Here is a 108,563-nt window from a genome sequence, read left to right on the forward strand (position 1 = left end):
CCCCGGTCCCGGCGCAAGCGGTGCCGTGCCGGGACCAGGGGATTGCGCCGAAACGCCGGCAGGGACGGGGTCTGCCCTGCCGCGGGGCCCGTGGGCGGCTCGGGGTGCGCTGCGTGCGCTTGAATGCCGGGCGGGGGGGGGGGGGGGGGGGGGGGGGTGGGCGCGGGCTTCCCGCCGCAACGCGCACAGGGGGCGCTGGGGAAGCAGCGCGGCCGCGCCAGGCGTGCTCGGCACCGCGGATCCGGGAGCCGCAGAAGACTGCGAAGACGCAGCAGCGAAGGGACTTGGGCCACCCCTGGCCTCGCTGTGTCGGCAAAGGGGGCGCGGGGGACGTGGGGGGCGGCAGGAACGGCCGCACTCGCGGGTAGCGGGGGCAGGGGGGTCGGGGCCGTGGTGAGGGTGGCGGGCGGGCTCCTAGAGGCGGGATTAGGGGGCGGGGCCGCGAGTTTGGCGAAACCGGGGGCGGGAACCACGGTAGCCGGGACAGCAGGGACGAACGGGATGGCACGGGCGGTGGGAGGGGCCGGGGGGACGGGTGTCGGGACCGCGAGGGCGGGGCGGCAGGGGCGAGCAGCACCGCGGCTACCGGAGCGACGGGGAGGTGGGGGGCGTGTCCCGCTGGAGCCTCGCGGCGGCGAGGGGCGGAGTCGCAGGAGGGGCGGAGCTCGGCGGGGCGGCTGCTGCGGGCACCCCCCGTGCGGCAAACACAGCTCAAGCCACGCCCTGCAAGCTGGGACAAGCCCCGCGGCAGCCATGGCCCGGCAGGAGGTGCTATTAAAGTGCTTTAAACACCTCTGTCCCAAAAGTCTCTTGTAAATACAGCATTGGGGAAATTCATTAAAGTCCGATCTATGAGGTTTTTTTTAACTCCTGTTGTGGTACTATAACTTTACGACAGTCGCGCTTTACAACGCCTTTTACGACAGTCGCGTGTCACGGCCCCTTTTGCGGCAACCGCGCTTTACGGCAGTTTTGCGGCAGTAGCGCTTTACAGCACCTTTCGCGACAGTCGCGCTTTACGGCACCTTTTACGACAGTCGCGCTTTACGGCACCTTTTACGACAGTCGCGCTTTACGACACCCTTTACGACAGTGTTGCTTTACGGCACCTTTTACGACAGTCGCGCTTTACGACACCCTTTACGACAGTGTTGCTTTACGGCAGCTTTTACGACAGTCGCGATTTACGGCACTGTTTACGACAGTGTTGCTTTACGGCACCTTTTACGGCAGTGTTGCTTTACGACACCTTTTACGACAGTCGCGCTTTACGGCACCTTTTACGACAGTCGCGCTTTACGGCGCCTTTTGCGACAGTCGCGCTTTACGGCAGCTTTTACGACACTGCTGCTTTACGGCACCTTTTGCGACAGTCGCGCTTTACGGCACCTTTTGCGACAGTCGCGCTTTACTGCACCTTTTACGACAGTCGCGCTTTACGGCGCCTTTTGCGACAGTCGCGCTTTACGGCAGCTTTTACGACACTGCTGCTTTACGGCACCTTTTACGTTACTCGCGCTTTACGGCAGTTTTGCGACAGTCGCACTTTACGGCACCTTTTACGACAGTCGCGCTTTACGGCACCTTTTGCGACAGTCGCGCTTTACTGCACCTTTTGCGACAGTCGCGCTTTACGGCACCTTTTGCGACAGTCGCGCTTTACTGCACCTTTTACGACAGTCGCGCTTTACGGCGCCTTTTGCGACAGTCGCGCTTTACGGCGCCTTTTGCGACAGTCGCGCTTTACGGCACCTTTTACGACACTGCTGCTTTACGGCACCTTTTACGTTACTCGCGCTTTACGGCAGTTTTGCGACAGTCGCACTTTACGGCACCTTTTACGACAGTCGCGCTTTACGGCCCCTTTTACGACAGTCGCGCTTTACGGCACCTTTTGCGACAGTCGCGCTTTACGGCACCTTTTGCGACAGTCGCGCTTTACTGCACCTTTTGCGACAGTCGCGCTTTACTGCACCTTTTGCGACAGTCGCGCTTTACGGCACCTTTTGCGACAGTCGCGCTTTACGGCCCCTTTTACGACAGTCGCGCTTTACGGCACCTTTTGCGACAGTCGCGCTTTACGGCACCTTTTGCGACAGTCGCGCTTTACTGCACCTTTTACGACAGTCGCGCTTTACGGCGCCTTTTGCGACAGTCGCGCTTTACGGCAGCTTTTACGACACTGCTGCTTTACGGCACCTTTTACGTTACTCGCGCTTTACGGCAGTTTTGCGACAGTCGCACTTTACGGCACCTTTTACGACAGTCGCGCTTTACGGCACCTTTTGCGACAGTCGCGCTTTACGGCACCTTTTACGACACTGCTGCTTTACGGCACCTTTTACAACAGTCGCGCTTTACGACAGTTTTACGACAGTCGCGTTTTTACGGCAGTTTTACGACAGTCGCGCTTTACGGCACTACCTTTTATGGACCTTTTACGGTACTTTACGGTTTTTATTTTCTTTTTCATTTATTTCTGATTGATTTTATTTTTTAATTTTAATTTTTTATTTAATTTGTATTTTTCATTTTTCTATTTTTAAAGCTTTTTTTTAAATTTTATTTTTTATTTAATTTGTATTTTTCATTTTTCAATTTTTAAAGCTTTTTTTTAAATTTTATTTTTTATTTAATTTGTATTTTTCATTTTTCTATTTTTAAAGCTTTTTTTTAAATTTTATTTTTCATTTAATTTGTATTTTTCATTTTTCTATTTTTAAAGCTTTTTTAAATTTTATTTTTATTTAATTTGTATTTTTCATTTTTCTATTTTTAAAGCTTTTTATTTTATTTTTTCAATTTTATTTTTTATTTAATTTGTATTTTTCATTTTTCTATTTTTAAAGCTTTTTATTTTTTTAATTTTGTTTTTTATTTAATCTCTAGTTTTCATTTTTCTATTTTTAAAGCAAAAAATTTTATTTTTAAAATTTTTTTAAATTTAATTTTTATTTTTCATTTTTCTATTTTTAAAGGTTTTTAAAATTTTTTTATTTTATTTTTAATTTAATTTTTAGTTTCCATTTTTCTATCTTTAAAGCTTTTTTTATTTTATTTTTTATTTAATTTTTTATTTTTCATTTTTCTATTTTTACAGCTTTTTTTAATTTTATTTTTAATTTTATTTTTTATTTAATTTTTATTTTTCATTTTTCTATTTTTAAAGCTTTTTAATTTTTTAATTTTATTTTTTATTTAATTTGTATTTTTCATTTTTCTGTTTTTAAAGCAAAAAATTTTGTTTTTAAAATTTTTTTAAATTTAATTTTTATTTTTCATTTTTCTATTTTTAAAGTTTTAAATTTTTTTTTAATTTTATTTTTTATTTAATTTGTAGTTTTCACTTTTCCATTTTTAATGCTGTTTCTTTTGTTTTTTTAATTTATTTTAATTTTTATTTTTCATTTTTCTATCTTTAAAGCTTTTTTTATTTTATTTTTTATTTAATTTGTATTTTTCATTTTCTCTTTTTAAAGCATTTATTTTATTTTTAAATTTTTTTTAAACTTAATTTTTATTTTCATTTTTCTATTTTTAAAGCTTTTTATTTTATTTTAAAATTTCATTTTTTATTTAATTTTTATTTTTCATTTGTCTATTTTTAAAGCTTTTTATTTCTTTAAAATTTTATTTTAATTTAATTTCTATTTTTCACTTTTCCATTTTTAAAGCTGTTTCTTTTGTTTTTTATTTTTATTTTTAATTTTTATTTTTCATTTTTCTATTTTTAAAGCATTTTTTTATTTTATTTTTAATTTAATTTTTATTTTTCATTTTTCTACTTTTAAAGCTTTTTATTTTATTTTTTAATTTTTTTTTAAACTTAATTTTTATTTTCATTTTTCTATTTTTAAAGCTTTTTATTTTATTTTTAAATTTCATTTTTTATTTAATTTTTATTTTTCATTTGTCTATTTTTAAAGCTTTTTATTTCTTTTAAATTTCATTTTAATTTAATTTCTATTTTTCACTTTTCCATTTTTAAAGCTGTTTCTTTTGTTTTTTATTTTTATTTTTAATTTTTATTTTTCATTTTTCTATTTTTAAAGCTTTTTATTTTATTTTTTAAATTTTATTTTTTATTTAATTTTACTTTTCATTTTTCTATTTTTAAAGCATTTATTTTAGTTTTAAAATTTTTTTATATTTAATTTTTATTTTTCATTTTTCTATTTTTAAAGCTTTTTAAAATTTTTTTAAGTTTTACTCTAATTTAATTTTTATTTTTCATTTTTCTATTTTTAAAGGGTTTCTAAAAAATTTTTAAATTTTATTTTTAATTTTTTTTCATTTTTCTGTTTTTAAAGCTTTTTATTTTGTTTTTTTAATTTTATATTTTTTAAATTTTTCTATTTCTAAAGCATTTTAAAATTTTTTTAATTTTGTTTTTTATTTAATCTTTATTTTTAATTTTTCTATATTTAAAGCCTTTTATTTTTTTAATTTACTTTTTATTTAATTTTATTTTTAATTTTTCTATTTTTAAAGCTTTTTATTTTTTTTTATTTGGTGCTGCCCAGACCAATTGAAGCTGGTGATTGTGGTGGTGTTTGAGGGTCTTGCATTACGGCACTACCTTTTATGGAACTTTTACAGCACTTTACAGCACTTTACAGTTTTTATTTTGTTTTTCATTTATTTTAAATTAATTTTGTTACTTTAATCACTCTGCCGCTGATTGTGGTGGTGTTTGAGGGTCCCCAGCACAAGGGAAGAGACAAGAATCTTGACTCCACCTTTCAGGAGGCTGAAATATTATTTTATGATCTCTATTCTATTAAAAGAAAATGAGATATTAGAACTACACTAAAAGGGCAAGGAGACATCAGAAAGCTGGAAAGGAATGAATAATAAAAACCTGGGACTGCTCACAGCCCCGACACCGCTGGACCAGGATTGGTCATCAAGTAGAAACAATGCACAGGAGACCAGTCCAAGATGCCCCTGTTGCTAAACCATCTCCAGCCCACACTCCACAGCCAGCAGATCGTTATTGGTTCCATTTCTGTTCTGAGGCTTCTCAGGAGAAAAATCCCAGCAAAAGGATTTTCATCAAACACGTCAGTGCCAGGTGATGGCACAGGCAGCATGGGCTGGCCGAGGTCACTGTGTCATCCCTGCCAGCCCAGGTGTCACAGCAAGGAGCAGAGAGTTCACCCTGTGCTCAGCCTGTGCTCACACAGCCCTGCCAAGGGACCGGCTGCCAAAACAGAGCCGTGCCATGCATGCCAGTGTCTGCGTGGCAGAGAGAGGACATAAAAAGCCACTGAGGAAGCTGTCACCTCCTCCCTGAGCTCTGCCCTGCAGGCCGGGCCATGGGCAGCCACTTTGGGAAAGCTGCATTTGCTGCCCATCAGCTGCTCTGTGTCTGACAGGAATTGAAATAGCCCAGGTTTGGGTTGGTGCTGAGCAGAGGGCAGGGAGGAGAAAGGGAAAAGGCTGTGCTGCAGGGCAGGTGAATCCAGGCAGAGCCAGTTTGGGGAACAGCCTTGTCTAACAGCATTTCATTTTCCAGTTCTACTACATTGCATTTCATTTTGCACTTCTGCTAGAACTGCAGGTCAACAGGTTTCAAATATCCTCCTCAGTCCCAGCAGCCTGCTTGAAAGTGCTGTGTCTTTATCAGAGCATTGATGGTCCTTCTGAAATGTGAGTCTCACTGGCTGCATCCAAACCTTGTGCTTGAAGAGCATTCCTAATTAAAGCAGGTTGGGCCTTTGGGGAAGAAGGGGCTGCAAAGCATTTCCTAAAGCATTTTCTACTCCAATTTCATTGTGAGGAAATACACCTGAAGGATGATGCAGGGATTAGGATTGAGAGAAAGATGAGTTTGGTGGGTCAATTTTACTTTGAGAGCTTGAGAAGCACAGGAAGCCCAAGTGATGATCCCAGAGGGTTGAACACAGAGGTTTCACCCTCCCAGATATACAAGGGCCTTAAATTTAAAACCACTGCTCTCAGCACGGAGCTGTCTCAATGCTGCATTAATGTTTTCTCCTCTTTGTGCACGTGTAGAATTGAAATCCCTCTTGGGGAGGAAGCTTATTCCAAGTAAATTCCTAAACAATCAGCTGAAAAAAAACCCTGAAATGTTCTTTCACTTGATTTGCTACTCCCTGCCAAATGCATGCGCATGCCAGGTCTTGAGCCTGGTACTGGGGTACTGGAGCTGAGCCTTGAAGGAGGAATTGTCCACACAAGGCTTCTCCTTCAGTTTTGGGATCCAGTGCTGATTGCAACCAGGTCTGGTGAGAGAAGTGATCACAAATACACCACGTTTCTGTGTGGCTCATGAAAAATGAAGAGCAGGTTTGGCCCAAGGCAGGTGTCGTGGTCAGATCCTGTCTGCTCTGCACGGAGTTTTTGGTCCCTGGGAACCTCTCGTGTGGGGCAGGAGTTCATGTTGCAGCATCTCCTGCTGGGCTTCACTCCCAGATGCTCCAGTAATGATATCTGAGGGTTATCTGGCTGCACTGGCCAAAGATGCTCTGCTAAAACACCTTCTCCTTCAATTCTTTCAGGTCCCATCAGCTTTCATAGCCTTGTATATTTTTAAATCCTTTGACATTTGAAACACTGTTCCCCTGCAAGGCCTTCTCCTAAATCCCAGCTTCTCAGAAGGCCCAAGGGGAGAGGGTTGGCCAAGGGTGGAGCTGTTCTGGGTTTGTGGGTGGTGCCTTGTAGTGAACAGTGTGTTCAGAGCTGCTCTGCTGGTTCTGCCTATCACTTTGACAGGGAAGGAGTGTGCTGGGATATGATAAATCACTGAATTGTCACTTCTAAATGCTGCTTGCAATGAAAACATTGTGCATAAACCCTCCTAAATGGTGTTAAATTTGTCTGCTATATTTCTTCCCTCCCACCCCACCACTGCTGCTCTAAGTATGATCCCTTAGTAGCTCAGTCTTTGTTTGTGTTTGACATTTATGCCCATTTTCCCCAAAGCTCTGGCGGTTCTTTTTAAAATATGATATTGATTTTTTTCTTGGTTTAAAAAAAAACCCTGAAATACACACACACACACACAGACACACACACACAGACACACAGACACACAGACACACAGACACACAGACACACACACACACACAAAAGAAGCAGGTCTCCATGGCTCAGCCCTGAGTGGTGAAGGAAGAGCAACAAGAAGGGTGGTTTGTGGTGCAGGAGAAAGTCTCTGCAAGGCTTGCAAGGCTTAAAGGAGCATCCCATTTCCACAGATGGCTTTTCTTTTTTTTTTTAATGGGTTATGGTGCTGGGAAGATCTGGAAAGAGTGCAAGTCCCTCATTCCAGTTTGGATGTCTTGTTTTAAGAAATGTGTTCTTTCAGCTCTTGGAGAGCACAGTTTTGGATTCATCCTCGCATCCTCCAGTCTTGGTGGCTCTGTTGGTTTTTTATTTCCCTTTCTCTGCCCTTTTCCCTGCCCTCACTCCCCTGATGGCTGCAGGGGATGTGATTCAGGCACTCATCACTGCTCTGTATCTTCTTTACAGAGCTAAAACTGACTGGGTCTTTCACCCTCCTCTCACAGCAGTGGTGCAGAGTGAGGCACATGGCAGGGCAGGGGTTTTAGCTGTTGTTTTATCTCCTGGTTTGATGTTTAACACATGAGGGAGAACCCCAAGCCCCTGCTCACCATGCCAGGCTGGGCTGCAGGGGAGCACATTGACAGCAACACAGTGGCTGCACCAAAACCACAATCAATCAATCTGATAGAAGGGTTTAAGGCTTCTAAAAGTGCCATGGTGACTGAGCTGAGCCCAACCTGGGCCTAGCTTAATCCCTGATCTGTGTAAAGCCCTCTTCTGTGCTTTCCTGAGGCTGGGACAGCTGCAGAGGTGGCTCTGCATGAGCCCAGGATGGCAGCTGTGGGCTGAAACTCACTGAGCTGCCTCCCCAGCACGGGATGGGGTTGTGAGGGGTTTAAAAGAAAAAGCATTACAATGTCTTTGTTATCTTCCATGCTCACTTAAGCTGGCTGTTGGTGATTTGTAGTATTTTTTAAAATAAAAACCAAATGCTTTCCCTTTATAAGTAAATATGCTATGAAGAGGGCTTTAAAGGAAAGATGATTAATTACTATCCAACTGTTGCTAAATTCATTGCTTGATGGTCCATATACTGCATTTTTTAATGTTACTGATACCTGACACAGACCATTCCCAAGCTGTTTGATAATTATTTATCAGCCATCTGCATCAGCATCATCTGCATGACCAGTGATGGCCAAAAAGCAGGAAGGAGAGAAAGGGGTTAAGCTGTAGGCAGGAAAGGGAAGGCAGAAACCAAGCAGCAAACAATTGGCACCTGGGCTCCAATGAAGACTAAAAGTGGGAAAAAATGGCTTAATTGGAAAATCTGCCTATTGTGTGTGCAGTCTTCAAGGGGAAACAAACAAACCCATTCAATGGAAGGGGGAAAAAAGGGCAAAGAATTAAAAAATCCTTGTGCTGTTGTGCAGAACTGGGGGGTTTAACTCTTCCCAGTCTCAGGCAGAAATATTTTTATTACCAAACCATCTCCCTTTTTAAAGCATTTAGCTGGATTGAGTAATTTCTTAAGTCCACCATCATCAGGACCAGTTTGGGTTTGGCAGCTCAAACACCTTGGCAGGGCCAGGACAAGTTCAGTGGTTCTCCCTGTCCTGAAAGAGAGGAGAAAAGGGAAGTTAAGCTCACTGCAGAATCAAAGACTCCTGCATTTCATCTTTTGGCTTGCATTGCTCACCATGGAGTTTTAGCCATAAAAAAGGGGGAGGTGGCACCAAATTGAATTTAAAAGTGCCCTTTCCCAGTGTTTTTATTCCAGACATTCAAAGGAAGCTCATTTTTCTTCTAGGATTCTTTCTCTAATTTAAGCAGAACCATTTTCATCCCAGACCCCACTCATCAGTTGTTCAATCCTTTGGCACTGGATCTGGACAAAGGAAGGGACACATCTGGGTCACAGGAAAGCACGGAGAGAAACTCTCCAAAACTGGACAGAGAAAAATGAAATGCAGGAAGACAGAGCCTGCAGACAGAGAAAAATGAAATGCTGGAAGACTTACCTGCAGCTGGATGCTCTTTGCAGTGGGCTTCCTTTAAAGGAATGGATTTGCTGCTAAACACATCTCAGGCTCAGATGTGACCAGGAGAAGGTGGGATGGAGATAAGGAGTCAGACGGGGAATGGCCAGGGAGATGCAGGGCCCAGGAACATGAAGGATGGAGAAGAGAAGGAGCAGGGATTGTTCTCCTTGTTTAGATCCATCAGTGCTGGGAGCTTGGGAAGCACATGAGGGTACCAGAGGGATGCTGGGCAGGAGCAGGAGAACTCCAGGGTAAGGGCAAGCTGCTCCCACTCCAGGGCTGGGCCAGGGAAGGAGGGGAATTATTTCTCTCCCCTTTCCAGTGGGATGCAGGTGCCAGCCCGTGCAGAGGCAGGAAAACTGCCTTGCAATCAAGTACAAAACCTGCCTGGCAAGCCCAGGATGCCAGCAGCCTTTTCTCCTGGATTTCCTGCTTACAGGCATTTTAAGCTTGCTTTGTCTCAAAAGCACCTTTTTTGCCAAGGGCATTCCCATTTCTTTTGGATCCTGAGCAGAGGTTTGGAAAGCTGACTGATGAGGGAACTGTTTCCTATTTTGATCCGTGTTAACTTGGAGTTTCCCTCGGCACCAAAATCAGGGGGTGAACCCAACCCTTGAAGGACCATAAGATCCTAACTATGCAATCCCCAATCCCCTCAGCATTGGCTTGTAGAACCTTCTCAGGGTTAATTTAGCAAACTTAAGGGTTTGGCAAGTTCAGGATCAAAACAACCAAAAATTTCATGAACAAGATACTGAACTGAAGCTGGGTAAAAGCTGATGACTCATTACAACAATTCAGTAAAAAGGAGGCAGGATTGATCCTGTGAAAAACGCCAATTGCTTGTTTTTAAAATTTTAAAAGTTTAACAGTAATTAAATGGTTATAAAAATAGTAATACAAATAGAGTAATAATAATTTGGACAAATTAAATTAGGACAATATGAGACAATAGAGACAAAGAGTTACGGATGTCCAGGTACCTTTTTCTGGGCAGTATAAGCCCAAAAAAGGACCCACGTTATCAAAGGATAACCCTTAAAAACAACAGCCTGTTGCATATTCATACACTTCATACATGATGCATAAATTCCATTCAAATACAGGATTCTGTCTGGTCATCATCAACTTCTTCCTCTGAATCCTGACAGCACCTTCGAGGAAGGAAGAAGTTCGTTTTTTCTAATAAGAGAGCAATAAATTCTTTTTCTCTGAAAGATTCAGGTGTCCTGTGGCTGCTATCTCGCTGCGAGTCCTTTCTTTAAAAAAAGTATCCTACATAGCATAGTTTCTATTTGAACATTTTTTATAACCTAAACCTATATTTAACACAGTACTTAAGAGAATTAATACAGCATCACTTTCTAACACAACACATATAACATTCATTTCAATATTAGCGAAAAGCCAATCATAAAATACATGCACTTTCCACAGCGGCCAAACCCCAACATTCAGCGGTTCCCTCGTTATTTAATTGCAGTTTAACCTGTTTAATTGTTGTTTAATTGTTTTAATTCAATCATTCCCTCCCCCTCACGCCGCTCCGACCGCGACTTCCGACCCCGCGTCAGCGGCGCCGCGCGCCGTCTCCACGGCGACGGGGCCGTAAAGCGCGGCCGCGCGGGTGTCGCAGCTGCTCGGCGGGCAGAGCGGCGCGGCCCAGCGGGCCGGGGAGCCGCGGCCATGGAGATGCCGCTGCCGCCCGACGGTGAGGGGCCATCGGGGGCGCCGGGGGGAACGGGGGGCGACCGCGGGAATGGGAGGGAGAGCGGGGCATGACGGCGCTGCTTCCCCACAGACCAGGAGCTGCGGAATGTCATCGACAAGCTGGCGCAGTTTGTGGCGCGGAACGGGCCCGAGTTCGAGAAGATGACGATGGAGAAGCAGAAGGAGAACCCCAAATTCTCCTTCCTCTTCGGGGGCGACTTCTACGGCTACTACAAGTACAAGCTGGCCCTGGAGCAGCAGCAGCGTGAGTGGGGCCTGCGGCTCGGGCAGGGCCGGCTCGGGGCTCCCTCCCTCGCCGGCCGCGGGGTCTCGGGGTCGGCCGGCGGAGACACTTTTGTCTCTTCTGGTCTCGTCCTGCTCCGCCGGGACCGGTTTGCAGCCTCTTCCTGCGCTCGGGGTTCCCGGTAGTTGGCTCAGCGCTGCCCACGGCTCCTCACGGCCCCGGTTGTGGGTTTGGAGGCGGGGAGCGGCAGGGACGGGCAGCGTGGTGAGACGGAGCTCGGCACCTGGAGAGCCGGAACTCACTCGGCTTGTCCTGGAGTTGTCCCTCTGGAAGTGCACAGGGAGTTGCTGACTCTCCTCTTTGGCACCATCCACCTGTGATTTTGCGTTAACCGTAGAATCATAGAATATGCTGAGTTGGAAGGGACCCATCAGGATCATCGAGTCCAACTCCTGGCCCTGCACAGGACACCCCAAGATTCCCACCAAGTGTCAGAGCATTGTCCAAGCAGCTCTGGAGACCCCTCTCACCCCCTCAGAGCGAGGCTCTATTTGGAACTGGTGCCATTTTCACCCGTGGGCTGGTGGTAGCAGGTTTCTCTGGGAGGTTTACTTTCAAAGTTTACTCTGTCTGATAGTGTTGTGCAAGCAAAGCCAAGATATCGAGGCTTCCGCACAGATCCAGCCCCTGCCACAGCCATCGCTCCCGCCGGCTGCACCCATCCCAGCCCCTCAGGGCACCCCGTCTGTGGAGGAGCTCATCCAGCAGAGTCAGTGGAACCTGCAGCAGCAGGAGCAGCATCTCCTGGCTATGAGACAGGTTGGTGTGAGATGAGCACTCATCTGGTGTATTCTGGCCTGTCAGTGGCTGTAGGAATTAGGAGTGAAGGGGGAAAGGATGATATGCTGCTGAGTGGAGCTGGAGGTGAGGGGATGTTGCTTTCCTTACTTTTGTTGTGTGGCAAATGCCATCGTTCCCCTAGAATGGATGTATCCGGTGTGTGGGTTGGGTTATGATTGCATATGGGTTATGTTACTATGGGACGAGTGATCTATGATTAAAACCTTCTATTTGCTCTTTGAAAAATCTTGTTAGTTTTAGAGTGGAATAAATTGTGACTGCTTTAACCTTGGTTTGATGCTGCAGGTTGCTGGGATCTGCAAGATGTTCCAGTTTGTAGTATTCTGACTTAGACTGGAGGGGAACTGTGTGCTGCTATCAGCTAGCTGATTTTTGCAGGAGACATTTAACTGTTAAAGCTGCTGAAAACCAAACTGAAGAGTTCCTTGTGCCTTGGTTATGTTCCTTATGTTTAAGAGCTTCTTGCAATTATTTTTTTATTACATGATAGATTTTAGAAGTAAACTGAACTTCTCCAGAAAAATATGAAGAGTCTTTTCTTTCCAGAACCAAAGAATTGAAAGATTTTCATGAAGTCACAGTGCTTGTAAAAGACTTTGGTCCTTGAGATTTGTCACTTAGGTCCAAGAGGATAAGGATACAGCAGCTTCATTCTTTAAAAGAATTTTGGCTGTAATGTAATTCTTTCTCTTTTTTTTTTCCTTTTTTTTTTTTTTTTTTTTTTTTTTTATCAGGAACAAGTCACATCAGCAGTAGCCCTTGCAATCGAGCAACAAATGCAAAAAGTTTTGGAGGAAACCCAGTTAGATATGAATGAATTTGACAACTTGTTGCAGCCAATAATTGACACTTGCACAAAAGATGCAATCTCAGTAAGTGATCGGAATCTGCACAGGGATTTGGTGGCACTGTGGGTTCGTTTGAATTTTGAGGTTCTCTGTACATTAACAGCAGCTTTATATCTATGTTGTGTGGCAGGTAAGATGAAAGCTGTTTCCTGAAAACTCCCCTTCCTGCAGTTACTTCAGAGCTATAGGAAGCCTGTATCGTGGGAACACATTAGACTGACTTAAAATATTTTAAATTTTGCTTTTCTAAGGCTGGCAAGAACTGGATGTTCAGTAATGCCAAGTCTCCTGCACACTGTGAGCTGATGGCCGGGCACCTGCGGAACCGGATAACCGCGGACGGAGCTCACTTCGAGCTGCGCCTGCACCTCATCTACTTAATCAATGATGTTTTGCATCACTGGTAAGAATTCAGTTCTGGGTTTCAGTTTGCTGTTTGGATTAATTTGATGCAGTTTCTCTCCTAGATACAGTGCTGGTTTGACTATTTTAACGTATTAATTGTTTTTAGCAGCTGTCCTTAGATGTCCATAGTGTTTTAGTAATCAAATTTAGGTAAAACCATTTTACCTACTTTGTGTGGTTTTTTTCTCCAGACAAGATTTTACAATAAAGTCATTAGGGAGAGAACTCTTTATTTCATGATTCCACTACTTTTAGTATAGCAGAAGTTGAGATGAATTGAATATTCCAATGCACTTAGTGTTATAGTGAAAAAGTTAACTCTTCCCATTCCTTTCTTGAAGCCAGAGGAAGCAAGCACGAGATCTTCTGGCTGCTTTACAGAAGGTGGTTGTGCCTATTTATTGTACCAGTTTTCTAGCAGTGGAGGAGGATAAGCAACAGAAAATTGCCAGAGTGAGTATCTGGTTTTGGTTTAACTGTGATTTTTGCTTTGTTAAGTTGGTGCTATGTAAATTCACAAATAGGCAGGTTCAAGAAGGTGACTGAGATTTTTCTAGTCTGTTTGTCTTCATAAAGTCTATTATAGGAGGTGCTCTAGTACACATTTAAAATAGAACTTCAAAGTCCTTAGGCTTTATTTAAGAGTTATCACAATGATGAATGCATCTGAATCTTTAGTCATTCAAAAATAAATAGAAAAATCCTAGGTCTTATGAAAAGCTGAAGACATAGAAATGCTGTGGCTCAGTATTTCTTTGATTGTTCATAATTTCCTTTCACTCTTATTCATGCAGCTTCTTCAGCTATGGGAGAAAAATGGGTATTTTGATGAGTCCATTATTCAGCAGTTACAAAGCCCAGCTCTTGGACTTGGCCAGTACCAGGTTAGCCACAAAAATACCAGTTTTCTTATTTATATAAATATTTTGAAAATTATTTTCCTTTTCAAAGTATAATGTTAATTTTTGTCTCCCCTCCCCTCCCTTGAAGTTGCTTACAAGGGATTACAAAAAATAATGTAAAATATAACCTTGTCATTTCAAGCATTCAATAATCCAGCTGCTGATATGGCCCTGGATACAGGATACAGACTGATACAGTCCTGTACACATTTGACACTGTCTTGTATAGCAGGGAGTGTTTGGTTAAAAGGAAACAAACAAACATGGCTTTAAATTGGATACATTGAATATAAAAATTGTAGTGGCAGCAGGAATTTTTCCTTTTTATTATTAATAATGAATGCTGTTGATTTGAGCTGTAGTGGAAAGGCAGTACTAAAGATGGTGGGTTTCAGCCTCAGAGAATATTTTGGGAATATCCACAAACCTTTGTAATGACACTGGGTGGTTCTGCCACCATTATCCTGCATCCTCAGGCATTTTTTTGGAGAGAAGATGAAGGGCAATAGAGAGAATTCGGAACAAGTGGATAAGGTAGGTGTTACAGGTTCAGTGTTCACTTGTTCTTCTTCATTTCTTTTACCAGGCAAATTTGATCACTGAATATGCAACGGTTGTGCAGCCTGTGCAAGTGGCTTTCCAACAGCAGATTCAGAACCTGAAAACTCAACATGAGGAGTTTGTGAACAGTTTAACACAGCAGCAGCAGCAGCAACAGATCCAAATACCCCCACTAGAGAACGAGGTGAAATCAACACCCCCACCTCAAGCCCCCACAGCAGCCCCAACCTCAGCTCCACCATCTGTTCCAGTCACACAAGCAGGTACTGAGCTGACCTGAGACCTGTGCAAAAATCACTGGCTGACAATGTTATGGCTTTTTTTTTGTTTGTTTTTTCCCACTCCTTTTTTAATAATGAGGCACAATGCACTGCTGGTCTGGTTCAGGCAAAAGCTTGAATCTGTTCAGAACCTTGCAGCAGGTGCAGGCGGATGCTTGAGTATAAAAAGAACCAAAGAGATGAGTGTTGAATGGATCAGAAATCCTGTCTCCCAGTAATTAGATTTCTGCAGAAGGAATTGATCTGGAGCCTGGTGTGCTGATGTTTTATTAACTGCAAGTGACTTTGATGCTGACAGGAGTCTCTAAATTGTTCCAGATGATGGTAAATCTCAGCTGCCTCTGGCTGGTTCTACAGAGTATGACACAACCGGGTCTGGAGTGCAGGATCCTGCCTCAGGTGGACCACGTGGGCCTGGATCTCATGATCAGATTCCCCCAAATAAACCACCCTGGTTTGACCAACCTCACCCTGTTGCGCCGTGGGGTCAACAACAGGTAAGAAACAGTTCTGAAAACGGATGTGGAGCTTTAGAATGACTGTCTTGGTTGTGGAGGTTGGGAATGACCACCTTGGCTGTGGAAGTGCAGTGAAAAGCTAGAAAGTTGGAAGCTGTGAAAGTTAGAAATCCAGATTTCAATGCCAAGCTTTGTCATTCTGAGTGCAGTTAAAGGCAAAATGTTAATAATCCCATTTCAGTTTGTTAACCATCACGCTATTCCTATGAACAAGAGCTGTTTGGTTCAGTAACAGTTTGGTCTTTTCCCATCTTTTTTCTGAAGTTGCAGTCATTCAGACTCGTATTTGAAATGTTCTTTCACCTGTGCATGGGCTGTATTTCCTTAAGAAGGTGTATTACTGTGTTCTTCATTCTTGTAACCTAATGACCAGGCTTCTGTACTTCACCTCCAGGGACCACCTCACTGTCCTCCCTGGAATAACAACCACGAAGGAATGTGGAACGAACAGAGAGATCAGGGCTGGAACAATCAGCGAGAGACACCTTGGAACAACCAGCCTGATCCTTCGTGGAACAACCAGTTTGAAGCACCGTGGAACAACCAGCACGAGCAGCCTCCATGGGGTGGGGGTCAGAGGGAACCTCCATTTCGAATGCAGCGGCCACCTCACTTCAGAGGCCCATTTCCTCCACATCAGCAACATCCCCAATTCAACCAGCCCCCGCATCCGCATAATTTCAACCGCTTTCCACCTCGCTTCATGCAGGATGATTTTCCACCTCGCCATCCCTTTGAAAGGCCTCCTTATCCTCATCGTTTTGATTACCCCCAGGGGGATTTCCCTCAAGGTAAAGTGTGTACCAGGCCAGGTTTTCTTCTGTTGGAATGCTGATTGCCATTACAAAATTATTTAGTGATTTGGGATGACAGTTTATCCTTGGTGTGGACTGTTGTGATTTTCCTAAGAAATGCTTAGTTTGGGAGTTTGGGAAGCTACTGCCAAGAACTCAGTAGGAAACACATGCAGAGCTGGATGCTTCCTTGCTTTTTGAGTCTTCCCTAACGAATAAGAAATTGTAGTCCAAATTCAAGTCAGCATCTCTACAGGCACCTCTTTTGCAACTACTTTGCTTTAAAAGTAGTAAGTTCAAAGGTGAGAGGCAGCATTTTCTTGTAAATTTAATCACCTGCACATCAGCCCATAGGTGAGGGCTGTGACCTGTGTAGATGGAGGAAGTTAAGAGGAAGACTGAAAGGATTTGTTCCTGTGCATACACTCATTTATTCTTTCTTTTTATTTTGACTGCCAGGCTCTCTATTTTTCTGCATTTAATGTTGTGTGGCTTGGTAGTGTGTGGTGAAACGATCCTTACCTCCAGTTCTTCCTCCTCATTGGGTTTGTTCTCTTGTTGGAACATGGGAATGTGTGGGAGTGTAACCTGGTGCAGCTTGCCTGGCCAGAGGTAGTTTCCATTTCACCTGCAGGAGTTACTGTTACTCTGGAATGATCCTTGTCAGTGTGAAGGCCAAAGATCACCCTGGTTCTGTGTGACAAGTCATTTAGAAAATAGATTATGTTCCTGTGTAGGAGTTGTTACATTCATCCTAAAAGTTTCTCAATTTTCCAAGTCCAAAAATGGTTGAAAACCAATGGATTTGAGTCCTTTTGATCACAGTATGTCCCAAAGGAAGCAGTGGCTTGGGGCTGAACTATCCTGTTGTCTAGAGTGGTTGCTGTGGCCAGGGAGGTAAATGCACTGCATGAGTGTGGACCTGAGCCAGCCTCCAGTCCTTTAGTTCTGGTGCTTTGCTGGATCTGCTGAGATTGGGTTTTAGGATAAATGCACTAATTGAAGTACATCTCTGATTGCCTTCTTTCTTTGATAGCTAAATAAAACATTTTAACCCTCCCACTCTGCAGAAATTGGACCTCCTCATCATCATCCTGGTCACAGATTGCCTCATCCTGGTATCAGCGAGCATCCTCCCTGGGGAGGGCCACAGCACCCAGATTTTGGGCCTCCCCCACATGGATTTAACGGGCAGCCCCCTCACATGCGGCGCCAAGGGCCCCCTCACATGAACCATGATGATCCCAGCCTGGTGCCAAACGTTCCCTACTTTGATCTTCCTGCTGGCCTGATGGCTCCACTTGTCAAAGTAAGTGCTTGCTATGGGACTGATTCAAACCAAGGCAGTGGTGAGATGAAAAGATCCAAACCCTGTTGTTGTTAGTAGGGACAGTTCAGCATCAATGTGTATGATTTCAAATCCTGCCATCCCACAAGCGGTTGTCTAGGGTATAAGAGCAGGAGTAGTTTGGGGGACTAGGTAGTGGAAATGGTGGGAATTTCCATGTGTTTTGTGCTAGAGGAAGCTGGTCCAACCCACAGTGTGAAAGAATAATTTATACTTACAAGTCTGACCCCTCTTTGTAGGAAATGGAAACCCCCAGTGATTTCCAGATGGCCAGAGAGACCTCACAGATCTGATGGGGCCACTGTATTAGTTCTTCATCATCAGAATTCTCTTGAAGATGTTTTACAGTATCAATGTTATATATATACACACGAAGAAGGATAGAGAACAGGAAACATACCTGTGTCAGCATCTTCAGGGATCCTTACGTTTATGTATTCTGTATTTGAACACCAGTTTGTGCCAGGCCTCCATCCAGACACATTAGCACAAAGGTGGATGAGATCTGCATTTCATCTGCCTGGTGAACCACTTAATACTTCAACCTGTGCAGTGCAGGCTTTTCTCAGAGAACTCACAATAGTGATAGCACGAGGGAGCATTGGTTCATCTACAGAATCCTTATTTCCAGATGATTTTTTTATCCAGTATTGAAATTTGAGATCTCTACACAGCTAAATCTGTATTTAACTCTTCAGGTAGCCACCCCATGACACAAATGTAATTTGTTTTGTTTCTGGCAGCTTGAAGATCACGAATATAAACCTTTAGATCCCAAAGATATACGTCTTCCACCTCCAATGCCCCCCAGTGAGAGACTTCTGGCTGCAGTTGAGGCATTTTATAGTCCACCATCTCATGACAGGCCTAGAAACAGGTAAGAGTAGGTGTAGCCAATAAAATGGTAAGGAAGATGCTCTTAAGAAGGTGCTTTAAATCACAGAGTGCCTCCCTCTCTTTTGCCTGTGTCTTGGTTCTCCTAATGCTCTTGTTGTATTGCAGCTGCACTTGCTGTTTGATCTTATACTGTGATTTGTGAGACAGTTTTTCCCAGACCCTTTTTTCTGTACAAAATCCTGTGAAAATCCTTAAGGTCACAACTGAAGTGGAATTTACACGTGTGGGTTCTGTGTGGTTGATTTGTTGCAGTGAAGGATGGGAGCAGAACGGACTGTATGAATTCTTCAGAGCTAAAATGAGAGCAAGGCGGAGGAAAGGTCAAGAGAAGAGAAATAGGTGAGAGCTCCTGTGTGCCACCTTCTGCTTTGTGCTGTTCATCTGGAAGGTGCTTGGGCTAAATGCAGAGGGAAAGGTTGTTCAGCAACATGCTGATGAAATAATGAGTTTCAGTGTGCTGGAATTTCTGTCTAATCTGCAGAAAGTGGACATGGCACAGGTTGCCCAGAGCAGCTGTGGGTGCCACATCCCTGGAAGTGCCCAAGGCCAGCTTAAACAGGGCTTGGAGCAACCTGGTCTTGAGGAGGGTGTCCCTGCCCAATGGCAGTGGTTGGAACTGGATAAGCTTTAAGGTCTCTTCCAACCCAAACCGCTTTGTGATTCTGTGAAAGAGTTTTTCGCACTTAAGCTTACACTTTCAGTGCAGAAGTGGTGCTTGTGTGTAATTTGAATTTGATCAGGAGTAGATTTGTGTTCCTGGTGCTTCTCCATGGAATCTCACTGGAGTTTCCCTCCTCATTCCTGCAGTGGGCCGTCTCGGTCTCGCAGTCGCTCCAAAAGCCGAGGTCGTTCATCTTCTCGGTCTCACTCACGATCTTCAAAATCATCCGGCTCCTACTCGAGATCCCGCTCTCGCTCCTGCTCTCGGTCGCGATCCTATTCCCGCTCACAGTCCAGGTAGGGCACAGGGGGCTGAGCCTTGGGAACTGGGGGAGTGGGAACCCCCAGCCCTGGAGGCCGATCCAAGGATCCCCGGGGTTGCTCTGTAACTCGTGTGCTCTCCCTTTCAGGAGCCGGAGCAGGTCCCGCTCCTCGCACAGCCGATCGCGCTCCCGCTCCCGGTCTCGCTCCAAGTCCTACTCCCCAGGGAGGCGGCGCCGCTCCCGCTCTCGCAGCCCCACTCCTCCGTAAGCTCTGCTTTGCTCCTGTCTCCTTTTACCTGGGCTCTTTGAACAGAGCCTGCAGGGGCACTGCCTCCTTACCAGGGCATAATTAGCATTTCATCCAAGAGCAGAAAAGATGATGGAGAGCAGATCTAGAAACAATTTATCTGCTAATATTGTAGAGAGAATATCGCTCTATTGTGGTGGCTTTTTATTTTAACAAAACTGCATGCAGCAGTGAAAACTGCAGAACTGTGACATCTTGTATGCCTTCCTTGGCAGCAGGAGTAATTCTGTGTGTGCTCCATTGGGAAGAGCACAGTGTTTGATTTCCCTTGTGCTGAGAAGCAGGTGATGTGTTTCTGGCACTTCAATAGCTGCATCATCTGATGGCTGTAGTAAAGAATAGCTTAGTAGAGTGTTGGATGTTAATAGCTTAGTAGTAAAGAATAGCTTAGTAGACTGGATAGAATTGTGTTGGATGTTAATGCTTGATGGAATAGAACTGACCCTGTTTTGTGTCAGACTAGTATCACTGGTTCTAAATTTGTTGTTCTTGTTTTCTTAGTTCTTCTGCTGGTTTGGGCTCCAGTTCTGGGCCTTCTATACCAGAATCGAGACTTGGAGAAGAAAATAAAGGCCATCAAATGCTAGTGAAAATGGGTAAGATGCTGTTCTAGAATCTTAGACAAGCCAGGAAACAAAATTAGACACCAAAGTCTTAGATGTAATTCATTAATGCATGTTCATAAGGAATTATTCCTTGGCATTCCAAGGTCAGCAAAAGAATATTCAGAGATGTAAGATGCAGAATACAGGGATGTGAGTTTGGCATCAGATAGAACTGACCCTACCCAAAGTATTTCATCTCCCTGCAGTGCAGCTCAGCAGAGCTGACTGGACAGATTGGACTTGCACTGCCTTTCTTCTTACCCTCCTAACAGTTTTTAGGGATACTAAAAAGCTGCTGTCAGCTCCTAGAATCTCTGCATATTAATGCTTGTGAAATAAATGGGACAGTTCCTGTGTTGTTTCAGGTTGTCTGTTTCCATCCTGCTTCATCAAACTGATGCTGTCTTTGGTTGTTTCCAAAATGTCTGCGTTTGTCTTCACAATTGTAGTCATAAAAAAGCAGTGAAAGGATTGCAGTGTTGTGTCCTTGCTGCAGGATGGAGTGGATCTGGTGGACTGGGAGCCAAGGAGCAAGGAATTCAAGATCCAATTAAAGGAGGTGATATCCGAGACAAATGGGATCAGTACAAAGGAGTGGGAGTTGCGTTGGACGACCCTTACGAAAACTACAGAAGAAATAAAAGTTACTCATTTATCGCACGCATGAAGGCCAGGGATGAATGTAAGTGAACGTTTCTCAGCAATTTAGAGACCTCTATGAACTTGAAAGTGATTTTTGTAAACCCAAATCAAAATAGCAGTAGCTGTTAATTTTTTCTAATGTAACTGATACAGTAAAACAGCAGGTAAGTGGATGTGTACTCTGATTAACACAGCCAGTTTTTCTTTTTAGGCATTGTGTTGTGTTTTAATTTCTGAAATGTTAATTAATAAGCGTGTTCTGTGTAAGTCACTTCCTGGCTGCAATACTGAGCACCTGCATCTTTGAATGTTGCCCTACAAAAACTTGAAGCAGTCACAAAGTTCGTGGAGGGGGAGCTGTGCCACACAAGGGACAGCTGCCACAGCAGGGAGGTCCTTGTGGTTGGAACCAAGTCAGGCCATGCTTGCTGTTCACCCTGCCCTAATCAGAATTTCCTACCATTAGTATCACATTCTGCCAAAGCCAGAATTTGTAATAAATTCCCTGTAGTGCAGGAAGGGTTCAGAAAAAAGACAATTACCCCAAATGATGGATTTGTGTAGAGAGTCTGTGATACATTGAACATTGGCACTTGTCAACAGCTAAAAGGAAGAAGCTGGCATGCTCAATGAAATGTCACTTCTGCCTCTGGATCGGTGCAATCAAATGGGTTCAAATAAAGCCCATAAGGAAAAATTCCTTATTAACAGAACCCTCATTCCACCAAACACTGCAGACAGCTTAGGTAACTGCAGAATGTGTAAGAACTCTTCTCCCTGTTGTTTCAGTGAATCATGAAACACAAGACCCTTCACCATCTGAGTAAAACTCTCTGAAGAAAGATGTCTTGCATCTTCTGCAAAACATTAAACTTTTAGAAATCCTGATTAAAGTCTGGACAAAGTGACAAATTACTTTTAAAACTATGGTGAAAAATTGAAAGCTATGACATGTACCTCAATACTTGTCAATTAGTGCTTAAAACAGCCAGTTGTTACTATGACATGTCTAGCAAGTTTAAAAATTCCCAATTTTCTGGCAAAACTTTCCCATTAGTTCCCCATTTTATAGTAGAATTAAACCCCACTCAAACTGCTCCTGGTGCAGGACTGTGCCTCATTCATTCCTGTGGAAAACAGACATTATGTGATGTGGTTGCATGTTCTCTAGTTCCATAATGTATGTTTATTTCTCTCAAAAGGTTAATTCTATTTGAAGTGGAGGGGTGCTGCCTTGGGATCAAGTCAGACTGATGCTGAGCAGTGTATCCTAATGTCTAAATGGGGAATGAAGCATCTAGTTCCAGTGCAGGTGACCTGTGAGCACTGTGCAAGCTTTTAGAACCTTCCAGTCACCTCCAGGCCCTGCCCAGCAGCTGCTGCAGCCGCCACTCGGGGCAGGACACAAGGCTCAGTTCTCTGGTAGCTTTCCCAGCACTCTGAGGGATGGGTGATGCTTTGTAATGGAACACAGTCTTTGAGCTTTTTATATTTTTGTATATACCCTTTAATAAAAGCTAATTAGTTCAATAGAAGAGAATCCAGTTTCTCTGCTCTACACGTTTCTATCAATGAGATGTTCTTGGAAACTTGCTGCGATCTAAATGAAAAATGAAACAAACCTTTTGTAACTGTTTCCAGAGACCACCAGCTAGAGCTGTTAGGCCCTTACACTGCACTTCCACTCCCCAGGTCTGTGTGGCAGTTCCCTTTTCCAGTTGTTTGTTTGTAGAGCAAAAACCCTCTTAAAACCATTCAGTTAGTATGGTGGAATATCAGTTTGTTCTAGATCTACTGTAGTTGTGGAACTGTACCCGTCTGTGAATCAGCATACAACACCTGTATGTTACCAACTTGTGAATGTTGTTGTTTTGCCTTCCAATAAACAATTTTTTTTAAAATAAAAATGCAGCTGAGATTTCCTGAAGCTTGGCTATAAGCCTTCCTTGTTTGGAATTTATCTCAATAAACACCCGCAAGCCTGTGTTTGGGTTTGTTGTAATCTGACAAGGCTGATTATACAGAAATGCTGTTTGGACAATGGCACTGAAGTCAGGATATGGTAATTTTCTGCTGTGGTTGTATTTCTCAGGGGCTGTTGTACAGACTTTCACTTCTCCCACCATCATAGATGAGATCACAGATCTCACAATTCACTGGATAAATGATGCACTGTGATGACTTATCACAGTCCCATTAGACAGAAGTGTTATCTTGATGTCTCTTTTGCTGACATAGTCTGGCTGAAGGTTCCTGTGTATCCCTGTATTGTGTACACAAGTAAAACATGCAGGTATAGAAAAGTAAATTATCTATATTAATTAGCAACTTGTACTAACTAATTTATACTAACCTAGCAGTTTGTATGAATTCTTCCAATACAGTTTATAACCTTTTATCTGTGCAACTTGGAAAGGTTTCTTGTTTCAGCCTTAGAGTTGTGAATATAAATGTCACTTGAAGTTCAGTAACTGTCCAAGCACTTAATTTCTCCTGGGCTCTCTCCGAATTTCTTCAAGCGCTTGCTCAATTGTTAGAGGTGGGGATTTGTGATTCTTGATGTACTACAGAAGAAAAAAAAGTTAATAAGCTAATGTCTTCATTATGTAGATTATTATTTATTAAATAGTAGAAAGCAACTAATCTCCATGTCAAGATACCTGCACGTTTCACAGAAAGTGACCCTTCTGTTGCAGCATCTGAATGAGCCCTGCTCATTTGAGGACAGCTAAATGCTACAGGAGAAACCTTAATCTTTAAAAACTATGGCCTCCAGCAGGACTTGAGTCTTTTTTTTTTTTCCTTTTAAACTTATTAATTATTTGTATGCAGAGAAACTAAGTTTGCTGTAAATACCACAAGCGTTTGGAAAGGAATACACGCTCAGTCTCTGGTTTGTCATAAATACCTCTTTAGCCTCTTCCAGGGTATGGTAGTGGAACTTCTCATGCTCTAATGACTCCACGAGGGCTGTGTGAAGGTGGTGAACGTTCTGGACAAACTGCTGGGTCAGCATCAGGTGCTGCTTGCACATGGTGTGTAAGACAAGAACCGAGGGGCTGTACGCAGTCAGGGCTGTGAGAAAGGGACAGCAAGGGCTGAGCAAACCAAGCTGGGCTCAGGTGCAGAAAATTGAGTGAAAAAGAAGAATAAATGTGGTTTTGGTACCTTCTACTGCATCCATGCTGATGGTGTGACTGGCAACTGGCACTGGGTCGATGTAGCCGGTTCCCACAGGTGGGCCGAGCGCCGCAGCCGCGTTTGCTGTGCACAGGGATAGCATCAGAATTATTGGTGGGGACAGGGGAAAGCTTTAGTGCTGCTGCTTGGTTCTTCTGCAGTTTCCTGGGACAGCAGCTGCCCTAAAGCCACAGCACAGGCTGACAGGCTGAACTCACCCTTTGGCCAGCAGCAGGTGAGGGGAGGCTCTGCTGTCTGCACTGCAGTGTCTGTGACGGTCACTCGGTGCCCCCGGCTGTGCTGCTCTGCGGGCACCAGCAGGGATGGCTCTGAACATGGGTGTGCTCCAGGAGACCTGCAGCTCTCAGCCTGTCCCTCCACAGATTCCCTGTCTGTTGCAGACAGAGACCTTTCAAAGTCTTCAGAATATTCTGAATTAAGGGTACTCTCATTCTGATTAGGATAATCCTGTTTGTGTGGAGGGAAATCTGAGGAAGCTCCACTTAAATGTTCAGAGATTTCAGCTTCAGAGACACATTTTTCAACTTCCTCTTCAGAAGAATCATTCACACCAGTTATTGCACTGGTCATTTTTAGAGCAGCCTGGTCCTCTTCCACCAGCAATGTATTTTTTTTCACATATTTGTTTGATTCTTGAGTAAACTGAATGTCTTTTCCCTGTAAAAGTATTTATTTTAGAACCTCCACACGCCACCAAAGGCAGACTGGGAATATGTGCTAGTGGGGAATTTCTACTTACTTTCTGCTTTAATTCTGCTGACTTACTGGTAGTATCTGGTGCCAAATCATCAAGGCTCATGATATTCAGTCCAAAGTCTGCAAACAAATGACACCTACACATGAGAATTTGCATGAAAATTGCAGTACACTTTCCTGTAAGTGACAAAAAATGGGGGAAAAAGATCAGTACTACCTTCCTAGTTCAGTACTAAAATGTAATAGCAATCAGTCACTGGTTCTTTAACTTCATAGAAACTCCTAAAATTTCCTCCTTTGATCAGCTGAAATTCCTGAAGTTCAAGAGATTTTTGTTGCCCCTCATTTCCAGCTGTTCTCACTTTGACCCATTGGTACATTGTGCCACTGATAGAGGAAAACGACTTTAAATGTTCTAATTGTTTTGACATCATAATGTTGCCCAGGGCAGCATCATTAATATGAACCCATTAAGTCAAAAGCTAAGAAAAATACAAACCTATTACACTAGATAAAAAATAAACAGATCAAGATAATTACTTTGATCATGCCTTGGTTTGTGTAAAATTTCACCAGTGAATCCTTTCAAAGTGACTATTTGCCCATGTTTATTTATAGAATTGATCAGGAGATTATCAGTACAATTGATACTGAGTCTACTGAGAAAATATTTTAGAAAACTTACATTTCAAACTGCTGCTGGATGGATCTTCTGCATCAGCTCCTTCAGAAAATAATTCATCTAATGACTTTATTTCACTTCTGTCACTTTCAAGGGATTCTTGGATGTGCTTGGTGTAGCCTGCTTGAGGCAGAGCTTGGTTTACAGTGCTGTCTTTTGTGGAAGATGACAGCAATCGAGATCTCGTGCTATGTCCTGACAGGTTTCTGCTGGTGGGTGAAGGTGCTGGTGAATTAACTCTACTAAATGCACTTTTCTCTGAGTCTTTGTTGTGAGAAGATGTTTTAGATAACTCTGCTGATGAAACTTCCTTACGAGGTGGAGGAGCCTTTCCTGATGGAACTGGAGCCTTACTCTTTTTGAAGAACACAAAAAAGAGATTTATGTGTTACTTCATTGTTATGTGTAGATTGCTAAAGGGAGAACAAATCATTGTGGGTAAAATAGAGTAATTTTAAGGTGTTAAGATATGAATCTGAATTCTATCATGAGCAAGACACAAATGCAAATTTGAAATTTAGTTGCTAGTTTTATCTAAATAAAAAGCAATCAACCAGTTAAAACAATTATATGAAAGCATTAATAAAAATACATAATCCAGCAAAGTTTGTATTTACCTTTCTACCTTACTGAGCATCACTTACCAGAACCTTCTGATTCCCACTTCCACTGGAAAACCCCAAAGAGCTCTCCATCAATTCTCTCATTTCCTCTTCATCACTATCCAGATCAAGCTGTTTAACCATAACACTCCTTTTAGGGCTTTGCATGCTTTCCTCTTCCCCAGAACAGGCATCCCTGCGGGTCCCATTCCCACTGGTGCCACCACAATTCTTCCAGTACCTCCTGCCCCTGGCACCACCTTCATGCCCAGAGGCGGACGAGCTGCACTCCTCAGACAAAGGCTTCAGGCCCGAGTCAGCGTTCTGCAATTCCAGGTGCTTTTTTTGACCCATGATTTTGCTTTCTAGTTGTGCCACTTTATTCAGGACCGAGTTCAGCCGTGTGTGGGCGGCGCTGCCCGCAGTGCTCAGGGCCGCACGGCCGCTCCCTGCCCGCGTGGTGCTTCCCGGCCTCGGGCAGCGCTGCATCCCAGCAGCGTTTCCAGCGCACGCCTTCAGGAACCTGCCGTGGAGGGACGGAGTTCTTCCAGCGCTCCCCAGCTCTGTGTCCACCGGCGTTAGGTCACCGCGGGTGCTGGTCCTGCGGGGTACATGGCTGTGGCCCTGCCAACAATCACAGAGTTACCGACCTTAAGAAAGACCTGACAACATCGAGTCCAACCTGCGACTGATCCTGACCCCCACGTTGTTAACCAGACCAAAGCACTGAGTGCTGCCACATGCAGACTTTCCTTAAACATCTCCAGGGATGGTGACTCCACGGGCAGACGTCCAACCACCCTTTCAGTGAAGAAATCTTTTCTGATGTCCAACCTAAACCACCCCTGTCACAGCTTAAGAATGTGCCCTCGTCCTGTCGCTGGTTCCCTGGAGCAAAGCTGGGCACTACCTGCCTGCACCCTCCTGTAGGGAGCTATAGGGAAGGGGCTTGTACAGATCCCTCCCCACACAAGACGCGAACACCGGCCCGCGCTGAGGCTGCCCAGGTACAGACTGAGACAGGGCGCCGGTGCCTCACCTGCCCTCGGCCCGCGGGTGCCCGAGAGATCGCGGCCATCCGGGACGGGACAGGACGGACGGCATGGGGCGGAACAGGGTCCGAGAGAACACCGCCAGGTCCGCCCAGCCCGAGGCGGCCGAGGCTTCTCCGGGCCGGGCCAGGGCGGGCGGTGCGCGGCCGGCTCCTGGAGTCCGCGACTCCCCAATATCCCGCCCACTGATTGGCTCCGCGCGGCGGCTCGGCGCCGCCAGCTAATCACAAGCAGGTTTACAGCCGCCGGTAGCGTGCCCCGACTACAAGCCCCAGCATGCATCGGGGTCAATACACGGGAACTTTTACAAACCCGCGATTCGCTAATTATTGGAGCGAGTTGGGAATGAATCCAGTTGTTCTGCAGGATTTGCGTTAAGACCCCTCACTGAAACAACATATTGTAGCTTATTACCTGCCCTTTGTACTTGTGTGTCATTTCCAGGGACTTGGTGAAACTTGTGCTCTGCGTGTCGCAGTGAAATTTGGCATAAGGTGTCCAACATCATTATATACTTGTAATACAATTATATAGCTATTGAGCTTATGCCATGGATCATTTTTATTTTGCCTAGATTTTTGTTTTTCTGGGTTACTTTTCTAGTGCTTTCTAGTGATATCATTCTGCTGTAAGCCAGTTCCTAAGACTTGAGTTTAAGGTTCTTAAAAACTTTCCCTGGCTATCTCTAAAACCCTGGCTGACAGATATACATAGCTATATACTCCAATTATATACTTTGATTAAAATTCCAGATCAGACTTATGAAATAAAAATTGATAACAAAATGCATCTGGCAACCCACAAGATTATTTAGTTTGTTTACCACTGAGGAAAATAATGATCAAAGAAGCCCACAGACTGGGATGACTGAATATGAATTTATGATCTAAATCAGACATGAGGTAAATTGCTCTCCTTATTCTGTGTTAGTGGATTATTTAATTTCTTTTTAATATAGTTGAACTGTGCACTGGTTTTGCTTTCTTAATTTTCCTGTGTCTTTTAAAGGATTGGGATGAACCTGAACCCATGGTGGAACTAGTGCTGAGGACCTGAATTTTGGGATGAAGAATAACAATAATGCAGAACGGTATTATACTGTAGTCGAGATTCCTCTATACAGTTTATAAATAATTTCCTTCTCCTAGCTAGAGGAACACCTTGAGCCCCTTTCTTTGCCTGACTGTATTCCAAACATGCAGTTCATCCTAGGGGAAATGGAAACCAAATTGGATGGGTAATCCAAGGCCTCTTAAGAAAACAGACTTCCTGGGATATTTTTTTCTGTTTTCCTTCCAAAATGAAGGAGGAACGCACAATTTTTTTACAATTTCTCAATAACAGATGCTGAGGTTTATGCAAAATATTTTGGAGATAAAACATGGGGAGAAATGAACATGAAATTCCCATGGGTGTTTTCATTCTTTATTTCCACATTTTGAAGATTCCTTGTCTAATCTGATTGAGAAACTATTAGTGCATACAAATGAAATTAGAATCCCATGGTTCTGAAAAGGAAATTAATGTAAAGTAGGCTGAGGAATAGCAGGAGGAAGGACTACGGAGGAAAAATACTTTGAGCAATAGCTTAAGAAAAAAATTAGAAAGCAAAGACGACTCAGGAAGGGACAGAGCAATGGGGGATGATATTTATAATATATATTATAGAGAGGAACCCTGTCTGTCAGTGTCTGCCAGGAAGGGTCAGAGCATGGACCAGGGAGCCCAGCAATGGGACAAGAAGCAGCAGGCAGAAACTGATGACAAGAAATTCCACCTGAATATGAGAAAAACTTTGCTGCACACTGACGGAGCACTGCAACAGACTGCAATCCCTCACTGGAGATAATCCAGAACTGTGTGGACACAATCCTGTGCCATGTGCTCTGGGATGGCCCTGCTGGAGCAGGGACGTGGGACTCGCGGCCCACTGAGCTCCATTCAAACCTCGCTCGCTTTGGGGTTATGCGGCTGCCCAGGGAGCTGGGCAGGGTGGCGAAGTCCCTGTCCCTGGAGGCGTTTAAGGAGCGACAGTGATCTGTTGGACAAGGCGATGATCTGTCAAAGGCTGGGCTCAATGACCTGGGAAGTCTCTTCCGTTCTAAAGGATTGGGTGACTCCGCGGACCGCAGTAACCGCCGCCGAGGAGCGCCTGCCGGGCCCCGATAAAGCCGCGGCCGGCGGATCTCGAGCACCTCCTCAGCCGCCGCCACCGCCTCCTCGGGCCCGCCCGGCCCGGCCCGGCCGCCGCCTCCCGCCCCTCGCTCCGCCCCGGCCGCGGCCCGACCCAGCGGGAGGAAGATGGCGGCGCTCATCCCCCTCAGCCAGCAGGTACCGGGGCTGCCGGGGACGCGCGGCCCTCCGCACCGGGCGGCCGGGCGGGCGCGGGGAGCGGCAGCGGGGCTGCATCGTAGCCGGGTGCAGCCGGGCTGGAATTGGCGCTGGGTTACAGGCCCCGTGCCGGGAGGGGCTCGGCCCGCGGGGAATAAGGGTCGGGGCGCGGCGGGGAGCGGGACCCGGGCGGGGCAAGGGCGGCGAGCGGCCCCCGCCGTGCCCCAGGACCGCGGCGGGCGCTGCTGGGGGGCGCCGCAAGCTGCGCCGCCGCCCTCCCCTCATGGAGGCCCCGGAGCTGCGTCCCTGGGGAGGGGCTGAGGGTCTCCTGGCGCTTCCCCACCCCGAGCCGCCGGGATTACCGTGGGCCAGGGGTTCGGAGGGGAGAGGGCTGGTGCTCCGCACGTCAGCCCGTTTTCCTGTTCGTACCGGGCGGTGATGCCGCCTGGAACTGCTGAGCTGTTGTGACGGGGTGCCGTGACCGTGTGGGGAGCGGGGACGCCGGCAAGGGGCTGAGCGATGAGCGGGACGTGCTCGCCTGTCAGGAGGAGGAGAAGCTCCTGCAGGGCAGGGGACGGGGCGCGTGTCCTGACCCCTGGGAGAGGCTGTTTCCAGCTCTGCTTGAATGCTTAGGATCCCTTGGTTGATTTCTGTTGTTACAAGTTTGTTTTTTTGATTTGATTTCTCACCCAAATAATTCAAGCCTAAGCAGTGTGATCGCTGTTTATTATTTTCCATAACCATGTGAAGAGAGCGTACTTATTTGCTTTAAAGCAAAAGAAAAGCAACACCACCCCGCTACCTTCAACGTCTTGAAACCAAAACTATTTTCTATACCGTGCCTAGGCCAGTCAGGCATTCTGTATGACTCCTATTAGTAGTTCAGATTATTTAAATATATCGATTTCCTTTTAATAATGATCTTTGGGTTGCGATACTCTAAAAATGTATCGCTCAGTGGAGTTATGTGGTGCTTGGATAACATAACTTCCTGCGTGTCTTACTAAGAACATGGACTGCTGTTAGCTTCTGATTAACATTGGTTTGATTAAGTGAACATATTCAGAAACATCTGAAAACATCCATGTGCACACAAACTGTTGTCAGAAAATGTCAAGTGATTAATGTGGTGCAAAATACGTAAGTCAGATAAACTCTGGATGTGAAAGGGTTTGTAGTTGTGAAATTCTATAATGCATTGGTAAAAATCAAATAATTATCAAATGCTCACTCTGGAAATCCAGTTTCTCTAGTTTAAATTCTCATTGGTCTTTGAGTCTGGCATCAATGGTATTCCTTTTGATAGAAAATGTTATGTTTAGGGGGACTAAGACCACATTCTGTAAACATATCAGTTATTTTTATATAGTATTTTCCAACTAATTCAGTGGAAGCATTGTAGTTCTAAAACTTGTTTTCGTAAATTGAACTGTCAAGAGTAATCTAGCTGTAAACAGAATTTCCTTTAAGGTAATAAACTTCCTCTTCTAAGAGCCACAGGTTTGTGATTACTAAGGACATGTGTGTTAATTAGAGTAAATGCCAGAAATAGAATTAGACAGAGTAGGAGAGGGTATGTGTGTTGTAAAGTGGAGGCGTGTCCACTCAGAAAGCTGTAAAATAAAACTATTGATACCAACAGATTAGGAGCTGCAAAGAGTATGGGTAATTCAAGCAGCTTAAAATATTTTAATTAATATTAATTAAATTTAATCATTTATCATTATCATAATAATACTTCATTTCAAATAATTAATGTGATCCAGAGATCCTTGTGACCCGGAAAGAGAATTAATTGTGATGTTTTGGGGAGTATAGAGCAGGCATAGGAACCACGGGGTGGATAAACTCTTAGTCAAACTGAACTTCTCTAACAGGTTATGCTTTGGTGCACTCTTCAAAATTTTTGTCCCTGCCAGTGTTGACAGTCCTGGGTTGGTCCTTCATGAGCAGATGTCACCAAATTACAGAATCCTCTTGAATGATGGTGATGTCATCACATGTAGTGGTGGGTAGATAGAGAGCTGTGCTATTTTTATCACTTGAACCCATTTTGTCTGGTCTGCTTCATCACAGAGATGCAGTCATTTAGGTGAATTGGTCAGAAAGACCGAACCTTTGTAAAATTCTGCAAGTAGAGGATTGATCTTGAGGTGCTTTTCAGCAGTGCTTGGGTGAATAATTTGCTGTGGAAGAAATTTCACAGCACTGAAGCACATCACCCTGGCTTCCTGCCACCTCTGCCAGGTAAGTCAGCTCCATGCCACGGCTGACAATATCAAATGGGGGTGCCAGGAGTGTCTGCTGATGGGATGAGATCATTCAGTCCTGCTGCTGGAGCAGTTTGCTCTGAATCTTGGTCTGAGTCCAGTCTCTGCATGCTCTAGGTCACTCAGTGCATCAGTTAGAGGAGCTTGTGGTTGGTGCTTGACTCTCTTGTCTGAGCTTTCTGACAAACAAGAGGTGCACAGTTTGGTGATAGTTGGCTGAAAACGTGGTTTTATTCAGAGTGGAACAGGCTATTTCCTACTTCCACCTTTTCTCTGAATGATGTGTTTCCTGCTTGGACAGGAACACAATGCTTATATGTGCTGGTTGTTTACATGCCAGCACAAAGAACAGTCACATTTATGAGTTATGTTTGCAGCATCCTTCTGAAATCCTGTTTGCCATCAGGGAGAGTGAGAGCTTCCAGAGGGTGCTGATGCTGGAAAGTGCAGCAGCTTATTTTGTTGATGGATATAAGTGAAGTATGTTTAAGATGCTTAGGAAACTGTTCTGAAAATGCAGGATTTTTTCTATCCAAATAGAGCTGTAATCTTTAGAGAGTCAGTGTTTGCTTGTGCTCTGCTCAGTTATCGTGGGTAGCTCCTTAAATGAAGATTTAGCATGTTTATTGTAAACTCACAAGAAGGTTCTCTTGCTGTAAAATAAAATTTTCAAGTTCTTCATTGGTCTTTTCTTTCATCATGTTCCTGCCTTCCTTCCTCTCAGAGTAAGCAGAACACCTGGAAATCCATGGGGATAACAAGGAAGAAGGTGACATTGGGGAGGGGACATAGCAGTGATGGCACTTAGTGTGCAATGCTCCTTTTCAGGTGTCTGACTGCTGTCCTGGAGGTGGGGAGTGGTTATCCCAAGCAGGTTTTGTGCCATCTCTGTGTTTTGCTCATTGACATCTTTATTGGGTTGTTTTGGTGCTTTCTTTTTAAGGCCTCTCAGTGGTCCAAGGACTGACCTGGTTTTGACCAGATTGGTTTTGCTCTTGGCATTGAGGCTGAGTAGAACAGTGTGGAGGGATGACTTGCCCAGGGTTAGAAATCCCATGGCAACTCTAGGAGACGTGTGAGAAAATAGGATTTTGGGGCTTTTTCTGCATCTTTTGGCACTCCAGCTGCCATTTGCTTGGAATGTCAGCAAGAAGAGCTGGGATCTGCTTGTTTAGGACCCTGAAAAGGCAGGGCTTTCCTTGGGTCTGCAGCTTTCGTGTAATGCAGTGGTTAAACCAAGTTGAAATCCTCCAAAAGTGTTGTCAGGGAGTCAGGGAATTGTGAGAGTTGTTAATTTGCCATTCATTTTACATATATATATATATATACACACACACATATATATACACATATATATACAAATATATATATGCATACACACACATATATATATATATACACATATACATATATATATATACACACATATATATACACACACATATATATACACATATATATACATACACACACATATATACACATATACATATATATATATACACATATACATATATATATATACACACACATATATATACACATATATATATACATATACACATATTTGGGTTGGGTTTTTTTTGTTTGTTTGGTTTGGGGTTTTTTTTTTTTTTTTGTTTTGTTTGTTTTTTCCTATTTTTTTTTTCCTTTGGTTTGGGGTTTTTTTTGTTGTTTTTTTTTCTCTTTTTTTGTTTGCTTTGGTTTTTTGTTTACTCCGTTTCAGTTTAAGATCCTAGTCTTGAAAATGTGTTAACACAGGCACTGTGTGTGTGTGTGATTGTCTGTTGAAAACATTCTAGAAGGATGTGTTTGGTGCAGTAGGTAGTCAGGTGAGCGTTGTGTTGAAAGCTGGACCTTTGTTATGAGTCCTTCTCATCTGAGATCTGAAATACTTCAGCAAATAATTCAAAGCTGTTCTTCAAAACCTTTTCCCTTTGTAGTGTCACTAAGTAAAAGTGTGAGGAGAGGTAGGAATCGTGATGATGAGAAGTTCTAAGAGATGACAGTAGTCTGTGCTCTTGGTGGATCACTGTTATCCACACTTAAATTTCAAGTGTCCAGTTTTAACACAGCACATTAACACGCTATTATAGGTTCTTAATAGCAGTAATACACAAAGTGCTGTATGTTTCTTTTCCTATCAGTTCTGATTGTTGTTTATTCTGTTTTCTTACTTGTGTTTCAGTTTTCTACTGGGAATCCAATATATGAAACATATTACAAACAGGTATGTTCTTAAAAACAAGTAAAAACAAAGTGCAGTTTCTTCTTCCCCAACATTTCCTTCTCTTTCTTTTCCCCATTGCAGTGCTAGAACTGTGTGAATTCTGAGTGCTGATGCAGTTCCTGTAACTCCTTTTGACCTAGAGGCGAGATTGCATTTCTTAAATCTGCTTTCACAACAGCCATGTTTCAATTAAGTGTTAATTTTTCTCCTTCAGGTAGATCCAACGTACACAGGGAGAGTTGGGGCAAGTGAAGCTGCTCTGTTTCTTAAAAAATCTGGTCTCTCTGATATCATCCTTGGAAAAGTAAGTTGAAGGAATTGGATAATGCAGTACTTGTCTTTACACTTCTTTTAAGTGAAAGGAAAAATTTAAAAATAAAATTTGGTTTTTGTGTAACATTTCTGTTGTTAACTCGACAATTCAGTAACATTGTTTGTCATTCCTTGAAAGCTGCATGAACACTTTAAGAAGACATGCAGTAGGAACTGTTGAGCTAAGTTTTCTTTGAAATTCACAGCAGCTTTTATTTTGTCTCTCCACAGATATGGGATTTGGCTGACCCAGAGGGTAAAGGATACTTAGATAAACAGGTAATTGAAATGTTCATGTAGATTTCCTGTATTACCTTTCCCAGATTAGCCTTGTTTTGATCAAGCCCTGGTACCATCAGTAGTTACCTTTATCTTTTTCAGGGTTGTTTTTGTTTACAAAATGAGTTTTTTCCCCAGCACTGCTCACATCCAAGTGTATTACTCAGGGAGGCTGCAGGAGAAGTTTGATTCTAATTTTCTGGATCTCTTTTGTTTTGTAAATAGTTGGTGTGTGTACTGTGTAGGTACACAGTCATTGAGTCACAAATGAAAACTATGATTTCATTTTAGAAAATTTTTGTGCATGAAAAAATTTAGCTTTTTTTACTAAAAATGGCTTGGAATACCAAATAAGTTACAAAATAACTCTTTCAAAACACAACTAATTTTTAAGAAAAACTGTTGTATTTAATTAGGAGAGAGTTTTTATGAACAACTAACTTCCAGTTTTCTCCTCTTTGCTTCCTGTCACTATAAAACTTTTCTGGACTCATCCTTAAAAGCAAAGGGGCAGTTGCCATTATGGGGTTGTACACGTGGGGTTTTCTTTTTCCTGAGTTGCACATACACAGTGTTGGTATAAATGGCAAGGGGGTTATTTATTTTTTGTGATTGAAACTGGTTTTTAATTGCCAGCACAATTGGTTGCAGGGTTTCTACGTCGCCTTGCGCCTCGTCGCGTGCGCACAGAACGGCCACGATGTCAACCTGAGCAGTCTGAATTTGACTCTGCCACCTCCTAAATTTGTGAGTAGTGTCCACTTCAGTGCAGGTTTGTGTTGTATGAGAATTCAGTTGGAACATTGGAATGATTTTGTGTTTTATAAATGTCACGGTTCTGGGGCTTCAGGCTGCTCTCAAACACTTCCTTAGGGCACAGCAGCCAGGGCTGCCACAGTCTTGTCATGCTGAGTGACAAGAAACCAGCCCCTTCCTGGCCTGCAAGAGTCAGACAGGGTGAGTTTAAGTCTGCTCAGCTTGGTCAGGAAGCTGCTGTGGCTAAACCCTTAATTCATGATAAAAAAAGGAAACAAAAAATGATTATTTTGGGGCTGGCTCAACAGGAATGAGTAGCAAAAGGCATTGCTGCAGCTTTGCCCTGCACTGGCTGCTGCAGAACCTCTTTGGCTTGTGTTGGTTCTGTGTTTGGACACTGAATGCATCTACTGGGTGTCCTCACTCAGGTACTGTAATGCTAGAAATGAGTGTGACTTCTGTTTAGGTACATGTGCAGCCTGTTTTCCTCAGTGTAGTTAAGCTTCATGTCTATAACCATCTCAAACTTAGTGCAATTAATAAGTACTAGAGACAGAAGTATGTATATTTATCTATTTAGATAAATGTGTATATATATATATATAAATAAACCATTTTCTCATTTTTAGCATGACACTAGCAGTCCTTTACTGATCACACCACCCTCAACAGAGACTCACTGGGCTGTTAGGGTAAGTGTAAAAGAAAACACATTCCATCCATTTTTTAGAAGCAAATGTTTTTCTTGTGTGTAATTTTCTCAGTGAGAGAATTTTATATCAAATGTATTTCCCATTTCAGAAGTCCTCCCTTTCTGTGCACACCTGTGCACAGCAGAGAACACCAAGGTGTAGTTTTAGATATGCAATAAGTATTAAACAACCCTTTGACAGCCTCCGGTGGGATGTTTTTAAGAAAATGAATTTTAATCTTCTGCCTGGATTTCTTCCAGAATCCCACAATTAGGCACTTTGTTTGTATAAAGGAACCCCACTGGGAACAGTGAAGTGTTTCACCACATCCAGTCTGAGCTGTTAATTTAAAGCTTGAGTTCCTAGTTTCTAATTGGTATTCAATGATACAAGCTATATATATAATTTGGAAAAAATAACTTTTGATGTATATGTGGGGATATTTATATTTAGGTAATTTTCAACTCCAAACATTTCCAAAAGCTAGAAATTTAATAAAAAAACCTTGTAGTTATATGTACTTTAAAGTGGGAGGAATAAGTTTTAGTTCTATAGAGTTTATCAAAGTTACTTTAAAACAGAAGCACCCCTTGTCTGCTGCATGGTAAAATCTCCCAGCTGCCATAACTTTTAAATTAATTAGGAGCCTAAATTCAAAGCTTTCTCTATGGGTTTACATTTAAATACAGTACAGTGGCACTTGCAAGAATTTTGGAAATTTAAGATGAGTACGTTACTGACCAGTCTTAATTTCTTGCAAGATCTCATTTTCATTACTCACACAGACACACTTTTTTACTTATTCAGACTATTTCTTACCAACTAGGTGGAAGAAAAAGCAAAGTTTGATGGTATTTTTGAAAGCCTTTTGCCAGTAAATGGTTTACTTTCAGGAGACAAAGTAAAACCAGTACTGATGAATTCAAAGCTACCTCTTGATATCCTTGGAAGGGTAAGTAAGTTGTTTAGATTTAGCTAATCTCTATTTAGCTTCTCATAATTGCAATGTTAAAAATGTAATTTATCAACAGAGATCAGGTTTTGGCTGAGATTTTGCATCATGTGCATGCTATAAAGCAAGAACATTAAGACTCTGAAGTCTTCCACTTAGAAATAAGAGTAAGAGTAGTAATTTCAACCCTAGAGTAGATTGGCTTCATTGTCTCTCTCTTCATTTACAAGTGGAAATTTGATTTTGGTTGTTTAAAAACAAGAAAAAGCTTTCCTGAATCATAATGGCTGTTAGGACATTAGATTCTGCTGTTTTGTCATTTTTACAAATATGAGTTATTAGATATACCATCAAATCCATCCTCTGTTTGTACAGGAAAATCCCTTAAAACATCCTCCTTTACTCATAGTGCAAATTGTCAGGTTGGTTTTTCTTTCCTATTGATATTTTTGAGCACATTCTGTGTCAGAGTTCTGTCTGCATTACATACTTTTATCTCTTCAGGAAGAAGAGCCTCTTGCTCTGTATTATCTACAAAATCTAAGTATGGTTTGTTTTAATTCTCTACTTGAGTATTGAGAAGTCTCGAAAGGCTTCGGATTTTATCTTGTTATTGTCACAATAGAAATTCAGGAAACTTTGGCCTCTTCCAGAAAAATTTGTGGACAAGATAAGGCACTGAGGAAATGGAGAAAGGTCAAATCAAGGAGCTTAAATGTGTCAAGGGTCCAGTGATAAAGCAGAGTTCTCACAACTGAGCCTCAAGTCTTGGCTTTTTGTGGACTCCACTGTCCCCAGGTCATATTGATGATGAAACAGGGCTGTGCTGGAGTTCACAAAGTTTTGTATCTCTCTAAATCTTCTAATGAACTAAATTAAGCATTGATAAATGCTTAAATTCTCTCCAACAGGAAATTCAGGGGGGCAGAGGGAGTTGCACATGGTTTTAGTTTTTAGTAGAAAACCCTGATCATCTAGGAATGGAATAGGAATTAGAAATATATTGAATTTTCCGTTGAATTTTCTTGCTAGGAATTGGAATGATCTGCTAGCCCACACCCTCTGGGCAGTGCTGAAAGCCACCTCTGAGTGCTTTTACTCAGCTTGATGATTCTGTAGTTGCATCATAGAATGATGAAAAACCTGCCTGAGTTGCAGCCAGAATTTGTTAGAGCCAGTGTTGATTCATGTGGCCAGAAAACTCTAATCCAGTCTGTTTCATCAGAGAATTTTTAGATAGGTGGTGTAACTAATATGATCTTCACCAAAATCTGTGAGGAGTCTTTAGAGGGCATGTTAATACAATGAATACATAAAGTGTAACTTGGTCTGCAAATCATTTTTTAATCTTAATTGCTGTAGGTCTGGGATCTCAGTGATATTGATAAAGATGGTCACCTGGACAAGGATGAATTTGCTGTGGTAGGTTGCTTTAAATTCCCAATTCACTGTCTAGTCTGTCAAAGCAAATAGCTCATTTCTTTCTCAAGAGCTTTGCAGCTTCTGTGCTGCAGCCAACTGCTCTAATCTAAATTGTTCACATGGAGCTATTTCATGACCTTCCTCAAGTCCACCTGCTGACTCTTGCCTGTGTCAAGATTAAACTTGTTGGAATTACATTCAAAACTAGTGGCTCTGGTTTACATTTCTAGTCTTACTGTCTTTGTTTTACTAGTACGTAAATGACTGACACAGCAAGATCTTGTTGCTTTTTCTAATAATTGTGAATGTTATCTGACCTTTTTGCCTTTGCAGGCAATGCATTTGGTTTATAGAGCTCTTGAGAAAGAGTCAGTTCCTTCACAATTGCCCCCTTCTCTCATACCACCTTCTAAAAGAAAGAAGACATCAGTGTTTCCTGGTGCAGTCCCTGTTCTCCCTGCAAGTCCTCCCCCCAAAGACAGCCTCCGCTCCACCCCATCCCATGGCAGTGGCACCAGCCTGAACAGCATAGGGAGCTTGTCTCCCAAGCACAGCATCAAACCAGCACAGGTATCTGTCTTTCTTTCTTTCTTATTCTTCTAGATTTGTGGATTTGTAAGCTGTAGGAAAAAGAAATACATTTTTTGATTTCTGCCCTGTGTGTTTGGGTGATTGGGGTGGAGAGGGTGAAATGAGAATGGTAAGGCTTGGAAGAACATTGGGTGAATTTTAATCGGTGACCACGAGGTAGAAAATCTTAGGGGGAATTTTCACTTCATGTAGAAAGTGGAACCGTAGAAAGGTTTTATTTGTGTATCTGCTTTAATACCAAAGAAATCATTAATCTCCTTCTAAATCTCCTGCTATTAGTGTGAGGACTTTATATGCCTAATTGGGTCTGTATTTCCAAAGAATTAATGCTTTTCAACTGATGAATAGCTGTTTATCAGTGTTTTTATTCAGATAAAAAGTGTGAAGTTCAAACATGCAATGAAAATACTTGTTTACTAGTCAGACTGGAGTATGCAAGATGTTCAGCACACCCAGCTCTGGATAATGTCATTTATACTTAGTGTGTTCATAGAAACTATTTCTGTTCTTTTGAAATGCCAACCTTTGTTTTGCAGCCAGCTGTTAATTGGGTGGTACCAGTGTCTGAAAAAGTGCGATACGATGAAATTTTCCTAAAAACAGACACAGACATGGATGGGTTTGTGAGTGGCCAAGAAGTAAAGGACATTTTTATGCATTCAGGTCTATCTCAGAATCTCCTAGCACATATATGGTAAGAATTCTGTACTAGCTGTGCTTCTGTAGCTTGCTGATCTGGGAACTCAGATTCAGAATGTGATTCTAACATGAAAAAGACACCAGAAATAAACAAAAAAAAACCCAACTTCTTTTACTTGTCCACATACTGTAATATGTGGACTATATGGAAAATTAAGGGAGAAATAAATACTCCCTTTGCTTTTCTGGGAGGGGGGGCAATAGGTCAGTCTGTGAATTGTGATTGTCTTTTGAAGTTCTAGTGCTCTAAATATTTTCTCAGACTAACACTTCTCTGTTCAGTTAAATATGTGTAATAAAATACTGCTCTGTTTATGGAAATCTGACTAGAATAAGTTAAGCTCTGATGAGGATGAACCAAAAAGAAATTACATGTATATATGTATTTCAGACTTTTTAGTAGAGCAGAAATAAGATTTTCTTGTTTGTAAGTAAGATCTGTTTTTCATCAGGTCTTTGGCAGACACGAGACAGATGGGAAAGCTCAGCAAAGACCAGTTTGCACTCGCCATGTATCTCATTCAGCAGAAGGTCAGCAAAGGGATTGATCCTCCACAAGTGTTAACTCCAGATATGATCCCTCCCTCAGACAGGAACACGCCCATCCAGGTAAGCCAGCAATTTGTTGTGCATACACTGAAATTATGTGCTTTAAAAGTAATGGGCTTTGAGTATGAATTTTGTGGGGTTTTTTTTTTAGTATTATGATAAAGAATTGCCAATATTTTTTCTTATCTCCTCTTACAAATTTCTTTTAACATTTGAAAATATAGCTAGTTTTTTAACAACCAAGGCAGTAAGTAAAGAAAAATGCAGTAAAATTTTCCATAAACCAAGGAGTAATAATGCTGGAAAAAATCTAGCATAAAGGATAATCCTTTGTCATGCAGAAGATTGAGTCAGGGAACTTTTAACAGCAAATATTAAAAGCTGGTTGAGCAGCATGTCCCTGACTGTGATCACACCATATTACTCCCATGGAAATATAACATTTTTTAATGGCTAAATGAGGAGTGATGAGTTCCTGGTTTCTGGGATTCATCCTTTGTAGCAGTCCACAGTCCTGTATCCATCACTGCTAATACCCCTTTACTTGAGCATCTGATCCTTTGCTGACCCTGCTTTGTTCCTTTCCTTGATAACATGCCAGTGCACTTCTGAAACTGAACTGAGGAAACACTTCTGTCATGTCACTACATTCACCTTTTCTATAAATGATACTGTGTTGTTCTTTACTTTTATTTGCTTTCCCTAACCAGAAACCTTTGGAACTCTAAATATATTTTAATTATTGCTGTTGCTATGGTCCTCCTAAGGTTTTTCCTATATCCTTTTCCTATAGACTCTGTCAGGTTACTTGACCCCTGTAGGAACTGAGATCTCAGCACTAACAGAAATGCGGCGTGTGAGTAACTGCAGTGTCCAAAGGAATGCACATTTCTAATGTTTGCTTTTTGTAACTTCAAACAAGTTTTCATTTCTCTACCTTTGCCTGTCTTTGCTCTTGAGTTCTGTGCCACTTGCTCTTGGTGTGGTGGTAATGTCACAGCAGTGTGAAATGCCCAGCCCTGGCTGCCAGCCTGGTGATGTTCCTTCAGTAACTGGAGATGTATTGATCTGGCAGGAAGTTCTGGGACAGGCAGCTCAGTGCTGTTGAAATTACTCCTGGACTGGTGCTCTGCAGCTGTGACCAGTGAATGCATCTTGCTGGTCTTGGCTTGTTGGTTGGGTTCTTGTTTGTTTTTTAATGTTTAATAAAGCCAAGCTTTCTGTGGTTATCACAGAAGTCTCAAAGTCAGTGAAGCAGGCAAACTCTGCTTTCTTCTTTTTGAAATGCTATATAAAAATTGTAGGTCTCCTGGTTTGTCAGACGAGCAGTGAGCTCAGTGCTGCAGTTTTTGCTCAGTTGTGGTGAGCTTTTTATCCTTTTTATAATAACAACAATAACCAGTTTGGTACATAATGCTGACATCCTTTCTTAACTTATCTAGAAGGCAGGGGATGCCCTCTGTATCTTCCCTGATCTCTGCTTGAATGAATGCAGGAACAACCTACAGGAAATGTGGTATAATTGCAGAAATTGCCATCAATTTGTGACAGGGCTCTAGAAGACTGGACTTACAATCTGATTTCGTTAAGTCCATGTAAACCTTACTATTGACTAGAGCAGAACTAAGTTTTAGGTTTTGAATTTGAATTCTACCAATTCTGCAATTTCCTTGTTGGCCTTGGGCCTGTCCTTTCATTGCTGTGTGTTCAACTGTCCTGTCTGTTAAACAGGCCTATCAACAATTCTCCTATCTCATGAGCAGAATTGTGGGGCATGTTCCTTGCTTGTTACAGAATAATTTGATGTCTCTTGTGGAATTTTGCAAATGCAAATAATGAGGAGTTTGTATCCCGCCTTTGTTAAAGGAAGAGCTTCTGTTACTACTTGACATTTTAATAGATTGTTTCATTCTTAACAGGACAGTGCAAGTTCTGTTGGATCAGGAGAATTTACAGGGGTGAAGGAGCTGGATGATATCAGCCAAGAGATTGCACAGCTGCAGAGGTAATAGTTGTGGACTGTTAACCATGTCTTGGTGTAGTCAGTCTGTAGTACTTAGTTTATTTTCTCTTAGTCATTTTGTCATTATTTGTTGCTTTAATTGGTGATGGATTTCCTAGTGGTACCCTGCAGATCTATCAGGTGACTTCAGAAGATTGATGATGGGCACAGAAGGCATTTCTCAAAGAATAATTGATGCTTATGCACCTTTTCTCCTTTAAAGAATACATGAGAATACAGGCTGGCATTTTTGTCTGCATGGTGTTTCCAGAATAATATTTAATTGATTTTTGCATGTGTGTTGTGTTATTTAACTAATCACAAATACATGTTCTTCTTTATCTGACAGAGAAAAATACTCTCTGGAGCAGGACATTAGGGAAAAGGAAGAATCAATCAGACAGAAAACCAATGAAGTTCAGGTAAAAACTCTTTATCATCAGTAGTTTTCATGTTAATCTAAGTCATATGTAGCAATTTAGCATTTTTTCTGTCGTTCTATCATTCTTTCTTTCTTGGGATTTTCCTCTGACTGGCAGAAAAAGATTTATTTTTCTGTTCTCCATCAGAAGTGTTTTCATCTGATGCTGGCCAATATAAGCATAGTATATGTGAGCAGTTTAATGTCTTTTTTGTTAGTGTTTAACTAACATGCAATTTAGGAAATCAATGTTTGGAGAGTTTGGTTTTGATAATTAGGGTAACTCAATGCAGTGTGCTCTGTGTCACAGTCCCTTTTCCTTCTTGTGAGCAGTGATTTATTTCCTGATGTCTTACACAAGTTCCTGCAGATACAAACAGGCCAATGTAGCCTAGATGATATAGAAAATATTCTGAATTTTGTTAAGTTCTTTCTCTGTGGCTGACGCTTCAGCTAAATATGAGTTACAAGTTGTGGAATTTTCTTCAGGAGCTGCAAAATGATTTAGATAGGGAAACAAGTAACTTGCAAGAGCTGGAGGCTCAAAAACAAGATGCCCAAGACCGCCTGGATGAGATGGACCAGCAGAAAGCCAAACTGAAAGATATGCTGAATGATGTGAGGCAGAAATGCCAGGAAGAAACACAGGTGGTAAGTGGATGTTCATTTTGGACCAGGTCAAGAGTAAAATATCTTCTGTTGAGGGAAATTCTATTTATTTAACAAAGAAACTTTCTTTTTACCATAAATAGCAGTTTTTACACAAATACAGAGGTCCAAGAAAGGATTTTGCCATCCTTAATACCTTCCTTAATGGTCATAAAAGGAAGGTTGAACCTGATGTTGTCCAGGGGTCCCTTTCCATAGGAATTGTTGTTCTGAGAATATATGAAACATTTATTCAGCCAAATCAGTAGTCCTAACCCATGAGACAGTCCATGGCAGTGGTGCTGCTTTTGGTCACCCTGAATGTCATCAGGATTGAGTTTTCAGGTGGATGCAATTGCCAGTGAAAAGAGGATGTTACCTTAAGGTAGAAACTTCCTGTGTAAGGAAGTCACAGAAAAAAAGTCTATAAGGAACAACTCTGTAATTGTAACTCTTCAAATCAACATTAAACTGCTTGATAAATGTTTGAATGGGACCAGGTTCTGAAGGTGAACATCTGGGAAACAGCCTTTGATTACCTTTATAAGTAGTGGGGTATTTCTCTGATTTAAAATAGTATTTCTAGGTTTTATTGAATGTGCTTTTATCAAGGATTTTGTGCAACAGCAGAAGCAGCATGCATTTCTTCATATTAGGTTCTAAAGATTTTCCTTAGTAGTTGATAGGTTGCTGTACCACTTTCTATTACTTATTGTAAATTCACCATTTAATAAGTCCCATTTATTCCAAATTTCACTCTGATTTTTCTACTGTGTTCTTTCAGATTTCATCACTAAAAATGCAGATTCAGTCTCAGGAATCAGATTTAAAATTACAGGAAGATGACCTTAACAGAGCAAAAGCAGAACTGAATCGCCTCCAGCAAGAAGAGACTCAGCTGGAGCAGAGCATCCAGGCTGGAAAAGTGCAGCTTGAAACAATAATCAAATCTTTAAAATCAACCCAGGAAGAAATAAACCAGGTATTCCCTGTACTTTATACCATTTTTTACTTCTTGAAATGAGTTGAAAAATTATTTTTTCGGAGGAGGAAGAAATCCTGGTTCATGAAATGAAACTTTTTGACTGGTGTTTAGTGGGGAAATTCCTGGTTTGTGTTAGGAAGCATTCAATTCTGTTGGGGATAAAATGCAGCTGTCAGGCACCAGTGTTTGAGGAGACTGTAAGAATGCCAGTGTTCTTCAGTGTGTAACATGCTAAAACATTTCTCCCTCTCAGGCAAGAAGTAAACTCTCTCAGCTGCAAGAGAGCCACCAGGAAATGAATAAGAGCATTGAAGAATACAATGAAGCTCTCAATGGGATTCATGGAGGGAGTCTGACAAATTTAGCAGACATGAGTGAAGGCCTTGGGCAGACAGAAAGAAGCAGTTATGGAGCTGTGGTAAAAACCCCACTGTTATTTAGTATATTTTACACTAATTAAGCTTCTGACTTGCACCTTACCTGAAGAATTGTTTAGCTGGTATTTGGCACATGGTCTTGTGGATTTGTAACCTGTCACATGTTCAGTCTCAGGACAGAGGTGGGGCTTTATTTCCAGTTTAGTGTTGCATTTTTTCTTCTCCAGTTTATCAAGGTGAAACCTTCTTTTGCTGTAGATTTTCCTTTCTCATGTATTTCCTTCTTATTTCCAAAGGAAGCTTTACAAATTTCAGCTTTACATTGAGCTATATTTATTACACATCTCATATTCCCTTTCTAAAAGGTTGGTTCTCTTTTGCTTAGATAATTTCAGCATCATCTTTCTCATTTATTATGTTTTTACTTAATCAGCATTTTTTTTCCCAAATCATAAAATCTTTCAAGTTCTTAAACATTTTTCAAGTCATTTTCTTTTGGGTATGTAATGTTGATTTGGGTATTAAATATTCCTCTAAAACACAAGAATTTTCTTTTATTTTTTAGGCTTTTTTCTTGTCTTAAATATGACAAGAAAGAAGTTGCATACTTGCTTGATTCTGCTTGCACATCCATGTGGCCCTTCCTCATTATGGAAACATGTTTAACTGTTGTAAGCACAGCATTTGCTATGGGTTTAGTATGAAGTTGAATATATAATGTGTTAGTAAATATTTACCAGCCATTGCTGCCTTTATGCAGTACTTTACACTTGCTCTGTAAAGACAAACTGCTCAAAAGAAGAACAGTGTAGATAAAAGCAGTACATTGAGAAACATGTACTAAAGGTCTTAAAACTCTTTAGTGCTTCATTTCTGTGCTTGCATGGCTTGCATAAATATATTTAATTTCCAGTGAAAACTTCCAGATGTTTTCTTGCAAAACCTAGGAGCCACTTACTGGCAGAAAATACCAGTCTATGTTCATAGCAATTTTTTTAAACCATTGTGCCATTTTCCTGTTTCTCAATTCTTCCTTCCTCTTCCTTCTCTCCCCACCTCCCTCCTGCTGTTCTGAGAAGTATCAATTAGGATGTTTTCATTTGCATCTTGTAAAGGGATAAAGAAATCCTGTCTCTTTCTGGTGTTTTGGGTGTAAGTGGGTCGTTATTTCTGGATATTCCTTGTGCTGGGTGGTCCCCAGTGTCCCTGGAGTTCTGCTGTGCAGGTGCTGCCTGCACTTGGGCTTTCAGCAGAGACCTCCAAACAAGACCCAAGCCAGGGATTAGCATTCAAATGAATGAAGAGGTTTCATAACTTCAGTTTGCTGCTTGTTCATGCAGGGTATTTTCTACAACTTGACAAATGTAGGTTTGGCCTCTGCTGAGAAAACTCTTGCCATCAAAATGTTGGGGTGGCTCTTCCTGCATGAAGTGCTTTGTCATGGGAAATCAGTATTTGGGGCTTTAAGCTCAAAGATGAGTTAACAAGAAGCAATCTAGTATCTGACTGCTTGGTAGTAATTTGTTGTATTTGTAGTCCACAGATTATTTTTGTATCCTTTCTTTTTAAGTAAGTATCTTACCTGAAGCTGAGAAGAATTTTTTGATGGTGTGATGTTTGGGATTGGTTGGCTTTTGTTATTAAAGTATTTGAGAGTTGAATATATTAATATGGGCAACAGTTTAACATTTAATTGCTATTTGTACTGTTATCTTTTGGTGTTCTGTGTAGCCCTGGGGTACACACATTTCTTTCTGCTGTGTAATTACTTAGAAGTCACATATTCAGAAAGTTCTTTAGGAAGTAATTTTAAAGACTGTTAAACAGGAACCAAGCATGCAATTTCTGCTTAATGGGTAACTGGGCCTTTTTATTTTTATCATGACAAGCTGTTGTGATGTTTCTCCTCTTAATTTTTAGGATGATCCATTTAAAAACAAAGCCTTGATGTTTACCAATAATACACAAGAATTGCATACAGACCCATTCCAGTCAGAAGATCCTTTCAAATCTGACCCATTTAAGGGAGCAGACCCCTTCAAAGGCAGTAAGTGCTTATCTAGGACCTTGAAGATCAATTGTTGAGTAAATTATATTTTCACAAACTTATCTTGCTAAATAGTAGATAAACCAAATTGTTTTTCTCTTCTGCATAGGTGACCCATTCCAGCACGACCCTTTTGCAGAGCAGCCACCTGCTCCAGCAGGTAACAGCCCTTTGTAATGACAGGGCAGGTGTGGTATAAACAATTTCTAGCCAAACACAAAGGTTTCCCTGGCTACAGATCTTTGGTTTGCATGTGGGAGCATAGAAACCCAACAGGGTGTGCATTCAGAATCAATAAGTTTAATGAGAAGTGTGTAACTCTTTATTAAGTCTGAAAGCTTCATCTGACATGTTCAAACTTAGTAAATACCCTCTGTAGAGAGGTCTCTGGAAGTCTATCAGATTTATCAAAACATTGTGTTTGTGTAAGAAAAATTGTATCAGTGAGTGTGAGGTCAAATATAGAATGTTCTTTATAGACACACCTAGTGCTACACTGTATTCACCTGTTCGTGCTCCTTCTAGATCCCTTTGGAGGAGATCCATTCAAGGAAAGTGACCCATTTCGTAGCTCTGCCCCTGAGGATTTCTTCAAGAAACAGGTGAAGAGTGACCCATTTACCTCAGATCCATTCACAAAGACCCCCACTTTACCCTCAAAGGTCAGTAATTTTTAAATCTACACTTAATGGATTTCTTTACTATTGACAGGCTTATTGTCTGACAGCTAAAAGGAGTGAAATAACACAAAATACTTTTTTCCTGACTGGTGAAATATCATTAATTGTATTCTTAAAATGTAGCTATGGATTGTTTAGGCAATCAGCAGTGTTCCCTCTGGTTCCATGATGATGAGGTACATTCACCATGAAGGTACTTTTAGGTGGATATTTTTCCTCTCTGTTGGGAATTTCAAAGCAGCAGCACCCACCCATTCCCAGCATCCCTCCATGCCATGGATTTCTGCAGTCCTGTGGTGAATGAGATGGAGGAACTGCTCTGGCTAAAGAATCCCTGAGCCCTCAGCACAGTGGAGGAACTGCACAGAGCACACTTGTTATAGCCATTGTTGCAGCTCTAAGCTGTCCTGATGTGTGTGCTTGTTTGGGGGGGGAATATGATTTCTTTGGTTTTGTTTTTATTAGTGTTTTCCTCATTCTTATGCAGTTCATTGAGTGTTGCTACCCAAGACCAGTTTCAGTCTGTGGGTAGTCAGCTTTTATTTAAGTACAATCCTATACTGCAAGACCAACTGACTTGTCAAACTGAAGAGCAGCTGTAAAAATTACCTGTTTAAAAAGAAGCAGTATACAGACTCTCTGAAATATTAATAATATAAATGCATGACCTGAATATTCTGTCTGTTGCTTAAAGACTAAATGCAATAGCCAAATGCACTAATAAAGTAAATTTCATATAATAAGCTGATTTTATCCTACTCTGTCCACTGAATAGAGTGGTCTGAAACTGTAAACTATTTGTCTTAAAGCAAGAGATTTTGATAGGCATGAAATGGTAAATGCACAGTCCAGCAGAAAAATAATTCTGTATTTCTGTTCTTATTTAGCCTGACCCTTTTGAAAGCACTGATCCTTTTACGTCTTCCAGTATCTCTTCAAAAGGTCCAGGTAAGAAGTAACCATTTTATGATGAGGTATCTTTTTATGAAAGAATCAAATACAAGAGTTGAGGATAAAGAGTCTTGTGAACCATTGGCAAAAAGCATCATGGTCTTGTCACAGTTCATGAGAGTTTTCTTCTCATATTTTATGAGACATTATGTCACTGTTTTCTTCTCATATTTTCCCTCCAAAAAACTGGTAGGAAACCTATTGTTTTGTGGAATTCTCTCTGAACATCTAAATGCAAGTGTGTTTTAGTTTTGTGCTTCATTGGCACCACTAAGCATTCCCTGTAATTCTTAAGTATTATTCAAAATAACTTTATTTTCTGCATATCTGTTCCAGATCCATTTGGAACACTGGATCCATTTGGAAGTGGTGCTTTCAGTGGTGGTGAGGGATTTGCAGACTTCAGTCAGATGTCAAAGGTAAAGGTTAAAAGGAAAGCAATTGTCCTTTTAAAAATGTATGTACAGACACTTTCTAAAAGAGTGTGATATGATTGTAACTTTTTAGCTGACAGTCTGATTTTGTTAATTTTCTTCCAGTCAGCCTCACCAGCTATATAGCAAAGAATTTTCCAACCATGTCAGATATGGCAAAGTCTTACTAAGACTGGTAGATTCAGTAGGGATAAATACATTTTTTCACAAATATTTTCAATGACCAGATCAGGAAAATTAATTAACTTGTAGTTTTAACTTGTAAGAAGAGGTAGTTGTTGCAGATATTAATATATTTCAGTGCCCAGCCTTCATTTAAGTCCTGGAATTTGCTTCTTGGTTACTTCATAGTAAGTATCCTGACTTGTTTCTAAGCTTACCATAAACACATTAAGGTTGGATAAGGCCTCTAAGATTTAGGTCAACTTTTAACAAAATATTATGCTACTAAATAAATGTAACCTAACCTTACTCAACTCTTAACAGTCAGTCAGTCTCTCCCATGTTTTAAGTGTGCAATTTCTGTTCATTTTAAATAGCAGATGAAGAAAAAGGTTCAGGACACAAATGAAAAAAATGGATAATTGGAAAGGTGTTGGTCTTTCCTGAGGTGGAGTTTGGAATTTAGTGAACTCAGTTCCCAACTCCTTACATTAGTGGAGTAAATGTTAAAAATAAAATAGGTTATCATTTCCCTTTGACTAATTACATTTCTTGGTGGTTTTTTTCCTCCCCTACCTTTTGCTATTTTGTTGTAGCTCTCCACTAGATGGCAACAGCCTTTACCAGTAGACATGGCTGGCTCGAGGTAGAAATTTTAGCAAAAGTTTGACTGCGATTTTTACCTTTTTCACAAAACTCCTCTTTCTTCATTTCACAATGATAAATTTCCCTGCATTTCCCTTTTGTGCTTCTTAATCACTAGGAGAGTCCTTTAGAAAAGCTGTTTGAATATAGGAAGATTTAAACACGTGCTTTTGGATATTCCCTAAGGTTTTGACTAAAAAGTCAAATACCTATGTGTGACTTCAGGAAAGCCTGGAATAAAGTTATCCCTTCTGCACTGTTTTTCCAGGTTCTGTCATGGTTCTGTTTATTAGAGTGAAGGTCAGGCTGTGGTATTACTGTTCATTGCCAAATAGTAAAAAGTCAAGTTTAACTTCCTTTTATTTCCTCATCAACTTTTTTTGCTGGGACTAAAAGTTCTAGAAGTACTTAAATGATGAAAAGCATAAGGTCTTTGATTGTCTCTGGAATCTTAGCACCTCTGTCCTTGGGCATTAGCCTCCTACACCACTTACAATTCTGTACATCTGCCCTCAGATTTTGAAGTCAATGCTTTTACTTGACTTAACTGTAGCTTCATGAAACCACAGGTATTCTCCAGTGTGCTTACATCCCTTTTCTTTTCTTTTTTTTCCTCGTGTAGTCAGTACCTTCAGACCCCTTTGCCTCCTCTTTTGGAGGGGCAGGATTCACAGATGACCCTTTCAAAAGCAAATCAGACACACCAGCATTACCACCCAAGAAAAACGTCCCTCCACGACCCAAGCCACCCAGTGGTAAGGAGGTTTTCTTCTTTTAAAAGCTGCTTCTTTCAATTTACAGTGTATTGCTGGGTGTAAGAGCAAGTTGACAGTCTGCTATCTGTCTTATATTTCAACCATGGAGGAAGATGTGAAGTTATTGGTAAATTGACAAAATTATCAGTAAACCAGACTGAAACTCTTCAAAGTGGAGAACAGATGATGAGAGTGCTATTACAGATCTATAAAATCACATGTGGCAGGAGAAAACAGGGGAAAAAAGCCCTGTATTTTCCAAGTAGGCAACATATAAGATTAGGAAATGGCACCTTTAAAATAAAAAGGTTTGTTTTTATATGGTAATAAAAATTCAGGATTTATTTCTATGTTTGCCAGAGAATATGGTGAATGCCAAAAAGTTTAGTCTTAAAAAAACCCTCTAGATAATTCTCAGAAGAAACAGAGAACAACAGGGTGTCCCAAAAGCCAAATCCTGGCTCCAGCTCCTTTGTAGCTGAGTAGCAAGGCAGTCTGACTGTGGCTGCATCTTCATCTTGCTTTGATGTTCTTCCTGAGGCATCTGCCACCAGGTACTGCCAAGGTCAGGGTGCACAGTTAGACCTGTCCTGACCTGTCTGCCCAGCTAGCATCATTTAATTCACACATTACTGTGTGAATTAAACAGAAAACACTTTCTGAGTATATATGGCTTTGTTCCTGCTTGGAGTCCGTTATTTATGGAAATCTGGGAGATATATAAATCTCATGAATTGAAAAGAAGATCTCTCTCAGTGGAGCTTCAATTTCTGTTCTCCCTGTAGTTGTTTTCAATCTATTCAGCTACCAGTGAAACTGTTTAAAGAACTGAAGCCATGTAGTTTCAAGTCTCCTTTTAACAACAATGGTAGAGTTCAGTTGATATCAAGAGGGAACTTTCAGTTGGCTCAAAAAAAAAACAACAGATGCTAGATGCTGCTTATGGGGTTAGGCACAGAATTTTGCACTAAACACATTGATCATCATGTATTTATATATCCACAGACAGTATTAGGGAGCATAGTACAAAAAGAGCAGATCCATCATTAATGTCTCCTGCAGGGTGTGGGTTCTCTGCCTTTGTGCTGGTGCATTTTGGAGCAGAGCAGGCAGCCTGTTTGTGACAGGTGTTGTTGATCTGGCTGGTTTTGCACACCAGTTATTCCAGAACAAACTCCTTGGACAATGTGAAAAGTGCTTGCTTATTACCAAGGTATCCTTAATGTCATTACCTATCCCATAAATTGATCCAAGATGTGAAAGATTCCATTTCACACAGTACACTTACAAGCAGACCATTGCAGCAGTATTTGTTCCTGTTGCTGTGATTTTATTGCTCAAGAGATTGTGGTGCACCCTAAAACCCTGAAAGCAACAAGTGAGAGGATTTTATAGGTGAGTATGCATGTAAAGTTGTCAGGAAACGCTCTAGGATTGTGAAAAAGCCTTTGAGGCAGTTTGTTCTATGCTTGCTTTGTGTATTTTCTACTATTTTCTACTACTCTACTAATGAGTTTTCAGTAATTAAAAAAAAGCAAAGCCACACAATATGTCATGTTGACAAATATCCATCACTAGGACAGACATGAATAAAAGGAGAAATAGAAATGCTAAAGGGAATCTTATTTCACATTGTGAATGATGTTATTTTTCCTTATTTGGTTTTCAAGGAAAGAATGCAAATGGCCATCTTTCAAAAAAATATCTACATAAAATATTTTAGAGTTAACAGGGCCTATATAAAGTTGGATGATTCCAATAAATACTAGATATACCCATGTAATCTCTTATATGTAGTTTCTTTGTATTTCTTGTTAGAAACATGGTTACTCTTAGCAAATGCAGTGTAATAGTAGCAGGAAAGGTGAATACTGACTCACCCAGTGAGGGTTTTTGGCTTTCTGTGTCCTCATTCCCTCTTTTGTACATACTGAGGAATGTGGGGAATATTCAGCTGTATTAATATGTTTTTTATTTAGACACGGGCACTCAGCCTTTAATCAGTTGGTTAAAAATGGTTTAAGTGTGTCTCTTCCCCCCTTCTAGGGAGATACACTCTTTGTGAGGCTCCACGCTCTACCAAAAGCAAATGTTGTTATGATAAAATAGGCTAAGGAGGAAACAACAGGTTTTTTTTTTTAAAGCAAATGAGCCTCGTGTGTTTATGCAGTTCTACTCCTCCCTTCCTTCCACAACTAAAGCAATCTTCAGTGGTTACTTAAAGCATGAAAAATCATATAGTAATATAGTGTGATTGTAGCGAGAGATACGGGCATAAAATGTGTGTTAGAATGGCCTCAGCAAACAAACAACAGACAAGAAGCTTCCGTTGTTTCTTACCTTTCTTACCTTGGTCTCTTTAATTAAAAAAACAAGTAAGTGATAAAGATCTTGCTGAAGGATGAATAAACGCTAATTATTATCAGACAAACCTGTAATTTGCCTTTCTGTTCCATGATTGTACTCTTTTTAGTAAAACTGTTCTTTCTGTTGGGGGGGGGGTTAATATTGAAAAACACTTTTGTGGTTTGGTTGCATTTTGGTAGGCAGGTGCAGAAAGCTCTGAAAGGAAACTTTACTTGTCCTCAAACCTCTGCACTCAGGTAGAAAATATAAATACTTTTGCAGAGTGTTGGAAGCTGTCTGATTTCCCAGGCTTTTGATAGTGGAGACTAAACAGGATCCACCAGGGATTGTTCCTGATTAGCCCTGATTTGGTGCTTTTCTTTATGTGAAGCTTTTGCACGTGACATGCAAACATTGTCTGATGTCCCATTGAGGGATTGCACTATGTCCTTGGACCAAAGTGTGCCACAGTTCTCACTTTGCCCATGGGTCTCTTCTTTGTCCAGATGAATGAGGAGTTTGACATCAGGTCTCGTTCCTTCATGAAAACAAAGAGCAAACAGAGCAAACCCTTGCAGCTGAGCAGAGGAGCAGGAAAACACTTAAATGGCACATCCTGAGTTGGAAGGGACCCATCAGGACCATGGAGCCAGACTGCTGGCCCTGCACAGGATACCCCAACACTCTCACCCTCTGAAGGGCTGAAAGCATTGTCCAAGCACTTCTTCAGCTCTGACAGCCTTTGGGCTGTGACCCCTGCCCTGGGGAGCCTGGGCAGTGCCAGGCTGGAGGGGCAGAACCTTGCCCTGAGCTCCATGCCAAGGCCTGGCCCAGCTCCAGCCCTTGCTGGGCTCCTGTCCCTGTCCCAGAGCAGAGCTCAGCCCCTGCCCCTGTGCCTGCCCTGGGCAGGAGCTGCAGCCCCCAGGAGCCTCCCCTCAGTCTCCTGGGCTCCAGCTGAACCAGCCAAGTGCCCTCAGCTGCTCCTCAGCCCTTCCCCAGCTCCGTGCCCCTCCTTTGGCCACTCTCCAACAGCTTTGGATCCTTCTGATCTCGTGGTGCCCAAAGTGCCCCCAGCACTGGAGGTGAGGCTGCCCCAGGGCAGAGCAGAGCAGGAGAATCCCATCCCTTGTCAGGCTGGTGCTGCCCTCCAGAACATGGTGACACTTTGGGCTGCTGGGGCACACTGGTGACTCAGGTCCAACTTTCCACCAACCAAGGACTCCCTGGTCCCTTTGCACGTGGCTGGTCCACAGCCTCTCATTCCCCAGTCTGTCCCTGCATCCAGGGCTGCTCTGGCACAGGGGCAGGATCTGGCACTTGACATGTTAAATTGAGGATTGCCCAGCCCTTTCCTTTGTCAAGATCTCTGTGCAGCACATCTCTGCCTTTAAGGGAATCAACAGCTCCTCCCAGCTACGTGTCATCACCAAGCTCACTTAAGTCTGCCTTCCAGTCCCACATCCAAGTCCTTCATGGGAAGTTGTAGAGCACGGCTCCTGAAATGGAGCCTTTTGGACATAACCTGTGTTTACCATGTAGTGACAGCAGAGCAAAAGGCCTTCAGGTGTTCCTGGAAAGACCTCTGACAGGAGTTTGTGGTTCAGGGGAGCTGCTCTCTTATCCAGGTTCTGGGCACAGCCTTCACACAGCGTGTAGAGAAACTTCTCTGCTGCTGCAGGGGGTGTCAGTACCAGGATTGCAGTGGGTCATCAGGTCTGGTCCTACACACCCTGACCTGTTCTGCTTGTAAAGTGGAAATGGGTTGGTTTCTTTGGTTTTAGTTGATATTTGGGTTTTTTCCACAGCTGGAACATTGAGAAGCAGCTGTGATCTGAGTGTATTAGTAGATAGTTCAGTTCACAACTCTCTCTGTGAGAGGGAATACCCTTGTGTGGCATGGATTAGGTACCCTGAGATCCATATCTTTCCTTTCTTGAGTACTGAGATTAAGAGAGGGTATGACAATCACAAGATTATTTAATTAGATTTGTATCTTGGGTAGAATCTCAGCTTTATGCTACTTTTGTTCATCATAAATAATTTTCTTTCTTTCTTACTTTATTGTTGACCAGTCTGTCAAGATCTTTTAGATATTTCAGAGTCCTAATCTGATCCTTGCTTGGTCCAAGAGAAATCTCATGTTTGTTTTTATGGTAAAATACTCTTATTGAGTATTTATTCAGTATAACAGTTTGGAAGTTAAGTGCAGAATCTCTTTTTTAAAGAGAATTGGAGGAAGGTTAATAATTCAGTGAATCCCGGTAGAGACTAGCAAGGGGAAGGTGTTCCAGAAGGAGCAAACCTAGATACTAGTGTACCTCAAAGCTCCAATTTACTGTTTCATGAGAAGATTTGGAACATCACTATCTCTGTCCCATATTTAAGATTCTCTTCAGTTTGAGGAAGATCAGCCAAGAAAAAGTTCTTTAGCTCTTCTGACAAGGCTCTTCAAATGCAAATCCCCAAGAGAATGTGGGCATGTTCTTCAGTAAGGTGTTAATCTCCATGAAGGTCCTAATGGACATTAGGTTTCATAGGGCTCCCCTAGGACCTGGCTGGAGTGATTTGATGTTCACCAGGTGCTACTGGAGAACTTGCAGGTTTCTTTGGAGAGGAGTGGAACATTTTGTAAATTTATTGATGTTATGCCTTGAGTAATGCTCCAAAAGCACCGAAGAAACGCCAGTGCTTTGTGTAACGAGCTGTGATAAACAGAAAGCAAATAATAGTAAAGTATCTCAGCATTCTTAAACAAAGGTGCCCTGTGACAAGGATCTACATTCCACTGCACATTATTTTCTCAAACTCCCCTAAAACATTGCTGAGTTCTGTAGATTTATAAGGACATTTTATTTGCTGGCAGAAGACTGCCTGTGGTGTTCAGCACTACGGAACTTCTGCTTGCTTTATATTTCTTATGCAGCTTCTCAAGCTTTATGGGACTTTGGTGTAATTAAGGATAAAAAAATATGAAAGAACTGGTAGACTGAAACCTGTCAGTTAAAATGGCTCTGGTAGGTTCTCACAGATTAAAAATTATGTTTTCTGCTGTGAGCTGCAGATTGAAATCAGTCAAGAGTTCTCCGCTAACTAGTTTCTAGGTAAAAGTTGTTGATTACAGAAAGAGAGAAACAGATTTTTTTTTTTCTTTTTCTTTTTTTTTTTTTTCTTTTTTTTTAAAGTACAGGAAGCTGCTGTGTGGGTGTCAGTGATTGGGTTATAAGTAAATGCTTTGATCGTGGGACCTAGTGCTTATGCCCCACCCTTACCACTTCCTTTCAGCGCAGCCCCATGCATTCCACATTGCGGTTATAGCAGCGCTGTTAACCAGTGAGATTAACCACTACTGACAAGCATCTGACACATTACTCTCTATGCTCTGCACTCCTTGTCAGGCCCTGGAGTTCCTGAAGGAAGCTACTCTATCCAGGGAGGATGAGCAAGGCTTGACCCCTGCTGTTCCAGCAGGTCGTGCCCTGCCTCATTGATGCTGTACATGAGTGACGTGAGGAGAGGACCCAGGCATTGCACTCTGTGGTGCTGTGTCTGCCTTTTGTGTGCCCTTTCAGACACGAGAGTTCCTTCCCCACCAGGTTAGCACCACAACAGGAGTGTGTGTGACCTGGGGACAAGGCACACCAAGCTGTAGGATACAGTCATTTATGACACCTGTGCATTTGTCTTGGGTTTTAGCGCTGAGTATTCCTGTAGGCCTCAAGGATGGGAGAGGTAACACACACCCAAGTGTCAGAGAGATAATTTAGTGCCTTTAAGGCTGCTGGTGCATTCAGTGACCCATGCTCCATACCCACCACTCTGTATATCCTGTCATTTTAGTTCCATGCAGGAATACAGTCGGTGTCACCAGGTGCCAGTTGGCATCCTCCAAACAAGTGTTACTGGCCCTGCTCAACTGATGATGGTCCAGGTGCACATGGTTGCTGGAGAAGCTCAGAGACAACATGTTTTTGCCATCAGGAAGTTTGGATGAATGTGATTCTGCCTTAATCCTGATTCCAGGAGTGATGGATGAGGTACCCAAATTTCAGGATGCATGGAGAACCCTAGAACTGGCAGTAGGTTCAAAATGGCTTCTCGTGCAAAAGTCACCCTGAAGCCTCCAAACTGGCACCCTCAGTGTTTCCATGACTTGTGCTGGCAGCATTCTTACCTTTAAGATCCTTCCCATTCAAACCATTCTGGGGTCCTGTGATATTAGTGGAAGAACCTTTCACACAGAGCAGTGTGAAACCTTCAACCTTTCCTCAATTTTTATTGCTTGCTTATAGTGGTTTTCAACTTTTTAACTATGAAAGAATAAAAGTTCTAAAAATACAGGAAGAAAATACACTTTTCAATTTCAGTGTGCTGCTTTCTTGCAATGATTATTTAATAAACATTATTATTTTATGAATTTTAATTATTAAAATAAATTTTAGCTTATGTAAATGTTATCATTTATGTTGTTATTGTTATTAGTGAATAATAGAGGTAGTGAATATTATATTAATAGTGTACTTTTAAAATGCTAATGCACTTTAAAAACTGAGGGTTTTTTTGGGGCGTCAATATATAAATAGCAGAAAAATAACAGTGTAACTTGGAATGTATAGAATCTCAGATCATTAAAGGAACATTGAAGTTCCTCCAGTTCTAACCCCCCTGCCTTGGGCAGGAACACCTTCCACTAGACCAGGTTCTTCCAAGTCCTGTCCAGACTGGCCTTGAACAATTCCAGGGATGAGGAGTCCACAGCCACTCTGAGTAAATTTAAAGGAATGACACATTGAATTCATCCTAGATAAGAAATAAATTAGTGGAGTTACTTAGCTGCTGTTTGAAATACAGGTGTTAAAATAAATCCCATTGGTAAATTACTATTCCACTCTGCACATGAGGAGTTTGTCAAAAAGCTTCGGCTTTGTTTAGTGATCCATTTATTTTTTGTAGCGTTGGTCTATGATGGCAACTGAATATTGGCTTTTCAGAGGTTAGTGGTTAACACCTCTGTATTAACCTTTTTGAGTTAAGGGCTTCAGCTTTGTTCCCACAGTTTTTATTTATTTATTTATTACTTGTTACGGTTCTGAAATGTTAAAATACTGAAAAAATATGGGGGACAGTAGCCTGCCTTGGGTTAGGAAGCATGACTGATCCCTCAGAGAGACCTGGTTCTGTGGAGCTCCAAACCTCAGAGCAAACACAAAGATTTGCAGAGTGTTTGAGTGACTAGAAATTATTAGAAAATAATAGTAATGATGTTACTGATCATAAATTTAATCAATCAGGGTGTTAGTGTTCAGTATTTCACTACATCACTAATTACGAGACTGCTAGATGTATTTTGCTGTCCTACCAAAAAAGACAGAAAAGGCTGATTCAAGCAAAATCTGGCTGATAAACTCCTGGTTTTTCATCTTGCCAGTTGGCTGATAAATGATATCTGAACATGTTGGTAGCTTAAAAAAATGAAAAGGGGTCAGGGGTTTCAGATCTTAACAGGTCTTCAGGATCTTAATATTGTGTTTATTGAACCAATCTGCAAACTTACAGCTGTGCTGAATGTTGTAACACATCACCTACAGAAACTCTAATTCCCTACTTTGGGGTGGCCACCCTTTGCCTGCCCTTTGAAGTGTGGTTGCAGAAGGTTGTTGTCAGCCTCAGAGAAGCTACAAGTGCAAGAAAAATTACCAGCAGAACATCTTTTTGTTCTGTTCCTGTGGTGCAGGGAGCTTGAAGGGAAATTGCAGATGGATTTGCCCACTCAAGTGCACGCAGTTGTGAAGGGATCTAAAAGAGCTGTTCTGATGGCACTTTGACCTCAAAGCTTTAATGATTAAATACCCAGATAATCACACATATGCAGACGTGTTCCAGATTGCCCTGGACCAAGGATTGTCCAAGTGAAAGTTTTAGATTCTTTGGGGGTGTCTTTTGTACCCCTGGGACAATTTCAGAGCCTCTTGTTCCTTCTGTGTGTAACCAGCTGCTGGCCCAGCTCAGGGCAGTGCAGGCAGTGTTTGTGCAGCTTCTGCTGCTCCCTTCCTTCGTGTTTGATGCTTCCTCCTCCTTCATGCCAACGATAAATATAGTTCTTTTTTGTATGTGTCACTTCTCTAAATTAAAGGCATTTTATGGTTTGACTGTTTTTGCAATTTTAGACTTTATTTCTCATCTTTAAGGCAGCCCAAGAGCACTGGCAGTGCGCATTGACCTTGTGTTGACACTTTCAGTGAGGTAAAGAAGGCTTTAGATCTTTGCTGCTTTTTGAGTTGGACATAAAAATGGGTTTCAGTAGTTTGTTTGCCTAAGATGTGTCTTCAGTGTCTCAACTTGATAAAAATTCAGACTTTACAATCGGTTCAGTGTTTTTCTTATAAATGCAGGCCAAAGTCTGAATGTTCCCATGTAGAAATTTGCTCTATGTATTTAGTCAGATAAATTTTAAAAGAAAGAAGCCATATTAGTAAGATGGATGTAATTAGAAGTGAGGAACAAAAGAAAGGATTGTGTTAATCAGAAAAAAATCATGTAATATAATTCCCATGATTTAATTTAGATTTAACTCTAAATTATGTGGATTTATTGAACTTGTGGGTATCAGTGATTTGATCTAGAGCAGTGTATAGAGTTCTGTTCTTTACTCATTGTGAGATGACAGGAGTGCTGGGATGTTTATTTGTGCATGATGCCACACACCTGTTTCCTTAGAACTTTTTCAGCACCCAGACTTATTCACAAGTACCCTGGTGCCTGTTTACCTTTATTTTTTTTCCCCTCCTCTGTAGCCAAGAGTGAGAAAATCAGCCTCGAAGTTGTGACTGACAGGAAAAGTTTTTTTGTTTTTCATGCCTTCTAGAAGACCTGACAGTTACATTAGAGCACAGGCATCCCTTGTTGTGTAGGATAAATGACTCATGGGTGGAGCACCTGCCTGGCCACAAGCTAAAAATTCCATTCACGCTTTGATTCTCTTGTTTATGCTGGCCTCTCAGAGTAAAGATATTTCAGTACTGATGGTTGAAAGAGGTTGTCCAGAAGCTGTTTCAGAGCAGATTCTTGGGCTGAACATGTAACGATTTCTCACCTTTCAAGAAGTTTGTAGATGGTCAGAATGTTTCTCTTCAGCAGAAGTTTTCGGTGAACTCAAGGCGCAAACTTTGCAGTATTAAGCAAAAACAGTTCTGAGGGGTTTTTGCAGGGGAAAACTTCTCCCTTCTGTTACAAAAAACATGTTGTGATTTTTTGCAAAGAACATTATCAAATAGTTGAGTTTGCAATAGCCCCTGTTGAAGACAAAGACCTCCAAGTATTCTGTAGAAAATTTAGTTTAATGTAACTAACCTTCAGGCAAAGTTTGAAACTAGTAATCATTTTTCCTGTGAGTTCAGTTTCTGAAGATTTTACTCTGCATCACTGGAGGAGCTGGATAATCTTAACCAGGATGGTGGGAATCATGCTGAGTAAGTTGGGAATGAGATGTAAATTTGGTAAACTGCCAAGAGAAAGATGTGCTGGGAGGCACCTGAGGCTTCTTCTGCCATGTGGGAAAACAGGAGAGGTGGAAGTCCTGGGATTATATGCTCAGGTATAATCACAGGTATGGACTTAACTTATCACTCCTTATCCTCTGCAACACAGCTCTGGCTTCTTAAAGGCTATTTTTCAGTTTAGAAAGTATCCTGGAAATGAGCCCTTGTTTAGTGAAAGGTTAAAGTTGTGTCATTTCCACTCTCTCCTGTTTGCCCATGAGCTTGATCCATCTAGGCTTCAAAGTCAGGAAAAATGCTGCTTCTCATCATTCAGCAAGATCCTCTTCTAAGCAGAAAGTCAGGCCCAGCATTGAACCATAGAATATTGAGAGAGTTCTAAATATTTCACTCGTTCTCAATACCTTGTAATTCAATAAGACAAATTTTGTGTTTGCATCCTACAAGTGAGGTTATATTTGCTTTGAAATATAGATCTCAGCCCTCCAAACTCAAGTTTGCTGTGGGGTATGAAATTAGATAAGCCCTTTGTATGGGTGGAGTTCACTCTAAGTAACAGCACTTGCTGTGGTAAACCATTTTGTTCATCATCTCTTTTTGCTGAAGTGAGTCCTCGGTGTGGTTTGTGTGCACCACTTGGGTAACTGCTGAAACTGCTGTGGTTTCAGAATAGGACCTGTTTTGCTTTTTTCTGAACTTTTTTTCCCCTGAAACTATTAGCAGAAAAATCAAATAAGGGTTACAACTGTTTGCCTGCCATACCTCAGAACGGTGAGCAGAGTCATGTACAAATGCAACATTTTCCAGCAAATGGAAGATGAATGCAATCTAGGTTATGACTATATCTTGCAGTATTGCAACTTTACCAATGTCCATCAGTAGAGGTGGTAACTCAAACTGTGCTTTGAGTACTTTTGCTTTATGTTGTGGAAAGCCCATCCCCACATTCTTGACACACTAAACTATAAAATTCTTTGTGTAGTTAAGATGGGAGACTTACACTTGCTGTAAGTCAGCAAAGACATCAGAAAGATAACGCTGGTGTTGTTCTTACTAATTTGTGGCTAATAAATGAGTAAATTTGAACATCTAACTGAACCAAACAAACTTCTGCCAGGTCTCAAAACCACGTTTGCAGAGTGTGGCAGGATAATGTGAGCTGTGAACAACATAGAAAAGGCAGTAGAGGAGAGATTTGGACTTGGAGTTGGACTTGATGGTCATCATGGATCATCAGCCTTGTGGTTGATGTATTCAGAGTAGATGCTGCTCTAAAAATTGCTCTGCAAAAATAAACCTGATTGCATAAGGGTTTCCCTCTCACTTTTTTTTTTTTTTCAAAATACAAAAATTACCACCCTATTCTATTCTTTAACATCTAAAAATCTGAAGAAAATGGCACTCAGTGTGTAAAATGAAAGCCTTCAATATCATTAGCAGTAACTCTCATTATATGGTGACATTTCCTCTACAACAAAGTGATTCTTTGTGATCTTTTGTGAAGATGAAGCACGAGAAACCCTAATGCTCTGTGCAGGTTCAAAACCACCCAAAGCTTTGTGCAAAAACCTTAAACAGGCCACCCAGAAAAACCAGTCTTGCTGAACAAATACGTTGCAAACCCAGCATTTGTGTTAACAGTCACCAATTCCACAAAGTGGTTTTGCTAGCAGAATATTTAACCTAAGAAAAAAAGCAGCTTAAAATGGGTCAGTTTTACCTCCATCACTCCAAATTGGTTTTGGGCAATACAGGGTGAGGTATGAGGGGGAATTTACTTGCTGGTAACTGGCAGTAGAGGAAGGGGAAATAACCTAGAAGGCTCTTGTTTTGCCTTGACCAAAAGTTGGAGATGCAGATACTTTAATTCTCTTTGTAATTCTCCAAGGCCAGTTTGGATGGAGCTTGGAGCAACCCAGTCTAGTAGGAGATGTCCCTGCCCATGGCAGGGGGTTAAAACTGGATGAGCTTTAAGGTACCTTCCAACCCAAACCATTCTGGAATTCCATGACTCAAATTTGAAACAAGTTTAAATAAGTTGCTCTTCTCTGTGGAGCATTACACACGAAATGCTGAGTTGCTCATCCCTTGCCAGGCTTGCCTGTCCCCTGGCATGGGATGGCTGTGGCAGTGGTGAGATCTGGAGGCCACCAGGATGGGCAGGATGGAAGCGCAAGACGTCGTTCCAGAGAGCAAAAGGTGCCCTGTGGAAGGGCAGGTGGGGTGAGGGAGTGTCTGTGTTTGTGAGGAGAACAATTTCATGTACAGTCTGTCACTTCCTTCCACTGGCCTGATCTGCCGCTCTTTAGGAGCCACACGGGTCATGGCTGCCGCGGGGATCTGTAGATCCATGTGTCAGATGTGATCCATGTGCTGAACCTTGGAAAATAGTGCTGGGCCAAGCTTTAACTTTAACAGATCTCCTTTACCTTCCAGCTTCAAGGCAGCTGAACCAGTGCTGTTTCTAGAAACTTTCTCAAACCTCGCGGACGTGTTGATAGAATGTCTCCCAGAGCAATGGACACGGCCCCAGGGCTGCCAGGGCTCAAGGGGCATTTGGACAACACTCTCAGGCACAGAGTGGGATTGTTGTGGTGGCTGTGCAGGGCCAGGGGTTGGACTGGATGATCCCTGAGGGTCTCTTCCAACTCAGGATGTTCTAGGAATGTTCTAAGTTCCCTGGGCAGTCTGGAGTATCCTTAAGTTTTAAAAATGTTGTGGATTTTCTGATGTGTATCTCTTTCGGTCCAGCCTAAATCCATTCACCTTTTTCCTGATGGAAGACTTGCAGGACTATGACCAAGTTCCCCTCAAATACTGCCAGGACTAAACAAATCCAGTTCTATCTCCTACTGCACGTGCCTCGTTTTCCATGTCTCTCTGTCTGCTTGTTCAGCTGGGGACTTGCTTGCTTCCCACTTTGCATGCAGCTCAATGCCTGCCAGTGGTGCCAGTAGTGCACCTCAGTCTGATGTTGGCACTGCACTAATGAGAGTCTGTGTGATTCCCTCTGCTCCATGTAAGCCTGATTTCCTCAGCTCCATGTAAACCTGATTCCCTCAGCTCCATGTAAACCTGATTCCCTCAGTTCCCTGGATACCCAGTTCCTTCAGCTCCATGTAAACCTGATTCCCTCAGTTCTGGGATACCCAATTCCTTCAGCTCCATATAAACATGATTCCCTCAGTTCATGGGATACCCAATTCCTTCAGTTCCATGTAAACCTGATTCCCTCAGCTCCCTGGATACCAAATTCTCTGTTTCATGTAAGCCTGATTCCTTCAGCTCCATGTAAACCTGATTCCTTCAGCTCCATGTAAACCTGATTCCCTCAGTTCCCTGGATACCCAATCCCTCAGCTTCATGTAAACCTGATTTCCTCAGTTCTGGGATACCCAATCCCTCAGCTTCATGTAAACCTGATTTCCTCAGTTTCATGTAAACCTGATTTTCTCAGTTCCATGTAAACCTGATTCCCTCAGCTCCCTGGATACCCAATCCCTCAGTTTCATGTAAACCTGATTCCCTCAGTTCTGGGATACCCAATCCCTCAGCTTCATGTAAACCTGATTTCCTCAGCTTCATGTAAACACGATTCCCTCAGTTTCATGTAAACCTGATTCCCTCAGTTCTGGGATACCCAATTCCTTCAGCTCCATGTAAGCCTGATTCCCTCAGCTCCCTGGATATCAAATTCTCTCAGCTCCATGTGAGCCCGATTCCCTCAGTTCCATGTAAACCTGATTCCCTCAGCTCCCTGGATTCCCAATTCCTCAGCTCCCTGCCCACAGGTGCCTCTGGCTTTGGGAAACAGAGGCCAGCTGAGTACAAGGGAGGATGGATTTTGGCTTTTGGCTTCTGGCTTTTGGCTGGTCCTGAGGGCAGGAGAGGCTGAGCTGGGATTTACTGGAAGTTGCTGGATAGGTCATTTATTCAGTGCAAGTTTGCTGATCTTTATTTCCCTTTGAGAAAAGTATTTCCACACATCTGAGCATATATTCATATATAGCATATATTATGAAGTTCATGAGCACGTACCAAAGTACTTTTCTGAAAAGCTCCCAGGCTATGACTTAGATGTGCCAAGAACACTCTGAAATTTAGGGTTTGATCCATTTCTCTGTGCTTTCCTAGTATGTATATCATAATGGGAATGAATGATAAGATTCCTATGAAATTATAGTTCAAATAATTGGATATTTCAAAGCAACTCTATTGCTACAAATAATGTATGAAATTCAGGTTATTATGCCATAGTTGTAAGTATTGGTTTATTTTAAGAATGTTTCTAGATTTTCCTTTATCAAGTACATATTGCAATCAAGAATGTTCACCCAAGGAATATTTTCCCTGGAAGCTGGACAAATACTTCTCAGGAGCAATCTTTTTTTTTTTTAGGTGGGGCAGGAGGGGGAGAAATCTATTTATCTGTTTATCTGACCTCATAAAATAATCTTTTGGCAAGGGGAATTAAAAATCAACCCTTGATGCTTTAATTGCAAGAAAATTAAGTATACACATCATATTTATGAGCATACACAATAATTCCTGTGATGTCATTTGTTGTTGGGGTGGAATATAAGAACAGTCACCTACAAAAGGTGGGTTGTGGAGCAGACACCCCAGAGAGAGGTGAATTGGCCTCTTTTTCTTTGTGTACATGGTGGTAGAAGGATGAACCAATTCCAGGAAAAAAGGCAGAATGCAGGCATTCTGTAAAGTGACAGCTAAGTTACTCTTTAATCCTATTTAACCTTACTTATCTTTAGTGATACATGGTTTTTTATTTTGTCTTCTATATAAAATCAAGCTTAAACTTGAAATATCTCTAATCCTGGAAAATCAAAGTCATACTTGTCAATTTTTTTCTGACCAAATGTCTTTATAATGGGTTTCATCATTTAAAATCTTGATGGTATTAATATTTTGGTATGTATAAATAGCTAAATCCACTTAAACAAAACAACTGTTTTAGATGATTTGCACTGAGAAATGAATTCCATTATATTGGGTTAAATTTTCACCCACCCCAGGAAGGCTGGATGATGCTTAAGTGTATCAGTGCAGTTTCCTATTTCAGAGCTTTGCATTGTCCATGGTAAGTAACTTCTCTTTTTCTCCTTTTGTTTTTTTTTTTGTTTTTTGTTTTCCTAAACTTTCCAGGTAAAAGTACTCCTGTAAGCCACCTTGGGTCTGCAGATTTTCCCAAGCCCCATGATCCATTCCAGCCATTTGGGGCTGACAGCAGTGACCTGTTTCAAAGTAAAAAGGGGTTTGGGGACCCATTTAGTGGAAAAGATCCATTTGCTCCCTCCTCTTCAAGTAAAACTTCTAAAGACTCTTCCTTGGGGTTTGCAGACTTCAGCTCTGTAAGTTAAGTTCCTTGTCTCTGAGCAAACCACTTTCTGCTCTGCTTGCAGCAATCTCTGTTGGGTTTTTGTCTTACCTGCAAAACCTACTGTTCCCTGGCTTCTGTCTCTCAGTACCTTCATGCTGTCCTCATTGTTTTTGTATTAATATTTCTGTAATAAAAAGGCGTTATTTCAATAAAAAAAAGAAGTTTCCTACTAAATTTTCAAGGGTTTACTTGCATTTAAATTATTTTAGTACAGTGTGCCTTTACTCTCAAATTCTTTGTAGCAGAATCTGTGTATTGTTTTTGTTGCATGGAGGCTATTTTGTAAATGGATTTTTGGGAGCCAATGATGTAAAGACTCAAAAATAATTGATATTGAACATTTCTCTAGCAATTTCACCATATCCTGAGAAGCAAATCCTTGAAGAGAAAGTTTCTAATAAGTCCTTGTAACTGTTTGTGGAGAAAATTCTGACATTTGCTGTATATGATGGAATGTGGTCATAGAGAGACGCAGAAATTGAGACAGAAATGGAAAATTTAGCTGTTGAATTTTGTTCATGTTACTGATGTTGTAGAAAAGACAGAGAAAACAAAATGGTTTTGCAGAGCCAAGATAGAAAGGTCCACGCTGCACTCCAGAAGACCATCCCTGAAGGTTTGAAAACAAAGCCAGGTCCCCATTCCCTTAAAAATACTGGGGTCTCCAAAGCCTGGCTTTGCCTTTAGTGCTGCAGTTGGAAATGCAGTGGTGGTGTGGTTCCTCTTGCTTCCATAAGTGGATAGAATCTGTTCCATCCACAGCCTCAGGCTTCTTCCTCCTTTCACATGTTTTTGTTTTCTCATGTTGCCACGCAGTAAAATTGAACTTAAAATTGAACTTACTCTGTTCCTTAGCTCTGCTGGACACAGGACAGTGTTCAGCAAGGGGAGATATTTAAGCTGAATCTTTTCAGGTTGTTTCTTTTTAATGTTTTGGGTTTTTTTTTTTTTCCTAGTTATTATTTAATGTTAAATGTGTATCACTTTCCTATTTGATATTGTTAGCTGAGGTCATCTGTGCAGACTTTAGTTGGCCTCAGGGCTTTAATTTATCACTTTTGAAACGTCCAAGTTCAAGATTTGTTGTATGTTTGACCACAGATAGTTGGATTTGCACAGTTAAATTCTGATTGTATACAAACTGGTGACATTCTTAATAAAAATAAGACACAAAACCTGCTTTATCTGAAGTTTCTTCAACAACATCTAATTTCTTCCTGCAATCAAAGACAAATGATGGAATGGAATGACTCTGACCCAGTTGTCATCTTACTTTCCAGACCCTTATTTCTTAAGTTAAAACGTGGTTTCCTCTGAGTGATTGTATCAAATGATTAACTAAAATCTCTGATCCCAATCCTAGTGGGTGCTCCAGGGTCAGATTTGCTGTGCCATCACGTTCTCAGCTCAGATTATCTTTAGAAGATAAGGAACAAGTAGGAAAAATGAGATGAGCAGTAGCCACTTAATAATTCCTGTTAAGTGGCATTTCATCAAATGAAATAAATTTTTAAATCAGTTTTTCTGAATTAATTTCTCCTCCTGTAGGAAAAAAAAAAGAAATGTTGACTGAATTTGGCTGAAAGGCAAATTTTGATCCCTTTTTGCCTCAGTTCATGGGTTTTTTTCCTTTTCTATGACACAATTATGCTACTACACTTGACAATTTCTGATCCTTCTGTACAATATTTGAAATGTGCCAGTTACCTTGAAATGATTGAGAATATTGTGCTTCTCTTTGCCTCATGGTTGGGAAACTTTGTTCATAGTGGAAATGAAAATCAGTTTTACTTACAGAAGGTTTTTGACATCTACTTTGAATCCATGGAATCTTAAGAACAGAATCATGTAGAACTGAATAATCAAACAACCTGATTTTAATTGAAATCCTTGACTGTTCCAAGAAAGAACATGAGAACCTTCATTATATTTTAGTAGGAAAATCTGCTGCTTTTTTTCACACACTGGCAAATTCACGCACCCAGAGTTTATGTATATTTTCATTGCATCCTTAACCTTGTTGCTGTCATTAAATATGATTCATTGGAACAAAACACTCTTTTGGTAGCTCAGATTGCAGGTATTTCTGGGTTCCAGCTGCAGTTTACAGAACAAGAAAAACCAATTTTATTTTTTTTTTTTTGCCAAGAAACAGAACACTGAGCACTGAGCTTTTTGTCTCAGTGCAAGCTGGAAATTCAGCACACACAAATCGGTGGAGTTTGTATGATTTGTCTTGCTGCAGTCTGCTGGTTTCATCTACACTGTACCTCTGAAAAAGAAAAGGAAAGGAAGGATTTAATGTAATTACACATGTGACACATATTTATCGACTTTTTGAAACCTGGACATAGGCAAAAAATTGTTATTGTATTAAATTAGCTGTAAATTACCTTTTTATAGACAATCTGTGGCATTAATGAACTGTTCTGTATTTATTTCACTACTCAATGGTGAGAGTTACCTCCTGAAAATTGTACTTTGTGCCAACCACTTGTAACGAGGCACATCCAGATTTGTTTCCAATGAATCTCTTGCCTATTTTTTCCTTTTTCTTTTTCCACTCAGCACTTTTAACTGCAAAAATATAACTTGTGTCCAATAAACAAGTTATAATTGGGACTCTCATAAACTTTGGAAGCCTTATCCTAGGAAGCCTCCTTCTATGGAAGCCATAGAAGTAAAACTGGTTTCTCAACATTAAAAAAATATCCCAAATAGTTTGACCAAAGTGTCTTATATTTCTGAAAATAGTAACCATTCATTTTCCATCCCAGCTGTTGGATCTGCCTCAATTCCTGGACTAAGCAGAGAATTCCTGCTTCCATTTGTATCTGTCTTTACCTTGAAAAAAAAATTAATTTATTTAAAATCTTAATGAGCTTTTTAATCTTACCTATCAGCTGACATTATTTAAATAAGGAGTGTAGTAGGATCTCTCATTTTAAAAGTAAAATCTCAAAAGGTGTTACACTTCTGTTGTATTTTAGTGACATCAAATGCAAAGATTCTCATGTAAATTTTTATAGCAATCAAAGCAGAGATATTGCATGAAGAAAAGTGGGGGTTTTTTGCATCAAATCATCTCTAAAGTCACAATGGCAGAAAAAAAAAAATGAAGAATGATGGGCATCCAGAGGCATGATTAAATGATGAGTAAATGAGAATTGGGTTTGGGTTAAAAGAAATTCAAATAGGCAGATTTATGTCAAAATACATAAAAAACAGAAATTCCAGAGACACTGCAGAGAGGAGGAGGAGGCTGGGGTGGGACTATCACGGGGTTTATGCAGCTGGGCAGGGCTCAGCACTGAAGCTTGCATTTTAACCCTCAGTTCAATAGTTCAGGTGTGGCTGCAGCAGGCTCAGAGTCTCTGTGCCCTGGGCCACAAGGGATTTTTGCAGGATTCATCCAGCTGAAATTTTTCTCCTCAAAAACCCCTCAAATAATATCTTTTCCTGCATGCACGCAGAAAAAAAAAATCCCCAAAACATAAACCAAAAAGCAGATTTTAGAAGTGGGCTTTAATGCAAACATTTGCATGCAGCTGTTCCCATCCTCCTCCTCCTCAGCAAATGCTAAAATTAGCTGGGAACAGATTATATTTGAGTTAGAAATTGTTATGATTTCAATAAAAAAAATTCAGGTTTTGTTCAAAAAGTTCAAACAAGCAAACTTCTGCATCCTTCAGTGGTAAATACTACAATATCATTTTGGACAAGTTCTGCTGCATTGTACTTGTGTTTGGGGGAGCCCAAACAGGTTTAGGAGCTGAATGTTATTAAGTGTGATATTTTCTTAGTGTTCTCTGCTGAGGTAAATTGGATTCTCTCACATTATTTCTTACTGGGGAACCTCTGTGTATTTTATGGACAGCAGCAGAAGCACTTTGGGTAACTTTTGATTTGATGGTGAAACTTCCCACATGTCAGCAGTGTCCAAAATCACTTCTCAAACCCCTCCCCTTAGCAGGAACTACCACAATAAAACTCTCTGTTGTGCAGTTGCACAAGAATAAATAACTATTAGCTTTACCAGCTATTTCTTCTTAAAAATGGTTGTAGTTGCTGTGCTTCCAAACCATTAACTTCCTTTTTTTGTGCTTGTGGAGGGGTTTTTTTGGCAGTTTTCTTACCCAAGTGAGCCACAGATGCGGGGACTTGCATCCCATGTGGGTTGATTTCCAGGTGGGAGGAGGAGGAGGTAACTAAGGAAGTAAAGGAAGGAGGAATTAAGGAAATAAATCAAAGGAGGAAGTGAAGGAGGAAGAAATTAAGGAAATAAAGGATGAAGTGAGGGAGCCAGTGAGTGAATTTCAGTCTAGGACTGCCCTAAGACAGCCTGGTATAGTTGAGCCGAATATTCAATAAGTCTGATTCTTTGTATTTTTTTGCACAATTTCTTCGAGCTGGTTGGTAACCTTATTAATTGATTTTCCATTTTCATTTTTTAGTTTGGAAATGAGGAGCAGCAGCTGGCCTGGGCGAAGAGAGAGAGTGAAAAAGCAGAGCAGGAAAGACTGGCTCGGTTGAGGAGACAAGAACAAGAAGACCTTGAGTTGGCCATTGCACTCAGTAAGGCTGACATGCCAAACTCTTAAAGAGGGTCTTGGCCTCCACCTTGTTCAAGAGAAACCTTGGAACAAAGCTTTTATAAAAATACTAAATCCTTGGTTTATATTTGTGAAAATAATTTAAGTCACCCTCAGATTTAAACAGGACTGGCTGGTTGTGGCTCTGACCAGGCTCTGTGTGGCTTCTCGAGTGCATAACCTGCAGGAATCACTGTATAAGCTGTATTATATGTTCTAGATAAAAATTTATTGCTTGTAAGAAATTTAATGTGTAATCCTAAGGTACTGAAAGTTTCTTTATCTGAAACACAAATGTTGCATAGAGTAAACTGCAGCTTGTGAATCCGTTGTTTTTTTTTTTTTATAACCTGAATTCCACTGGGTCTTTGAGGCTGCAGTATGGATTTAAAAGAAAATGTCATAAAAGGAGAATATTTATAGAATTAGCTTTCACTTGTTACATTTATTTAATACTTCATGGTAGGCTAATCAGTACTTCTTCTGCATCAGCTATGTCAAAGCATAAATTCATTGGTATTTTTATCCAGAAGTTGTGGCTTTTGCAAAAGAATCTGACAATTTATATATGATGGATACAGTGAACTCTGTAAAACAGTACAAATTTGAAGACTCTAGAAATCAGTAGTTCTTCTAATTTAAACTTTTGTTTTCATTGAGTTTTAATAATTGTATACGACTAAAAGCGGGAATTAATTCAGTAAATGGGATAAATAATTTAGCAGTTAAATTATGAAGTAAAAATTTGCTTTAGTGCAAGCAAACAGGATTGCAAGGTGGTGAAACACATTTGGGTGCTGCTTTAATGTGACATCAGGAAATGAAGTGGTGGAAAAGTTGCCATGTGTGAGGAGTGCTCCCCCCTAGCACTCATTGTACCCTCATTGTACCCTCATTGTACCCTCATTGTACACTCATTGTACACTCATTGTACCCTCATTGTACACTCATTTTACCCTCATTGTACACTCATTGTACCCTCATTGTACCCTCATTGTACACTCATTTTACCCTCATTGTACCCTCATTGTACACTCATTGTACACTCATTGTACACTCATTTTACCCTCATTTACTCCAACTCCCAGCTCACAGAGTAGGTTGTGTTAGCCAGGTGACCCTCTGGGACAGTCTCTACCTCTGCTTCTTCGATTCCACCTCTTTGGGGTTACAGATCAAGCAGCTTTAGCTGAAATGAAGCCAAGTTGAATCAGATTTTAGTTGCCAAATACACATTCACACATCAGTTGTGGCAGCACTGTCTGGGCTGGCTCTAAAATCCAGTTTGCAGGACTCAGACCAGGTAGGAACGGGTTTTGTATGCACTGAATGCTTCCACCTGGAAAACACAACACAGAATGTGTTTGACATGTCATAGAAAAAATGAGTCTGTGAATTTAATTTGCTTACTAGAAATGCCTTTTCTGATTACAGGAATTCTAAAACTTCTGTTGTGTTTGCCTTGGACTTTTCTGTCTGGTAGAGTAGGGATCTAGCACAGCATTTTTAAATGTCCTCAGTCTTTCCTGCCCTCTGTTCTCTGGGAATACAAAAGCTTTACATTCTGTGTTCTTACTGACGTGGCCCTTGTCTTACAACATTTTCTCTTTTTTTTTTAAATGTGATATTCCTTCATCATCTTCAATGCATTTCTATTTTTTTATGTCCTTGCTTCCTTACTTTTATTTTCATACTACAATGATAGTGCCTGCTCAGTGAATGAAAACAATCTTCCCCTGTTCAGTTGGGATTGCCTTATCCTGGATGCTTTCCTTACACAGAGGAGTCAGGCTGCATCTTTTTTAGCATCTTGGTAGCTTTCAGCTCTGAAATGCAGCCAGGACGTGGCATTTGTAGCCTCAGGCTTTTGTGGGGAGGTAGGTGGATGGGTGGGTGTGCAGACACACTCATCTCTTCGCGTTTAGGATGTTCCTTCCAGGAGTCACAACTCCCCTTTTGCTGTGTGTCTCCTGTGCTAATGGTACTACAAATAATGTAAACCTTTTCTTCTCCTCAGAAGAAGATTTATTTCTAATACCAAAACCAACCATATAATGGTCTTTAATATTGTCCTTTAATGAGCCCTTTGGGATGCAACAGAATCTATTTCTAATTTTGAAGATCCTGATTTTAGATCCCTTCCCATTGCAATAATTTTTCTCTAATATATGTTTGATTATGTGATCAAACACACTAAAACACAGAGAATTCTTCTGTTACTGTATAGAACTTGAAATCTCTGAGAGCTAACTTGTGTCTGTCTTTAGGTAAGTAACATGATAAAACTTCAGCTGTGAAAGAGCAATTTTCAAAAGCAGGTGGCTGCAAGATTCTCAGTGCAGTTATAGAAACTGTACCCATGTGTAAGATCCTCCAGGGTTCACCTGAGTTCTTGGGGTGTCTCTTCTGCTACCATAAAATTTAGAAATTAATACCAATTCTGGATGGGATGATAGCACTCCAGTGGGACAGGTGGATTGACTAAAGAGCTCGATGCATTTTTGAAGTTCTGTACCATAACAAGACTTTCTGCTGCTTTGTCAGGGCCCTAAAACACTGACTTTATAATGCTTCTAGGCCAATGAGATGATGTTTTCAAGATGTCCAGCAGGGAGACAGAAATGTGAATTATTCCAGCATTCTGTATAGTGTTAGGGCTCATTTTTGTATTTCCTTATTGACTCTTCCTCATATTTGCTTGGACAGTAACTGCAGATCAACCAATGAACAGGGACAGAACCCAATATATTGTCTATGCACAGTATTAGATTTAGGAACCTTAAATTTACTGAAACACTCTTGATTCAAAATGCTGTCACTGCAGTAGAAGAAAACCTAGCTGTGATTCCTCACTTTGCATTTAATACAATTTTCCATATAAAAAGGAAGATTCCCCACATTCTTTCCCTCTGCTGTAACTCAGTGTTTGTACAATACCTGCACTTGCTCTTTGAGGCAAAACTCTATTGCAAGACATTGCTCTTCTTCCTCCAGACCAGTGAAATTTAAAGCACAAACAGGCCTGTTGCTATTTGGGCAGAGAAAATACATACAATGTAAGATATGGAAAATGTGAATACCCCCAGTGCATATACAGTGTACAGTGAGATCCATATTATTTGTGTCTATGTGTATATATACATATACATATATATATATATAGAGTATTGTATAATGTAATCATAGTGTGTGTATATACATGTCCACATGCTATGTCCAGTATATAGTTCCTTGTGCTGTACATAAAATATGTATATACAGTGAATATGTAGAATATGCATATATATTCTATATATTAAAGCTTGTGTGTATGTGTGAACATACACAGATAACCACATATGGATACAGAATTGAATCTTTACAGAAAATCAGATTAGCTCATGGCTCTGAGAGTTTCAAAGTCCTGGTTAAAAAAAAAAAAAAAAGAGGAGAAATTATTTCTAATCAATTTGTATCAAGATTTCTTTAATTGACATGAATAAATGTGTTCATTGGCTGTGCCAGGTGTGAGAGAACCCTGGCAGAAAGTAGTAATTATCTGCACTGGATGTAATTTCACATTCTTTGTAGTTTTTAAAGTATCTGTTTGGAATGTAGGTTCAGCTGCTGATCTTGCATCTCATCTTTCTTCTCTGGGCGGAGGCAGTGAGTTTTCTTCTATTCTTGCTCGTAGTTTCCCTCTTCCCTCTTTCCTTTCTTTTCCTTTTGAAAAAAATATTTGTGGGGAGCTGCTCCCATACACACACACCCCAAACAGTCACAGGCAAAGGTGGAAAACATGTTTTTCTTGCTTCATTCCAGTCAGATTGGTTGCACATAATTGTCATCTGGATTCCAGTTCTGTGTTTCCTCCATTTCCACCTGAGCTTTTACTTCAGGAGGAACAAATATCCATTGCATGTTTGGTTTAGAGGAAAGAGTGGGGGTGATTCTTCTTTCTACTTGGATAAATTATGAGCCTCTGTGGAACCTTGAGTGGTCAGAGTTTAGCAGGGTTTTATGGTGGCACACACGTTTTATGTGGAATTTATACCACTGGATGGACTCGTGGAAAGCCCTGGGTTGCGCAGAGCACTGAGGCACAGCAGTTAAACAGGACAGACAGACAGACAGACAATTATTCCCATTGAACCTGCCCATGCAGGCAGTGCACATAGGGCACAGATACTGAATTACCACATTGCCCCTCACAGAACTGTGTGTTCACATTTGCCTTCAGCGGTTTCCCTCAGTTACCCTCAAACCTCCCAGTCACCCTGCAATGAAAACAGATGCTCGTAAAAGTCATACTTCCACAATAATGCTGTAAGAAATATTTTTATATAGGCAACTTTTTCTTCATGGAGCCTCTGCCCTGTGAGGGTCACGAGTCCTTCCTGTATCTTGTTCCATGTACTGTGCTCTCAAAGTGTAGGAAGTTCCAAGCTGTGTCTGTGCAAGCCTCTTTACTTTTGATTCCCATCTGTGAAATCTGTTGGCACTATTGTAGAAATCATTTTGCCGTCTTATGCTCAAGGATAGAACACTTTTTCTTGACTTCTTCTTATAATCCTTTTGGGGTTACTATTTCTTCTTTAGTGTTTCTCCATTGAGAAGAATATTTGTTCTGTAGAACCGTGGCCCAAGGAGTTTTGGTCCAAGTAGAATTGTTGCTTTCCCTTGTCTAAGAGTTTGATTTCTCCTTTCTTCTGTATTTTTTTTTCCTCCCTCTCAGGAATTTCATTTCTGCTTAATCCTCATTTAGAGCTGGAACTCTGTTGATGTGAATTGATCTCTGTTGTTAATCGTCTAATTCAATTATCTTCCTGTACTAGTGGAACAGCCAGGTTTTTGGTTATGTATTTGGTTAAATATTGCATCTATGTAGACTTCACAACAACCATCTTTTCTTAGAAAGGAATTTGCTTGGAGTATGATGGAATCATAGAAGATTTATTTTTAGAGTAAATATGTTAACTATAATTCATTGACACACCTGTTTGATCAGTTGATATACTGCTCTTTTTACTTGAAAGTTTTATAAATAAAGGCTAATTTGTTATAAAATGGAATTTTCATTTTTCCAACTTCTGCCTCTCCCTTTCAATTTCAAAGGAAAGCTCCTAGTGACTGTGGTTCCTTCTGCTGTTGCAAGTGCAGAGTGCTCTTCTGGTGTCCCTTTTAATAAATCATCCTTCAGTCTGATCTGAAAAGGTGGAAACACAAAGTGGAAACTGCAGTGTTGACCTAAATCTGACTAATATCTCCAAATATGTACATTATTGTGGTTATATTTATCTTTCAAATGTTATAACAAATTGTAAGGTATTTTAATTTTAACCCATCTCATGTGTTATATTGTTTAATATAATAAGAGAAATGTTATTGTTTAATATAATAAATGAAAGTTACTTTTTGGAGCTCTGAGATTTCAGCACTCTTTCTTTACTTTTTTTTTGTCCACAGTTTCACAAGTTTTTCTGTTCAATTTGTGAATCTTGCTTTGAAGATCAGCTCTGTTCTCTGCACTGAAATATTTTTCCTGTTGGCCGATGCCCTCTGCACTGTTTTCCCTCCTCTCCTTCCCTTTCTTCCTTGTCCCAGCTGGATTTGGGCTGAGCAGAGCAGTCTCAAATCCAGCACCACGCCCTTCCCAAGCAGTCTGTGTGCAGCAATTCTGGATGTCCTGGCAATTTACACTAGGAGTGGCTGGGGACATCACTGGAGACAACCTTTGGCTGGCTGGGAAAACACCCCTCACTGCTGGGCTGTTCCATTTACTCACTTTGACTCATTCTTCTCCCAGCTCTTCTGCTCCTGCTCACCTGGTCAAGGTCAGCAGCAGCTTGCCCAGGCAGGTTTCCCTGCAGTATTTTTAGTACATTCACATTTTGGAGGGTTTGAGTGTCACAGATGGGCACAATTCCTGCCCAGTTCTCATCGTGTCACGCTTCTCATCTCTCATAAAACCATCACCCAGCTCTCCATGTGTTGCTCCCACTCGAGTTTCTGGGGTCTGACACACACAGCATTCTCATCCCTGTGCTTTGCCAAATTCTTTCCTAATCCACCTTGTCTGGGCTTAATCTGAAAGGACGCCCCTGTACCCAGCATGGCCTAAGAGCCCCTTCACTGGACAGGGAAGAAAAGCATCACCATTCTGTTGAGGATGTGGAAATTTCACCCTAAAGGCTGCCCAAGGTCTGAGCCCAACTGTTAAACCTCAAACACAGTTGCAGCATTTATTGACTGAACTTAAATATGTCCCAGGCCCAGCTCTCCTCTTGGAATTCTGTCTGAAAGTGCTGTCAGGTTTATCTCTAGAATTGCTGAATCTCCCATCTGCTGTGCATGACTATCAGTGTAGTCACTCTGAGTACCTTTTCCCTCCTGTCTGGTTGGTTTTTTTTTTTTTTTTTTTTTTAATGCTATCACCACCATTAAAACTTTTTATTGGTGCTGATGCAGCGTCTGGTAAAATCGCTGCAGCCTTCCCAATTGATGGAATCTCTCAGGACTCTGCCAGCAGCATGCACAATATATTTCTGCTGTTTAACTTCCCATTAAGATCCTGGATCACAATTTTCAGAATGAAAAACCCCTGTGCTCTCTGCCTATCCCTTGCTTCCACAGAAAGGACATCCAGGCATTCTCTATCCCTTATTTTGCAATATAATATAAATCATTAAGATAACAAAACTCATGCTGTCATTGCACACAGGCTGTTAATAAATGGTTGTTGGGATCTGAGGATATTTTTGTGTGTTTTTTCTTTTGTGTTTAAGCCTCAGGCTCAGTAGTTATTCACCTAATACATTAAATGTCACAGGAGATCGTATCCAAAATGATATTCCCGATATTTCTTTGTGACATAATGAGCCAGAACTCCTGGGCCACGGCAGAGGAGCTGCTGCAGTGCCCGAGTTCAAAGCTCTGCTTCACTCCAGCATTTGGGACATGTCTTGCACAGGCAGGACCTGGGACAGGCCCAGCTGAGAGCAGCTGCTTCGAGGACACCCAGGAGTTTTCAAGTTTGTAGATGCCACCAAGTAGGTTTTGGATGCTAGCAATGGGGATGGCTTTCTCCCTGCTAAATTACATGGGGTTTGGGATGAATTTTTTGCTAGTTACCATAGTGATGGCTACATGACTTTGTTGTAGTTGTTTTTTTTCTAAATATAGCAAAAGAAATTGCTAGAGCTTGGGGTTCTGGCTTCAAAAATTCAATTTAAGCAAAGCCTAACAGCTACTCTGTGTTAGGGGTGCACAAAATAGCTTAAGAAACCACAGAGCTTCTACCACAGAAAACCACAGAACCACACAATCCTATAATTTGAAGAGTGGACAAACTTATTTTGGCATTCTTGTGGATGGAAGACCAAAGTTTAGAGCCAGTCAATGTTTTCAGGCAGTTTGTAAATGGCTGTGAGCAACCAAGGGCTCACACAGGTTGAAATGCCCCATCCTGCCTGAGGTGAGCCATGCCCAGCACTGAAGCTTCAGCTCTTCCGGATCTCGATTAGCTACAACACTGAATCTAAAATAAACTTCCAGAAAAGCCACGGGGTTTCTAGTCCAGCCTTCCACTTTAGGGTTAAAAAAAAAAAGACATTTGAAAGTGTCCTGCCTGCTGGCTTGCTGGGTGCTGGCTGTGCACAGAGTGCTGCTGAGGTGCTGGGCTGTTCCACAGGCACTGCTGCGGCACCACGATGGTGCTGGTTGTGTGCAGCCTGATGCTGGCTGTGCACAGGGTGCTGGGGTGCTGCTGCTGGGCTGTTTCACGGGTGCTGGGGTGCTGCTGGATATGCACAGGGTGCTGGGGTGGTGGTGCTGGGTATGCACGGGGTGCTGGGGTGGTGCTGGTGTGGTGCTGGGTATGCACAGGGTGCTGGGGTGATGCTGGTGTGGTGCTGGATATGCACAGGGTGCTGGGGTGATGCTGGGGTGCTGCTGGGCTGTTTCACCAATGCTGGTGTGGTGCTGGATTGATGCTGGGTTGGTGCTGGGTATGCACAATCTGCTGGGGTGGTGCTGGATTGGTGCTGGGATGCTGCTGGGGTGCTGCTGGGGTGCTGCTGGGTGAGCACAGGGTGCTGGGGTGGTGCTGGTGTGGTCCTAGGCTGTTTCACCAGTGCTGGATTGGTGCTGGGATGGTGCTGGGTATGCACAATCTGCTGGGGTGGTGCTGGATTGGTGCTGGGATGCTGCTGGGATGGTGCTGGGTGAGCACAGGGTGCTGGGGTGGTCCTGGGCTGTTTCACCAGTGCTGGATTGGTGCTGGGATGCTGCTGGGGTGCTGCTGGGTGAGCACAGGGTGCTGTGTCACCTTCAAGACCCAAAAGGGGACGGAGCCACACGGCCCTGCAGCAGCTGGACCAGGTCCTGCTCTGGGCTGTTTCAGAATTACAGCGTGTCCTGACAGCGAGGTCCCATCTCAGAGGAGTTTTACTGACTCTTCTCAAGTCAGTGGGTGAGGAAAAACCATTTTTAGCAGAGTGAAACAATGCTCTGAAACTCCACGTGGAATGATCCCACTTTGAGCGCTGACTGCTCTGGATGGTACCTGAGTTTGGCAACATTTACCTCCCTTTTCACTGGGACCATTGTGCAGGATTTTCTTGTTTCTGCACTTAACCTGCTCTAAACTCACCTCACAATCTATCTTACAACAATAGGGAGCCCATGGCTGTGGTATCTTATATTAATATGTGTGAAAATCTTGTTTTCAATGGACTCTACATTTCCTCCCATTAGGTTTAACTACAACTTCTGTAGCTTTTTTCCTTTCCCTGGTATGTTGAAATCAAATCCACAATAGCTGCAGGTTGTTGTCACTGGATGCTCCCTGGGAGGCAGATGGTTAATTAGAACAAAATTACTTAAGAGATGACAACCTGATGGTCAATTATTAGAAGATGTGGAACATTAGTGGTTTCCTGCTGACCAGGGGAGGCTGGGTAGATCACTGGAATTACAGCATATCTTTGGATGTACTCATTTAAAACAATTAAAGAAAGGGAAAAAAAAAAGAGAGTTGAAAATTACTCATAATAGAATGTGAGAAGAATGAGATCAGCATCTCTTTTTTTTTCTACTACAAGATGATCTCAAGAACATGCAGTTTCCTGTAAAGATCACACAGCTATTATCACAGATGCCCTCCCTTAAACAATGACAAGGAAGTTTCTTGTGAACTCCTATTAGTGCTTTGTCCCCCCATCCCTTCCAACATTCAGAGGACTAACTTTATATATTTTTGTATGAGGTCTTTTATATTTGTGTATGAGGATTCCTCTGCTCTATTTTCAGTTGAGTCACTAATCTGAAAACTCAGAGAGCACCACATCTCCCCTGCTCATCGGGGTCTGAGCGCTACTTGGTAACACAAAAATCTGCCTGATTGCAGAGATCAGCTGTGTCATCTGAAGACATTTTAGTGAGCAGGAGCAGAGGCAGCAGAGGTGAAAACCCTCCCAGCCAGACTCTCACCTGGAGCAAAGGCAGGCTGGGATGCTCCCAGGCTGAGGCACTGGAGGAGGAGCAGCACACAATGTGCAGGTGCTGCAGAGCGGCCACACGAGGGTTTTTCAAGGGTTGGTGGCTGTGGTGATTTCATTTCTGCACAAAGGCCCTGAGCAGCACACAATGCCACTCACAGGCTGCAGCTGCCCTGGAATCACAGAATCCCAGCTCCAAGTCCGTCCTGTTCCACCCCTGCCATGGGCAGGGACACCTCCCACCAGATCAGGATGCTCCAAACCCTGTCCAAGCTGGCTTTGAACATTTCCAGGGATGAAGCAGTGACAATTTCTCTGGGAATTCTATTCCAGTCCCTCACCACCCTCACAGAGAAGAATTCCTTCCCAGTGTCCCATCTAACCCTGCTCTCTGGCCGTGTGAAGACATTCCCTGTGTCCTTCACTGGAGCCCTTGTCCCCAGTCCCTCCCCAGCTCTCTTGGAGCCCCTTTGGGCACTGGAAGGGGCTTTGAGCTCTCCTTGGAGCCTTCTCTTCTCCAGGCTGAGGATTTGGAAGGGAAGAAAACTGGTCAGACCAGCCAGAGGTCAGGAGAGGGCTGGGGACCAGCAGAGCCAGATAAGTGCTGTGCTGTGATGTTGTGAGGCTTCCAAGCTCTCCTCCATCACTGGAAAGCTCTGGCTGGGCCCTTCCCAAGGCAGATATGGGGCTCTTTGTCTTTTAAATTGCATCAGAAAAAAAGGGAATTGTTTAAGCTTAAGCACTGTTATAACAAAAACTGGGAATGCTGGGAAAAACTGGGAATGACTATAACCATTTCCAGTTCTTCAGAAAGAGCAAGGGAAAGCCAGGGGAGTATGAAGAGAGGAGGGCAAGAATTTTAAAAGTTGTCTTCCTAAAGTTATGGACACCAAAAGACATGCTGAAATATGAAAATATTCAGCTATGAGGAAAGAGAAGGAAATACCTAGAACTGTTGCAACAATGAGTGTGCCAAGTTTAGAACATCTTTAAGTCATCCTCACTTTCTGGAATTAGATTGTGCAATTTTTTTTTTTCTCTAGCAAATAAATGAGTTTTGTTTTTGATGAAGAAACACTAGAGCTCCCTTATATTTCACTCTAAAAGAACTACAAAAGTGAAATGTGGAACTCGTTCTTCCATGCCAATGATTAGAAGCCCAAAATACATCTGTTCCACATGATCAGCTTCAGCCTTTGCTTTCACAGAAGAACAGCCATATTTGTAGTTACTCTGCATGCATTCCTGTTGATTTCATTCTTGTGTACTCTGACATGTAAAGTCAGAAAAAAAGGTCATAATCTTGATTAAAACCAAGCTGCAAGTATCCACGTGTTACGGGAAAAGCGCAGCAATATTTTTAAGCTGAATCTGCAGATTTGATTAGCAAGGATGCACAAATATCAGAACTCACCACAACACAGGAGCTGTAAAGACAGAGGATGCCCATCAGACTGTCAGAACAACTGCTTGGATTTACTGCCTGGCCTTCTGAGCTCATTTACAGCTCTGAATAATTTTTAGGGGCCCAATTTGACTTTTTTAGCGGTCTTTACTGCTATAGCTATTGCAGAATCCAGTTTACTTGCAATTAGTTTTCAGAATCTCAATTCCTGGCTGATTTTCCCCCCAAATAGTTAATAACTGTCTTAACTCCTGAAATCTAGGTGGCACTACAAATTATTAAGTGAATTTAAGTTTTGGGGAATGAGTTAGGAAGGTATTTGAACCTGTGTTGTGACTTCATGCTTGAATTCCACTACTGTTCCATTGGAATTCTGCACTGAGTTCTTGAGAACAAGGATAATTTATGTACAAGAATGCCTTAAAATAAGCCCCCATAATTACAAAAATGCAGTGTTTAAATTTATAGTAAAAACCCACACACTGCTGGCAAAACTATAACTGCATCTGGAAAACATTAAGAATGCTATTAAAATAGTCTAGCATAAACTAGAAATGAGACTGAAATTACAGTGTTGCTTACTTAACCATTTTTAGGAAGTATATTTTGAATGTGATCTACTTTCCTGTTTGATTTTTTGATAAAGCACTGTACTATGTCTTATTTACCAGTGAGAATACCTTACTTACTCTGTTATCTATTTCAGACAAATCCATGGCTCAGGTTTTTCTAAAAGTGTCTTGTTACAGTTGTTGATAATTTGAAACACAATCAGGTGGTTGTTGGTCCAGCTATCAGGAAAAAAGTAACAGGGATATCTCAAAGGAGAATGAAAGTCGCAGCAATTAAAAACTTATTTTATTAAAAAGATGAAATGTTTTCAAACGTTGAAAAATTATGTTTTTATAAAAACAGAAATAGGCAAAATACCCATTTGTCTTCTATTTACATATACAATATTTCTCATTGTATAAAATTATTTACAATATATAAAAAAATTACAGTAAATAGGTTTTTTTCTTACAAGACATCAAGCCCTGTACTTCTAGTGTAGATCATGGCAAACAAGAATACTATTGCACCTGTGAACCAAACAGTCGAACAAGAGGAGTGTTCTCTTAGCCATGCCTTCAACTGAGATCTAAACTAACATCGTTAGCTACAGTAACATTCATTTTATCTCTTCTAGGGTCAACTTCAGGCAGTTTCCATACAAACATTGTCTTGTAAAGCTTAGGAATGGGCAGTTAGAATTGGGGGGAAAAAGAAAACAAAAAAAACCAACAAAACCAACCGTATTTACAGCTTCTTCTATACAATCTGTATGGAGTCTTACGGAGTTTACCCTTCACAGAAGCTGCATAAATTAACCCCTGTTCTCCTTCCTGACCGGGACGGGCGGGTCCCTGCCTCGGGCACGGCAGATTCCCCGCGGGGGATGCCCGGCTGAGCATCCTCGTGTCGGAGCCTCCGCCTCCGTCCTGGAGCGTCGGGCGGTGCCTTCCCCGTGTAGTACCAGCTACAGATCCCTCACCCTTCTGCACCTGAGCAGTTAAATACGGTCCCGCCGGCGGCAGGGCAGGCTCCCTGGGGCTACATGTGCCGCTTCATGTGCAGGGCCAGGTGGTCTGACCGGGAGAAGGCTCTGTCGCACAGGTGGCACTGGAAGGGCCGGTGCCCCGTGTGCTTGCGGTAGTGCCGGGTGAGCTCGTCCGAGCGTGCGAACTTCCAGCCGCAGCCTTCCCAGTTGCAGTGGTAGGGCTTTTCACCTGTTTGGGGAAATCGGACAGCGTGACTCAGCATGGCATCACACGCCGGGCAACCTGCCCAGGTTTGTTGTAGCCTATCCCTGTGTTCGCTACCGAGCCCCTCCACAGCAAGATCCAGCTGCTTTTAAGCTCCATTACTAGAAATTCCTTTACTATAAAGCCCTTTCTACAAAGCCCTTTCTAAAGCTCTTTCTCCAAAGATTTTCACCTATAACTGCAGTGAAAATCTTTGGAGAAAGGGCTTTAGAAGCCCTTAGAAAAGCTTTGACCACATAGGTAAACACCTGGATGTTACAGAGCTGTGAGTTTAACAGACTCCAGGGTAAAAGCCCAGGCTGAGAACAGTTTTATTTTTACACGGGGCTATCCCGACCGGCACACAGCACGAAGGCCATCAGCAACAATTACCTGTGTGCGTCCTGAGGTGAGCCTTCAGGTGTGAGCTCTTGGTGTAGGTCTTCCCACAGCCGGCATAGCTGCACGTGTGGGTGGCCGTCCTCTTCCTCGGCCAGGACCGGCGTCCCCGCTTTGGTTTGGAGTCCAGCAGCTCCAGAGGGGAGGAAGGAGGGGTCAGCATGCCCCGAGGAGCTGAGGGCTGTAAGGGCAGGCTGTCCTCGAAAAGGCCAAACTGGGAGGTGTTCTGGTACTGCAGGTGGGTCTGCGGGTGGTGGAAGCCGGAGGCCGGGTGGTAACTCTGCTGGTAGGACACGGACGAGGGGCACATCATCTGCGTGTGGCACTCATTCACCATGAGATCGTCGGGGCTCAGCGGGGGCGTCTCTGCCCCAGGGATCTGCGGGGAACTGGCCACCCGGGGCTGCTCGTAGGCCATCATGCACGTCGCGTTCCCCTCCTGCTTGATCTTTGGGCAAGCCTGGGGCACCAGACCCAGGACCGGTCCATAATTGTCCATGTCGGGCTCGGGCTTAATGTTCTCAACGAACTGCGGGCCCCCGAAGGTGGGTGTCACAAAGAAGCGGCCGTGGACGCTGCCCGAAGGGCAGTAGTTGGAGTCCATCTCGGAGCGCATCATCTCCGGCACGATGCCGGCGTTGTAGGGCGGGGGGCTGCCCTGCTCCAGGGCATTGTAGCATCCCGGGGACGGGTTTGTCTGGTAAAAGCCACCGCTTTCGCCTTGGGCAGGGGGATAGTCCCCGCCGGCAGCGCCCTGGCCGTAGCCATCGCTGCCCATGGAAAGGATAAAATCCAGCACGTTGTTGAGATCCTCATCCTCTTTGCGCGGGGAGAGGCCGCCCCAGGTGCCGCCGGGGGTCTTGGCCTCCTGCTCACACTTCCACCTCTGGGGAGAGAGAAAAGGGACAGGGTTAGAGGCGCCGTTCGCCGGGGGGACGCGGGGGGGACGGGGTCGGGGCGCGGCGGGGCGCGGAGCCGTCGGTGCTGGGGACACTCACTTCGTGCAGGGCTTTCTCGCGGCAGGGGCTGGCGAAGGTGGCGAAGGAGGGCAGGGCGGTGTCGCTCAGCGCCATGGTGCGGGACGAGCGCGGCCGGCCGCCCTCCGCACCTTATAACGCGGGCGCGGGCGGCCTCAGGCCAATTGCAAGGAGCGGAGGAAACGCGTCCCGGACGGGGCGGGCGGGAGGCAGCGGCTCGGGCGCAGCCTAAATTTAGCCCCGGTATAAAAGGACGCGGCGGCGGCGGCGGTCCCAGCCCGAGCGGGGCGGAGCGGAGCGGGGACGGGCCCCCTCCGCCGCCCTCCCCTCGGTGCGGGGCAGGGGCTGCCCGGGAGCCGCGACCCCCGGCTGGGGCAGGGGCCGGAGAGCCGCGACCCCCGGTTCAGACAGAGGCCGGAGAGCCGCGACCCCCGGGTGGGACAGGGCGGAGAGCCGCGACCCCGTTCAGACAGGGGGACACTGAGGGGTCCCTGCCACAAGTGAGCTGGGGGAACGCCAAGGGATCTCTGCTGCAGGGACACTGAGGGACCCCGCGCTGTGCTAAGAGACGCCGTGAGGGACTTGGGTGGGATGAGGGGCCACAGGGGACCCTGCCCTGGAAACACCTTCAGGATCCTTCCCGACACGAGGGGACCGACCCTGTGCTGTGGGGGTGGAGGGCAGCGAGGGCTCCCTGTCCTGGAAACAGCGAGGGAGCATCTGTGACACGAGAGGACACTGATAGCTACGAGCATCCACAAGGCTCTGCTGTGGGAAGGGAGCACTGAGGGGTCCTTGCCCTGGGGACACTGAGAAAGACACCTTGAATTAGGGGTTTGATCCCCCCACACCTCAGAGCAGCCGCCCCTCAATCCAGCCTCATCCCTGGGGCATCAGTGGTGCAATCAGACTGAGAAAAAGAAGGTGGGAGAAGAGTGGAAGGTGTCAGGAGAACAGGGGGGGAGAGAGACATGCCCTGCTCCCATGGGTAAACTGCTGAGCTGATGGTGGGCTCTCTTGGCACTGGTCACCCTAAAGGTCCCAGATCATCTTGGTGCTGACAGAAAGGTGTTTGATGCCACTCTTGTACAGTCTTTGCTGGAGTTTTACATTTAATGGAAGTCCAGATCTGTAGCAGGATTTCCATTTGCTGCGCAAAGATTGCCAAAACCAATGTTGCAATGTGACGTTATGAGAGAAGGAATGCACGTAGCTTCTGTGATCTCTGCTGCTTGTAAGCAATTTATGGTCTTGGGGTTGATTTTTCAGAAGGGAAGATTGTTCTTCTCCCTTACCTTGGCCTCTAGCTCAGATGCTGACTCTGAAGGAGCAATTCTCCAATAACTTCTGATAACGTGCTCCAGACTCCTCTTTCTGAGGATCGTGGCTGCTTGGCCGTCATCCAGGAGCAAAAGTGACAGATCTGAAGGGGGGAAAAGCTATGATCTGTCAAGGGACAGACTGATTCTTTGAGAGCCTGTTCAAAGAGAGCTGTGCTTTCTCCTTTCCTCCTCCGTATTTCCTTTGCAAGCACTTTTAGAGGGGTTTCTGAGCGAGCTGGAAATCAGGAGGGTGCAGGAGAGCAGCTCTCAGCTTTAGGGGAAGGAACAATGCCCTTGATGGGCTCTGGCTCTCCCAAGCACTTTGAGCCTGTTCACCAGAGCCCATCCCAGGCTTGTGGCTGTGTTTAACCACCTCGGGAAAACTCAGTTGCTAGGGTGAGTAAATGATCCTTTCAATAGCTACACGTGTTTTAAAATCAGGAATATCTCTTGTTTAACCTTCTATAGCTTTCATTCTCAAAGTTCACAGGTTGGCCAGAAGGAGCAGCCAAACTTCTGTGACTGGAGCAGAATCAATACACTGAATGCATGGTAACGCTGTACACAAAGATGTGTGACTCATGGCTCTGTAATGTCACACTTGTGTAATCTTTCAATGTAAACTCTTTTCCTCTAATAAAACGTCCGTAAGTGAATGATACGTATATATGGGGCTGTGAGTCAGCCAAGAAAATATACTCTGATGAATTCAGAATGAATGTGAATACTCCCTTGATAACACACCCTGGATGTCTGTGTCAGTTTATGTGCTTGTGATTTCAGCAACAGCTATAACAAAATATTTTGTTTCTAGGATATACAACTGGACGTGTAGGTTTCGCTGAGAAGCTCCAATTGGATTGCAGGAGACACTGCAAGGACTTTTGTTTATGGCTCCATCACCAAACTCTGCATTTTCTTTGTGTAAAGGAAAAGTTTAGTGGGCAGAGAGGACGAAAGCCGAGCACACGCAATAATAAATTCACTGCCTTTAGTTTCTTTTTGTTTTCAAGAAAAGCAGTTAGGCTAAAAATTGAGAGCTGCACTAAACCTGGGGAGACAAATGTGAGAATTTATTTACCTTGTGAGTCACTGGGTTCTGCGCAAATTGAGAACAACTTTGCCATGACCTTCCACTCGGTCTGTGACAGTTGTGCTGACATTTTCTGGCTTTTTGCTGCTCACAACTCTTATTTTAAATACCTAAACGCAAGATCCTGGCAGTGATCTCACTTAGCAGAGATCAGGAGTGATGCCACTGGTGTATAAATGTGAAGAATGTGAGATTAGAAAATATTTGTTAATCTTCTGTGGGTAGAGGAGAGCTAAATGATGTGTGATTTGTCTTCCAGCCAAAGTAAACACGGACTCAGCCATTTTTTATATGGCAAAGTTCATTTTCCTAGGTGTTGCTGCTGCTGTCTCTCGTTGCTTTTAGATCAAGGAGAAACTTTTTGAGGAATTGCAATCAAGATTTTGCGCGTTAACAGAGGAACCCAAGCGAGGGCTGTGCCCACTGAAGCTCCAGGCTGGGTGGGTTGGTGCAATACCCACTCACCTGGCTGCCCCAGCTCTGAGTCATTGCAGAACTCAAACAAACAGAAAGCTCCTTTCTCAGGGACTGTTCTCAGAAAGTCCTGATTGCCCCTAGAGCAAACTAGCAAAATAGTAATACCAGGGTAAATGAACCTGAAAATGACACCTCTTAGCACCTAGAGTACACAGTACAGGTAACCCCTTCATATTGAAATAAGACAGAGGATTTCCTTGCCTGCCTCTCAAATTGTCACAGTTCTGTTGACTATACTCTATACTTTTTTTTGTTTTCTATTTTAATCTGCAGGTTCTGAGTAGGCACATTTTAGAATCTGCTGTCAAGGAAGTTGATAAAATGATGTAAACAACCACATAAAATGAAATATACAGGTATCTGTCAGAGACACACATCTTATTTTGGGGAGAGTGATTTAATCCTGTAGTCTCTTGTCTTAATAAAGTAACATCATGAGTTAATTGGAGAAAGGAGCCTTTTAGACCAGGCCTTTCATGACTGGAGCTGATTCCCATGCAGGGACTGACAGATGAAGGTGAGACATCTCTTTGATGAGCTCAAGTGGCTCATTACGTTTTTTAGGAAAACATATTTTCCTTTAATACTTTTTTTTTCTTACTAATTCTCCTCTGAGCTATTTCCACAGTCTTTCTTGAGGTTTGAGCGCTGGAAAAGTGGAGTAGCAGACGAATATGAGTCACTTCTCTTTAAGGACTTGACTCGTGCCCTTTGTCATGGTCTTCTGCTGAGTAGCTGCTTGGGGGGCAGGACACAGGGAACGGCTCCCACTGCCAGAGGGATGGGATGTTGGGCAGGAATTGTTCCCTGGGAGGGTGGGGCGGGGATGGGATGGGATTCCCAGAGCAGCTGGGGCTGCCCCTGGATCCCTGGCAGTGCCCAAGGCCAGGCTGGAGCAGCCTGGGGCAGTGGGAGGTGTCCCTGCCATGGCAGGGGTGGCACTGGGGGGGTTTTAGTGTCCCTTCAACCCCAAACCATTGCATGATACTCTGGCAGCTCCCCAGTCCTGGCCAGCACCACCCTCTGCACTCAGGTTTGGCTCCCAGGCTTCCTGAGAAGGTTGAATTTATGGCAATGTGGAAGCAGAGCACCTGGGATAGGGGGGAAGAGTGGAAGGTGGAGCAAAGCCCTGGGAGGAAATGCTGGTGGCAGGGCTGGGAAGCATCAAGAGAGAATTGGAGAGAGATCCAGCTGGTTTAGGGCTGCACAGGAAGGTAGAGGCTGTGAAAGAGACCATCAAGCAAGATGCCTGAGAGCAGAGCAATTTTGGTGTCACAGGTTTTCGGAACAATTCCCTTTTTGTCCATGCCAAAAAGCAGGGCTGCTTGCATGTTCCACTCCTAGAACTGTGGCCTTCTCTGTATGGCCATGAGTGGGGTTTGTGTCTTCCTGGACAGTTAAAATAATCCTTTAACAATGGCATGCTCTTCAAATTGTGTTTCACTTCTGTGATCCTTGTCACCTAGGGCTTTACCAGAAACAATTTCTGTTTTCTTCCAGGTTATTGTTAACAGCATTGAATGGTAAGTAATGATAAAAAAAAAAAATCAAGAAGCAATAAACCTGCTTGATTAAAATCTAAATTCCATTTCCAGATGAACTGGCCTGTGGTTGGAGCAGGTTTGCATGTGCACACCATGTTAATTTGTTATTTCTTACTGTGGAAATCACACTGCACCGAGGCACGTACCTATTCACAACACCATCACAAACGTCATTAACCAAACCATTCTTTATTTAGAATTCTTTTTATGTCTCAAGTCCTCCCTGTCTCTGCCCAGGTTTATGTAACACTGACAGGCACATCTAGGTCATTCTGTTTACCCTGTTGCAATATTGACATAATATTAACATTCTCCAAGTCACCTGGGGCTTCCCCACTGCTCTGAAATGAATTGATAATAAACATTTACCATCTGGAGATGTCCTTAGTTGGTTCTTTGGAAACACTCACTTCTAAATTACCCAGACCTGGCAACTCAATACTGTTTGAGATGAGTAGCAGTTGTTTTAACATCCTCCTTAGTTACTGTAATGGAAAGTATTTCAACATCATTATTGTCTGATCTCGATACAGCATCTGGCTTTTTCCCAAAGAGAGAACAGAAATATTTTTTAGCACTTCTGCTTTCTCAACGTGATTATTGGCAGTTCTATCCCTTCCATTCCTTGTGATGGCAATCTTAGTGAAAGCCTTATTAACTTAGCTCCCAAAAGATTAGCAAAAGTCAAGTTCTGATGCTTCCAACCTGCTTTAGCAAGGCAGACTCCCATCAATGCAGAGGGAAACCAGCTTAAATTCCATTCCAATATGTAAGTCAAACTATAGAAATAAAACTTTTCTCAGAAATATGCAAGAAAATATGTTCATGGTTGAATAAATCATGCAAAAATTCAGCTATTTAGTGAATATAATTGAGGTAATTATGTATTGCTACTTGAATTTGCTGTGTGAAGAATGATAGCGTTCAGCTGTAAACGATTTTTTTGTAATTTTTGATCTGGGGACTCTTCAAACCTAAATAACATATGCCACTTTTTCAATGATCAGCTTTGATTAGGTATGTAGCTGTGTTTCTGCCAGCTTTTACTGACGTGTGCTGAATGCCCATGTGTTGTACTGCAGATGTCCCTTTCAGCTGTCAATTAAAACATGTTTAAAAAAACCTTTTTTTTTTTCTTTACAGAACTGTGAACTGATACCACAGTTTCCAAAACTTGGCAAGCATGTTGAATCATATTAGCAAAACTGCTTGAAATGTCAGTCACTGATCATGACAAGTAGTTTTCAGTTGCTGCCAAATACTTCAGATTACAGAAGCAAATATTTAGTGAAAGAAATGGGCAATTGGGACATGGAATAACAGAAGCACAGGGGCAGAAGTACCTATGTGATTCATTCAGAAAAATTACTCTCATGGTTAGCAAATATTTAATGGGCTCTACAAGATCAGACACCCAAGAGGATGAAACTCATTCAATGCTGGAATACAGGAGTGTTCATACTGGTTGTGTTGTTGTTGTTCCTGGCCTCCATTTTTAATAGAACATTTGTCTAACTGGTTAGAAATGACAGGAGGAAAAGGGAAAGGGTGTCTTATCTGTCATGTCCACTTAGGACACCAAGTGTTGTCAGATGTGCCAAGATGACTGGGTTTAGAACTGTTTGGGGTTTAATGAATGCAGGAGGAAAAAAAAAATCTGTTTGAGGGGACATCAAAGCCCTAATCAGCTGCTTTTTTTCCTCTTTTTAGTCTGTGAGATCTGTTGCAGTCTGAGTCAGCACAGATGCAGGTGCCCTTCTTAGCAGAGCTTTTTTGCCACTTTGAAGTTGACGTGTTTTAACTGGGGGAGTGGGAGAGAAGACTGGACAAAGCTTAAAAAGAAGAGAATTACTGAGGAGTGAGGAGGTCCCTGGGGTTGTTTCCCTTGTTGGCACGTAAAACATGGTCACAGGTTATAGTTGGATCTGATAAGTGGAGCCTTATTCACCAAATACACAAAGCAGGAGTTCATGCAGGGTGTGGGTTGCAAAGCCTCGATTAACGTGTGGGGTTTAGTTCTCCTTTATAAAACACCATCTTTGTACTGCACCTGTATGATTTATTAGTCATATGTCCCAGAGTAAAGTAATGGGAAATACTGGAGCAAGCGTTTCATTAACCATGACGCTGTTAATTGGTATTGCTGGCTGCCTGGAATTACTTTCCCTGTTTGAATACATGGAAGTGTGAATCAGAGGCATGAATTGGCCAGTGAGAGGAAGACAGGCAGCTCTGCAGGACAGGCTGCATATACAGAGCAGCTGATTTCATTTGTCTTCCTGGCCTCTCAGGTCCTTGCAGACTCACATCACTGAAATATTCAATATGGTATATAATTTTTTTCCATTATCACAATTATTTATATAATTATGGTTCAGCTTTGAAGCTTCAGCGGGATATTTTGGGATAGACTTTTTTCCAGATTTTTGTGTCCTTTGTTATGATAATTTTTTTTTTTTCTTGAGCTATTAATGCCTCCATTTTAGGATATTTATATATTTAAATTCCTGGCTATGTCTGAGCTTAGGAACAGTGCTTTGTGTTTCATAAAAAATGCGATTCAGAAACAAAACTTCAGCTTATTTTGTTCCACACACCTGAACTCTTACTCCAAATTGTTCAGCTGATGTCTGTGAGGAATGTCCCACTTACTGCTGAGGGTGGAATCAAGCCCCAGTTGTCAGGGTTAACACTGATCAAAATTATTAATATTTGGTGCTGTAGTATATAAAGCAATTGTAGCTGAAGAGAACAACGCTGTTGAAACCCCTTGAGCGGTTACAGCTACTCTTGAGCAATAAAATGCTTTTTCAAGGGACAGCCTGATACAATGCAACTTTGTAGAATGAGTTGTGAAATTCTCTTTTCATTTGCCACATAAAGCGCCAAATAAATGTTTGTAATAAAAACACAAGCCTGGGAAGAATGTGTTTTGCCAATTACAGCATAATGTGAGCTACAAAGAAGTGTTCAGCATGGACTGCATGGGGCTGTTAGTGTCAGGTTACAGCAGGGAAAAAGGTGCCTTAATTTACCAAATAACCAGCGTGGGTTTCAGCCCACACTTGCCAGGAAAATCACTTCTTTGAGAGAAAAGATGGGCCTAATCCCATGCAAAATGGATTTGGTGAGGAGCAGCAGGCTGAGAAGCCGAGGAGGGGGGACTGCAGAGCTCTGATTGATGGTGGGTGGCCAATCCTCCTCTTGTGGTTGCCACACGCATCCCCTGCAGCTGGGCTTGGGGTGGGACTGAACCTCCTCCAGCAGAAGTGGTCCAAGCCACACTGGGCCTGATGGTAACAATTTAGGGGGGCCCTTTCACCTATTGCTCAAGAACCTTCCACGATTCTCCTTGTTCCCCTTTTCAGGTTTCATATCACAGAAAAAAAAACCCGAGGTTTTTTGGTTTTTTTGGTTTTTTTTTTTTCAGCATAACTTTTACTTCGGCCTAAAGTTAGACACCGAAACACGCCGTGCCCACGGCTCAGCTCAGCCCGACAACACTCCTGAAATAAAGCCTGGATCCCGCTCGCTGGAAACTCAATAAGAGCTGCCTTGTGCTCAGCTTCTCCGTGGGCTGTTTTCTGTCTTTTTCTGCTCAAAAACCACCTGCTCTGAGGGGATGGCAAAGCATCTCATTCACATGGAGTCAGCGGGAAGCGGCAGCCAAGAGGCAGCGGCGAGTGTGAGCGAGAGGGGATCCTTGCAGCCTTTATATACCAGAGTTATTTTTAACCACAGCCTCCATGCTTATTACAGAGTTTCCTCTCTCAGACGCTCAGGAAGCCCACTTGGCTCTGTTTCCTGCTAACATTCAGCCCTGGCTCACAAAATCTTTGAGAACAACAGGCCTGAGACTGCTCGGCTCCATTAAAAAAACTGGCAGCTTTTCAAGCCCTGACAGAAAACCTTTGAAAACTCTGGATTTCCTCCAGCTAACGTATGAGGCTCCTACATCAGTGACAAATTAGACTGAAACAGCACAAAACACTCCTATGTAAATAGCCTTTTTCTGCGTTCGCTCTTTTAATAGTTCAAACATTATTTATAGTTATTTCTCTGGGTGGAAAAATATTTTTATATTTTTCCAAAGATGGGTTGTAGTGAAATGTTTTCTTTGTTTGTTTGGATTTTTATGTTTTCTTTTTTCCTTCGAGAATTTCGTGACAGTTTTCTTAGGCTCCAGGAGTAACCTTTTCTTCCTGGAAACCAGGACAAAATGGCTGTTGTGAGTTCTTCACTGAAAGACCTCTGTCCACAAGCCTCTAAATGCTGCCATTCCCCAGCTATTAAATAATAGTTGTAACAGGCACGACTGAGTTCTGATTTCCTGAGAGACAACAGGAGAGGTCAGCTGCACTTTATCCTGACTTCCCACATGCCTTTTACGTGTAACGTAAATTGTATTGAATTTTTCCTTGCAGGGTTTTCACTTCAATTCTAAAGGGACTCCTACTTCCAAAATTGCTTTCAAGTATCAAAATAGATGTGATTTCATGGCTGAGAATGCTATTTTATTCCTGCGTTGCCATTGTACAGCATCCTAAGAAATCTTAACGTTACGTGACTGCTTATATCTGTGAGTAAAAATGACCTGGAATCATACATGATAAATCAAGATCATTAGACTGGTGGGATTTACTGATTTTCTAGGAGTATTTCCAGTATTTCTGCATCAGCATCACCTTAAATGTTATTTATTGCCCTGGGCACGAGCAGTAGCCATCAGGAACTTCTCCATGTCCTTTGTGGTCCCAGTGTTTGTCTCAGAGTGGTTGGTGTGAGCGAGTTCACTGGAGCAGGAGGATTTCCCCGACTTGCCCATTTTCTGGGCGGTCAAAAACACCTCAGCAAGGTGGTTTTGTTGTCTCCTCCCCGTTTTAATCATCTCCAGCTTGAGTGTATGGGCTCAGAAATGGCAAGGCTCTGTACTTGGAGGACAAAGGGACGGAGAATCCATCCCTCCCTGGGACGATGAGGCCGGTTCTCACCCAGCTAAAGGCAACTGTAGCTAATTCTATAAATCCAAGGAATTCTCTTCTATTTTCTCCTTAAAGGATCACCTCCACTGCCTCAGCTGTGCCCTGAACCACTGGACTATGCCTATTTACTATGCCTATTTTCGAGGCTGGCCACCTCTGTGCGCTTTGCAGGACAGCAGCATTTTTGCCCTGTGCCTTTCCTTTGGAGCTTGGCTGTTGTGTGAGAGCCTCTCCAGTGGGAAAGCTCATCTGTGTCATGAGTGTCTCAGCCACACTGCTCAGACAGCTGCGCTCTGCTCTCCCAGACACAAGGAAATGCTCGACGGGGAGCTGAGTGTATCAGGCATGATCTTGAGCGAGTAACTCCCACCATCTCTCAGCCACCATCTCTGCTATGACCCTCATTCTGATTGAAATCACTCTACTGCCTGATTTATCTACGTTTCACACAGATGTGGCTAACTTGTGCAGCTGAAAATTACTCTTATGAGAACAGAAAAGTGTAAACAGCTCCTACGTGTGAAAGAATTGATTTCCACTTTTTTTTTTTTTAGCTTTTAGTAACTCCTTGTGCAGCTCAGTTGTTGCTTTTTGGGGCTTTTATCTCACATCATTCCAACAATGAGGTTTTGGCTGTGCCAAGGCTGCTCTTTTGAATGGGTCTTGGCAAGTGAGGCTTTTAAATCCTGCATATAATTTTGGCAAAGTGATCCTTAGTTCGCAAATGTGAAATGGTTCCAGTCATAGCCCCCAGCATTTGCCCTTGTAGTTTATAGTGGTATGGAATGGCAGATTCACGTTTATTTTCAGGCAGGAGGAAGCCAGCAGTGCAAGAATGCCTTGTGAACTGAGGGGTCAGGGTGAAACCTTTTTAAAAAAGAATCAAGGTGGTTGGGCTGCGTTTATCAGGCACAGCCCAGAGGTCTAAAAACGACTTGTTTTGATGCTATTTGGAGCTCACTGTAATGAAAAAGTGACTTTGTGCAGATTGACTTTCTGCGTCACAGCCCATCTTGGGACAGTAATACCAATAAGGACAATTAGTTTAACTGTCGTTCACAATTGCTGTTTGTTTGTACTCAGTGGTTTCTGGTAGAAGCTGCAGGATGACCCTTCCATTCCCACTCTTGCCAGCAGCCTCAGTAATTGCCTACCAGTCACTGAAGGACAGACTCACCAAGGATTTTCAAAGCTCGCTTACCCTCCTTCAAATATAACTGAAATTTATAGCTAGCAGCTTCTAAAATAACTCACATCACTACCACCTCCAAAAACAGCTCTGCAACCATGTGGCCTTGTGGTTATGGCTCTGGGGTTGTGGTGGTGAAGTCAGAGATTCAGATCCAGTTGTAGGGAGATAAAAAGCTTCAAAGAAAGTGAAACTGCTTTTGCCTTGATTAGGTGGCAATAATAACACCTCGTTTCTGCTTACACCTGAGAACCTAAACTCATGGCCAAAAATCAGGTGCAGTGCAGAATTCCATGTCACAGCAAGAGATGCACTGGGTGCCAGAGCGTGTGGTTGCTGTGAAGACAGCTCATGCCAATTGTCGTGTCAGAGGGAGTTTGCTCCTCTTAGTACGCAATATTGAGGTGTGGGATGACAAAAGTCAAAGCCTGAAGCCTTCACAGCCACCACAGACAGAGGCTAGTGAGGCCCACTCTGTTTTTCAATGCACCTTTTGGCTGAGAGGCTGCTTCAGATAGGAAAGGATTTTGTTTCCTTACTGCCTTAGAGCTGCCCAGAGCTCTCTCTCTCTCTCTAAGCATTTAGGCAACATTTGCAGTCCTGCAAGAATCCCATGGATGCTACACTGGAAATTGTTATTATTGTACAGTGACTAGTAAATGCAAATACAGTAATAGCTTATGATTTTACATTGTACAGGAATTACAATTAGAAGGAGCCAAATAAAAACCAGAAAGCTTTATAAGCAGATGGCCTTAGCCCTCAACATCAAAATTACCTAAACCTGAACTAAATGTAAATAGATTTCTGAGTTATTTGGCACAAGAAACATCTGGAAAGCTCTGACTTCCCCCTCAATATGCAGAATTTTCACAAAGCCATTGCTGTCCGGCTGGGTTATTCCTATAGCCACTCAATACGTTTCAAAAACTGGGCCAGTTCTGGCTTTAGGAGGGACCCCCCTACCTGCCCCAAAGAAACCCCACCCCAAGCCCCACTGAAAGTCCAGCCTTGTGGTGACAGTTTTCAGTTTTGTATCTCTCACTGACACTGGAATTAATTCCCACTCTTTACACAGGGTATGAGAGGAATTTTAACTTGAGAGTGAAGGTCAGGTTTAAGTCTCACTTCATTGTACACGGGATATAAATGTGAAGGCATATTTCAAGCATAAATGTCTACAAACTCTCTGCCTACAGATGATAACAAGAAGAGTCCACAGAGCTGTTAATCCCAAGAATAGCTGTTACTGGGTTAGGAGGACATCCAGAAGTGAGCATGTCCCATTTTCTGATTTATTTAGTAGCACCCCATTGGGAAAACACAGAGATGATAATGTGCATCAATGGTGCATATTGGCTCTGCAGGAAAATCCAGACCTGATTCCTTGGTGACAAGCTTGGCAGATTATTTCTTGAACTGCATCAAGATTAAGTCTGCAGCAGAGACGGATCTGAAGCATTTACAGAAAGAGAACTGATGTTTCCATTGTTGGAAGCCAGTGGATATCAAAGATGTCTTTGAATTTCTACAATTAGAAGGAGCCAAATAAAAACCAAATAATTTTCCAAGCAGATGGCCTTAGCCCTCGATACCAAAATTATCAAGTTCCCTACATAGTGGTTTTAAGATAGATGTTAATGGATCTTTGAGCAAGAAGCATTAGTGATCTGGACCAGAGCAACATTTTAATTAAAAAGTTGTACAATAACAGACTCAAAATGTAAACTTCAAAACATTTAAAGCCTAAATTACCGTGGCTTCAGAACTGGCATTGAGTGTGTAATTTTTAACATTCCAGACTGCCTTCATTATAGTTCAAGAAGCCACAGAAATACACCGTTACGAGCCAGGAATAGTTCGTCCTTTTATTTGGAAAGAGAATTACAGAGGGAGCTATTGGGAACTGGAGTTTAGCTCCTAAAGCAGGAGCAGGCTGCAGTATTTTTATACACAACTGCAACCACAGGCTCGCACTCACTCAAACATGCCGGACTAAACGGTGCCGGCTGTATAAATACTCAGCACTAAGTTAAAACACAGCTTCTTTTTTATTTCAGCTTTGAAGGTTTATCATGCTATTTCTACTTTTTCAGTATCATTTAAAGTCTAGATGACATACATTAAAAATATATATATATATAGGTTTATCATGCTATTTCTACTTTTTCAGTATCATTTAAAATCTTGATGACATATATTAAAAATATATATATAGGTTTATCATGCTATTTCTACTTTTTCAGTATCATTTAAAATCTAGATGACATATGTAAAAATGTATATATGCAGGTATGTATATATATATAGGTTTATCATGCTATTTCTACTTTTTCAGTATCATTTAAAATCTAGATGACTTACATAAAATATATATAAATGTTTATCATGCTCTTTCTACTTTTTCAGTATCATTTAAAGTCTACATGACATACATAAAAATATATACAGGTTTATCATGCTATTTCTAATTTTTCAATATCATTTAAAGTCTAGATGACATACATAAAAAATATATATACAGGTTTATCATGCTATTTCTAATTTTTCAATATAATTTAAAGTCTAGATGGCATATATATGTGTATATATATAGACATACACACACACACATGTATATATATATGGGTGCCAGTAACTTAAACCTACAAATTAAGCCCATGGTTCTTCTGTAGGTTTGGAGAAAGGCTGATTCCTTTCTGGAGATTGTTGATGGACACAAAGCTTTCTTTCATTTGTGAACATTCACTTAAAATTACAAAGTGAATCCTTCAGGATTTGTTGTGTTATTATTTTTTTCCAGTGAGTTACTCCACAACTGCATCATAATGCTCGTATAATCTTTTTTTCAGAAATTGGACTCACATAACTTGTTGGTATGCAAAATATGCAAGGCCCCAGTCTGTTCTGAATTACACCCATGCAAACCATTGAAACTTAAAAGGGAGTTTAAAATATGCATGAGTAAGGAAAACAAATGGAGCCTCACTTTGCAGAGTGCCTTGAGATCTTTAGAAGATTTTCTGGAGAGCTTTACAAGATCACTGCACGCTTTGTCACCTGTGCCTTCAAGACAGAGAAGGGTTCTGATTCTCAAACTACTGTAGCCCAAAACAGGTTTTATCAATGCTTTTGATAAATTAAAATGGTAGGAGCAGCAGATGCCCCACACTTAATGCTCTAAACTCACTATAATTCATTAAAAAGCTCTAATGGAAAAACATCCTAAATCTCATGGCTGCTCAGAAACCAGCTCTGTTTTTTTTGTTTTACCCAGAGCAGTAAATAAACTCGACATGAATAGGCATAAAGGACATTCTGGAAGTGGCTGGTTGTGATAATTCTGCCCAGGCAGCTGCTAAGGAGCACCACAGACTGGCTGCCCTCTCCTTTTGGTGTCTCTTTTTCCCTGTGTTGTTATAAGATCAGGGGAATTGATTTTGCTTCGTGACGTTGGTTGACTTGGACCATAGAGCTGCACTTCTGAAGTCTGGATTCTGGGAGAGAACGCTTTGAACATGCTTTACAAACTGCTTTGGCTATTTTCAGATTGACTATTGAACCACAGTGGAAGTCTATGTATTCAAGATATTTCGGGTGATTGTGTAACTGGAAAAAACTGTCCTGATTTTAAAGTATTTTTGGCCTACAAGTGGAAGTAAATAAGCAATTTTAGAGACTCACTGGAAAGTAATTGCTCCTGCAGGATGCAGGCTGTGCCAGGAACTCTGGCAGATGCACTGAACCCTCACTATTAAGCTTCAAAAAAACCCTATTTTCTGATGCAAAGGATCAAAACTAAGGATATATAATCTAAAATGTAAAGAACTTGGAAAGAATGGATGTCTGTGAAGGGTGATGTCTGAACACATGAACTGCATTAGGAGGCAAAGCAAGGGGAAAATGCCTGGTGAAGCCTGGAGGCTCCTTGGCTTGTCGTGGTGGCACTCCTGGCGTGGGGATGGAGCTGCTGGTGACACAGACACCCCCAGGGCCATCAGATGTGAGCCTGGGCTCGTCAAGGACTTGGGCAGAAAGAGCTGCTGGTGGCAATGGCACAAGGGAGAGCAGGAGCGGGAGAAGCACCTTGTTTTGGGGGACGCTGAACCACTGGATTGCAACCCTTGGATTAAGAACAGTCTGTCCCTGCGCTTCCATCCAGTGACTCATCAGTGACTAGGAAAGAGTCATAAAAGCACCACTGTCAGCTAATGTGTCACTAAAGGAAGTGTTCTGCTGCTTTTTTTCCTAAACAAGAAATTAATAAAGTGCTATTTTCCCCTGCTCACGCTGTAAACTGGCATTTCAAAGGCTGGGGTGACTTGCCTTTGCTGTTGCTTTACTTGCACCTCAAGGCTGCAATTGGATTCACCCAGGCTGGTTTGCAGCCTGTTCTGTCAGCTCTCTGCATGGCTCCTCCATGGAAATCCCTGCTCTTACCTCCAGCAGTTGATCTGAAAACCTCAAGGGGCTGTGGACAGCTGCAGTGAAGGACACGAGTAGCTCTGAAACAGAAAGAAAAGTTTTTTTACCTGCAGAAAAAATTCAAGATACATGTATGACCAACTGCAGTTAAAGCTCCCCAAACAGCCTGCCCAAAAAAGGTGGAAAAAAAAAAGTGCCAGGTTCATGTAGCTACCCCATGGACACGAATCTCATAAAGCTCATCTGGGTGGGTGTGCTTGACTGGTTTTTGCTTACAGCATCCCCCCTCCAACGATGCCTGGCTCAGCTGTGCTCTGGGAAGGGTTGTTGTGATGGGATGTGATGCCAACACTGCGGTTTTTCCATCTTGTCACTGCCTCTGGCTGTGTGGCAGCAATTCCCGAGTAAATGGGCTTGTGGCAGCGGAGGAGCAGCTTCATTTTCCATCCCAGGAGCTTCTGCAAACGGATGATCCTGCGGAGGATGAGCGCACACCTTCCAGGAGCCACTGGCACCGGGGTTTCGGTGGCAGGAGGGAACCTGGCAGCTTTGGGCGTGTAACAGCCTGTTCAGGGACAAGGTGCAGGCCTTGCATGGCTTTTCATTTGTCTGTTTGGCCTAGGGCACAGCTGAGCTCTCAACTCCTCCACAATTTCATATCAACCGAAGAGGTCGTTGGAAACCACCGAAACTCAAACTCTACGAAAGCAATGGTGCCACAGCCCTGAGCTGCTGAGCAGCACCTGAGCTGGGGCTTGGGCTGACAGGTATCAATTACACTGGCTGTTGGCAAGGCTCCTTTTTCCCTTTGGAGCTGGTTGGGAGCTGCTCTGGCCAGGGAAGATGCTCCTGGAGAAGGACAGGACAGCCCTGCATGCCAGGCACGGAGACTTGGAGCTGTCCCCTCCTCCTGTTGGTTTTCTGAGAGCTCAAACAGCCTTTTTGACAGAAAAGCAACGTTTCAAACTTACTGTTGTCTTTGAAACTGCAGCCTGAGCACAAACACAACTCATTGCATCTCACCAGAGGCACTGCCTGTGTCCCTGAGCTCTCAGCCTGTGCTGTCACTGACTGTGGTGGGCAGGGTGGGGAGTGGAGCCCTGGCCCTGCAGGAGACAGACAAACCCAGCTGGGTTAAACATGAATGACAAGGGAGCTCTTTAGGCAAGGACTGATCTTCTGGCTCACCCTGAGGTGCAGGGGAGGTTTTTGTGTGCTTGGGACCTCTCGATACCACGGCAGGAGTTGGTGCCAATGAAGTGACAGGAATCAGGGCAGGTCAGTCCCAGGGGTGATGTAACAGCACCCAGAGCAGCCCTGTGCCACCGAGAGCTGCAGCACTCCCAGCAGACCTGATGGATTCACTGCAGGAAACGAGGGAGAGACTCCCTGGCCCCTCTGATGTGGGTCAGATGGGGAATCACAGCCTCCTTCCAATTCTCTCTCTCCCCCCGTCCAAATGGCTTTTGGCTCCTGCACCAGTGCAGCTGGTAGGGACACGCTGTGAGGCAACCCCTACAGGCTGATTCTGAAATGTGGATTCTGAAATGTGCTGCTCAGTGAAGCAAGTTAGTAGTTGTCATTCCCTCAAAAAAGTCCAGAAATAATATCTCAGAGCCAAAGTGAAGCCTGCCAAGGAATGAATGCCCTTGGGTGGAGATTACTGATGCTGTATTTGTTATATTAGGCAGGAGAGATCAGACCATTCTTTAAAATAAGCTACAGTAAACAGGCTGGGTAGCTGAGCCCTTCAAACATCTCATTGCTGATGAGTTTTAACGTTAAGAGCTTCTATCGCACAAATCTTGATCGAGGGGAAGATAAATGTGCTGTTTTTTAGCATTTCACTACAAACATGGTGTTTGTGCCAACTGACACAATGATTAAATATGATCATCTCTTCTGAGAAATGAGGAGAACTGTAACCGCACCGAGCTCTCCGCCGCCGATTTGAGATAAAAAGAGTCAGATCATGTGTGGTTTCCTTCAGACCAAACTTGTGGTGTAGCGTTTGTGAATGATGCTGTCCAAAGGCAAAATAATCTATTTTTCCCGAAGGTATTTGTTACAGAAGACTGCAAGAGTGTGTTTTTTCAAGGGAATATTAGAAAATGTTAATTTCTCCTTTGCACCATGCCCAGTGACGGCTCTTTGTTAGGGCAGGGGTTCAATGCTGCAGTGTGGGAACTGTTATGTGCCCAATTGCTTTCATTCTAACAATGGCTAAAAAGGCAACAGCCTCCAAACAAACTGAATATATGGTGGGATTTTTTTTTTTAAACAAAATCTAAAATTCAGGCCATTTTCCCACCACTGTGCCTGCTCTTGCTGAGTGGTGCCCCCAACACCCCTGGGACAGGGGCTCAGCCCAGCTCCATGCAGCATGGTGGGGCTGTTACAGCAGCCCTGGCACTGACGGGTGCTGTTTTACACAGAAAATGAAAAGCAGCTGTTTCTTTTTTTTTTTTCAAGAGTATCAAAAAAACAAGAAGATGGTTCCCCTCCCTATGTGGGCCAAAGGCTCCTGCAGCCCTTTCACTTTCAGCCACGCTGGTAGCACTAGCTCTCTGCCTTTCTCTGAGTGAGGAGGCTTTCCAATTTATTTCACTGCTGCTCTCTCAGGCCCGTGGGAATTAGCTGCAACTGCCCTTCCCCTGCGGCAGACCAAGATAAAAGCAGTGGTGGAGCCACCCAAAAAAACCCAGAGAAGCAAAGAGTCACAGCCCCAGGCACCTCAGCAGCCCGAGGGTGCTGCCCACACGGTGCTTTGCAGCCTCTCCAAGCCCTGCAGAAGCTTGGTTTGCTCACCCTGGGGAGGATGCTCACCCTCCTCACAGCCAAGGGCAGCTGTGCTCACGCCTCCTTCGCCACCAGCTCTGAACTGGATGCTGGTGAAGGCTGAGCTAGAACAGAGGCTGAACAGAGTTAAAGAATAAAGCAGGGATTTATTTAAATGATCTCCTAAATGGATTCACCTTGGGCAGCACAAGAGCCCAGCCAGGGCTACCCAAGATGAACCAAAATGCTCCCAAAATGAACCCAAGATGAACCCAAAATGGTCACAAAATGAACCCAAGATGAACCCAAAATGGTCACAAACTGCACGACTGCTCCCGGGGCCTCTCCCTGGGATCAGTTCTGCTCCATTTGCATCTTGCAGTTCATTGTCCAATTCCAGCCCCAGCCCATCCAGTCCCATCCTTGTTTTTCTCTCTCCAGCCCACGGTGTTTGTGCTCTTGGGCTGAGATTTGGATCATTTGTCCTTGGTCCCCAGCTGGAGCAGGAATTGTTTTGTCTCCCTGCTCTGTGCACAGAGCTCACCATGCCCTCATGTGAAGCCCAGACCCACACACTAAAGCAGCACAGAGTGTAAAAAATATAAAAGCTAAACCTGAGGCATCAGATACCTCGCTGGTACCCCCAGGAACCAGCAGCCCCTTTTGCCTGGCTCCACCGAGGCACGAAACCTTTGCTTGGCACAGCTCAGTCCTGGCCCATTCCCCAGGCTCCAGCAGGTGCATCCCAAGTGCTTTAAGCTCTGCTTTATGGGCTTTAGAGGACATGGGCTTGGGGCAGTGCCCTGCTGTCCAAACAACCTTCTGGAATATCTGGACACTGCCAGGAATGGGATCTTAGAGGAAATTCATTGTGAGTGACAACTGTGATTCATCATGACTGACCTGTTCATTCCTCCTGTGCACTGAGATGGTCCTGAAGTCACACTGGGGTATTTAAACCTTTCCTCTGTTGATGGAGCTGTTCAATGGCTCTGAACCAAAGGCTGTTGCTGATGGGACATGGGGCACCATTAAATGCTGGGCCACAAACAGCAGGCTGAGAGCCTCCCTTCAGAACTGCACTGTGGATGCAGGGAAAAGCAGCTGTAACATTTATTTCTCTCTCACTCTGTGGCCATGGGGAGAGGAGATGGTCAGAAGCCAGGAGATGTGAGGCCAGCATCCCCCACACAAGCACCAAGCCAGCAGCTTCCAGCCCATATGGCAAAGGACAGGAGAAGCAACGGCCTGGAGGGGAAAGGGAAAAATACCTGGGGCTCAGGGTGAGGCAGCATTCACAGCTGTGGGTGTGGACGGAGGGCAGGCAGCAGAACATTTTGGTGCCAGGCAGAAAGAATGGGACACAGCAGGTGCCACTGTACTTTCCCACGCGCTGGCTTTCCCCTGCCCTCACAGGCAGCACTCTCACCCAGGATCCGTGCAGGAAACGTGGGTGAGAGGTTCCCCGAGAGCAGAAATGATCCTGCACCCAGCCCAGCCTCCCTCCCTGCTCTGCTGTGCCTTGACTCAGCGTGCGGGGAGTCGCAGCTGGGGATGTCCCACGGCACCTGCAGGAAACTTGCACTGGGTGTGGAGGTGGTGCTGGTGCTGTGAGGGCAGGAGCTTTGATGAGCTCAGCACGGGGAGAAGCCTCCAGGAAGGATTACGCTGATGTTTTGGAGGTGAGGAGCTCCCGCAGCCCTTGAGAGCATCACCTGCAGAGCCCACGCCCAGGGGCGGGACCTGTGCCAGCAGTTCTGGGGCTACAGTTTTTGGAAGAGGTTTTTTTGGTGGAGGTTCCCTCCCATCTTCAAACAACACTCCGAGCTCTCCCCTGCATCAATTCTATCAGCAAATGCTTGCACACAAACAAATGCTGTCCTGGAAACCAACTCCTCTAGCCTGACTTTGCCTCAACTTCCAGGCATTGCAGCCGCTGTTTCTTTTCTCTGCTGAATTCACGTTCTCACCCCAATAAAAAAAAAAAAATCTTGTATTTGCTACAAAAAAGATGTCACTTCATTAATCTGAACCCCTCTGGCTTTGCTGTCACAAAATCCTGCTTGGAAAAGAGAAATCTGCTCCAGTGCTGCTGCCTCAGAGGGTTTGGGCACCCCAACACCTCAGCCAGGAAACCCAAAAAGTTCCCTCCTTCCCACCAGCTCCACCAGCATGCTTCAAGAGTGAGCAAGAGGGAGGAAAAAAGCTCTTAGTTCCTCATCTCTGGCTGTGTCACCCCCCCCAGAATAACACCTGTCATCATCAGCCCCTGATATTTTGGGTATTTGACACAAGACATGGCAGATAAGTTTGGGGACATAATTCTGCACTGCCACAGTGAGCTCCAAGGGCTGCAGCTCCTGGCTCTGGCTCTGCTGGGAGATTTCAGGATGTTTTGAGACTGGAATCAGTGAGGGCCAAATGAAGCTTCTGTGACCACTTAAGTGCTCACATGGGCCTGCAAACTTCCAGTTTGGGTTGGCTTTTTTTTAGTGTGTATTATACAGAATAAAATGGAAAGAAAATCCTGATTTTGTCATTGTAGAAGCCAGTTTTATTGGTAACAAAATGATCCTTTTGGCCACATTTACCATAAAATTTTCTATATAAAAGATATCTTTGGTTTCTGATGTCAAGACACATTTAAGAAAAATTGTAGTAAGAGTGGAAGTTAGAAAATCTGGCTGTGTGAGCTCTCAAAGGGCAACATGCAATAGTGCATTAAAGGTGGTGTAGCACTGATTATTCTGAAGGATCAAATTGACCCTCAAGTTATTAGAATTTCTCATTATGCACTTTTTAGGGAAAATTTGGGCAATCCTCAGGCTGTGTGTTGGGTGCAGTAGTTTTTCCTTCTTGGTAGTTACAGTTACTTTGGATGAAAACAGTGACAACAGCTGTGGAAAAACCCACTCCAGCTTTATCAAATGGGCCCAGTGAGGCTTGCTATAACCAACAAGTGGTGTAATTCCATACAGAATATTAATTGCAGTATTGGCCCCCTTCCAAAAGAGCTCTTTACAGCTCCATTGAAGCACTATTTGCTCTGATCTAACACTAGTTATAGATGTTACTGCACTTTTTTTGCCATTAACTGTGTGAGGCAGAAGGGCTGTTCCGTTCAACACATGGATCATGCAGAACGCTGCTCATTTCAGAGCCCAAATATAACATTTTATCATCCAGTGAATCTGAAATTTGCTTGGATAGAGCTCAATCTTGCACCATAGAAGTCTATGAGTATTTAATGAAAGCTAAACATGGACTGCATTGATATGATTTATGGATTTGTTGTTTATATGCTAAAGGCTTCTTTACAAGGCTTATATCACCACATTAATTCCTTTAAACATGTCCATCTGCACTCAAATAATAAAAATACACATATGGACTGTAATGAAATACCATCCTGAACCACGCAGGGCAAGAAAATTCATGCTGCAACTATAGCAACTACTAAAATAGCAAAGCACACTGATTTCTGCCATGAACCTGTTCCTAATGTCCAAGAGACACTGTGTGCTGCAAGCTTTATATACCAGTTCCCAAAATATCCGAGTCCTGATAGGATGAGAAAACACTGTCATGTTCTTGCACCAGGCCAATTACAAAGCTGTAGTTCCTGTGCTGGTAAAGATGTTTCCTGTTGATAGCACAACAGGACAACACAGCGCTCAGCTGCTAATGTTATCTGGCACCCTTGTGACCTCTTGGAAACTGGAACAATTGTAGAGTCCACCACACGCAGAAGCCTCTCTTCTCGTGCTTTTTGTTTGAATAAGTAAGCAAGCAAGAAAATAAACACTTGCTCTGCAGCCATGTGCTCGTTATTGGTCAGGGAGTAATTAGAGGTGGCTGAAACACAGAGGAGAGCTCAGCTCAAGGAGCAACAGGTTCCTACCTCTGAAGCTTGACTGATAAGTCCTTTTCTAAACAAATACAGTAGCAACGGTGGAGTTCTGCACTAATAATATTTTTTGTCCCTTTAAAACACACTCCTTTTCAACTTTATGGACTGCTTTTTTGTGTTTGAAGATGAAAAAGCAGATTTCATTTGTTTATGATGTCAGCATTTCTGAACAACCCTCCTTCATTATCCTTTCCCTCAAGCTTTTCCCCTCAACTTTTACACTGAAATTTCTTCAAACCCTTCCTGTCTGTGCAGTTTTGTCCCATTTCCTTGGCCAGACAGCAGCAGTGACAGGTAGAGCTTGGAGCACCATTCCAGGAGTTTTAAGAAAGGACTTCTTGAAAATATAAAACCACACCTGAATTTGGGTGCTGTCATTACCTCTCCATAACTGGCTGATTCTAACACACATTTGAGATCTCCTACACTCACTATCCAATAGATATTTGCCACAGTTTATGTAAACCCCCCCTAAATCTTGATACTGCAGGAAACCCAGTGCCCCTACTTGCTTCTGAACTTGGTGGGGCAGTTGAACTCTTCATGCTCTGCTGGGGAGGAGCCAGCAGCTTCTGTGACCTCTTTAACTACTTAAAATGAAAAAACCCAGATCAAGATTTGCCCTCTTTCTGATTTGGAGCAGCACCCAGTTCTCATCAGTGCAATCCAGTGTGCCCGTGAAGAATCACTCTGCAAAGACTTCCCTGAAATCCAACAGGAGCATCAGTGACCTGTAACCCAGTGGCTTGAAGATCCATGGATGACAAATGGATGCATTTATCCCATGTACCTGATTTCCCTGGATATTCTTCTATCCCTCGAAATCTGGGGTGCAACCACCATGCTGCCTCAGATGGTCTAAGAAATTCTCAGATGAGGTATAGGACATTGCTTGAGAAGGATGGAAAAGGGCTTTTCCTAACTTAATAGAAAAAAATAATTTAAAGCCTTATCATAATGTAACAAATTATATAAAAATATAAATATATAATAAATATATATATAAAATAAATAATAATATATAATAAATGTATCGTTTATATATAAATTATATATAATTTATGTATAAAATATATAATTATGTAAAATAATAAATTATACAGAAATAATAAAGCATAAATATATTTTAAATATAAAAATAAAATGAATATAATAAACATTCAATATAAAGCCCATCTATTCAATATTTGGGCTTCAGTTCAGTGTGAAGAGTGAATCCTTTCAGTGGTCTTCTAAACACCCCACTGCTCTTCACCTACACCTGCCCAACTGGAATAGCAGAGGCAAAGCTGGTCAGCATTCTGCCTTGCTCCATTGTTATTCCTGCTGGAAAGAGGCAGAACTGCTTGCAGTGGTTTCCTTTGAGTGGTGCTTATTCACAGCAAGTCACAGTGGGAGTGGGTGGGAGGCAGAGTTCATTCATTTTTGTAGCATAACATAGAGCAGATTGTGTTTGGATTTCACTAGATATTTGTTGTTTTATGTTTCTTTGCTTTATATTGGAGAAGGGCCTGCAACAAAACTTTGATCCAAGGTACAAACCCACAGCCAAGATTTGAACTAAGCCTACAAAACTTTCTCCAGAACGGGCTGGAGCCCAGCACGCTGACTCTAGGAGCGTCTTGTTCCTCACGTTGCTGACCATTTGATTCAGGCCTGTTTCTGTTTATTTATTTGACCATCAGCCCACAAACAAACTTGGAGGCTCCGTGATCCAGTCCACAGTTTGTTGAGAGTAGCTCAGAGTGATTCCACCGACAGCAAAATGAAGTTTCATTGATGCAATGCTGCAGCTGTCAGGGCAGGACTTAAGAGCAGATGGACATAAAGAGATGCAGTGTGGAGAAGGAATGGGATGAAAAGAGAGAGGTTATAAGCTGGGCATAATTTCTGATGTTAAAATTATCCAAATCCTCTGGTTTAATGAGTTTGTCAACAATCGCAGAGCAGCGGAACAGCTGGAGTGGGAAAAGTGGATTTAATCTTGTTTAGATGTTGCAGGGCTATGAAAGGTCTCAGTTTCAGATGGCTGCACCATTGTTGGGAACTTACTAGAACACGTCCTGATAAAACAGCACTGCTTCTGTATTTTCAGGAGAACAAATACACACCTGAGTTTAGCTGTAACTCCTATCTCTAAAGCAATCCCTACCTCTTTCTCTTTGGGAGCTGGTGTGAAGGAGCAGAGCCAGATGTGGGGCTGCCCAGAGCAGCGATGACACTGCTGGTCCTCACCTTGATCCCCTCACAGCTCCCACGCTGCCAAAGCCTGGCAGGTCACAGTCACAACAGTACCAGGACCTCAAAACCCACCTTGTTCTATCCCCTGCCATGGGCAGGGACACCTTCCACCAGACCAGGTTGCTCCAAGCCCCATCAAACCTGGTCTTGAATATTCTCAGGGATGGGGCAGCTGCAGATTCTCTGCACAACCTTTGCCAGGGCCTCACCACCCTCAAAACCAAATTTTTTTTCCCTAATACCCAATCTAAAGGCTCTCTCTGTCAGTGTGATGCCATTCCCCCTTCTCCTGTCACTCCAGGCTCTTGGGAATGGTCTCTTTCCATCTTTCTTGTGGGCTCCTGTCAGACACTGGGAGGTCACAGTTAGGTCACCCCAAAGATTTGGAATTG

General features: G+C 42.6%; 4 protein-coding genes and 1 long non-coding RNA gene across 11 annotated transcripts; 2 read left to right on the plus strand and 3 right to left on the minus strand.

The window, feature by feature from the left end:
- Window positions 1-8,107: 8,107 nt before the first annotated feature.
- Window positions 8,108-9,135, minus strand: LOC129046943 (uncharacterized). Its single transcript, XR_008508851.1, has 2 exons — window positions 9,051-9,135; window positions 8,108-8,645 (listed from the first exon to the last, which is right to left on the minus strand). It is a non-coding gene; the product is annotated as an uncharacterized LOC129046943 (long non-coding RNA).
- A 1,561-nt stretch (window positions 9,136-10,696) lies between these two features.
- CHERP (calcium homeostasis endoplasmic reticulum protein) lies at window positions 10,697-22,844 on the plus strand. 2 transcript variants are annotated; one of them, XM_036399412.2, is made up of 18 exons: window positions 10,697-10,782; window positions 10,873-11,046; window positions 11,663-11,844; window positions 12,621-12,758; window positions 12,986-13,137; window positions 13,481-13,592; window positions 13,934-14,023; window positions 14,628-14,865; window positions 15,202-15,380; window positions 15,796-16,192; window positions 17,266-17,504; window positions 18,287-18,420; window positions 18,693-18,779; window positions 19,248-19,397; window positions 19,511-19,627; window positions 20,172-20,266; window positions 20,772-20,957; window positions 22,120-22,844. In XM_036399412.2, exons 1-18 carry the CDS (start codon window positions 10,758-10,760, stop codon window positions 22,122-22,124), a joined length of 2,700 nt encoding a protein of 899 aa, XP_036255305.1. In that variant the 5' UTR covers window positions 10,697-10,757; the 3' UTR covers window positions 22,125-22,844. The 2 variants fall into 2 exon arrangements, with proteins under 2 accessions (XP_036255305.1, XP_036255304.1); XM_036399411.1 differs by lacking the exon at window positions 22,120-22,844 and having other exon boundaries at window positions 20,772-20,965.
- A 55-nt stretch (window positions 22,845-22,899) lies between these two features.
- C26H19orf44 (chromosome 26 C19orf44 homolog) lies at window positions 22,900-27,285 on the minus strand. 2 transcript variants are annotated; one of them, XM_036399433.1, is made up of 8 exons: window positions 27,138-27,285; window positions 26,141-26,722; window positions 25,500-25,851; window positions 24,858-24,934; window positions 24,316-24,775; window positions 24,086-24,181; window positions 23,826-23,992; window positions 22,900-23,481 (listed from the first exon to the last, which is right to left on the minus strand). In XM_036399433.1, exons 1-8 carry the CDS (start codon window positions 27,174-27,176, stop codon window positions 23,401-23,403), a joined length of 1,854 nt encoding a protein of 617 aa, XP_036255326.1. In that variant the 5' UTR covers window positions 27,177-27,285; the 3' UTR covers window positions 22,900-23,400. The 2 variants fall into 2 exon arrangements, with proteins under 2 accessions (XP_036255326.1, XP_036255325.1); XM_036399432.1 differs by lacking the exon at window positions 22,900-23,481 and having other exon boundaries at window positions 23,516-23,992.
- Window positions 27,286-29,433: 2,148 nt separating this feature from the next.
- EPS15L1 (epidermal growth factor receptor pathway substrate 15 like 1) lies at window positions 29,434-75,568 on the plus strand. Of its 5 annotated transcripts, none has more exons than XM_036399403.2 (25): window positions 29,434-29,481; window positions 33,940-33,981; window positions 34,196-34,285; window positions 34,525-34,572; window positions 35,224-35,319; window positions 35,958-36,020; window positions 36,847-36,972; window positions 38,335-38,394; window positions 38,728-38,964; window positions 39,522-39,679; window positions 40,137-40,293; window positions 41,027-41,089; window positions 42,153-42,238; window positions 42,585-42,657; window positions 43,146-43,307; window positions 44,089-44,286; window positions 44,543-44,707; window positions 46,587-46,713; window positions 46,823-46,873; window positions 47,239-47,375; window positions 48,281-48,341; window positions 48,681-48,763; window positions 50,208-50,340; window positions 65,343-65,548; window positions 70,032-75,568. In XM_036399403.2, exons 1-25 carry the CDS (start codon window positions 29,452-29,454, stop codon window positions 70,176-70,178), a joined length of 2,799 nt encoding a protein of 932 aa, XP_036255296.1. In that variant the 5' UTR covers window positions 29,434-29,451; the 3' UTR covers window positions 70,179-75,568. The 5 variants fall into 5 exon arrangements, with proteins under 5 accessions (XP_036255296.1, XP_036255297.1, XP_036255298.1 ...); XM_036399404.2 differs by having other exon boundaries at window positions 47,239-47,315; XM_036399405.2 differs by lacking the exon at window positions 41,027-41,089.
- Window positions 75,569-81,880: 6,312 nt separating this feature from the next.
- On the minus strand, window positions 81,881-84,306 carry KLF2 (KLF transcription factor 2). The gene is made up of 3 exons (XM_036399450.2): window positions 84,232-84,306; window positions 83,228-84,119; window positions 81,881-82,819 (listed from the first exon to the last, which is right to left on the minus strand). The coding sequence occupies exons 1-3, from the start codon at window positions 84,304-84,306 to the stop codon at window positions 82,644-82,646; spliced, it is 1,143 nt and encodes a 380-aa protein (XP_036255343.1). The 3' UTR covers window positions 81,881-82,643.
- Window positions 84,307-108,563: the final 24,257 nt, after the last annotated feature.

The sequence above is a fragment of the Molothrus ater genome, chromosome 26 (assembly GCF_012460135.2).
Source record: "Molothrus ater isolate BHLD 08-10-18 breed brown headed cowbird chromosome 26, BPBGC_Mater_1.1, whole genome shotgun sequence".
Lineage (NCBI taxonomy): Eukaryota > Metazoa > Chordata > Aves > Passeriformes > Icteridae > Molothrus > Molothrus ater.

Bases quoted from the DNA above. Each gene is read 5' to 3' on its own strand.
- CHERP (XM_036399411.1), top strand. From the start codon at position 10,758: ATGGAGATGCCGCTGCCGCCCGACG. The intron at 11,845-12,620 runs GTTGGTGTGAGA...TTTTTTTATCAG, and splicing joins ATCTCCTGGCTATGAGACAG to GAACAAGTCACATCAGCAGT. The intron at 20,267-20,771 runs GTAAGATGCTGT...TCCTTGCTGCAG, and splicing joins TCAAATGCTAGTGAAAATGG to GATGGAGTGGATCTGGTGGA.
- C26H19orf44 (XM_036399432.1), bottom strand. From the start codon at position 27,176: ATGGCCGCGATCTCTCGGGCACCCGCGGGCCGAGGGCAG. The intron at 26,723-27,137 runs GTGAGGCACCGG...GATTGTTGGCAG, and splicing joins CACCCGCGGGCCGAGGGCAG to GGCCACAGCCATGTACCCCG. The intron at 23,993-24,085 runs GTACCAAAACCA...CCTTTCTCACAG, and splicing joins CAGCATGGATGCAGTAGAAG to CCCTGACTGCGTACAGCCCC.
- EPS15L1 (XM_036399403.2), top strand. From the start codon at position 29,452: ATGGCGGCGCTCATCCCCCTCAGCCAGCAG. The intron at 34,573-35,223 runs GTAATTGAAATG...AATTGGTTGCAG, and splicing joins AAGGATACTTAGATAAACAG to GGTTTCTACGTCGCCTTGCG. The intron at 44,708-46,586 runs GTAAAAACCCCA...CTTAATTTTTAG, and splicing joins GAAGCAGTTATGGAGCTGTG to GATGATCCATTTAAAAACAA.
- KLF2 (XM_036399450.2), bottom strand. From the start codon at position 84,306: ATGGCGCTGAGCGACACCGCCCTGCCCTCCTTCGCCACCTTCGCCAGC. The intron at 84,120-84,231 runs GTGAGTGTCCCC...CTCTCTCCCCAG, and splicing joins GCGAGAAAGCCCTGCACGAA to AGGTGGAAGTGTGAGCAGGA. The intron at 82,820-83,227 runs GTAATTGTTGCT...TTCCCCAAACAG, and splicing joins TCACCTCAGGACGCACACAG to GTGAAAAGCCCTACCACTGC.